Source organism: Anas platyrhynchos, chromosome 15 (assembly GCF_047663525.1).
Source record: "Anas platyrhynchos isolate ZD024472 breed Pekin duck chromosome 15, IASCAAS_PekinDuck_T2T, whole genome shotgun sequence".
Taxonomy (NCBI): domain Eukaryota; kingdom Metazoa; phylum Chordata; class Aves; order Anseriformes; family Anatidae; genus Anas; species Anas platyrhynchos.
Window position 1 is genome coordinate 3,766,934 of NC_092601.1, and position 144,179 is coordinate 3,911,112.

General features: G+C 40.1%; 1 long non-coding RNA gene across 1 annotated transcript; it reads left to right on the forward strand.

The window, feature by feature from the left end:
• The first annotated feature begins 2,716 nt into the window (after positions 1–2,716).
• On the forward strand, positions 2,717–84,358 carry LOC106019527 (uncharacterized). The gene is made up of 5 exons (XR_003500761.3): positions 2,717–2,829; positions 9,970–10,044; positions 67,606–67,645; positions 73,284–73,380; positions 81,301–84,358. It is a non-coding gene; the product is annotated as an uncharacterized lncRNA (long non-coding RNA).
• Positions 84,359–144,179: the final 59,821 nt, after the last annotated feature.

Consider the following 144,179-nt stretch of genomic DNA (forward strand, 5'->3'; position numbering starts at 1 on the left):
CTGAGGCCTGCAGTAAGAGCAGAAGTGTCCTACACCATACCTGAGCTGCATGAGCATACCTGTTGCTCTTGTACACGTGCCAAAGCCTAAGAGAGATTGAATATGACTGAAGATGCTGGATTCCCTGCCAACTGCTGCACATTTATGTTTTGTAAAGCATTGCCTGTGTCATGGTCAGGCCCAGAAAATAGACTGAATTCTTATAAACTGTCTAGTATGTCATGGCTTTATTGCAATAAGTACCAGACACTGTGAATGAAGCACTTGAAGCTGCAAGTGCATCAGCATCTGAACTCAGTCACTGCTGCAGACAGGAGATGGAGCTAAATAGACTCTTGACCTGTATGAGTGCCACATCCTTATATGCCTTTTAGTTTGTGACTGCATAACTTACTTAAACAACTGGCTGTTCATCAAATAGCTTGTCTTCTTAGGTGGAACTATGCTAAATTTCAGTAAACCTGGAAAAATCTGTAATGTGTGTGGAGCACATGTAGTGTGTTTGGTTAGTGGTGGTATCACCTGGTGGTTACACTAACGGTTATAGGAGATCAAAAGAAAAAGTGGAAAGCTCATTAATTTTGGTTTGTCATTATGTAAGAACAGAGAAATACATCCCTGTATGTGACTATAAAAAAAGTGAACTGCTGTTCAAATTTAGTCACTGCTGTAGTGCTTTTCTGTGTTCACTTGTGCATATATATATATTGTGTGGGGGTAGTGGGTGCAGGATCTTATCTCCATCCTTTCCTAATAGCTATGACTGTTTTACTAGAGAAAGAGAAGCTTTGCTTTCTTATTTTCTAAAAATTTTTTTCAAAATATGTTTTCAAAATACTGTGAAATTATTGGTGGTGTGCTCTTAGACGATGGAAAATTAACATTAAAAAATACATGTGAATGTGCATCAGTGTTAGCATATTATCTAAACTAGATGCAATCTAGCACCTAATTGTTTTGCAAATGTTATGCAGGTTAGGTAGGACTTTGTACTGGGTCTGGCTGGGATGTTAAATTTCCCTGCAGCAGCCAGTACAGTGTTGTGCTCTGCACTTGTAGCTAGAACAGCAGTGGTATCACACCAGTGTTGTGTCTGCTGCTGACCAGTGCTGGCACCACATCAGGACTCTCTCTAACCCTTCTAGGAGGTGGGCAAAAAAGTGAGAAAGGAACATCACTAGGGCAGCTGACCTAAACCAACCAAAGGGATATTCCATACCATGTGATGTCACACTCAGCAATAAGAGGTGGAAAAAGGAAGAAGAGGGGAGGGGTGGGCTCTAGAGGGGAGGAGTGGGCTCTCGTTGCAAAAATGTCTGTCCTCCCAAACACTGGCTATGTTTGTTGAGGCCCTGCTTCAAGGACGTGGTCAAGCATCACTCATTTGTGGGAAGTAGAGAGTAATTTTTTTTTCCTCTGTACTTCCACATAGCCTTTACTTTTTGTTTGTTTGTTTGTTTTGTTTTGTTTTTCCTCTTCCACTTCCTTTTTCCCCTTTCATTTTTCTCCCTCTAGTTAATTCGTTTAATTAATAATAATCTTTCCTTAATAATTATTTTTTTACTTTTATAAAATTATCCTTATCTCAACCCATGAGTTGTTCTTTCCTTTACTTCTTCCCCTCCTCTTCCAAGGAGGGGGAGTGAGGGGGCGGTTGTGATGTTCAGCTGCCTAGCACGATAAAACCACCATAGATTTGAAAGCTAAACCCCAGCACTAGACTTCCTTCTTTCTGAAAGGAGTCTGCTATCCCTAGGTGAAAGGCCAGTGAGATGAGGCAACTTCTGAGTCCACAGAGATAAGAGTGAAAGGTTAAATGGCTAAAGAAAGAGATTTAGAACATGAGAAAGTGCATCCTGAGGCTGCTTAGTGCCAGCTTCTAGCCCTGGTTCCCAGGGCTAAGTATTTTGTATGAATACATCACTGGATAATATGCATAATCACTACTCCTTTGCAGCTGTCAGCTCTTCTTCAGTTTCAAACACAAATTCTCTTAGATGACCTCTTCATGTCTTCTAAGTTTCACTCCTTCAGGGCATACTTCCATGGAGTTATTAATTTTTTTTAATTATCTTTCCATGAGCATGTAACATTTGAACCTTTAAGTTAGGCCTGGAATTAAGCTCTGTTAGGGAGAATTGTTTTTCCCTTGTTCTTTAATTCTGTTGTTGTAGCAAAGCAGAGAATAGTGCAGGCAGTACCATAAAATTCAAATGGTTAATGTAAAAATGTTTTCCTGACTGCAGCAGGGTAATATCAAAATGTTCTGAATTGTTTATCTCTTTCCTAATGAGAAGGAGTATTATAGATATTAAGAGACTCCCTAGAGCTAATGTGTCTGAGGTCCATATATTGAAAGTTTCTAATGTTTAATAAATTATCAGCTAGCAAGCAACGGAGGATGATTTTGAAGTTTTTCCTTTTTTTTTTTTTTTTTTGATTTTCTTTGGATAAATAATACAAACACATCACAATGTTGCAATCCATGTCAATTCCTATATGAAATTGATAGAGAGAATTGATAGAGAGGCCAGTGCACGTTTGGGAAATGTACACAGGCAACTAGGTTCATTGTCCTCTTGTGTCTGCAGAAAGCAATCAAGAAAACATCTGCGCTTAGATAGAGCTGATTTTCATGGATTGGGTTCAGATGTTGGCAGAAGACACATGCTCCAAGAGCAGCCAAAAGATGGTTAATTGGCTGTCAGTTCTGGAAGCCTGAACATTAGCTGGGAGACACAATGCTTATTTACAGAGTCACAATACTTATTTACAAGGCAAGCAGAAAGTAGGGGAAGTCTGTGAGGAATGGGAATGAAAAGTGACAGGGTAAGTGGCACTGAAATGCTAACTTTTTTTGCCAAAGGGGGTAAACAGAATAATGCAATCAGCTACAGCACTTATTACTTCTGTTAAAATTAAACAAAACAGAGAGAAAAAATACTGTAGCCATTTGGTGAGGGAGCTTTTTTCTGAAGTTTGTGGCGGTCATTATACTTCAGGAACAGTGATTGTGCCAGATTTTCTGAAACTGAGCTGCTAAATGACTAAGTTATTAACTAGTCTTATTAAGGCAGGTGTGTGGCTGCCTTGAAGAGACTTCATTCTGCATTAAAAAATAAATAAAAACACAAACAGCAGCAGAGTTTACGGCTTCTTTACAGTCCTGCCACACTCCTTTGTGAGAGATAAAATAATGTCCTCTTCTTCATTTTTCTCTTATCCTTGACACAACACTGCGTGTAGAGCCAAATGCTTGATGGGGTGAGTTACATGTGCAAGATCTTCTCAGTAAGCTAGTGCTCATTGTGCAATCAATTCGTCCTCTTTTTATGTAGAGTTTTTAAGCTTCTGTAAAACTTCCGAATTAAAAAAAAAAAGGCAAGGAAAGTGAGGGGTTTTTGTTCTTCTTCTTCATTTCCCCCCCCCCCCCCCCCCCCCCCCCCCCCTCAAGATTCAGGTTAATAAATATGCTCAAACTGTCTGCAGATATTAAAGTGATGTATGAGAATGGAAGTAAGGTATTCGGTAGCTGAAGACACTGAGTGGTTTTCAACCTTTTGGTAGAAGAGAAGTAGATTCATTTTCTTCTGGAAAGAGCAAGGCTGCTGCCAGGCCTCATTCAGATGGACTGATCTGAAAATTAGATAGTGGAAAAGAGTCCCATGACGTGCCCTTTGAATTAAAGAAAATCTTGTAACATCCACTGCTTTGGTGTCTGCTGACTCTTGTTACCTCATGCTTGCACAGACATCCATTCTGGCCCAATTTACATATTATTTTGTAGCTTGGTGTCTTAAGGGAAAGCGGTTTATGGGCTTTTCTGCTGTCTGTTGACCCCATCTCATTGCAAATTTGGAGTCTATTGGCCATTTTGAACTGAATTTAGCAAAGAATGTTAAATTTTGTTGAAATGTGGCTGGGTGGAGGAGGAAAACCCTATACATGCCTGCTGAGTGTATTCAACTCCTAACAGTGCAATACTTACTAGTTATAATAAAATAGATCCAGATGCTCCCCTTTAAAAGGTACTCCTATACTTTAAGGAAACTTTTTTTTTTTTTTTTTTTTTCTCACCATGCTTACTTAAAAAAAAAAAAAAGGCAGCAAACCCAGTCATCCCCCCACCATTAGATTGAAAGCATAGCAACAAGTGTCTTTAACATACATTAAGATGACTTATTGTGGACATGCATGCAAGTGTTTCATTATGCCGTTTTTTGGTTGACATATTTAATATGTGGATTCCTAATCAGCTACAATTTTTAGGCTTTTGTTTAAACAGTGGCAACAGTGTTGGAAATGATCCATGAGCTCTCCCCCCCCCCCCCCAAACTGAAGTTCTTCCTTCAGTTTGACAGAACACTATCTGAACTAAACTGATATGTTAATTGAGTCTGGCAGCCTCCATTTAATTGTGACTTACTGCAAATGATCGAGTTTGTCAGCTGCTCAGTTTCAGTTCTGTTTTTTTTTTTTTTTTTAGTGAGAGTAAAAGAAAATACATGAAAATACAAGAAAATACTTTTTTTTTTTTTCTAAAAAGCTCTGCAATTTTAAATATTTTAAGGTTTATAATTGCCTTGATTTTTTTTCTATCAATTTTTCAGATTTTTGACTCCAATAATTTTAGAATTTCCTTATACAATTCAGTCTCACCACTTATTAGCAGTTATCACTACCATTGCAGGTTTAAGTGTATGTAGGGAACAATTAAGCACAGCTAAACTTATCAGGTGCAGTTTTATTACAACAATTGTGCCAGTAAGTATCAGTTTTCACTACTTACATGAAATTCTGACTATTGTGTAGGAACTATTCTTGTAAATACATAATAATCTGTGCTTTTAAAATGCTTTCCTAGCAGAGGAATGGTCAAACCTTACTACAGTAAAATTTGCAAAAGATAGAGAGAAGGGCCTTAATTTGAAAAGGAACAGCGTAGAACCAGGTATGTGAAACCATTTCACAGAAATCTGCACTGGTGCAATTCTAAACTTTTGAAAAGAAGGACCTGGTTAGGGTTTCTGCTACAGTGGTCAGTGCCTGTGTTACTCCCAGAGTTCTCTCCAGGGACCAGAATGTTTAGAATTTCTAAGTGGTGTGTGTCCATACATTATCATATTATAAAAATGGAGATCCAGGATTCATGAAAAACATAACACCTCAATCAAAGGACACCTTTAAAATGTTCCAATAATTGATATTGATGGGCAATACTGGTTCAGTACTATAATGAAAAGCATACTACAGAAACACAAATAAGAGGAAAATATAGTGAATTTTCTTCATCCAATCTCACAAATATATTTTTAGTAGGGCTGGTCCTTAGTTCCTTATCTGAGAGTAAAGATCATCATTATATTCTGACATCATATCAAGAGGCTAAAGATTACTTTTTTTTCCAGGGCAGGAAGATATTGTTAGAGTAACTATGTCTTTATATAGAAAAGAGTTGCATATACCTTAAATACTGCCAATTATTAATGCTGTAGTTATTTCTATTGTGCTAATGTATAATGCTCCCTGCATTTGCTTTTGCAGGATGAAACTGCATCCATCAGTGGAGTGTTATCTTGCCAGCTTCTCCACGATTTTTATTTAGCTAATTCAACCACTGTGTTACCTAAAAGGATCTAATTAATAATGATGTTCCTAATCTTGGCTCTTATTGAGACCACAGTTAATTAAGTTTACAAATCAACATGTCAAGTTTTGATCCAGACAAATTACCTCAGAGGAGAATTTGTATCAATAAAAATCTCTGGACCAATATGTTGTTGGCTTGTGCAGTTTGTTATAAAGATCTAGTTGGGCAGTCCTCAGTCATGGATTGGTCATTAACTCAGCCATGCAATGTAAGCCAACTTGCTGAAACTACCTCAGCATATTGGAAGTTAGAGAATGTCAGGAGCTCTTCTAAGCTATTTTGCATTGAAAGGCTTACCTTCTAAACCATTTAGTATCTCAGCTCCTCCTAAATCAATGGTTCTTCAAAGTCTAGTATGGCACTACTGAAATTAGTGGGAAGAGGACAGGGACAGAATCACAGAACGGCTGAGGTTGGAAGGGACCTCTGAAGATGATCCAGTCCAACCCACCTGCTGAGCAGGGTCACCTAGAGCATACTGCACAGGATAGCATCCAAGCAGGTTTTGAATGTCTCCAGAGGATGCTCCGCAACTTCTCTGGGCAACCTGTTCCGGTGGTCTGTCACCCTTACAGTAAAGAAGTGCCCTCTCATATTCAGCCAGAACTTTGTGTACTTCTGTTTGTGCCCATTGCCTCTCATCCTGTTGCTGGGCTAAACTGAAAAGAGACTGTTTAAATCCTCTTGACACCCTCCTCTCAGATAGTCATACGCATTAATGAGGTCTCCCCTCAGTCTTCTCTTTTCCAGGCTAAACAGGCCCAGTTCTCTCAGCCTTTCCTTGTATAACAGGTGCTCCAGTCTCTAATCATCTTCATAGACTGCCTCTGAATTTGCTCCAGTAGTTCTACGTCCCTCTTGTACCCCAGAACTGGACACAATACACCAGGTGTGGCCTCACCAGGGCTGAATAGAGAGGGAAGATCACCTTCCTTGACCTGCTAGCAACACTCTTCCAAATGCACCCCAGGATACCATTGGCATCTTGGCAGGCTGACATTTTCCTCAATCTTCCTTTTTCTGCTGACATATTTGAAGAAGCCCTTCTTGTTGTTCCTAACATTCCTTGCCAGATCTGATTCCAAATGTACTAACCATGTTTCACAGAATCACAGAATTTCTAGGTTGGAAGAGACCTCAAGATCATCGAGTCCAACCTCTGACCTAACACTAACAGTCCCCACTAAACCATGTCCCTAAGCTCTACATCTAAAAGTCTTTTGAAGACTTCCAAGGATGGTGACTCCACCACTTCCCTGGGCAGCCTGTTCCAATGTCTAACAACCCTTTTGGTAAAGAAGTTCTTCCTAAGGTCCAACCTAAAACTCCCCTGGCGCAACTTTAGCCCATTCCCCCTCGTCCTGTCACCAGGCACGTGGGAGAACAGATCAACCCCCACCTCGCTACAGCCTCCTTTGAGGTATCTGTAGAGAGCAATAAGGTCACTCCTGAGCCTCCTTTTCTCCAGGCTGAACAAGCCCAGCTCCCTCAGCCGCTCCTCATAGGACTTGTTCTCCAGGCCCCTCACCAGCTTCGTCGCCCTTCTCTGGACCTGCTCGAGCACCTCGATGTCCTTCTTGTAGCGAGGGGCCCAAAACTGAACACAGTACTCGAGGTGCGGCCTCACCAGAGCCGAGTACAGGGGGATGATCACCTCCCTAGCCCTGCTGGTCACACTGCTTCTTATACAAGCCAGGATGCCGTTGGCCTTCTTGGCCACCTGAGCACACTGCTGGCTCATATTCAACCAATCTATCAATCAATACTCTCAGGTCCTTCTCTGCCAGGCAGCTTTCCAACCACTCATCTCCCAGCCTGTAGCTCTGCTTGGGGTTATTGCGCCCCAGGTGCAGGACACAGCACTTGGCCTTGTTGAACTTCATGCAGTTGACCTCAACCCATCGGTCCAGACTATCCAGATCCTCCTGCAAAAACTATTGGAAATAGTTTTTACAGGGGGTTGAGGAGCAGCTATTTAGAGAGCCCTGCTGTTGGGTAGCCATTAAAATGAACATGAAGTAGGTGTAAGTAACAATAGGTTCATTTTAGGGGATCACGGTCTTCCTCTGTGAGCCTTTAGGCCTCATCAGTTTCTGAAGGGAGACCACCACAGTGGGTGCTGTGGTCTGGCTGCTTGTGGCCCGCAGAGCACCCAGGAAGGAGTTCCCCAGCTAGGCCGAGGCAGCTGATGTGCCAGAGGGTGCCATCTGCAGCACCAGTGGGCCTCAGGTGCCCTGCCCTGGCCTGGGGCAGGCTGAGGCAGGGAGTTGGCTGTCCTGACTGAGAAGCTGGCGATCAGGCTGGTTGGCTGTTGAGGGTGGAGAGAAACTGAAAGGAAACGGTGGAGATGAGTGCCCAAATCCCATTGCTGGGCAGTGAAGGGGCAGCTGGTGGTCATGCTTGGTATTGAGATGCCCAAGATAGTGGAGGCTGAAGGTTGGTGACAGCCCTTGTGAGGAATGTTGTCTTCTTCTCCAGATCTGTGGCTGCAGAAGAGGCTTAGTGCCCTGTTAGCAGCTGAGGGGTGGAAGCTGTCTGAGAAGGCAGCAGAAGGACTTGCACCAGAACAACACATCTGCAGTGGACAGACATAGAGAGGGATGGCAGTGGGAGAGACCCCTCTGCGGAGCACAGAGGCCTTGGCTTGCTCCCAGAGTGCTTTTTGAGGGCCCAGGGCTAGGGTGCTGTGGAGAACCTGCTGGGGTTTTCCCAAATCAGGGGCTCAAACCTCTTCTGTTTATCCCCATCAGAGTCAGCAGTAGTGCTGGGGAGGCTTGGAGCAAGGTGCCTAGCTGGGGTCTCCTTGGCCTGCTGATGAGGGGAAAGGCCTGGGGAGGACCTGGTGGGTCCTGCAGGTTCTTCACCTAGTTGTGAAGCCTGTGTTGCTGATTGGGGTTTGGCAGGAGAAACCTCAGGAATAGTAAAACAGGGCAGAAAGAGTATGTGTACAAAAATCTTTGATATATGTATCTTGAGTATATGTACAAAAATGCATGAAGCCTAGGAAGCAAGCAGAAGGATCTAACTTCATGACTGGAATAATGGAGACCTGGTGGGCCAGCTCACATGACTAGACTGCTGCAATGGGTGGGTATTAGATTTTAAGGAAAGGCAGGCAGGGAAGGTGGGAAGGAGGAGGAGAAGATGCAAAGGGTACACAGAGCTGAGATGTGTGCCAGGCTGTTGGGAAGCCTGTGGGGCAGGCAGCGCAAGAGTAGAGGCCTTGTGGGTTTGGGCTGTGTTAGTCCAGTCCCTAGACTATACAGTACTTGTGTTTCTGAATTTGCAAGTGAAAGGTATCCTTCAGCTTTTGTGGGAAATAATTGGCAATACAGTGTTAGAAACACATTAGGTACACTAAGCATTTGTTGTGGAAAAACAAACCCTTACACAAACATTTTGCTTGACTGGATCTCTTATTTTTTTTCACTGTGTGATTGTGAATATATTTAGAAGTGTTTTCTCCCCGGTATCTGCAGTCTGTACTTATGGTAAAACAGCAATTCACTGAAAGATGTAGTACTGCAGACTTTTTGAATATTTACTATGGTACTATTATTATTTTTTTTTTTTGGCATAATTTGAAGCATTCATTAATATTTCTTCTCCACATGGCTATCTGCTCAGCTCCACCCTGTAGTCTGTGTAGTCTGACTTCAGCAGATGACTCTAATCTCTGCTTTTAGTTTGCTAAGAATCCTGAACTAACTTTAAGCTATGTTAGTGTTTCTGTGTCTGTAGTAAAAATGTATGTGTGACAGATAGATACAAATCTCTGTTCCTTTTCAATGCAGTTGTAAATAGTTTTTGGTCAAATAATATCCATCCTGCAAAAGGCAGGATGCTTGGTTGATGCTGAACCAGAACTACATCTTTCAGGCATCTTTGCAAGTTTTATAATGCTGAATGGCTGAAGTGAGGCCAGTGTAGTTTGCCGAATTACATTGCAATTTTCCCAAAGCAATTGATGAGGCAATTCCTTTGTAAGGGAGACCAAGCAGTTGAAAAACAAAATGTAATGGCCACTGAAATATCATACTGTTTTGCTGATCTTTGGCAGTATTCATGAAAGAGTGAGGAGAAGAATAAACAAACTGAAGCATTTTGTTCTTTGGAGAATCTTAAGAGAAAGATCATGTCCTTTGCCATACTGATTTTCATTTTAATGATAAGTCTTCTAAATATTTTGATTCTTAGCATTTTTATGTAATTTGGCTTCCTTTAATTAAATTTATAAAGAAATTGATGGGAAGCAACTTACAGCATATTACTATGGTAAAACACTGTTATTTTTTTTTTTTTTCTCCATTGTTTTCTAGTTGTCCAAGAAACTAGAATACTGCTGATTCACCAAGTTCTTCTCTTCGAACTCTGCTTCAGGAATACTTCCATGTGTAAGTCTTATCTGAGCTTTGAGATTTTTTAAAAATATTTTTGTCCTTAAACTGAAATCGTTTTAGGAAAAAAACAAAAACAAACACACATATGCACACAAAAAAAACCCACAAAGAATCTAGTTATATTGTTTTCTTTCGCTAGTTCTGAAAACACTATCAGGTGGAAATAAATTTGCTTTGATAACATTAGCTATTGCGTTACTTAAGTCCACAGAGACATCCCTACTACTATGTTTTTCAGAGTAATGTGCTATTACTGGAACTAAATTATTCATATAAACAGGATGACTGATCAAACACAAACTACTATAACGTGAGGGCTAGAACAATGTCAAACTTATTTTACAGGTATATGGAAACTAATAAAATCAGTAAATTACATATGCAGGCACATACTTCCATGAATATAGTTGTTTTTATTGTTATATTTTATAGCCTCTTTTTTTCCACCTCTGACTCTACAGAGAAATAATCTGCAATGTGCATTTATTCATCCTGGCTTGTAAGCATTTTAAAAACATTTATTAACGATAATATTAGGTTCAGACCCTTGTTTAGATATACACCCCTATATCATGCAAGAAAAGGCATAAACCTCTTGCAATATCTTGATACAACAAATATGGATTATACTGTTTCAGTGATCTCTGTCCCAACTACAAGCAGTATGTTCTTAGAGGTACATAATTCACAAGATATTTAAAGTCAACTAATAATTATTATAAATCATTTATCTGGTGAATTTCACAATCAGTTGTGGTATGTTATATGTGAATTTCAAAATTACATGCATTATTGCTCCTAACTGATTACATCTGAATCCCTATCGCACATGCAGCAGGAAAGTAAATTCAGTGCTGCAATAAGTGGATCAAAAGGAGTGCAAGTGCAGCTTGCCTGACAAATCACACAGGCAACACTACTTCAGGAATTTAATCATTTGCACTGTTCATAATCAACAGCAGCAAAAATGTGCAAAGAACAGCAAATACAAAAGTGAATGATACGAGTCTTCTATTTAGGATAGATTCAATGTAAATTGCTTCCTGACACTTGCACTGGTGGAGACACTGTCTGTTTTGGCTGCGTTTTCTTTTGGATCCTGCCTTACATGCTAGAATAATACTGTTCTCTATATACAGGTATATGGAGAACACATGCACTTACAGGAGATATTTTCTAATGCATCAAAGAAACATGTCAGTTTGTTAATTAGAGTAGGGCCTGCCTTGCTACCTCCAGGATGGGGGAATTGGTAATGGCATGCATGGTTCATGCTCAGAGGAGCAAGCTGCTTTTCAAGCTATGCAGGGCAGTTCTATTAATGACTGTAAAGACTGAGAGGGCATGAAGGGTTTGTACTATGAAAGGATGAGATCATAGAATTGTAGAATATCCCGAGTTGGAAGGGACCCATAAGGATCATCAAGTCCAACTCCTGGCACCGCACAGGTCTGCCCAATTTTTAGGCCATGTGACTAAGTGCAGGGTCCAATCGCTTTTCAAATTCAGACATGCTTGGTGCAGTGACTACGTCCCTGGGGAGCCTGTTCCAGCATGCAACCACCCTCTTGGTGAAGAACCTCTTCCTGATGTCCAGCCTAAACTTCCCCTGCCTCAGATTGACTCTATTCCCATGGGTCCTGTCACTGGTGATTACAGAGAATAGGTCACCTGCCTCTCCACTCCCCCTCGCGAGGAAGTTGTAGACCGCGATGAGGTCCCCCCTCAGCCTCCTCTTCTCCAGGCTGAACAGGCCCAGTGCCCTCAGCCGCTCCTCATACGTCTTCCTCTCTAGGTCCTTCACCATCTTTGTTGCCCTCCTCTGGACGCTCTCCAACAGTTTAATGTCCTTCTTGTACTGTGGTGCCCAGAACTGCACACAGTACTCGAGGTGAGGCCGGATCAGTGCAGAGTAGAGCGGGACAATCACCTCCCTTGACCGACTAGCGATGCCATGTTTGATGCACCCCAGAATAAGGTTGGCCTTCCTGGCTGCCAGGGCACACTGCTGGCTCATATTCAACTTGCTGTCAACCACAACCCCCAGATCCCTTTCTGCAGGGCTGCTCTCCAGCATTTCATTGCCCAGTCTGTACGTATAGCCAGGGTTGCTCCATCCCAGGTGGAGGACCCAGCACTTGCCTTTGTTAAACTTCATGTGGCCAGTGATCGCCCAGCTCTCCAATCTGTCCAGATCGCTCTGCAAGGCCTTTCCACCCGCATCAGAGTCCACAACTCCTCCAAGTTTGATGTCGTCAGCAAATTTGCTCAGATATTGAGTCAGATGCGGTGTCAGATGCTGACACTGACTCTGCTGAGAACTGAAAAATATTTGAGGCTGAGCTGTCCTTACTGGATCATGCTGCTTATTTGTAAATAATGATACATAGACCTAGGTATGCAAGCACTCCATTGGTGTTTGTGAGTTTGTGCATAGCTGAACTGAGAGTATTTCTGAAGTGATAATGGTAGATAAATCAGTTGCTTATGGTCCTCCAGTCAGTTGGTGGTAGCAAGTACTCTTGCTTCCAAAGCTTTTGTCCAGTCTCTAAACAGTTTATAAAAATGCTGTCTCTCTCTACCCTTCCCTAGAAAGTAGTAGGTTTGTTTTCTGTTTCACATGATGCTGCATTCAGCAGTGTTTGGTCTAGTCTCTTATCAGAGAGTTATACCACTGGGCTTTCACTGGTGTGAATGCCATGCTTCCCATTGCTGTGCCATTTGCCAAAATCCTGCTTGAGCTGGAGGTCCTGGAAGCATAACCCTGGCAAAACAGGGAGTGCTATCTTCTGAAAATTTAAACTTGGGAGACCTGTAATGAACTGCCCTGGAAAGACACCAAAAGGAAGGTTAATGATGCCAGTTGTGTATCTTGGTTCTCATGATTTAATGGTTGAGTGTATGGGAAATCTCCAGGTTGTAAAACCTTAAACCTGGAGTAAAAGCCTTTGGTGAGTTGGGGGTGGGGGGTGGGGGGGAGGAGAACGGGTAAGGGAGGGGGGCTTCATTATAATAATTATGGAATCAAACAAATATTCCTTTCTCTCCACAAATAGAAACAGTAAATCTGAGAGAGATTAGGGCAAAGCAGCTTTGGGCTGTGGTCAGCAACCACTAAGAAGCAGTCTAGAGGTGACTAAGAAACAGAGTGAGTGTTTAAATTTTATTGCAGTCATGATTTACATTTTTTCCCAATCTATTTCTTTGCCCATACTCTCTATTCATTCTTCTTGCATTGTTGATGCCTTCTATTCTATCTTCATTCTTGGCAATCCAAATTCTAGATATAGAAGAGGTGTTTCTGGATTGTCTCAGTTGGACACAGATCTGTTTTGAATATGGATTGATTTGATGCCTAACAGTTGTACAGGAGCTTAGAAACTTGTATTCATGATCACTGAAGCTTGTTGTACAATATTAATTTAAAAGATGGTCGCCTTCTGCATTTCCATATCTATTCCTTGATTCTACCCCGTTAGTATACTACTGTGGCTATAGGATGTGACTTAAGTTTTTCTGTTGATTGCTTTTTCTTTTAATTTCCAAAAATGTTAAGAAAAGACTGTATTGCCAGTTTTTAAACTTGTCTATACTCAGCTGCAATGACAGCTTAGGCTTTACCAGGACTTTCTTTAAAATTCACTATTGTAATGACTGTTTTGAAGGCTGCCTAATGTCTATTTTCTGAGACATAGCTCAGACTCTTTGATAAAATTTTGGCAACAAATTAAAATAAAATAACTATCTCCCATTGTTTAACTACATCATTGGTCACCTGTGGTGTTAAGAATTTACATTAATATTTAGATTTTATATTATAAACTCTGCACTGCGTTCCTTGTTGTCTCCTCGATTTATTTGTTTCTGGATCTTTTCATGAATGCAAAAATGCCTGTTAAAATATTTTTATTGTATCATTTGGCAATAAGCATAAAAATAAATAGATTTGTAAAATGAATGAATTAATTCATAAAATGATTATTGAACTAAATGAAGGGTAGTGGATTAGTGAAGATCTACAAAACTGAATGATGTTCTCTATTGTGCATTTTTCTGAAAAAAAAAAAAAAAGGAATACTTGAAAATTAAAGTTCCAGCCTATTCAGTATTCATTGATTAGTCTAGTGAAGCCTCATGAATATGATTAGTTTGTGGCAATCTGCACTATTGGATGCTGAAGAAAGAATTCACATCCAAAAATTTAAGGTACAATAGCTGGTCCTATGCTACTCATGAATGCTAGCTTGCGCAACATGTAGTAAGATCTAAATTATCTGTAAAAAGAAAGAATAATTGTTTATATTGTCCCAGCTGTTGGTAAAAGCATTCTAAACTGGCTGTATTTGTGCTGCAGTGAGCTTCACGCTATCAAGTTTAAAAACACTGTTTTCCCCTGCTTCTACTCGAAATAGCAATCGGGTATTCTAAACACCTTTTCGAAAGAAGTAATGACATGGAAATGATTCTATTTGCAACTCAGGTACCTCCTCTGAGCAATCTCTCTTTGCAAGTCTGAAAAACAATGTGCTTTGTATTATTTTTTGTTTTGGTTTTGGTTTTGGTTTGTTTTTTGGTGATTATTGAATAAGGTTCCTGTGGCCATGTTCAATATTTGACGATTTGGGCCCTAGATAAAGTATGCTGCATCACATAGTTTCACTGCTCACATTTGCTATGTATTTAAATAGAGCTGAACAGGATGTTTTAGAAGAACAAGCTTCATCTATAAATGTCAATTTGTCAAAACTGGAATCGTGTGGGAAAGGGCTGACTTATTCCTTTTTTTTTTTTTTTTTTTTTTTCCTGTGGAAGAAGATTTAAGAAACAGATTTCAACTGCATCTCATTTCAACATTTTCAACATGTAAGTGGCAGTTTTCTTGGCTTGGAAAAAATATCTAAAATGTAATTGAATGTAATAAGAATAAAAGAAATCCAGAGAACTTTAAGAGAATGAAATAATTCTAGGAAAATAAATTAGACTTAAATACTCTCAACTTTACTTTGACTCTGTGGCTCTTTATCCACGCTGTTTTCAGTACTCCTGTGCTCAATAGCAGCTTGCTCATATTTCTTAACTTTGCTTGACCTAGTGCTACTGCCATTCAAACTGATAGTAAAGTAATGCCTAGTTCCATTCAAACTGATAGTAAAACTGCATTTGGCTTAGGTCAGTTCTGGACACTTTGAAAAGCCCATCTTTGCTCCTCAGGCAATATGCACAAGAAACAGGATGGCTACTGACTGAGAAGCTGCACTGCAAGTTGCTATCAGTCCTACTTTATAATGAAAATGAAAATAGAACTGCTCTCTAAAATGGAATTTCACTGGAAAGATTTGATTGCATTACAATATCATTTTCAATATCTATGATCTTTTAGTCATGTTTGAGAAAGTGTGGATTGCTTTATGATAAAAGCAAAATTTTTTTCTGTATCTATATGAGTAGAGTTGATGTAAAACACTTGTGATTCCACTGGACTTTTTAACATGGAACACTATTACTAAGAATAAAACCAACAGAATTCAATAGAAATTACACTGAGATCAGTAATTTATTAGGAGTTAATTTAACTTGCATATTAGTGTTCTTTCTGTACATTGAACAAACAAACAACAACAACAACAAAAAAACAACCCATAAACATATCCTACATAATTATTTGGTGGAGTTGTATTCTCTCTTTTTGTGTTATTAAAAGTGATTAGTTCGACCTGTTTAGAAGTTGCCTTGTTGTTGTTGTTAAATTGTACAGCACTTAAAGGCTTGAGAATAGTCAGTAAAGGTTATTGGTATAATTTGGTTAAAAGAGAGCTTAGGGAATATATTATTGTATTTTTCCAAGCTGAGAATGACTGAAATGACTTTCTTTTTTGGCCAGTTGGGTATTGACAGAATTGATGCTGTCATGTGAAACACTGTTTTTACCAGACTTTGAAGGTTATTATATATGGAACTGCAGAGAAGGTATCTAAGGAAAGTTATTTGTTCTTGTACGCAGTGATCTACCCTTTTTTTTTTTTTTTTTTATTCCACATTAATTGTAAGAAGGAAAAGGTTATTTAAGACAATCAATGGTCCTTCGTCATCCACTGAAATACAAGTTTTCTAATTATAAGGTAAATCTCACAATACTGGGTTATAAAACCTCGGGTTAAATGCAGACTTAATACTCTGTAGAAAAATAACAATGCATCAATCCCCACATAGTGATGAAGCATACACACTGGGAGAAAGATCTTGAGCTAATGGTAATTCCCTGAAAACGTTAGTCTTGAGCTTTTTGGTAGTCAAAAACTAAATGCTGTCTTAAAAATTAATTACGAAAGGATGAACAAAAAAAAACATTCTGTCTCTTTATGAATCACAATGACACATCCATTCAAATGAGGCATGTAGCACATTCTGATTCTCAGCTCACAGGACAGAAGTAGAAAAGTGGAGAGGGATGTTTGGGATGGGAAGGATGGAATCGAGTGTCTTCCATATGAGAGTGAAAATAAAGGTATTTCAAATAGAGTAACTGGATTATCTGTAAATTTTTGTTGCCTCTAAAAGCATGGGTGATAACCAGAACTTGAGAACAAGAAAGCACAAGGTCTAAGGTAAAAAGCAAAGCACAATTTATTGAACTGATTGGTGTAAAGAAGTGTGAAGATAGATGTATACAGGTTCATCTATTGGGTTAGACAAAGTAATGGGGGGTTGAATGCGTCAATTGCAATTAGGAGCTCTAGAAGCAAGGTCTGGGCATAAAGTGCTAATGCAGGAAAAGATTTGCTCCTTGCTTGTTTGAGGACAAACCAAAAATGAAGTATGGGGAAAACCCTTGAGAATAGGTTAGGTATAGCATTCATACGAGGATGTACTGTAACATCATGCATATGTGTGCACACAACAGGATTTTCTATTTTGTGTGTGTATACAGAAAGAGAGTTCTGTATTTAGGTGTAGCTGGGGACATATGTGCATACTTAATATCTTTGCTTTGCTGGTCACACAGTTCTAGTTATTTTCAGAGACTACAGACTGTTTTATACCTGTCAGTTATTGTCACTAAAACTATGATGTCTCTTTCTGCTGTGTAGTCAGTGCAAGATTTTCTTTCATCTTGTTTGGGCTGTCATCCATTAGAACTTGGCTTTGTAACTTATTTGCTTTGGAGGATAGGATCATACGGTTTAACTACTTGCTCAGATGGTATGTACAACTTAGAACTAACATCTGTGCAGCTGTTGGGACATTCACAAGCACTACCAGGCCTTCTCTGTGATTAAAAGCACATGGGGATTGCATTCCCTCTGTTGGTTTCTTGCACTCAAATTTGAGAATAGAGATCTTGGATCCCCTCTTTATTAAAGATCCTTTCTTATTTGGTTTGAGCTTGACTTGAGGCTTTCAGGGATTAGTAGTATTACAAGGGCTGAGCATGCCCATAGGGGAAAGCTTGTCTTCGGCTAATGTCTGTGAATAATCCTCGCATGATGCAAAGCGAGGATGTGAAGGTTGCAGAGAGCTGTAATTCCTCTCTGACGAACAGAGAGGTCACACTGATGCCAGGCTTCTGATGGGGGGTTGATTATAAAGTGCTAACTGGCTTGATCTTTCTATGGCCAGGCCTGAAAAAGACTTTAAAGTTGTCAAAGCTGTTGTCCTAGACTCTTTATGGAGCTATATGCCTAAAGGCATACAAAGCACAGTTTGCAATCACACTTATGCTACAGACATACCCATGATACAAAAAACCTTATGTTTTGGTTTGACTCGAAGGAGTCAGAGTGTGCAGTCTGATCACAAATTAAAAGTGATGTTGGAAAAACAAATCTGGTCTTGAATAGCAATTATAATGTATTTAGCATAAAATAGTTATGGGAAAAATAGGTTTTCTTTTTCATTTGCAACATTGTGGTTACCCCTGAGATTTAATTAATGGCTCTCATTTATTCTTATTTCTCCCTATTCTGTGAGTGCTGAGTATAAAAGAACACATTTAATTTGGCTTCTGGGCAGGAAATTCATTTAATTTTTATATAGAAGCATCTCTTTGGATTTTAAAAGGAAAAGAGAATGAAGGACGCGCAGGGGAAGTGTGTTTAGTATCACTGATATCATAGAGAGTTTGAATGGCTTTAGCAATCAGAGTGAATTTTTATGAAAACTGAATTTATACTCCTGCAAAACAATTCAGAGAATGAGGAATTATCTCCAAGAGCACATTAGATAAATGCAGTCTGGAAGCTATAACTGACTTAATCTGGATGTAACAGTTTACATTTTGGGATCTATAGGAGACGTTAGAAACACACCTATGTTCATTTTCATCCTTTTCAATTAAGATAATGAGCTTTCCTTTGGATAATGTTGTCTTGAGGAATAAATTTCAGATTAAGCAAATCTTACTGTTGGATAAGACAGTGTATTACTACACATTTCACTATGTTGAAATGTGTCAATCTGCAAAGTTCATCTAGAAGCATAGGAGCAGAGATGGAGTGGGTATAGAAGGATGAATTGAGCAAGTCAGCTAGAGGGCTGTTTTCCTTAAATTAATAGAAATTTTGATACCAACTTTCAATTAATTCAAGATCAAGCCTTCAGGCTTTCATCACATCTACCAAGCCTGATTGCAGACCCACTGGCATCAAGAACTGCTGTTCAGGGCTTTTTATTCCTCCTCTTTAACATGAAAAAGGCCTCTCTTTAAAGGCACATAAACTACTTTTGAGGAGTGTGTTGCTCGTAGAAGAGCAACACACTTCTCAAAACTCCTTACGCTGTTTCATGTTTCATAGGACTAGAAAGGTAGCCAATGTGGAAAGTTTTTTTTTTGTTTGTTTGTTTGTTTTGTTTTTTTCCTCCTGTCTTGGGCAACTCAAACCAACAAAAGAGGTATCTAAAAGAACAGGAGAAAATTGGGTGCATCATTTAAGAATAAAAATTGCTCGGGACTTATTGCGCTGGCAATAGTGAACACTTAGAGTTTTACAGCACAAAAAGCAGTGGCTACAGAAATAGTAGCACTTTGGTTTCCTGATGATACTACATTGCATGACATTCTGAATCTTGCTTTGTCCCATATAGCATCACCTGCTCTCTGTAAATCAGCCCATATGAATTGGTCAAGAGCAGGTACCTCTGCTTTTGATGACATGACTAATGTATTTGTTAAGCAAGACTTCAAGTGGGGAAAATGGATTTGTCTTTTGGCTGTGGTAATTGCATCATTCATCAATTTTCTTTGGTAATGGAGGTATTCTCCTTTGGCCTAGTACTGATTTTCATTCATTTAGCTCTCTTAGCTTATTTTTTCCCCATAATTGTTGCAGCTTGAAGACATGTCTAACTGTTTATGTATGCCATGAGCTTTGTTTTTTTATTCCATCCTCTACTTGCCGCCTTCTTTAAAATGTTGTTGGGCGTGTGTGTATATGTTATATATATATTATATTATATATGAGTTTTGAAACCAGATGGTATTAGCAGGAGTGGCTAAAGGCCTTTGAGTAGACCTCTGCCTTGTGATGCCAGGCAGTTTTCACCAATGATTCTTCTCATTAAGTGTCCTCTATGGTCTTTTAGCCCTGGGGATAGACATAATAATAGCTTATTCACTATTCACTGACCACATTTTCTTCTTTCTAGTCTTAAAAATAGCTTGCAATATTTGACTAGTATGTTATGAAAACATGATTTGCCTGTGTCTTGGGTCCTGTATGATCTTATGTGCTACTAGGGGTAATGCTGAGTAAAGCATGAAACAGGAAATGATGTGACCTGCACCCAGTGAGGTGGAAGATGCTGACTGCTAGTTTTGACTCTTAAGTGGTGGTAGCAGCATGGAATTCCAGCTGCAGAGGAAAAAATATAAAAGTCCAGAGTTTTGGACTTCTGATTTTTGTGAACTATGTAGCTTCAGAAATAAAATGTTTGAAGAAGCCCATATTCTGGTTCCCCAATGTGTGTCAATATATCTATTCCAGGGGAGAAAATAAATAAATAAATAAAAATTAAAGTGATAATAAACAGCTGTTTGCATATGTTTTTCTGTTGGATTGATGAGACACCTTGTCTTGGAAAACAGTTTGGATAGGGGACTGCAGATGTGCTTTATCCCCTGCGTTTTATGAACTGCATTCAGAGAGGATTATTCAGAATCAGAGAAGTTATTTTTTTCATTCCTTGGTGTAGTTCTCAATTTTATTCTCAATTAGTTGTTGAGATACCTGACCTAGCACTAGGTTTATTATTCCAACAGAGCAAACATGGGACTGGTGATTTGCATTGGCTTTCATATTCATTTCATTTTTACTAGAAAATACTTAATATTAAATCAAAGGAACATGCTATTTGCTGAATTTCTTTACTGCTCACACACCTTCAAGCTCTTACAATCAACTTGGTATAGGGGCTGCTGCTGGCCATCTTGCTATTTTTAATGCCGTTGTCCTTTGTCAATACACAGATCTCAGTGGAACATCATGTTGTTTTGCTCTGCAAGCTTAATGTATGCACCCCCCTACTCCCAGTGTGCTGTGCATTTTAGGAAGGCTGTGAGCAAATAATAAGATTGCTAAGGTGAATTCCCAAATCACCATGTTTTCTGCCAGAGATGAAAGGCCACGTAAACATGCTTTTCTGGCTCCTTTCTCAGATGTGATTTCCCTGTTTTCTCTTTTTCCTTTGCCCTCTGCTGGCAATATGTACTCATAATATCTCTGTATCTACATAGCTTTCTTCATAGTGTTATCAGAATGCAAATAGTAATTAATCTTTCTATTTTCTTAGTCTAATTTTCTTAGGCTAAGTACTAAATAGTTTTATATTATCACTAGCTTCCAAAAGTGTTAAATAATAACTCTTCTGGCAGAGAAAATATTTTCCTTAGAGGGACTAAGTCAGGTGTCCCTAGTAAGGGCATCCAAACTAACCTTAAAAGTTTAAAAAATACAAAAAGAAAAAAAAAAAAAAAGGATAAAAAAAAAAAAAGAGAGAGAGAGCACACTATATTAATCTGTCTCTTCCAAGACTGCCAAGGTTCCTGTTATACATCTGGAGACCTAGAAGCCTAGGACAGAAACAATTTTATACTGAATGTCTGCACTATCATGCTAGAACTGCTCTGTGGGGTCTGGTTTTATTGGGGAATTTATGGTCATCAGCTCATAATTTCTGATCATCTGTCCCATAAACCCCAGTAGTATCAGATGCATCCTTAAGAATTTTATCAGTTTGGAGAATAGAAGTGCCTAGAAAGTAAAGTATAAATTAAATTTTCTGTTACCAGCAAAGTGGGTTGAATGTAAACAATTTATTTGCTGAATGGGAATGTTTAATTGGAGTCCATGTATGCAAGAAGAAAGAAAATATTTGCCTATCCACTGATTTTTAAGGGGCAATCAAATTCTTCAACATTCAGCTGTAAATGCAAGTTTATACAAAGTCTGCAGCACACATCCAAAGAGATTTCCAAACAGAGGTCAGTCTGGAAATTTAAATCTAACTGAATCTAATTTAAATGGTTCTCTAAACTTTTTTGTTAGGGTCAAGTCATGAAAAGAATATTTTAACCCTTCTTGATCCACATCCAGTCAATCAAATTAATGATGTTCCTACTAATTTGATAAGTAGTCAGAATACAAGTGGTATGTATAGAACTACAGCTTTCCCTCAGAGTAGGTCCTCAAGCACTGAATGAGCTGATAACATTTTACAAAACACAGTTATATAAAGTATTGCTGGAGGCAAGACTGAAGCCAAATCTTTACCATTTTCAAGGCAGAAAAAGAATTCTAATGTGTTTATCTAGCCTCAATTGTCATCAAAACTAGCTTAGGCTTATTAGTTACAGTTAACAGGACTCTTCAGCTAATCTACAACTAGAAGTATTCCTTAATTAGTGGAACAGAGACTCAGAATTATTCCCAATATTTAAAGTTGGTTATACTCATCATCGCTTATTGAACTAATTAGAATCCCCAGACAACCTCTTATTTTTATCTAGAAGAATAATGTTCCACATCCCATCACTGACTTAATATTTCTTTTAAAGTGAAATGCTGTGGAATCTAAATTTAGAAAAGAACTCTGAGCAGGGACAGTTTTTGCATAGCTTACAAATGAATTGCCCATGAATCATTCCATGGCAGATTTAGATGAGTAATGTATTTTTGTAATGAGCACTACATACATCATTGTCAATCTTAAGGTTTAATTGGGAATACACTCAACTATCTCAGTGCCACAAGTAATACCGTTTTGGGGTCCTGTGCAGTTAAAATGAGAATGGTAGATGTTGGTGACATTATGCTGATGATAACGTTATGAGTTGGAAAAGTGGCATGTGTAGGCAATGAATGAAAGTATGTCTTTGCAATGATGCCACCCAGTATTCTAAATTTCTTCAGCTTGAATCATTGAAACTTAAATCTGGAAAAGTTAATGCAGTATCTGGTTGCGTTCGATCAATAAAAGAGAGAAGTAGCTTTTCTTTGGTGTTGCTTGCAACAACTTATATTTTTCTGTTCTTAAGGCTTTTGTTGGTGACTCTGTTAGCTACATTCAGACAATTCACGAGTGGAGTAAGGTTGAATCTTGTCTTCTAGTGTCAAGAGTTGGACCTGGAATATGCTGTTTGAGGACAGATTATACAAAGCCAAGAAAACAGTCTGTTTTAGATGACCCCACTCCTCTCCATCCTGCTCCATAATACATCAAAAACCAAACCCTCATTTCATCTAGTGTCATGAAATCATGCATTCCTCAAATTACACTTTGCAATTCTGCACTCTTTATCCCCCTTTGAATTATGCATGAGTTTTTTGTTTGTTTTCACACAGTATCTCATCAAGATGAATGTTGCGTAGTTCAGTCTGTGACTGTTGAAGATGTTCATCTTAGTTTAAGCTTACTGCTCTGGCCAAGCAGAAAAGGGCAGGTCTTCCAGAGAGCCCTAGAAAATGGCACACAGGAGGTAAATGGTGCTCTGCCACTGTTTGTAGGGTGTGGGGAAAGGATTTGTTTGAAGCAACCCAATGAGAAGTCCTGGAGTAGTTTTGTTAGGAAACAAAATATTATGTCAGAGCAGTCACCGTACAAATTCATATTTGGTTCTTGCGGTTAGACAGGTGATTAGTCTCCAGCTAGAAAAGGGTGGTGGGCCAGGGGAACAGTTAGCTGGATCACTGATATAAAGGCATGGTTACTGCAATCTACAGGGTCAACTGTATATTGGATAAGGCTGTGTCAACCTGACTAAGTTCGAGTATGCAGTACAGCCCCAAGACATCAGGGGATCCAAGGAGAGCATTAACAAAGAAGGCCTAGTACCCTGATCAGGTTGTCTCAACAGATCAGAAAGGGTGACTTTAGCCTATTGCTGTTGCCCTTTAGAAGAGAGGTAGCTCCTACTGTATGCCATCCTATTTCCCATCCCTATACCTTTTGTTCTCTTCTGTCAGTGAAACACTCTTCAGGGAAAGCTGTTTGAGTAATTGTTTATGAAAGAGGAATTATCGCTTGTTGAATATCCAGGCAGTATAATTTAATTTTTTTACATCCCAAGCTAGGTGTGTAGACAATAATGACCCAGCCTTTGGGTGCTGGCCAAGGCAGAAGTGTTGCTTTTGATAATGAAAACTTTAGTTATGTAAGACTGAGAATGATAAAACTAATTAAATCTCATGCTTTAGTGCATTAACTGGATGGCTGTGTTCAGTTTAACTCCTTGCCCATATGACAAGAGTCTTTTTCATCTTCTCTGAAGCACCTGGTTCTGGACATTGCTGGATACCAGACTGGATGGCTCAGTCGTATAATCTAGCAAAATAATTACTTGAATTGTCTTGTCCTATACTCAGCATTTTGAACAAAGTATCTTTAAACTTTGTCCAGGTTTACATGAGTACACTGCAGTACTTGAGAGAAGCAAAACTGAATGTAATTTAAAACCATAGAATTAAAAACAACTGAAAAATTTCACAGTAGTAATTATAAAACTGCAACTTTTACTCTGAATTATTTTAATTGCAAGATTGGTACAGGTTTGTTTGGAATGAGGAGACAGAAGCATTTGGTAGTATTTGAAAATTCAAACAGCTACAGGAGTAGCTAAGTAATATGTCATTTCTGCAATACTAAAACACACTCCACGTGACTGAGAAATCATCTTAGGAGGGAAAAACAATTACATACAATGGAGATTCCCCATTGTATGACTATAAGTTGCTGTATGTTTTGTGTAAATGCGTCAAAGGAATTCTTTGATTACCTTGGCTGGACCTATGCTTTAGAGGAAAACAGAATTTGAATCACCACTTTGTTCTCTCTTCTCTGGAGGATTCATAATTAGGCAAACCCAAATGAGAACAGAAATTCTTTTCCCATCTGCAGTAGGTCATGAAAAGGCTGAAGGAAGCAGTAGAGAAAAGCATTGTGTGAACCACAGCAACATTCTTCCAGTGAAGTTCAAACAGCTATTGATAGGTTCACTCATGCTTTAGTTTTAGATTTTACTTTTGACAAATAGTAAAATGTTACTGGTGAAAAAAAAGCTCAGAAAAATACATAGTGTTTTTGTTTTGTTTTGTTTTATTCAATACAATTTTCTGGTGTTCCTAATTCTGTCAAAGAACCATTACAGCTTTGCATTTAGCCAGAGATGTATTCTAACACAAGAGGTATCATGTTGGTCACCACGGGTAATTGCCAGAAGAGAAAACTGTGTTTCTGTACAGTTTAAGCTACATACATAGGGTCCAAAGTTATGGAGGTTGGTGACACCCATCTTCTCTGGGCAGAACAAGCACTGGAGGATGGAAATGTATGTAGTGCATGTTTGACTGATGGTTCTAGCTCACAAATATTTAAGCATGATCAGGAATGAAGTTTATGGCTATTCAGAGACATGAGTATACTAATTTGGTAGTGGATGAGACTAGCGTTTCTTACCCTTATGAGAGCTAAAACATGAAATAGAAAAGAGCGCTGGCAAGCTAGCTCTAGGAAGGTTTGGGCCTCTCGCTACAAGAAGGACATCGAGGTGCTTGAGCGGGTCCAGAGAAGGGCGACGAAGCTGGTGAGGGGCCTGGAGAACAAGTCCTACGAGGAGAGGCTGAAGGAGCTGGGCTTGTTCAGCCTGGAGAAATGGAGGCTCAGGGGTGACCTTATTGCTCTTTACAGATACCTTAAAGGAGGCTGTAGCGAGGTGGGGGTTGGTCTGTTCTCCCACGTGCCTGGTGACAGGATGAGGGGGAATGGGCTAAAGTTGCGCCAGGGGAGTTTTAGGTTAGATGTTAGGAAGAACTTCTTTACCAAAAGGGTTGTTAGACATTGGAACAGGCTGCCCAGGGAGGTGGTGGAGTCACCATCCCTGGAAGTCTTCAAAAGACGTTTAGATGTAGAACTTAGGGATATGGTTTAGTGGGGACTGTTAGCGTTAGGTCAGAGGTTGGACTCGATGATCTTGAGGTCTCTTCCAACCTAGAGATTCTGTGATTCTGTGTGATTCTGTGAATTTTTTTTTTTCTTTGTTTATTTTTCTGAAAGATTTTCAATGGCAGAATTCAGGAATACTGAGATTAGTTTTTGTTTTTTTCCTTTGCTTTGACGTAAGATAAATTAGATTAATATTGACCAGAATTTGCAGAGTTTGTGTACCTGAAGATTTATAAATAATGTGTGAAAGCTACAGTAGATTCAGACCTGGAAATTATTACAACAGCTAATGGGTGAATAAGGCAGAAGAAAATTATGACACAAACAAATGTATTATGACAGGCAGTCTTTGTGTAAATTACTGTACATAACTGCACAGAATTTTCTGAAGCTCTAATTAATGAAGTACTGTAACAGATTAGCATTTGAGTCATTTTTCTTATTAGTAACACCTAATGCCAGCTATGATGGTTTTATTGCCTTGTCTGGTTTTTAGGCTTAGTTATACAAGATGTCACAGATCAGTGGAGTTACTTTTCTGATGCTTCAGTCAAAAGTTGTGTGGTGATTATTGGTTAGGCTTGCTGTGAAGTAAGATTTTCTTTTCTAGATCATTGTTATTCTTGGAGATTTCTAAATGTGAAATAACATTTGTACATATGACCTTTACGTCCATCAGAAACCCTCTGTGAAACCAAAGAGTTTGAAGCTGATGAAGTGTTACATAAGCATGTTTCATACAGGTGCAGGAACCTTGGATTGATTTGGAGCCAGAATTATAGACCAATAATGTGGTGTATGGAAAGCTTTCTCTGTGCTTCCATCTGCCAGCAGCCATGAACGAGTTCATGCAGCAGAAGAATATGCTTTTCTAAGGGCAGGTTTGATATTTTGGTTACATGTATGTCAATATAATCTCTTGCTAAGTTTAGCCTTAAGTAAAACCTAATTTAGTTTGCATAACTGTGAGAGCCATCGAGGGTCCCAGGGTTGCCAACCACATCTAAGTACTACCTACTTTTCCTGGAGCAATCAAGAACCTTAGTTCCAAGAATTTGTCATCCTAAAAATACAAACTAATGAAGTGAAGTCTTGATTATCTGAATCCATGTCCCTAAATTAAATACAACTCCAACACTCCTGAACTGGAGGAGTTTACTGCAGTCTGAATTTGTTGATGGATCTCTTAGGTGCAGCACAAACCAGCTGGGTATGGTAGCAGTACTGCAGCTGAGTGTAGATTGATTCTAGCAGGATTTAGTGATTTATTGCATCAGATGTAACAGCGTGGTACAAGGTAACATGCTATGATTAGATTTAAGCAACATAACTCAGTGTGATGGCTGAAATGTATGGGGGAAGGCATCTATTTTTCTGGTCAGCCAGTGTTAATTCTCCTTCCTGATGTCCAGCATAATTTTCTTAAAAAATCATAACTGTGAGGGAAAGCTTACAAAGAGAGATGTATGTAGAATTTCTGAACAAAAAACATCATGAACAGAATGATTTATAATAGATGGATAATGATCTAAGTTTATATCTAGTTGTTTTAGCTGTAACTAGCAGTGAGATGGAATCATTCATGACCAAATCATCCTTAATCCCACTTCAGAGCTTCTTTTCTTACAGCCCATCTGTTGACAAGACAAATTTGTCAAATTTCAGAAGACTGTTGCTCTGTAATTTTACCATACCCCAAAGTGGCACTGCATAAATAAATCTAAGTGAAAACTGATGAACCGTGACCTTGGGATAAAATACTTTGCCGATTATATATTCAGAATATATATATATATATATATATATTTCAGTTATTTCATGTTGCCTCCAATATATATATATATATATATATATATATATGATATATATATATATAATATATATATATATTTGTATATGGAAAAAAAGACTGATTACTAACTTCTTCTTACCTGATCTTTTTTCCAAACCAGCTGCCTGCCAAGTTTAAACCACAACAGGGTGTACCATATATAAATAATTTTCAGAGTGGGCAACATTCATCAAGAGTCTGTAGAGTTACTTTGTGTGTGGAATACCTGAACAAGTTGTGCTATGGTGTCTGAAGAGCCAGCTTTTGGTACAGTTCAGGGAAGGAAGTTCATCAGGTGTGTTAATGGGGATCTGCTACTTTGCATAAAAGAAATATGAATGTGCTCTTTGTTCTGAAGATCTTACCTGGACCTCTTACCTCTACCATCCAGTTCTAGATCTGTGGTTCAAATTTAGCACTGATCCCTTGAGATTCACTGTTCTATTGCAGCACAGTTTGGCTTATTGTGTATTGTGCATCAGTTTGTAATCTGAAGTGACTGCTTGCTTTGTACACTAAAAAAACCCATAGCCTCAAGGTGAGCAGATGTTGCATGTGGTGTTTTCATTGGCCCTACCGGCTGGCTGGTAGAATGATGGAAGACAAGGTAGATCATGCTTTTGCACACATCTTTTGGGTTATAGCTATCCTGAGGTTTGGGGTAGCTCTTCAGCATTGCCAGCAAGCAGCTGGGAATTTTTCTAGCAAAGCTTGATCTTCACCTGTTAATGCAATGTGATGTTATTCCTCCTGGACCAGGATTGGACCTGTAGAAAATCTTCAGTGTTATTCCATTGCCCTTTCTCACTTTTCTGCTGATGTCTACTTTCCAGCAAGTGCAATTTCTATTTTCTGCTCCATTCAAAAAAAAAAAAATATATATATCAAAATTCATAATCTTAACAAGAAGGAAATGTCCAAGACCTGTACCTCTGACAGCCAGTGAAAAGTAGAGGTAGCTTATGTTAATTGGTTATTGTTTGTTGGGAAAAAAAAAACAAACAACAACTCCAATTAGTTTCCAGAGGTTTAGCTCCAAGGAAGATTTGACCTTTATGTTTTAAGATGACTAGAGTGGCTAATCTGTGTGACAAAATCTCTGTAGCTGTTTAATTTCTGCTATTATTGTGATGAGATACAATTTCTAGAGTGGAAAACGGTGCACCGTATTTGCTATTAACAATTTCTCTGACTCTGCACGTGAACTGTCTGCTGATAAACTTTGGCATATTCATTAATCATGCTGATTTGATGGCAAACCAAATTCACTTAACAGATTTCATGGGTATTATTCACTAAGCTACTCTTATTTGTGTATTTTCTGTTCAGATTATGTGAATGGTTGTGTGCCTTAATGGAAAATAATTACTGCTTCATTTAGTGTTTAAATAAAGGAAAGGTTTGAATAAAGCCATACATATGCAGTAGCTTTCACCTGGGAAAATGATACTGTTTAGAATCTTGTTGTGACATTTTTGTCAATAGAAATCCCTAAGAAGGATACGATTACAGTGACAGAAATGGTCTTTCATAACTAAATTCCTCCGTTTGCATGTGGCTCACTGGTACACCAGTGTGAAACTGAACTTGGATAACACAAATACATATCAATATTTCCTTGTTATAGGAAATAGTTGTTTTATTTCCAGAAACTGGTGGAATCATTTTGAATGAATTTGTGACTCTTATTTTTCTTTTGCGAGCATTCTTATGACAGCAGTATGGTCTCGGCACAGTGTTAAAATGCCCTGTCTAAAAATGGAGAAATAAAAAAAGAAATCTCTAGCACAAGCAGACTCATGGGAAAGAAGTGAAGAATAATCCTGACTTTAATGAAAGAAAACTTAAAACAAAACAAAACAAAGCAAAAACTTTGTAACAAATGCCTGTTTTTTTTTTTTTTTTTAATGAAAAAAATCCCACCCTTTTTCCCTCCTCCTCATCTTTGTATTCTGTTTTTTCAGGGGCAAGCCTACAGGAAAGGACAATTAAAAATATTAAGAAAATAAGCTATGTAATTCTAAAATACCTATTTTTTTATTTTGATAATCTTTTCAACTATGATGTTTGTTTATAAATTTTAGCTGAAAACTGTCAACTAATTGACTTTTTCATCACGCAGGCTGATACTGACTGTGCATTCACTAGCTTGGAGAAGTTGCTGGCAAAAGATAGTCATTAACTTATCAATGATGAATGGCCTAGATGTGTAAACTCAACACGGTTTTCAGCTCCAGTTTCAAATATGCCACTGGAATACCATCTCAAAAGCTATCAAAACTCTTGAAAGTGCTATTTCAGTGGTATGGTCTGAAATCGTTAGGTAATAAATGGGTTTTTCCTTATGTTTAAACGTATCTTAGTTCTTCACATACAGAGTGGTCTGACATTCATCTAGGACATAGAATTGGAAATATACCTAGGGTAGGCTAACTGCTTATTATATTTACTTCAGCAAAATCTTAGTACACCTGTGCTGTCCTTTACAGAAGAGATTGGATACCCTGTTGTGCTAGGTGCTCTCCTGCCTCCAGGGGACTGTAATCTCTAGAAATCAAGAGAAAATAGGTAGGGAAGGGAACACAGAGAAGCAAAGGAGTTAATGTTGTATAGTTGGATAAGGAGTGGTCTGGTCTTGACATCAGCTGAACTGTTGTCTTGGTATATTAAGATGCATGATGAGTTTTTGTTTATAATGAGTAAATGCTTTGAAATGAAAGGGGATTCACTAATGCTATCTGGCCTTTGTTTTTCTGTATCTCTGAGGAAATGTTTTCAAAAATATTTTTAACAGGCAGTATAACTCATTGGTGTATATTGGTGCAGATGGTTTTGCTTAACAAACTGCATCTGTCTAAAGATCATGAGTACTATTAAGTTTCCCTTTATTCAGCTTATCTTTTAAGATGGGAACCTTTGTATGATAGTATTGAGATATGCTGATAATAATAGTTATTATTAATACAGATGATCTGAATTGTGTTAATGTATTAGAAAGAATGTTAGAAACATCATTGCCTTGTAAGCTCATAAAAATAATATATTAGCCAATGTTCACTGAAGGCAGCGCATTGGGTTGAATCTTAGTGCTGTGTCCCTGGATGAGTCTGTCTAATCATACAGGATGGCCTCAGACCTAATGTCCACCCAGCAGTGGGGGCAGTTTATGAGAAGTTTATAAAGCTCAGTAGCGAGTGCTTATTTATAAGAACAGAGTATGTTCAGCACATCCCTTTCCCCTTACAGCAGACAGCTGCTGAGGAAATTATAGAGTTAGTGAGTAGCAGGCACAAGGCAAACTATGTTTAACATGTTTAACAGTGCTCTGAGGAGTTATTTAGTCGTCCTCCTCCTTTGTCGTGTCCCCCCCCCCCCCCCCTTTTTTTTTTGGCCTTAGTAATACTTTTGTTTTTTCCATAACTCTGAGTTTCTGAGCTTTATTTTACTATCTATTGGCAATTGAGATACATTTCTCTTAATATAGCTCAAAGCTTTTTGTAGCAGTATTTATTGACCAACACATCAAAAATCAGAAGGTCTGAAGGAATGTTTCTTTTTACTCAGTAAATTTCTATCTAGAATTAAATGAAATTCTAAGTAGGACTCTGAAATTCAAAGATAAATTACAGAATTTTGTTCTTAGTTTGTCATTGTTTTTAATATTGCTTGCCTACTCAGGATTGCATTTCATACATAATCAAACACAGAGTAAAGGTTCAATGGTTTCCAATGAAGGCTAAGCTTTCTAGAAAATCTGTTAAAATTTATTAGGGAGGAAAAATCACCATTAAAATAATTCATTTAAGGATAGGAGTGGATTCTTTATCACTTGCTGAATGCAAATTAGGACTATAAAGTGACTGAAATAAAACTTGCAAATCTGATGAAGAGATTGCTGGTTGAAGCTTTACATAGTGTTCCTTATAAGAGGTCACGGCAGATCATGATGTTAATCTTTCCTGGCTTTAAAATTGGTGAGTTTAAGCATGTAGCAGAGTGATAAATTTTTGAAAATAGTCTCGAATGGGGGATATGTCTTAGGGTTTTTGAAAATCTAGGGATTTGCTACTGTCCTGATATGTCCTCTAGTGAGCCACTTGGCTAGCCTCCTGGGGGCCACTGCCAGTGGCAAGTGAGACAGAGTCCTTTAGTGGGTCTTGAAGATGCATGGAAACTGTATGCAGAAGTATTAGACTTCATTTGGATATGATAATAATGGAGATGCAGTAAAATAGGTGGACTCTAGGAAAAGAAACCATGAAATTAAGCTGTAGCTGGATAGATTCTTATAATCCCTCAATGCCCAGTTGTGGAGTAATGACCAGTTTAAACATATACATAGTACACAGAAGTTTGGACAATGAAAATGGTGTCCTATTTCAAAGCATGTAACCTGACATATGCGTAAAATGAGGAGCTATTCTGAAAGTCACCGTTTGTCTAATGAGTGGAAAGTCTTTTTTAGACTGATCTGGTATTACGACATTATTTCTGTATCTTAGTCCCTACAATTTTCTCTTGATAAAGAAAAAGATATGAAAGCTTGCAAGTTTCATTTATTGCCTATAATAAACAAGGAGAAGAGGCAGGATGCAGTTAGTGACTGGAGATTGCAATATTATCCTGGGCAGACAGATGTGGTGCAAACACTTTCCTTGCAGTAAGCAAAATGTAGGCAGAAACTTTGTAGATCTCACCATATGTGCCTGTGTAGGAATGGTTGCTTGTTAAAGCAAGCTTAAAGTTTCTGACTGTCATTCTTGGGATGTGTAAGGAACTCCACTATCTCAGTCACAGGCCAGTCTTTTCAAAGTCTTTATGCAGCCTTTCATAAAGTAAGCTACCTTTGTAAAGGATAGATATATCCATTCAAGTGGATTTGAGAGACTTTCCTGCTGTATTTCACAGTGCATTGACAGTCCTGCTCACTCTTGTGTGAGATTTTATCTGGATACTCATGGTCTCGTATAACATTTACACAAAATAGCATTTTTGCAGTATATTTTGCATTGGAGTACTTGCAATTGAATTTTGAACAATGGGCTAATCGGAACAGAAATTGTCTCAACTGGAATAGTAAAAATAGCAAATGAGTGTTAGTATATTTGTTTGCATATTGATGCATGACAAATATAGAAAATGCACAATTTGTGTGATGTATGCTGATGGATGGGTAGTTTGTCTTCACTCTCAACACTGATCTCTTGTAAAAAATCGTGTTCCCATTGCTCATTATATCTAAATGTAAAATAGATGAGTCAAATCCCTTGCACTGTTGGAAGGCACTGTAGTGTACCAAAGTACACTACAGTGTACTGTAGTGTACTACATGATTACAGTGTACACTGTAATGTACCAAACTACAATTTCAGCTGTTTTCTGTTATGCCAAAGATGAGTATCTAAATGAGGTTTGTTTCTGGGATGAAGAGGTACCCACCTCTTTCTGCAATGGGAGGAGATGGAAATGACTGTTACTAGATGTTCTACAAAATACGTGAAGTCAAGTGAGAGTGGTTGTTATTTGAGGTAGTAAAATAATTTGCCTGTGTTATCAGTTTGTAAAAATAGATCTCAAATAAATGGGAAACAGCTTTTCATTACTGTAATAAACTATTGGGTGGTAAGCTCTAGAGCTTTCTCTGTCTATTGTCAGGCCATAACAGGATTGGGGAAATCATATTCCAAGAAATGTTTCTGTTCAGCTGTGTATCATTTATTAATGGATAACTTTCTCTGAAAAGTAATTGCATTTGCTGGGTGACAGGCCTCCCAATTTCCTATTAATTCTGATCTAACAGTATATCCTTCTGAAATTAAATGTAATTTGAATTATTTTTCTGTAATCCAATTGTATCTGGTTTATACAAGCCCATACCAAGAACTGTGTTTCTCAAAGTTTTATGTGTAACGAGCCATGGATTTGAGTGAAATACCATCCCCCACTAACAAGTTGGTAAATGAGGCAAGATGCCATGAGGTATATTGATTATGTCATGCATAGAAAGGTTGTGGCAGAACTGGGAGCAGTACCAAATTCGAAGGCCAGAGCTTTGTTTTCAGCAGAAAATTTCTTGCTCTCATTTCTGTTAGTAGCATTCTTCAGGAAGGAAAATACCACTTGAAATTTCTACTTTATAGATTTGTGCGTGAAGTTTATTATAGCAGACAGAGTAGTGTAAAAAGGAATCTCAGCTGTAATCAGTTCATTTGCGTGTTTGTTGCCCTTTTCACTGTTTTCCTGCCTCATTTTGCGCACCTTAGCTGACATTGTGTTGGTGCTGCGCTGTGCGTAGGTGTGCAGCTCTGGATGCCAGCCACATCTGGGGAGAGTATCTGAAGGCACAAAGCTCCTCCAGGTTAGCATACAGGCAATGACTCTCATCTCCCACTGCGCTTAAGGCAGTGAGGAAGAGGTTATGTATCCCAGCTGACAGATCCACGGACTATTTTAACAGCTGCTTGGGGATGAGAAGCCTTGGAGAGTGGAGGAAGATTAAACAGCTTGTATCTGCTTTATTTTCTTCTCCTTTGATCTCAGTGCAGTCCCATTCTCTCTGGCTTCACTTTTTTTACTTTTTATTTTTTTTAATATATTTGCCTACATTAAAATCCTGAATAGTTTTGTTCATCTATTTACTAAAAGGAAGCTGATAAAAATTAAATATATTACAGCACATATATATATATATATATATATATATATATATATATATATATATATATATTCTCTTTATTCATCTCAGCTGCAGGAGATGTTCCATCAGGGGCTGAGGCAGTTGTGGATATGACATTAGTTCTTGATTTTTCAGGGAAGTAGCATGGTTTGAGATGCTGGGTTAAGCTTTCAGGAGTTTCAGGCTACAGTCTAATTCTGCCACGATTGTTTTTAGCTGGTGCATGTCTAGCTTTCATTTTGGTTGGAGGAGGTACTTCACAATTTCCCAGAAATATTGTGTGTAGTGTCAATTTTAATGACTAGACTATCCGTAATGACTAGACTATCTCTTCTGCTGTCCAGCAGGTAAATGCCAAGGCAGTTGGGGAGATAAAATATCGATTTTTGACCTCCTAAACTGACATTTTTTGGCTTTGCTAGATTTATATAACTCTGCTTTTAGCAATCTGAGGTTTCAGTGGATGAAGTGGGACCCCCATTATACAGTATTTTTAAGAAGTGATGCAATAGTGACTATAAATTCACAATTACATTGATAAGGGTAATGGTGATGAAAAACTTGAGGCTTCAATTAAGATGCTACTTGGACTGGATACAAGATTATGGATTCCTCCATAAGATGCCATTGTAGGGTAGAGAAATCCAGAGAACTTAAGGGAGAATATGAAAAACAGAGATGCTAATACCTAAATCACTCCTTTAGGCAGATTTGTTTTTAAAGTATCTTTAGCCTTTTGCCTTATTTTAAAGCAAAGAGACAAAGAAAGGGACAAGAGAAATAGAAGTAAGAGTCCCTTACTGTGGTGGTCTGGGCACCACAGCACAAAAAGGACATTAAACTGTTGGAGAGTGTCCAGAGGAGGGTGATGAAGATGGTGAAGAGCCTAGAGAGGAAGACGTATGCGGAGTGGCTGAGGGCACTGGGCCTGTTCAGCCTGGAGAAGAGGAGGCTGAGGGGGGACCTCATTGCGGTCTACAACTTCCTTGCGAGGGGGAGTGGAGAGGCAGGTGACCTATTCTCTGTAATCACCAGTGACAGGACCCGCGGGAACAGTGTTAAGCTGAGGCAGGGGAAGTTTAGGCTGGACATCAGGAAGAGGTTCTTCACTGAGAGGGTGGTTGCCCACTGGAACAGGCTCCCCAGGGACGTAGTCACTGCACCAAGCCTGTCTGAATTTAAAAAGCATTTGGACTGTGCATTTAGTCACATGGTCTAAACTTTTGGGCAGACCTGTGCAGTGCCAGGAGTTGGACTTGATGATTCTTATGGGATATTCTATGATTCCTTTAATAGGGTTGAGCATGTTTATATAATGAAGATGAAACGGATGAGCTTTTCCTGAGCCAATGGGCAGAATCCTAAGGGGTCTTAATACTCACAGGTTCCTGGCCAACTGGAAATGCCTGGTGCCAAAGCAGTTACTGCCACCTTAAGCACAGAAACAATCATGCATTTCTGCTTGAGGCCCAGTATTTCTGGTGTTGCAACAACTTTTCACAGTAGGAGAAGAAAAATGTATGATGGATGATTCAAATAGTCTGTGTTTTCATTCACAGACTGAGGGACATTATCAAATGTAAAAAATATAGGTATCTTTCAGTGAGTTAATATCTTACATGAAAAGAAATGAATACTAAATGCTGGGCTCTGCTTGGTTATGGACACATGCATTAAGCAATATAATAACAGCTGTTCGTTGATATTACTGTGTGCAGTTACAGCCTGTTAGAAAGACAAAAGACTATCTGAGCAATAAATTTCTTTGAGTCATCCTTCCCTGCAGAAATGTTCAGAAGTCTCCTGAATGGAGTTGTCTGTAGGTGTTCCTGCAGAGATGGTATAAGTCTGTTTTTGCCTTCCTTGCTGTTCTCCAGAAGGACCTGAAGTTGCATTTCAACACCAAAGTATTATTTAATGATGTTTCCAAAGCTTAAGCATCTGGGTGGCAGACACTCTTTCAATGATGCCTGGTTTTACCCATTTTCCCAGCAATATAACTCCACCGGAATTATTCAGTTTGGCTTTTCCTGCTAACCTCTGCATTTGTTCGTTCCCAGCTCAGGGGTCAGTGTTTTGGTGAGGGAAGAGCCTTTCAGAGGGCATTAAAGAGTCCATCTAGTCTCTAGGTGTGTTGAATCTCTTCTTGATATTAGATGTGTAGTTCTTCTAGTGAGCCATCACTGACCCTTCACAGGAAACATGGGGAGTCCAAAATGGGTTTGGCAGATATGTCCATATGGCAGCACCCAGTGCACAAGAAGCAGAGGGAACTTGATAGCAATGCTTTCATTTCTATCTTTTGGATCTTGCGGGTATAAGTCTAAAAATAATATATAGTGGAGATAGTGTCTTTTATTTTCTATTCAGGATGTTCATACTTTTTGATGTGTATTTCATGCTTGCATACTTCCTACAATTATAATCATTAAAATGATTATACCCAGAATGATGAGCTACTAATACCATTTACCTTTTGTTTAACATTGTAACATTTTAACAAAGGGAATAAGTAATTTTGCATTGAGTAATTCCTGCTTTTGCAAGCCAGGGCCCCTGATTTTTCTTGCACTGTATATAAAATAAGTAATGCCAGCCTGAACTTTAAAATGCTAATAATGATTTTACACACACACACACACACACACACACACACTGCATCTTCAAAGGGAAAACTTTGAATTATATTGAACTTGTAGTGTTTTTCTGTGTCTTTGGCAAATTAGTTGAGCTTTGTTCCTACCAAATTCAGGTGGATAGTCCTGGATCTGGAAGTAGACTGCTGTAAGAAGAAGATTGTCAGTCTCAGCTCTGTCATAAAATATTGTAAGACCTTTGGCTTTGACAGTGAGGTGCTCCCCCTCTGTGTAATACTGTCCATCTTCCAGTGTAAATTGCTGAGAGGTCTTCATATAAAAGATGAATTAAAAATCTAAGTATTCATTTGTCTTTCCCATCTTGTTTCAAGCTCATGTGAGAGGTCATATGTTGCTTTGGTCAAGATGGGCATACCTGGAATTGTTGAAGATTTTTTGGAGTAACTGAATAGAGAGATTAGTTAACTTGAATCAGTTAATTTGTTTTCCTTTTTTGACACCAGTCTCAGCTTTGCAAAATAGTTCACAATATCCATGTAAAGAAACAGTGAAAAAATCAAATTGATATATTGCTCTTGAGTATTGATATATTCCTGAAATATTGATATATTCCTGAAAAGGCCTGAAAAGGCCTAGCTGGTGAACTCAAAGGAACAGAGCTCCTGGCTGCAGATTGCTCTGCTGCAGCCAGCAAAGTACTGATTGATAGCAAAGTAACAGGGCTACGGCATCTTCTGAGTCCATGAAAACAGGATGTGACACAGAATAGTAACAGAGGTATGCTATGTTAGGCTTTGTGTGTCTTCTGAAGATAGCAGAGGAGATATTTCCAGGTTAAAGTATTTAAATTGTGGATTCTTAGGGGGAAAATTCTGATCCAGTAAAATCTGTTCTATTTTTTTTTTTTTTAATTAAAAATTGTTTTTCAAATTTGAGAAATTGTTTGTTTCAAATTAAATTGTTCACATTTAAAACTGCTGGTGCTGAGGTTCATTCTCATGATCTGTCTTCAGATTCTAAATTATTATTCATGCAAGGAATATGAAACATTTTGAAAAGGTGACCACCCTTCCCTTGCAGGCTGTAACACACTAAACATTTTTCAAGGTGTTGCATTTCCGTACATCATCCTTGAATAGATTTCAGTGGAGGATGGTGCAGATGCAGCTCTTTTTACCGTGGATAAATGTTATTCCTTTGTATTCAGGAAACACGTAACTCAAGAAAGCATCATTGTCCATTTTTTAATTGCTTCTAATAATGTGTTCTCATCGTGAACATTTGCAACATCAATCAAAGGAAAAATAAAAATCACTTTTCCCCTGAGCAGTGGACAAGTGCCATGAAGATGGATAGATAGATACAGATCTGAATGCATAACTGACATGGAAATCTTCAGTGGGAAGCATTGTGGGTCAGAGGATTGGCAATGCCTGTGACAGCATAAATTCAGAAATGAGGAAGACCCACACTCTTCTTTTAAAAGGGAAAAAATGCATAATGAGAGCAATGTCTGCATCTTGAAAACTTCCCCTATGGCTGCAGGGTGAAGGGCAGCTCAAATCTGCATTTAACTACATGATAACTACTTTAATAAGGAGTCCTACTGAGACAATGACTGCAAGAGGGGGTTGAGTTGTGTTAAGCAGGGCTGGCTGATTGATTCACAGTTAGACATTTCTATTGATGAAGGCACTAAAAAAACAAAACAAACAAACACAAAAAACAGCTGTGGCTTTGAATTAGCAACATTGTAGGTGAGATGGTACCTTGATCTTGCACTCCATTTGCATAAACTGTGGCAAAGAAATTGGTCAGTGCAGCAGAGGCAGATAAATTACTGTATCTCAGGATTCCCAGAATGCACTTTTATGGTTTGTTGCTGTCCAGAAACATCTAAGATGAAATAATTTACGTGATTGTGTGGAGCAAGAAAATGCTTAAGTAGGAGACGGACTGTTGATAAGCAAGAGGGATCTAAGGCATTAAGCTAATCAGCATGTAATACCACACAATGCTATCAAATATTTATTTATTGCTTTTTAAGAAGACCTTAAACTGGTCTTCATAAGCATAATTTTATCTAATCACAGTTTCAAGAAATTTATCCACAAAATGACTCTATAATTAGGGAAGTTATTTTAATTTAAACCTATAAAGGATTGAGTCACATGGAAACACCTAGTCTGTAATTCTTATTGAATTCAAATGGCTTTTGATCAAGATCACAGTAAGACTATATAGAGGTAGTTAAATTCCAGTTCCAGCTTCCAAAGTGTCCATACCTCTGTGCATCTAGTGAATAGATCTAATACTATTTTAGAATACTATTTCAACTGTATATGTGAATTTAAGTGAAATTAACATCAGCTGCTTCCACTTAAGATTTTCTGAAATTAAATTGAATTGTTGGAAAAAAACATACAAGCATATATATTCATCCATGACTTAGATCTTCCTTGTAAAATGAAGAAAATGGAATAATCATATACCATCTTGTACCCCAAGCGATGACTGAGGTCATGACAATTCTTAATTATGATGTCAGGAATCCAAATCCCCATGCTATTTATCCTGTGATTTTCTGCGCAGTATTTATGTTGTCATTTTCAGCACAATCTTTTTTGTTTTCTGGGCATTTCACTTTCTGGGATTCACTTTGTGTAGTGCTGTCCTGCTTTTGTAAATTGATATATCATAAATAAATCAGACTGTGATGCAAGTAGGAACAAGATTTAACTTGATTATGGAGTAAGTTTTATTGCAGATGATGAGGAAAACAATCCACCTTTAATCACATTCTGAAAATGGATTCTGAAAGCACTGGTAAATGTTAATAAAGAAATCAGATGGCTTCTATTATACACCTATGTTATTGATATATTCACCCATATTACTAAATTTTTTATGATATAAAATGGGAAAATATATTTGTTACTCATCTTTCATCAAGAAGTACCTGTAAATAAAAGAGAACACATAAAGAAATGGAAGAAACACGTAAAAATAAAGTAGCTTTTAGAAATTTTGTCCTTGCTAAATAATTTACCATGTAGGCTTAACAGAGTCTTGTCCTAAGATGCTTTACTGAATAGTTCAAAATTTACCTCCTTATTGGGATGGAATTTCTCAATGTGTGCTTGATGTGCTCTTGTTGCTCATATATAAGAGGGTCAGAGTAGAACAGAGTGCCTTAAAAAGCCTTGTACTATGGTATATGTATGACTGAATTGCCGTCATGCCAAAGCTCTAGAAAACAATCCAACAGCAGCCCTGGAGTCAGCATTGTTGCTCTGACATCCCCAGGAGTGGTGCATACAGGAGGGATGCTGCATACCTTGGCTCTGCCCCAGAGCTCTGTGAGCTGGCCACGCTCCAGCACTGCCTCACTGCCATCCTGCCTGAGCCTGGGAGATCAGAGCTGGCTCAGGAGGACCTCATTCATGAGGAAAGAATATTCCCCCCCACCCCTTTTTTTTTTTTTTTTTTTTTTTTTGTCAACTTTGCATGCCCATGACTTTCAGGAAAAAATTAACAAACAAAAACTGAAACACAGCCTACCACTTTTCTTTGAATTTGCTGTAGGTATAGGCATTAGGAGGCAATATTGTCTTTTCTCCTGTTTGTCCTCTGGCGAAGGGCCAAATAAGGAGAACTAAAAAAAATAATAGGATGTGATAGCAATTCAGATAAATATCACTGTGCTGAAGGCTGCAGGGTTTAACATCAAGAGAGAAGGATAGAGGGAGCGAGAGAAGAATTAGGAGCCTTCAGTGCTTTAGGGAAATACTCATCTCTGCCAAGCCCTTCTGAATAAAGAGACATGCAGGAGCTGACAGGTGACTGTGGACGTGATGAGTCAAGTTGTCTTCGAGGTGCAGGCAGTTTATTACACAAATGGGATAGGGTGATGAACCACAATGAGTCAGAGATGTGAATGTCAGAAGGCACCCCCGTAATCACCTCAGACACCCTGCACCACACACTCTGTTGTGTTCCACCTGGTAATTCTTACCAGAATTAGTGTCTCTTCTTGAAAGATACAGTCTCAAGTGAAAACCTTCCAGAAATGGGCCATTTTCTACATCAATCAGTAAGCAACTGAAAGTGTCTCCCTCCTCATGTCTTATCCTCAGTTTTGACTTCTGAGCATGGAATCCTGCTTTATACGGGTTAATTAGAATATCCTTCGTAAGCAGCAACACCACTTCTCTCTTCCTCTTCTATGCAAACATATTGAGTCTCATTGGTGAAGCATTAAGTGAACCAGCTTCTCAGTGATATAGCATAAAAGCGAAGTGTAATTTAGGTAAAATTAAACTGAAATAATTCCAAACAGGAAACTTGGAAAAACAATCCAAAAAGGACATTTACCCATAGAAAACTGTACCTTTATGTGAAACTGTGTTTTTATCAAAACCTTGTGTATTTGAATTGATGTCTTAAATTCTGTGAGATGGACTTCCGAGACAGTAAACATTAGCAATGAAGCATGGCCAGCAGAACTAAACTCTGCACCTGGGAGAGCCCTTAAATTAATGCAGTAACTAATTCAGGTGGTGCCAGAAAGAATCACAGAATCACAGAATTTCTAGGTTGGAAGAGACCTCAAGATCATCGAGTCCGACCTCTGACCTAACGCTAACAGTCCCCACTAAACCATATCCCTAAGCTCTACATCTAAACGTCTTTTAAAGACTTCCAGGGATGGTGACTCCACCACTTCCCTGGGCAGCCTGTTCCAATGTCTAACAACCCTTTTGGTAAAGAAGTTCTTCCTAAGGTCCAACCTAAAACTCCACTGGCGCAACTTAAGCCCATTCCCCCTCGTCCTGTCACCAGGTATGTGGAAGAACAGACCAACACCCACCTCGCTACGGCCTCCTTTAAGGTACCTGTAGAGAGCAATAAGGTCACCCCTGAGCCTCCTTTTCTCCAGGCTGAACAAGCCCAGCTCCCTCAGCCTCTCCTCATAGGACTTGCTCTCCAGGCCCCTCACCAGCTTTGTCGCCCTTCTCTGGACCTGCTCGAGCACCTCGATGTCCTTCTTGTAGCGAGGGGCCCAAAACTGAACACAGTACTCGAGGTGCGGTCTCACCAGAGCCGAGTACAGGGGGATGATCACCTCCCTAGCCCTGCTGGCCACACTGTTTCTTATGCAAGCCAGGATGCTGTTGGCCTTCTTGGCCACCTGAGCACACTGCTGGCTCATACTCAGCCGACTATCCACCATCACTCCCAGGTCCTTCTCTGCCGGGCAGCTCTCGAACCACTCATCTCCCAGCCTGTAGCTCTGCTTGGGGTTGTTGTGCCCCAGGTGCAGGACCAGGCACTTGGCCTTGTTGAACTTCATGCAGTTGACCTCAACCCATCGGTGCAGCCTGTCCAGATCCTCCTGCAGACCCTTCCCACCCTCAAGCAGATCGACACACGCACCTAACTTGGTGTCATCTGCAAACTTACTGAGGGTGCACTCAATGCCCTCATCCAGATCAGAAGATCTGGAAGGAATGAAGAAGGAATGATCAACATTTCAAGAAATCATAAAGTTTGTCATTAATTAATTCTCCAATGAAAGCTGATAGTATCATTATCATTGGATGGATTATGATGATCTGAAAAAAAAAAAAAAAAGATTTAATACATATTATACAATTTCTAGTAGGTTAAAGGCTTCATGAAAACCTTTTCACTGTTAGAAATAATCCAGGCAAGCAACATCTCTTCCTCCCCATTTCTAGTACCATACAAGTGCCTACACAGTCCTATTCTTTTCTAGCCATTATGGACGTATTAGGAAAGGTACACGTCAGAAATAGGAAGCTATATTTAAGGAATTATGTCTCATTTCCTAGCTCTCTGTAGGTTTTCAAAGACATCATTGCTTATATTTAGTAGCAGTTTTACCAGGAGAAAAGAAATATTTTTCTGAAGTGAGGTTTTGTTTTCAATTTATTATTATTATTTTTAATTATTTTCAGTCTTCAAATAATATTTATCCATGCTAAGCACAGCATTAAGTGACCTTGCAAAGGAGTGAATGATGGCTGGAAGGGGAATTAAGGGAGAATTAATTTGTTATTAATTTTCCTTCTGTGTTTAAAGTGGAGATGATCTGATTTAAATGATTGCACCAATTTCTTTGCTAGTATAAATTTGCATTGTTGCACTGAACATGAAGAGGCTATCATTATCTGTGTGCATGCTGGATGTTCTGTTTTCCTCCAGGGACACCCTTTAGGGAAGCAGCCCAAATATTATATAAGATGTGTGTGTATCCCTGACAGTGAGAAATGCAGGCAGAAGGAGATGGTCTAATTATTGGGCTCTGAGTTAACTCATGCGTGACACTAGCATGAATGTAACAAGAAGTTCCATCTCATTCACGTAACTGTGAAGCCCTGGCCAATGGTTGCACATGCCTTTGAGTGAAGCCCTGAGAAGATGAAAGAAGGGCGATAGGGCTGCTGGGGGTGTGGAGGGCTTGGGTATGCAAAGGGCTGAGAGCCAGAATATGCAGTGGAAATAAAATCAAGTGAAGATGCTAAGGGCTCAATGCAGCTGGTGGAGACAGGCTCAAGCTCATTGCTGCTTGTTCTGTACAGTTCCAAGCAAACAGCCCATTGATGTATCACTTCAGGCAGATCTGCCTTTAAGAAAGATGCAGAAATATTTTTTCTAGTCCTTATTTGGGTTTTTATTTCATGTTGAAATATTTATTTCACTTCTAACTTCAGCAATCCAACAAAGGCCATTTTACAACTATTGTTTTAGGCAGATCTATCAGAAAAGAGTCTATTACAACATTTTGCCTCTTGTAAAAAATAAATAAATAACCAGTTTGTGAAACATTAGAACATGAAGCCTACACATAAGATCTACTTAAGGTTTTGTTGCCTAGTTATTATTAACTAAAACACTGAAAGCCCCTGAAATGGGCTGAAATTTGGTCAGAAATTCACATTTTCAAATGAACATAAACTCCAGATATACAGAGCTGGATGTTAGATGAGTTTGTCACATTAGTCCAAGCAAGAAGCAAGTTGTTAACAAATACATTATGTGTACTCAGGATTCAGTGAGGCAGAAGAATTAATACAGAAGTTCAGTGTTTTTTTGTGTTCTGTATAATAGCCAAGACATCCAGATGAGGCTGGGACCTAAGACAAAGGACACAGGGAGACCATTTCCCTCTGGAGGAGCCAGGGGTGTACCTTGAGTATTGATAAACACAGCTGAATCACAGCCACTGCGTTTGTTACAAAATTGTCTGTAATATCCCAGCTTGAATTCTAGCTTTGTTGATGAATTTTGATAGAAGAAACATTTATTTATGTATAAATAAATATATATATATATCTATATATATATATATATATTTTTTTTTTCTGGTTTTGTCAATGTTAGAGATGACTGAATTTGGTGAGCCTTTGGTCCCAGAGGACTCATCTTTCCCAGTTAGCCAGGACAGAATTTGGTGACTCCATAACTCATGGAATTTTCCCCATTCTGGTCTGGTAGATGTTTTCTGTGGGGGATGTAGACTTCTAAATATCCTTTCAAAATATTTTTTTTCTGTGATTCTGAAGTGATGTTAATGTCACGTGTATTAATATCATAACTGCTGAGGTTGTGTTATGTGAAGCTGCTAAATGATGTCTACTTAAAACATACTGTAAATCTACTCATGTAAATCACTGTTTGATGCCTTATAATTGAGCTTTCTAAATGGCATGTTAAAATTAAGTAAAAAAAGTCTCTGTTAGAGAGCAAGAGAATTATTTGGGTAAAGAGAAGGTCAGGAAAGATTTGGTTTAAGAAGCTGGTTTCTAACACAGATATAGATATTATAAAAGTGAATTGTGACTTTCATTTTTTCTTCTCAATTGAATTAAAGATCTTAGAATTTTGCCTGTGTTAGTGGTTTATGATATTTTGACAGCTGGAATTTTCCCCAGTAGTAAGAAAAAAAAAACAACTTTGAACTGCTCTCTACCCTGTTATCTTTATGAGAAAAGAGCCCAGGCTTTGACACAAATAGTTTGACACAGTATTCATGATTATAAAATAACACATGTATTGTTATAGTCCATCCATGAAAGTCATGAAACTGTAACATCGTAAGTCAGGGATGTAGTTCCTTCCTAAGGCTGCCAATGGTGTGATCTACCTTCTTGTCAACACTCCAAGACAGAAGCATTATCAGCTTTACTTGGAACAGTTAACACCCAAAGCAGAGGGACACACAAATCCTGAATGCTGATTATGTGAGAAGATGATGATACTAGTGTTCAGGAATATTCTCTGAAGTGGGTTTTCTTGGGTTTTCTTTACGGGCTGATTTTCATGTTACAGTATTTAATCATTTATAATATGAGATTTCTTGCACTGTTGGCTTTTTTTTTTTTTTTTTTTTTTTTTTTTAGCTATGAAAGATAATTGCATCCCCAAAAAGGGGCTTAACTCTCTCCATCTTGTTCTCTTTACTCTTCAAGCAAAATTGTAATGTGGATTTCTGATGGCTAGTCTCAGGCAATAGATTATTTTAAATCCTAAATAGAGAAAGATATTTTATTTTCGTTATGAGAGCAGATAACTTAGTTGGGAAGGAAAAAATGCAATTCATTACTTATTTATTTTTTTCCCCCTAGAATAATTATCTTTGAGAATATCCAGGATAAGCCAGGAGTTATTGAGTGAACAGACTCTTACTGCTTTAGTTTTCATATATATAGATGTATTTCCAGCATCAGATGATGGTGAATATCTTTAAGACAGACCCCCACTGCTGTTAACAGAGGGTGATAACTTCATTTGTCTTCCATTCTGCCTGAGAATTGCCCCTGAAGCAGCTCCAGCTTTTGTGGGACAAAATACCAAGTGGTCCCCTTCGTGCTTCCTAGCTGGGGGAAGCTGTGTAAGCTGATATCTCTAAAAGGTCCACTTCTCTCAGCCCTGACTGCTGAGGGGAGTGAACATCATGAGGTACTGAACAGCTGGAGCCTTTGTACCCTGCAGCTCCTCATCACTTGAGAATGCTCCACAAAATCTTAATGTAACAAAACTGGCAGAGAATTCCTAAAATAACATTATGGACAATCATCTGGGTACCATAGAAACTATCACTGCAGCGAAGAGCTTTCCCTTCTTTGGTTTTACCATTTAAAAACTGAGAATTCAGAGACTTTGTTAGTGGGGAAAAAAGTGTGTTATTTTTGTTATAAGATTGTTCATTTGCTGCAACTTTCATTTTCTTCCTGTGTGGGATCAGATCTGTGCAATTAACTTTAATGTCCAAAACTTGTCTCTTTTATGATTCTGTGTGATAAAATTTTACATCAGAACCTTTTATAGTGTGTTCCTTCCAGTCACTGGCCTTCAGGCAGTCAGATGCCTTGACCTTCATGGCTTTTCTAGTCATGTGAGGCAATGCAAGCTGTCTTGTTGGAAGCCTGCAGTGGCCATGAACTCTGTACCTTCCTCTTTTCTGCTGGGTTGTGACGTTTTTTGTGTTAGATAGGAGGTGTCAGAAAGTCTCTGAGGAGGTGATGCCAACCCTGGGATGCTGGCACAGAGGCTGCTGTTAACAGAAATGTCTTATTCTGCATGCAGTGGAATGACTAGTGAGGCCCTTCAACAGCCTGCTATCCCTTCGCAAAAATCTGTTAATAGGGCTACAGGGAAAAATGCCATCCAGACAGATGGGAATGACTCTAGGTTGCCGAAATGCTGTTCTTGCGCAGTAAGTGCGTTTATGGAGGGAAGAATTCCCAGACCAGACAGCTGTCCACAGTGTGCTCCCAAACCTATGCTGAGAGGGACATGTTAGAATGAATCCAGGGCATGTTTTAACATGATAAATAGCTTCCCAAAAGAAAACCATGGGGATTTGCTTCAGGTCAGCAAGCTTGTGGTTGGATGGTGCAATCTGTTTGATGAGCTTTTAATCTGTCAGTAGAAAGAACTTCCACAGAAAATACAGTTTTATGATTCTCTGCATTGCCTGATTGCCCTAAGGTGTTTGGATCAGCCTAATGTTGGATGAGGGGTCACCAAGGAATGCTTCTGAGCTGCAGTTGATGGTTTTCTAGCTAAAGCCTTTCAGTAGTTGAGTTAATGTGCAGTTACTATATCAGGATAGTGGGGGAAGATGGACTTATAAACTAGTGAAACATCTGAGATCTTGTTCTTTCAACGGCTTGTTGTAATCTTCACAATGTGCAGATTTATTTTTTAACCCAATATCCTGAGCTAATTTTGAAAGGAAAGTTCTGTCTTTCTAGATTTCCTCCCACATTTCATTTAAATAAGTTATTCTTCACCTTTTGTTCCAGGCTGCCATGCTCTGTTAAATGCTACTTCAGAAATGACTGCCTTTTACTGATGGGTGAAATAATCTCTGTGCAAAGTCTGGAAATTATTTTCAGTCAGGGATGTATTTTAAGCTTCTTTGAAGTGAGAAGTAAAGGATAAGGGGGATAAGCAGTGTGTGGGACTATGAGGTAGGTATTATGCGTTCTTTATTGGCTTCTTTTATTTGGTGCTTTATGAGGTTTTGAGCATGTCACTTTCTTATCTTTTCTTTTTTTTTTTTTCTTTTTTTTTTTTTTTTCCAAATGTCACATTAGTTTGCCACAATAGATGGAAGAGGTAGTATGGAGTAAATATGGTCACAGAATCACTGACCTAATTTTTATTAGCTCAGTGGAACAAGCACAAGCAGTTCTCTGTGTGATCTTCCTTTGAATGCATATCTTCTCGCTGATAAATTTAGCGTGTTAAATTGAAATAGTGGGCTTGCTAAATTAACATCCATCTCAGACACCAAAATGTCTTGCTGTTGCTCTGAATGCTGCATTTGTGCTTTGGATCCTTCACCTGACGGGCATGTAGAAATGAAAAGCATGTTGCTGTTCATAAGGGCCAGACAGTGACATGTCTTTGAAAAAGAGCTACAGATCGAAGCATCTAAGGATAGTTGCATGCATTTCCAGCATTTTCTTATCTCTGTATCTCACCTTTGGCCATGAAAAAATATAGGTGCCTAGGCAGAGAGGAGCTTTCACTGCCCGACAAGTCACAGTCAATGCTCTGACACCTGTATCTTTGTTCGGGCTGAGAATGAGGACTGCCATCATTTCTCTCTGCCATTTAGAAGACCAAGGACTTCAGGACTTATGCTAGGAGTGACAAAACCAGTGATTTCCTAGTGCTGATAATTTCTGCTATGTTTATTTTATGAAAATCCTGGCTTGGGGACTGCTCTCAGGTGAAGAAGGAATGGGAGGGTCACAGCCTGTGTGAAATCACAGGGCTCAGTGGCTTGCCTGCAGTAACACCACACATCTCCGTGTCACTGGGCTCAGTAACTGCTAGCTGAGATGCCATGGCTGTACCAAACTGGTCATGGGACTCAGAGATGGTAGTCATAACCCAGGGAACTATGCATCTACACTCGTGAAAAGTAATTTTGTGCTATGTTTCATTTGCAGCTTTTGTATTCTTAACTCTAATGCTGAGTGAAACACAGTGGCTTGGGAACAATACAATTCACATCCCCACAAAGTCTACATTGGATTTGCTCTTATTACAGTGTTCATCTCCTTATCTGGTCCAGACATATGCTAGAAGAAATGCACAAAATTGATCCCCTTGATAAAGCTGATGTTCACAATGTTTTAATAAAATTAAAATGCAATCTAAATATCTCCCTGATGCTCCTGTAACCTGTATGCCTTTAATCATCTCTACTGTTTACTGACAGTCAGTTATCAGGTGTAATAAGTGAGCTTATTGCTTTAATGTTTGTTACTGGCCTATTTTCAAAATCCCTTACAGATGCAAGTTGTATATAGTTTAAATAAGAAATGCTGCACATAGTCGTCACCACGGTGTTATCTAGAGAAAGGGAATGCCATTTCCTTCATTTAACCTCCCAGCCTGTCTCCCCCAGGTATATTTCTCAGAGTTAAAACCAATAGTTTGTAGGTTGCTATTGCTCATTAGCTTTGCTCAAAGTAGTCTTAGTTCTAATGTTGGTCTTAGACTGAATAAATATCAGAAAAGTTTGGAGATCTGTTTATTTTATAGATTTACAATGTTCTGATGCTCAGTGGAATCTGCTGAGTATCTTTTATAATGAAGTGAAGGCCTGGACCACACTGTGATAAGGAAAACCTATGTGTTGATTCAAAAAAATTTGGGATACAAAAATCAGGTAGAATTCTACTGACATTTCTAGAATTGGTCTAGGTTTGCAGAAACCTGGACTTGATCTGAACAGATGGGAACAGATGTTCTGATGCCTGAGAAAATTTTGAAGCAACTACTGACATGGGAATTCAGGGAAATTCAATAAATGTTTTTATTTCTCTGTGCTATTTCCTAATATTTGAGATGCATATTCCAAGGTCAAATGGAAGACTGAAAGAAATATAAATAAACCAATCCCCTATCCCACAAAATGGTATGGTTGAGCAAAGTTGTAACTTATCCTTTGAGCCAAAAAGAAGGTGAAAGGGATGTAACGCACCTTTCCATTGGTACCTGTTTAGGCAGTCCATGGAACTCTATGAAAAGAAACACCATGAGCACCATTTCAGATTCTTTTTTTGCACATCCCAAAACCATCACAGAAGAAAAACATGACATTGTGGCTATGGTTCAGCTACGAACATACAAGTCTTTTGTGCCAAAAGCCTTTGTATTTTTTGTTGTAGAAGTACAGGTATAGCAAAAAGATTAGAAGGAAAGTGTATGTCTTTGGTGTGGTACTGAACAGCATCACATCCATACTGAGGTATTTAGCAAGTTAAGAACCTGTATTTTTTAGTGCAGCAGTTGTCACCAAGATAGTTCAGAATAATTAAGTCTTCCAGAGTAGAGCATATCAGATGTCTAAAGATCCATCACCATACACTCATTTGGATACTGGAAAATTAGAAAGATTCTCTTAACATGCTTTTCTCTGAATCATTTGTCAGTGGCACTTTACAAATAATTAAATTAATTAATAAAAAAACAAATCTGGAGAAAAGCCAGGCCTTTCTTTTTGTATTCCTTTAAGAATTGTTTCATAAATGTAATGAAACAGAGGCTCCTTCTAACACAGTGCAACTTTTTCTGTCTGATCCTGCTGCATATAGCTTGCATCATCTCTTTATTCTCCATTCATATCATCTCTCAGTTCTTTTCTAGGGCCTTGATTCTGTGTTTTAAGGCTTGACAACTTATGACCACACAGCCCATTATAATAGCCTGTAGAAAGAGCCTTCTTGATTCATGTGTATCAAGGTGCATGACTAACCCCTTGCTGTATATTTTGCTGGTGTTTGGTATTAAACTTCTTTATGCTTTAGTCACACATTAAAAAATGATGCATTTATTTTTATAACCCAATTCAGCATCCTGCACTACACTTTGTAGAAGGAAAGATAACAAAGAAAAGTAAACAGTTCTGCTGATTCTCTGTGATGTGTGATCTGCCAGTCAAAGGTATTTGCAGCTTTTTGCTTAGAAGAGGAACATCTAGAGGGAAAGAGAGAAGATTGCTAAAAGCAAAACAGCAGCTGTGTGCTAGGCATTTCAAAATTTTGCCCAGGCTGGTATGAAGCCTAGAGAAAAATATCTCCTGCTTTCAGTCTGTTAATTTGACTTTTCACATGTGGATACAGTACTTTCTTATGCTGCTTGAAAAGATATTTCTTAATGAAATTTTAAGTCTTAGTAATTTATCCTGACAGAAACTTTGGATGGTTACCTTTTCCACTTTTTTTTTTTTTAAATAATTTCTTTTCTTTTATAATCTCAATTTCCTACTGTATCCCCAAAAGTTTCAGTTTAGTTTGTAGCAGTAAAAATATAACAGTTCAGACTATTTCAGCTTTCTTAAATCTCTAAAGCTCTTGGAAATATGCTTTGGAAGTGCTAAGCAGAGCACCTTTCCTGATTTGAACTCAGTGATTCAACATCAATAGCAGACGTTGACTTATACCCACTTTAGAAGTTCCAAAGACAATTTCAGGTACAATGTGTAATTTGCCTGAAAGGGCAATCCTTAATAGTGGTGCAGGTTGTGCAGAAAGGAGGGTTTTGTGTGACAGCTGCAGTCTATCCTTTGAGAGAGGCACATAGGTGTGTAATGTGCTGTTATGTATTGTATTCAATACAGCTCTGAAGTTTAGTTGGCATGTCCCTGTGCAATGGGTCAGAGAAAAGGGGCAAACATCCTTTGGGCATTGGCTACAGGAGGGACATGGGGAAAAACAGTGTGGTTACTACCTTAGTGAAATAGGTGGGTTGGCTGAGACTAATGTGGAATTTAATTGCCTTCTCTTGCTATTTTATCTTTAGATTTTCTTTTTATCACTCTTGCTTGAACCTCATCCCTTCCATTCCTTTTTTTTATGCTAATTGCCCAAACCAGTGACATTATCCTTCCTAAATTCTGACAACTTTTTCATGTTTGAACATATGTAGCTGGCTTCAATGATGTCTTCAACTGCTGTTTGATCAGTATGGAACAGGCAAAAAGTGTGCTGCTTCTGCAGAATCATTTTCTGTCTGGGCCCTTGGAGCAGATGGAAAATGGACAACCTTGACTATTGTTATTTCCCATTCCATGATTCATTCATAATTAAGCCTACTCAGTCCACTCATTGGCACTTGCCAGTTTCTGGAGATGTTGGAGTGTTCTGGTAGAAGTTCCCAGCAGGAAAACACATTGTAGCACAACCTCAGAGCAATCCCCTTAAAAAGAGATGGTAGCTTAGCGGCCTCCAGCTTCTGTCAGGCCTCCTCAGAGTCTCCGTTAAGGAAGAGCTCCAGCCTTTGAAGCAAAAATGGTTAAATAAGGAGATTCAAAACTTTGGGATCAGATGGAATCTTTTCTTTAGCAGTGGGCACAAGAGATAGATGCACAAAAATAAAGCCAGCATGAAAAATAGAAAGAAGTGAATTGCCATGGAGATGGGTACCAACATGGTATGGGTATTCGCAGCAGAGTTGTCTCCTTGGTAAACTCAGCAGAAAGAAAATTTTTCATTGATAATTGTAAGCTAACAGGAAGAAGATCTAAGACCAGACCTTACTTAGAGCCCAGGAAGCTCAAACTGAGCTATGAGGAAAATGGATTCAGATCCCTGCCTTCAATATCCCCTCCAGAGCCTACATGTATTCTTCATCTCTCTGGCTTCCTTTCCTTTTAAAGAATGTTAAACGCTTTAAAGAATGTTAAAACCTTTTGAAATCATTATTTTCAGGGGAAATTCATGTTCTTAGTCCAGCTCATAATCTTGGAAATGTTTATAGAAAATCTCATTATATCAATTATTAACTCTGCTGTTACAGTGTGGATCTTGTCCACTAAAGTAAATGTGTAGTAGTCAGGAGTGTGAAACGAAGATTTTGATAACCCACATGCATGGGAAATAGAATATAAACATTCTTAGTTTAACCTGGATCATTCCTATTCATCCTTCTTTTTAAATAGTATAGCAGTGATCTTTACAATGACGAATTCCATCCTGTTCTGTGGGGTTTCCAGCCCTTTGGAAATCAGTTGAGTGAGCAAGATGGAAAGCCATGTGGATCTTAGCTCCTTTATAGTTAAACCATTTCGCCCCATTTCTCTTCTTGTTTTCATCTGAACATGTGTACTGTGTGTGGCCACATTTGGCATCCCACAGTGGCAGGTAGTTTAATGCACTGACTGCCTTATTAAAAGGGACATACCAGCCATCACTCCTGATTAAAAACTTAGATTAGGACATGCTGAGCAGCATGACCCTCTGGCTGGATGACAAGATATTTTCTTTACAATCTCTTTTGGGGCTCTACACTAAATGTCAGCTAAGGAAAATTGTTAATTTTGTTAGGCCTCCAACCATTTGGATTGTAAGAAGATAGTCATCCTTCCTAGAGGATTGGAGGGGATAGTAATACAGGTTTATCTCCAACTGTTTTGAAAGAAATTATCAATAGCCATTGGGTAGATTTGCCTTTCAGTGGGCATTTCCATAGGTAAAAGAAGCAGGCAATGTTTTGTCATGTAACATTAGCTTTACAAGCCTCCAGTAATGGTGAGCAAGATCTTCCTGCAGTGCTGTGAGTTAGAAAGGGACTCTGCTGAGCAGAAAAGTTCAAAAGCCCCAGCTCTCCACCCATGTCATCTCTGGCTCTCCTGGCTATGTGTCCAGGTATCTGCTAGCACCAGTCTTTCCCAGCAAGCAAACATTTAATTCAACCTTTTTGACTTGTATTCTTGCTACTGGTAATTACTGGTTTTGGTCACTACTACGTTTGGTACGTTTAGTAACTACTGGTTTTGATCAGGCTTTTGTGGAGGTGGCTGAAAAAATGAATCCTGCGTAATCTGAGATGTTTCTCCAAGAAAGAGCACATGAAGTTGTGTTAAGCAGAAACATCAGAGTTTCTGGATTCCTTCTGGAAATGAATATGAAACACAGGAATGGAGGAAGCTGTAGGTTTGTTTTGCTGAAGAGCTCAGATGAAAGAAAGCAGATGAAATGGAAGGGGGAAAAAAGTTGTTTCAGGGGAAAAAGTCTCAAAGACAGGAGAGTAAGCTAAAGCCTGTGGCTTGGGATAATGTTCTAAGTGTCAGTCTTTTGGGTAACTAATTGAAGTAAAATGATTTTTCAGAGGCTTTCCAGATACGACTTGACTTGTTGAAATGTCAGAGGAGGACAAAGTTATCTGTTTTCATACAGCAGGAAAACTTTGAAAAGTTGTAGAAAGCTTTTGCATTCAGCCATCTCCAGACAGCAACACACTGAGCAATAGTGCCAGAAAATAATATAATAAGGAGCTGCTGGAGAAATCTAAGAGTAGAAACATTTACACCTTTGCAGAGCTGAAGAAGCCTCTAATCAAAAAGGGTTCTGAGCATCCTAATGTCAAGTCCTATTACAGATCCTCAGAGTGAAAGGGGTGCAGAAGGAGTTTTGTCCTTCTGTGTCTTGGGAGTCTTCCATTGCTCCAGGAAGACACAGGCTGCAAAGAGAAACCATCTGTGGCAGCTGGTAACTTGCATTTAATCTAGGATCTAATAGCAGTGAGAGAATAATGCTAGAAATGAGATAAAGCCCCTCTGGGATGACAAATGGCTTTTCTATGTCCTTTCTGAACAGTGATATCTTCATGAAAGCAGCAGGCAGATGTACTGCCAAGGGAGCAGGGGAAGTGAAGCTTAAGGCAGCTAAACACAGACATCGTATTCTTTGGTCTCAACTTCTTATTGAGTATGTGCTGGGTAGAAATAAGAGAGATTAACTGAAAATCAAATCTCCTAAGAAAATTTCTTTTATTTGATCAGCTACGTTATTATGTTGTTGACTTGTTCTTTAGACTGATAAAGAGAGAGAAGATGGTTTTGTGATAATTATTTTTTCTGGAGTAAAAGTAAATTAAACAGGGGGGGGGGAAAGGCATTGGATGGAATGTGGTTATCTGTTTCACAAGGGTCAGATGAGCCACTTAAATGTGTCATTTTAAGAATGCTGAAAACTTCCTGTCAGAAAAAAATATTTTTCATCCTTTTTAAACGTTTTTTTTTTTTTTTTTTAATTTTCCTTTTAAAATATCTTCTAGTAAAATATGGATAAACAATGAAAAAGTAGACTTTTTGTCCCATTCTTTGCCAAAAAAATAAAAAAATAAAAGCACATATATATGAGCAGAAACAATTCTGTGGTGCATATGTACAAGCAGAAACAATTTAGGTTGCTAGAAGGCAAGGGTGCTTGTGAGAGCTGGGCTACATTTAAGCAGCGCTTCCAGGCTCAGGATTGGTGCATCCCGAAAATAGCAAATCGGGGAAGGGGGGCAGGAAACCTGCATGGATGAGCAAGGAGCTCATCAATGAGATCAAAAGGAAGAGGATGGTCTATGAAATGTGGAAAAAGGGCCTATCCTTTTGGGAGGAGTATAGATGTGTTGTCAGAGCCTGTAGGGATGCGACGAGGAAGGCAAAAGCCCACCGAGAGATTAGGCTTGCAAAAGAGATAAAGGATAACAAGAAAGGTTTTTTCAAGTATGTAAACAGCAAGAGGAAGACTAGGGATAATGTGGGTCCCTTGCTGAATGAGGGGGGTGTCCTGGTCACGGGAGATGCTGAGAAGGCAGAGATACTGAATGCTTTCTTTGCTTCAGTCTTTGCTTCAAGGACACTCCCTCAGGATTCCTCTCCCCTGGCAATAGGACAAAGGGTCTAGGAAATGGAGGGCTCCCCCCTGGCGGACATGGGAGTGGTTCGGGAGTGTCTGAGTGAGCTCAACGCACACAAATCCATGGGTCCCAATGGAATGCATCCACGTTGCAAAGGAAGCTGGCAGATGTGATCGCCGAACCGCTCTCTATCATCTTTGAAGGTCCTGGAGAATGGGTGAGGTGCCTGAAGACTGGAGGATAGCCAGTGTCACTCTGGTCTTCAAGAAGGGCAGGAAGGAGGATCCGGGAAACTACAGGCCTGTCAGTCTCACCTCTGTCCCTGGAAAGGTATTGGAGCAGCTTGTTCTGGATGCCATCTCCAAGCAATTGGAAGAGAAAAAGGTTATGAGGAGTAGTCAGCATGGATTCACCTAGGGGAAGTCATGCTCAACCAACCTTGTTGCCTTCTATGATGGCACCACCAGCTGGGTAGATGGCGGCAGATCAGTGGATGTCATCTCCCTTGACTTTAGCAAGGCTTTCGATACTGTCTCCCATGACATCCTGATAGCAAAGCTGAGAAAGTGTGGGATAGATGAGTGGACAGCAAGGTGTGTGGAGAACTGGCTGACTGGCCGAGCTCAGAGGGTGGTCATCAGCAGAGCAGATTAGCAGTATTCCCCAGGGGTTGGTGCTGGGTTTGGTCTTGTTCAACATCTTCATCGACAACCTTGATGAGGGGATAGTGTCCACCCTCAGCAAGTACGCTGATGACACAAAGCTGGGAGGAGTGGCTGACACGCCAGAAGGCTGTGCTGCCATTCAGTGAGACCTGGACCAGCTGGAGAGATGGGCAGGAAGAAACCAAATGAGATTTAATAAGAGCAGTGTAGAGTCCTGCACCTGGGAAGGAACAACCCGAAGTATCAGTACAGGCTGGGGAATGACCTGCTGGAGAGGAGCTCTGACAAAAAAGACCTGGGAGTTCTGGTGGATGACAGGTTGACCATGAGCCAGCAGTGTGCCCTTGTGGCCAAGAGGGACAATGGAATCCTAGTGTGCATTAAAAGGAGCGTGGCCAGCAGGTCAAGGGAGGTGATCCTCCGCCTCTACTCTGCCCTGGTCAGGCCTCACCTGGAGTACTGTGTCCAGTTCTGGGCTCCCCGGTACAAGGAAGACAGGGATCTCCTGGAAAGAGTCCAGCAGAGGGCCACAAAGATGATACGGGGCCTGGAGCATCTTCCTTATGAAGAAAGGCTGAGAGACCTGGGCCTGTTCAGCCTGGAGAAGAGAAGACTGAGAGGGGATCTTCTCAGTGTATATAAATATCTGAGGGGTGGGGGACAGAAGGATGTAGCCAACCTCTTCTCAGTGGTTTGTGGGGTTAGGACAAGGGGCAATGGCTGCAAGTTAGAGCACAGGAAGTTCCGCACTGACATGTGAAAGAACTTCTTCACGGTGAGGGTGACGGAGCATTGGAACAGGCTGCCTAGGGAGGTTGTGGAGTCTCCTTCTCTGGAGATATTCAAGGCCTGTCTGGATGCCTACCTGGGCAGCCTGTTCTGAGGAACCTGCTTTGGCAGGGGGGTTGGACCCTCTGATCTTTCGAGGTCCCTTCCAACCCCTACAGTTCTGCGATTCTGTGATTCTGTGATTCTGTCCCAAATAATTTTAGTTTAGTCTCCAAACAAATTTTTCCTTTTTTTTTTTTTTTTTTTTTTTTAAACTGAATAGTTTGGAAAATGTTAATTTCTTTTCTAACTTTTCTATTTTTCCTATTGTTGTTATGACTATTATTTTAATTTGAACTGCTATATAAAATAACTCACAGCTCTGTCAGCTCTACTTGCAAATTTTAACATTAGCTGGGAGACCTTTTTTGTCAAGTAAGCCTATATTAATTAAGACCGAAGTTCTTTGGAAATAACGAAATAGAGGTTCTCATTGGACACTGCTATTCCAGATGGTCAATATTATTTGAAAGAAATAATCCCAGGATAAGTGAAAGGCAAAAATCATTATAAATAACAACAACAAAAAAAAGTATATAAGATAAAGCAAGACAGTCTCTAGTTTTCATCTGAGGTTTGATTTTTATTCCTGTCTCTATGGAAGAGAAGTCCAACTTTTTTGGTTGCACAGGGCTGCTTCACAGTGAAAAACAAACTTTTCTTAGGGTTTTCTTTGGAGGTGGAACTTGTGCATGGATCTCTTAATGTTTGACAAACCTCATGTTGCACCATGTGGTGTAACAGGGGCTCTCTCCCCTACCTAGCCCTGTGTATTGACATATTTGCAGAATGGTGTCTCATTGCTTTAAGATCTCTGCCAGGTTTGGTGATGCAAACAACATAATCACAGCAAGTTTCATAGCAAGGGGCAGCACAGCTTCCTTAGGGAACCAGGCACCTGTCTCTGAATTGGGCAGTATTGTTTGGTTTGGGAAAGGAGTGAATAAGTGAATGTGAGATGATGTGATGTGTGAAACCCTTGCAGTTAAAAGGAAAGAAGCTTTGAGCCTGCATGACACCCATGTAGGAATCTAAGACAACATGAGGTTTTTAGTCCCTCACTGAAGAAACTTTCCTTACATCTGTAGGAAGCCCAGGAAGGCTAGGTCCCTACCTTTAACACTTACTGTTGGGGCATTAAATTAAGCAATATGAATACACCCTTGAAGACTTACTGTTTGACTAACTTTGTGCAGAAGGTGAAATTTTAGTGGGTAGAACTGATAATAATTTTTGTTCTGGGAGCATTTTAAAATATGTTTCTTTTGTCATCAAATTTCATATTGTCCCCTTGATAAAGTATGTGTCTCAATATATAGCCTGTTCACCTGGTAATTGACTATCTGCTTTTACTTATTTTATTTTTTTTAATACTCATCTGTCCTCTTTTCCAAACACTCAAATTCTGGACTGATGGCCACACTAATTCCATGGCATCCCACTCTGAGAAGGAGATGAGCCTTCCTGGGAAATGAGAATTGCAGAAGATGTGAAATAAGCGCTGTCAGGAATGCAGTTTATTTCTTTGACTAGCTATAGCAGCATCTTTAAATTTGTGCCTATGTGCATGTAAGTTTGAATGAGAGGGAACAAAAAATAAATAAATCCAAAAGACTACTCTTGTTACCCAGGAGAAGGGATTTGACAGATATTAGTTATTTGTCCTACTGGAAGGGCTGAGGTAACTGGGGGTAGAAAATCTTCTATTTCCATGGTAATGAACATGTTCTAGAAAATTTGCCTTATATCAGGTAGTTGGAAAGTATCTTTTATTTTAGACTTCCTGGAAAGTGTTTATTATGCAGATTAGCTTGACACTTGCTTTTGTTGCTGTCTGTATTACCATCTCAAAGAAGCACTCTCAACACTGCACAAGAAAACAATAGTTTTGTACATGGTTGTTCAGAGTTTATATTAAGAGTTTGCAAAGGCTAGTGTTCTAACTTAATTTGTGGGCTATTTTCTCGTTGAAAACATATTTTTAAGAAGCACTGAATAATTTACAAGATTCACATCTAATTAAAGTGAGAGAACAGTGGGAATATGAAACTGGTACTAGCTATTCTTTTGTGTTGTATATTAGTCTGACAACAACTACAGTTTCCTTTGCAAACATTTCCACTGTTTAATGATTAAAATAAATAAATAAATAAATAAATATCTTAGCATCTTCCCTCAATTTCAAGTGTATTTTTCAACTAAAAAGGATTTTGATTGTATCATGAAACATACAAGCTAATATTAACTGGGGATCCTGTTTCTGAATGTTTTTACTTTGGGGATATTTTGCACAGCTCATATTATGACTGATAGCTGCTGGTTGCATTATTCTCAGCATGGAAACATGTCTAGGTATACACTTAGTATTCATATAAAGGAATTTCAGGGGTTGCAATGCTAGCTCCATTCCCAGTCTTTCGTACCTGTGCAAAGGCTACCTGAGCCCAAGGGGTGAGAATAGCCTTTTGGCACCAAATTGAGACCAAAATTAAATTCTTTCTTCTCTAAAAGGTTCCTTTATGTGACTTTTATGAATAGTTTGATCTCAGTGGGCTATCCCTAGTAGCAGATAACATTGTATGGTTTATTTTTCATGCTTTTTCAACTAATTACATACTAGTGACTCGTTCATAAATACTTTTAAAATGCTGAACGCCATGAAAATATGGATTTTTTTGACTTTTATTTTGTCACTGTCATTGGCATCAAAGGTCCTCTACCTTCACACATGCACCTGAAATATTGCTGAAATATGTGCTGAAATGTGAAGTGTACTGAAAGATGTAGCTGAAATATGGGTACATTTGGTTCATTGGATCAGGCTTTGATAAAAGTTGTCGATCGGGCTTTGATACAAGTTGTCTTCATGATAGTGGAAGTGCTCTTCCCTTGCCCTCTTCCAATTGCGTATCCAGAGATGCACATTTTTTGTCCTTATTGCGACCTCATAATTTAAACATTATTGTTTATAAAATGATTCAGAGGCACTGATCTGACCTAAAAGTAACTAGGAAATAACCAAGAAATAAATGTTTGATTTTTTTGTTTGTTTGTTTTTTTTGGCTCTTTTTATAGTGAAAGCAAGCTGAAAAATGTAATTCGCTGCCCTTTGGTGCATCTTAGAGGTCAAGTACACCTCTCTAAAATGGAAGCATGCAGCACAGAGGCACTACTGTACTGTGATTAGGAAGCAATGCAGAATATTCAGCAGCCAGTGGGATTCAAAGACAGTCTACTCTGCCAGCTCTGTTGAGCAACTTTGGTTTTTCCATTCTGTATCCTCATATAGCTCCTTGTAGTTGTGGTTTGTTTTTCTTCTGTGTTTGTATAGTGCTTATCAACTTAATGTCTGATTTCATTTGGAGTGTCCAGATGCTAATGGCAGAAAATAGTAAAGGAGTAACAAATTAATATAATGCATGGCACTGTGTTTAGGTGTAACTCACAGAGTACTGGAGAAAATTCAAAAATAGTATTGGTGATTGGTGCTATAAAAATAATTGATGCTGTAATATCATTCAGAGCAGTTGTCCTTCCCTGAAGTAATAGTTCAGGGAATGATGTCACTTCATGTCTTTTCTGGACTCAAGTTTTTACAGCACATAGCAAGAGATACAGAACCACTCTGAGTCTTTGAATGTGGAGTTTTGAAGTATCGCTGAAGTCACTGCTGGCACAAAGATACTTCATAGTAGGTGACAATTTTCTCTAGCAGTGTTCAGATTACAGAGACTGTAAAGTAATGTATCTGAGATGTTGCCCAATAAGAAGAGGGAGGAACAAAATCTCTGCAGCATTATGATCTCTGTGGACATTACCTGTCTCAAATTCCAGTGAAGATCCATAACTATCAATAGGATAGTACAAGATAAATCGTAATTCTACAGCTGTACCAAGGATGTCTTGACTAAGTAACTCCTGCTTTGAATACTGTCTTTAAAGGCCTGGAAACATATTCTACTTTAATGATATATCACTTACAGCTGGAAAATATCAGAATTTACTTTATAGTAATTGTAGCAGCAGCAGTAGTAGCAATGGGTCTAAACTGTGCCCTGCTAACTTTGGGAATCCTCCATTATCCCTGACTCGAGAAAACTGCTGAGATTCTCAGATTTAAAATGTATTGCACTCATGACACAAAACAACTGAAGCCAGACAGTGCAAATAGAATGTTATGGTAAAAACGTGAGTGCTGAATTTTCTGAGATAAACAAGTAGCAGAAAAACAGGCTGCAGCAATACAAACAAATGGCAACTTTAGTATTGAAATTGCCCAAATTTTGCCAATTTCAAGTGCAGCTGTGCTACTCAAATTCAGTTAGATTAGAAGAAAAGAATTTCTTTTAACACATAGTTCTGCAAAGATCCTGTATGCTGTAATAAATACATAAATAAACAAGCCCAGCTAGTGAGCACAGATGCCATTTAATGTGGAAGCATATTAAAGTTTACAGTTACTTCTTTTAGACTCTTCCCTGGGGTGCCATGTGTCATCCTCATGGAGAAGGAACTGCAAAGTCTGATTCACTGATGTATTAGACAACATCTGTGCTTGCTGGCTTGGATTAAAGATACTGAATCAAAAAAGAGTTTGATCTGCTTTACCAGCACTGACACAAGGTTATACTTCGTCTTTGGCTTGTTGGCTTTTTTTATTGTTTGTGTTGGATGTCATGAGTCAGAACTGGTTGGCTTTTTTTTGTCGCTTGGGAATTGCCATTTTGCTAAGCAGAAATGGGTGTGGCCATTTCTATAATCTGCAGAGGAAAATCTCTGCATTTTACATATTCAGCTCTTGGAGAACTGCAGGAGAAGGATAGGGGTAACTCATAGGTGGGAACGGGTGACAGCTTCTCAGGGCCCCAGTGGCTTCAGGTGAGGTGTGGCTGGGTATACATGTATTACAGCTAATTCTTAAGAGATCCCAATGATGATAGTTTGATGTCCTGATAGTGACATTTTGTTTCTTTTTTTTTTGGGGGGGGGGGGGGGGGGGAAGAGGAATCTGGGGGGACAGAATGTGTGTGTACCTTAATGTAATCAAGGCATTTGCAACTGAAAGGTTGAAAGGTAGTAGCCTTCCTCCAGAAGATGCCATGCACACTGATATTGAGACTGAATGAACGCAAAGTGCAAATGTAAACTAAAGGGGCTTTTTGTTTTGTTTTAGAATTGATCTCTTTCATAATTAATGGATCATGATAAACCTTTGGTATGTGGTTATAATAGGGAGCAAGAGGCTACCATTATCATATGAGCGTGGTAACTAATTCCAGAAAGAGTTGCTGTTCTTCCATCACTAGAGGGGAAAAGAACATCATCTCAAGGCTTTAGTGTTTCATTTTTCAGTTTGCTCTAGATCTTCTAACTGGAAACTTCCCATCCTTTGTGAAGTTCATCTTCTGTGAAAAGTTTTAAGAACCAGTTATAATGAAAAAACATGTTTTGTTTTGTCTAATTTTTCTTTAGGGAAATTTGATGGCGAGCTTAGAACATTCTCATGTTCTTCTGGAATCCATTGAGTAGATTAGTGCCTTAAATTAAACATGTTATATTAAAGAGTCACCTTAAGATTACCTGAGTCAAACTCAACACAATCAACATGAGAGAAACTGTTCAGATAAAAAATAAAATAAAATAAAATAAAAAATCCCGGTTCTGTCTGGTCATTCCAGGTTAGTGACACTCTCTCAGTGTCTGCTTTACAATACAGAAAAGCATTTATATGCTAATCTGATGAGGATCCACAATCTGGTATTTCTCCTTTTGAAATATGTTGTCAAAGTTTGAAATGTATGGGTAAATGTTAAGTGATGACTTTGTGAACTGGACACAGGAGACACAAGCTGCCAGAGACACATATTTTTGGCTGAGACTATTCCACTGACACAGTAGCTATCAAAATACAATCTGGTGCCCATCTTGACAAATACGTAGCATATTTGCGACACGGGCAAATGTCAGCTCAGGGTTTCACAGCCAAAACACACTTAGCTCACAAAGAGCAGAAAGTCTTGTAGTCTAACCCTTAGTATTACAAACAGAAATATACTTTAAAATTAGGCTGAATCAGTGATGAATTAATGGGAACTATAGCAATGTGTGTTGTTGTTTGGAAGGGTATAGAGCCCTTCCGAAAGGCTGCAAGCTAAGGGAAGCAGAGAATCAGCTTCTGGAATCAGTTCTGAAAGATACAATAGCGTAGGCTTTATCTTCAACCGTGATGAAAATGAAAACTGATTACATGAAAAGAGAATTTTGCTGAAGCCAGAGTTTTGATAGCTACTGGGGTGAAATATTTACTGACAGAAGACAAGACAAAAAACCAAAAACCAACCAACCAACCGAACAAACAAAAAAACAACCACAGAATGCACCTCACATTTACATAAGGATATGAAACAAGGGATTTAAGGGACTTTCAGGTCATTCATGTGAGTCCTCTGCTATTGCAGTCTTCCAGTCTTATGGGTTTTCTTTTCTCCTTTAGAAGATTAGGAAGAGTAAGTAAAAGCAGAAACATCCAAGTTATAAATTTTGAGATACTACCACCTGTCTCTGGAACACAATTCTGCTCTAGGTGACTTCACTGAAAGCTGAGTGCATGAAAGAAAGGTTTTAATCTTTACAAATTCTACTCTAATGTAGGTAGACATGGCTATTGAGACAAATATTTTGAAAATAAAGTCATAGCACTGTCTTCCATTAAATAAACCTTTATTTTACAACAGCGACACCCCCTCATTTTTGGCAAACAAATGAGATTGCAAACAGCAGCAAATGAGTGTTCAGTTCTGCTTGATGATTACTCATGTAGAGGGCTCTGGTTTGTCTTGGATGACTCGAGCTCTGGATTCATGTGAGAGCAGGAAAACAGCAAAATCCCTAATAGAGCAAAAGCTATAGCTCCTCTGGATAGCAGCAGTAAGACACACATTGACTGTGTGTCAGGTGATACTTGACAATTTTTGAGGATAAAAAATATTTCTTTAAGTTGTTTAAATAGGATATGTCAGCTCTTTGTATTTTTTGAAACCTTTTTGTTTTTGACATCAGGTACAGAAAAATTCATTTATCTTAGCAACACAGCCTGTGACTGCAAGCCCTGTATTTTGCTTCACATCCATGGCCTGTCTGCTTTCCTCTCTGCTTCTCAGGAAGCTCTTCTTCAAAACATCTACAACACCTGATATCTTTTACCGCACAGGATCTGCTTGCTTAAACACAGATGACAGAGGCATAATCAGCTTTTTGTTTTCCTATTTTTTTTCTACAGAAAACAAAAGCATGATTTAAAGAACTTTTCCTTTGCATTGTGATATGTGTTTTTTAAAAGGAAATGCTTTGAAAATACCATATAAAAGAAGGAAAGAGAATGAATTCTGTTTTTCTCTGATAATCCCTTGTGGTGCCAGGAGCTATGCTAGGAGGTCTGTTTGGTCATTCTGTTTTTACCTTTCATTCAGTCCCATAACTGGCAACGCATGTGGTCAGGACAAGTCTCTACTAACTTGGAAATACAGCAGCTCTTCTTCACAGCCCACAGCAAATTCAGTAAGTCCTGCAAGACCAAGAAGCACAGAAGAATGTTTTGGAGAGCTGTATGATTGTCCCTTAGCATATAGTTTTCTTCTACATATCTCTATATAGGTAACATATCTTACATCTGTTAGAGTATTTCTGTCCTAGAATAGAGTTGCTATTCTTGAAATTAAAAAAAACCACACGACTTCAATCTTAAACTTTAAATATGAGTCAATCATTCTGAAGTCATCAAGGTTACTAATGGATTGTACTCAGTGTGAACAGGGGAAGTAGAGTTAGGAAATTTGCCTTATAAGAATAATGGACCAAAACCTCACCCACATCAATATAAATCAGAACTGACTACAATTAAGTAAGGAGAATGGACTCTGTAAAAATTGCTGTGAGAGGAGAACAGCATCTGCTTTTTATTTACCTTTGGAAAACTAAATGTTTGAAATGGTCAGTTTTGGCTATATATACTCCAACAGGATTTGGGATTGTCAGAATGAATTAAAATCAGTTTTTATTATGCATGGAGTGTTTTTAATGGTGCACTTATTTTCTTAGTGATGTGTGTTCCACCTTATAAAAAATAAAAATTCAGAACATGAAAGTGTTTACTACAAAATGTGTTTTTTTTTTTTCATATATTTTTTTATACATAAATATATATTGTGCAAGCCAGATAAAGACTTGCAAACATTGGTAATGCACCTAGTATGAAAGTTGTTGCTAATATACCATGTAAATTAGTGTTTCTGTCTCTCTCTCTTGACATGGAAAGACAGATATTGCAAGATTTCTAGGGAACAAAGACAGATCACTCAAAAATTCAAACACAGCTTTATGAGATTCTCTGTTCTTGTTGATAAAAGTTTTGTTTCTTCACCATCCAGTCATCTTCTGCTTCACCTCCACTAGGCATCCGTTTACTACAGGAGGTTAAGGAAGGAAAGTTTTTTTCAGAAACAAACTCTCACTAGCTCCCTAGACTCCATTTTGGGTATGCAATGGTTCCCAGAGGATTGAAGTGTGAAGTCAGTGTTCCCTGTGTTTGCCTAGATGAGGAAATTGAGCTGTTCACATCAATTAACTGGTCTTTGTGATGAGGGTGTTAGAAAGAGGGGATAATTTGGTTTGATTTATACTGTACTTTTGAAACATTAATTTATGCTATTCCAGCAGTGTAAATAAATCGCTGTTGAGGTAAATATGTTGGAGTGAATTCTCCCTGCCCATATTTTAAATTTTTATGTTTTTATTTATTTATTTATCAACTAGATACTGAGGGAGATGGAGGTTTCAGCACAGTGTCTCTTTGAGAGCCTCTGGGACCCCTGGCACCCAAAACCCTGGGAGGGATGGTACTGCAGTGGCCCCACTGCCCCTCCATAGGGTGTACCTTGGGTGCATGGTCTCATGAGCAAGATCAGCCATGTGAGGCACCTAGAAGATGCTCTTCAGAGCAGTGTTTAAGTAGATAGTAAGGAAAAAGTAGGACTGTAGTCACAGTCTCTCTACTTTCTCAGTCAGTCAGATCCCAGTGAAGTCAGCAAAAGTTAAAAAGAGCCTTTTCAGGACACTACCAAATCAGTCATTGCTGTCTTTTGCAGTCCACAGCTTCTGAATTGATTTTGCTTGGAAACACTTAGCTTTTTTATGAGGACGTGTTCAGCAAAAAAGTAGGGTGCTAGCTTTGGCTGTGTTAGTCCAAGTGGTGCTTTAGATACTGGGATACTGTTAAGAAATATAAATCTCACTGGGAAGGAGGAATATGTTACCTCCCTGAAACTGTGATAAAGTTGGATCAGAATTCTTGTTAGGTCCATTTCTGGACATTGTCTGTGCTTTCAGTGACCCTGATCTACTGCAGAGATGCATGTTCTGTTGCAGGTGTAGAGAACTGAGAGATTTGTTGTGGAGACAATAGTTTTCATCACGTTATTATGAACAATGTGCCTCTCAGTATCCCTGTGTCCTGTCCTAAATCTTTTAGGACTACAGGAGGTACCTAGTAGAGATATAGTCCAGGGTCGATGCAGGGTGGACTTTTTTCACTGCTTCCCAATTAATACTAATAATATCCTGTCAGCAGATGTTTCAGAATTTCTGTTTTTCTTTTAGATTTTTCCTACTCCGGTTTTACCTTTGGAATAATTTTTAAAACTATTAACTAGCAAAATTTACATTATTAGCAGGATCAGTGCTGGAAAATAAAAATAAACTGAACATGAAGGAATGAATATCTGCTCCCTCAGTGGTTCTAGCACTTGAAACTTTAAGGATGTGTTATACCACCTGGAGAAGGATATAAGGTGCTTAATGATAGTTATGTATAAAAATCTTCATGGCTGAATGGTATTCACAGCAAATCCATGAACAAAGACTGTTTTGATTTATGTTTAGTTGCAAAACAAAACAAAACAAATTAAAAAAATCACTGAGGAGCAGGTCTTATTTTCTGCCCATCACTTTGCCCCGTTGTTCCACTACACCGAAGACGTTCTTTGGCTGATCTGGCATGGACCAGCAGAACCCAAATGTTATTTTAATATAGTCTTTTTTTTTTGAGGGGAAGGTCCAACAATCCTAATATATAAATATATATATATGTATATATAAACTCACACACATATCTGAAATCTTTTAACTCTTTTGGGTTGTGATTTAGTTTTCTTTATATACAAGTTGTGTTCTATTTTGTTGTCAGGCCAACTCAATTTCCCCCCTTCTGCTTGCTGTGTGTTAGGTTTCTCTAGCAACTGCTTCATGCCAATTCAGGAAAAGAAAAGGCTTCCTGGAAGGCTGGGTGTTGGGAGAGCTGTACAGCACTGCAGAGACAGAGAGACTGAAAACTGTATCATACAGACTCATTTAAAGTGTGTGCCAGAGGAAAAAAAAAAGTGATATTTGCACCAATTTGTATTTCTCATTAAGTGCTTCCTGGGCCTTGATGGTGCTGCAATAGAAACCAAAAACAACAAAAAGGAATATTTTCTATAGCTGTGTTAAGTGAAGCCAGTGGGATTGGTTTAGTGGGAAAAGAATAAACCATGTTTGTTTCCAGCAGTTTGAAATCCAGGACTGTACTGATGACAGCTAATACATGTATATTTTCATTATTTCATTTTCCTGGTTTCATACAATTTAAAATTAATATTGAAAAAATTAAAATTAATATTGACATTTAATGTCTGTGGAAATAGCTATCAATATACAGAAGATTAAATAAAGCAATAGAAAGAGTGCAGACTGCAACTGATAGAATAGCTGGTATCCCTTTAAATAAAACTCAGAACAATATTTTCTGCTGCACACTACTTCCTCAGCACTCTGACCTTGATACTGGATACAGCAGGTGTAGGTTACTCTGCATATTATCCATTGTTCTCATGTGCACCTAGAAAAACTTGTTTCTTAAAAGAGACCCTTACACTTCCCCGCCTCCCCTCCCCTGCAGCTTAAGTTATCCAGTGTTATGCTTACAGTTATGACAAGTATACAGCCACTGATACACAGGACCTGGCTCAGGAAGGTGCAGCAACTAAAACCAAGTGACTGGACAATAAAACGTCAGATGAAATTCAATGTGAGCAAATGTGAAGTAAAGCACATGGGAAAGAAACATTACCATTATTACCTTTGACTTAATTCTGTGTGAGTTAAAAAATAAAATAAAATAAAATAAAATAAAATAAAATAAAATAAAATAAAATAAAATAAAATAAAATAAAATAAAATAAAATAAAATAAAATAAAATAAAATAAAATAAAATAAAATAAAATAAAATAAATCTTCTATCTCTTTCACAGGTCTGTAGAGAGGACTCAGAAGAGGAAAGCAAGCAAGAAGGTAATTTCTCTTGAAGGGCATTTCAGGTACCTGCCATTTCAGTTGGGCTCTTTGTCTGGGAAGGGAGTGTCTAGCAAGATGAGCAGAGCTTGGGAGTCAAGGCATGATATGGTTTGAAGGTTCAGGTATGTAAGCTGAGGTATCTCTAGTGGTGCTCAATCTTCATGAGCATTCAGTTCTTTGCAGATTGTTCTCCTAAAACCTGCAGTGTAAGTTCTTCCTTATTGCTCATAAAGTTATGATCCAGCATTGCTGGAAGATGTTGGCTGTCCTATTGCCTTTGAATATATGAATATATCAGACGAGATCCATACTGTCTGATCCAAAACTGACGGACACCAGTGGGAATATCTGCCATCAATGAAAAAGTGCTTTTTTTCTTTTTCTTCCCTCTATTCATAATGAACAGGAAGTACATGATTTTAGACTGATTTTGCAGAATAATTCTAATGTGCAGAAGAAAAACATATTGAATAGCTGTGAAGACACAACCAGTATTTTTGTCCGCCATGTCTTTTATCTACAGATATTGCACAGTAGTTGAACAACAGCTCACTAACAGCTAAACCTCTAAAAACAAATTACACTAGTTTTTAATAGATCAATTCAACAGTTTCCAAATCTTATTTCAATTATAGATAGAAATCCTGAAAACCAGGGAAAAAGCCACTGGCATTACAATGACTTAAATTTATATTCCACTGAGTCTTGATGAAACCTACATTAACTTTTTTTCTCCTTCAGTGACCTTAGTGGTGGCTTTTAGTTTCACCATCAGACTAAAGGGTAATATCCTTAACAATGTTAGTCCTGGCCCTTAAATGAAACACAGAGGGTTGTGCATATAGGTTTCTAGCATCTGAAGTGTGAAGTGGAGGACTGAACAAAGACAACTGTTTCCAGGAAGAAGTATTTTCAGGCTTTCAAAGAACAGAACTTCGAGACTTATGATTTCCAAAATGCCTTCAGTGTTTAGTACTGAATTTTTGTCTCACTTTTTTTAATTACTACATCAGAAGTACGGGTGCAAAATGTAAGTTCTGAATTTCTGCATTGAGTAAATGAGAATTTCATAGCTTCACACACTGAGAGTCCTCAGTCAAGAATCTGTGTGATGCAGGATCAGCCTGTCTGCAGCCTCTTTCAGAGGCCCAATACAGCTTGGCCAGCTGCAAGGTGGAGTCCATGAGGTTGCAGTGATGTGCCACTTCTGCACTTGAGCAAGCTCATGAAGTCACTCTAAAGCAAAGTGTATTTGGATGAAGCCTGCCAGGTTCTCAGGTATCTTGGGTGCAGGTAGGACAAATGCAGAACTTTGGGAAAAAAAAAAACACAGATTTGCTTTAAAGTTAGATTCCTCTTGAAGTCCAGGTGTTTTTTACTTCACTTGCTTAATCTTTCATCTGGGGGATAGAGCTTGGATGCAGCTACTATTAAAGAAAAGTCTTTTTTTTTTTTTTTGGTGTGCTAACACATAAAGGCAGATTAGGAATAAGGAAAAGATAAGATAACTCTCAGATAAGGAACTCTGTCCAAGGATTGTATTGTGTGGTGGCTCAGCTTGTGATTTGAACCGTACCCTGAAATACTTACTTGCTTCTTGCTTCAGATCACGTCCCAATCTATTATAAAGCAGCACATTCCCACTGCAAGAGCTTTGCAAGCTTTTGCTGACAGCTACAAGAATAGTTCAGAGCTGCTCTGAGCAAGGGATCCTTTTCTGAAGGAGTATGTTTCTGTGGGAAGTTTCAGCAGGAACTGAAGGCAGAATGTCCTTGTGTGGTTGCCTAGCATAAAGGGAGGGGTGTTGCTCTGCCAAACACGTACAGTAATCCATGCAAAAAAAAAAATATCGCACAGATATTTTTGAAAATGTATGAAAAATATATGTGCAATATGTCACCTTTCCAGGCGTGATGCCAGTGTACTGAGTTCTTCTGGGCTTTTGTCTTCTGCAGAACATCATAAATTAGAAAAGCAAAGGCAAAACAAGAAAAAAGAAAAGGAGCGAGAAGCATTGGGGACAGCAGAACTAAAGAAATAGCTGGGGAAATGTAATTGTAATGTTATAATCTGACTGTAAACTTCTCCCTTTAAAAAGATCACAGCATTTTAAATTAAGAGTCAATGGATTCATGATCATGCATTGAAAAGTTAGAAATTGCCAGTGTTATGAATGCCTGCTGAAACTTAATTCTTCCCCCACTCTATCTGATCTAGTCTCTAACTCCACACTGTGTTTGCAGTGCTCCTTGCAGTGGAGAAGTTGCACATAGAAGCAGATAGAAGGAAGATTTCTTGGCCCTCTCTAATTCTGGCATGTGCTAACTTTCAATTGGGTGACTTTGCCGCGTCCTTTAATGTAGCTATTTTTGTGTGTGTTTGTATAAATTAAAAATAGGTCTATAGAAATAACTTTAAAACCCTGGAGTATTTAATAGCAAGCAATTCCATTTTATAAAACATTTATAACAACTTATAAAATGTAATCAACAGAGAATTGTGCCCCTGCCTTTGAATTCTTTAGGTCGTTTTAAAAATAATACCTTAAGGAGGTTGGAAATGGCAGCATGAAGTGTTTCTTTTCCATTCAGTAGCTACTAAAATAAATGTTTCCAACTGTATTAAAAATATGAAAAAGCTATCACTGTTGCTTGTACTTGAGCTGTGTGAAAGCACCTTCATTTGATGGGATAATTACCTTGACATACATAAACATAATTTATTTTACTGAGATTTAAAGATTAAACACCAGACTTCCAAATGAGGTCTTGATGATATATACTGTTTCACGGTGCCTACATTCAGAGGTGTTCATTACAAGTTATGAGAAATGTTAAATGTTCTGGTTTTACCTCACTGTTATTTCATGTTACTTTTTATTTTCAGTAGGTAGTAAACACTATAGTAAATGTCCAGCATAAGGAAGCTGTGAAGTAACATTAAAAAAAAAAATCATTTAAAAATCTATAAATTGCAAAAGCATGGTAAATCATGGAATGTATTTGAAAATTTGTTACAAACAAATAAAATTTGATTCAATAATTAAATTTACATAATAATTGGAGATTATTAAAAAAGTGACCAGTTTTTAATATTTTTTAGGGGAATTAAAGTGTATTTCACCAATCAGTATTTGTCTAGGAAAATTGTTGATGAAGGGTTATTTTTGGAATATCAAAAGGTAATAGCAATGATCCAGTTTTAATTTCTTCATATTGAAGCATAAAAGTAGTGACCAAAATGAAAATAATCCTCAAAAATACTTTGGCCTCAAAATAATGTTTCACCTGGAGACAAGATAAATAAATAAATAACTTCTTGCTAAAATCTCTTTATTAGGCTTGCTTGTCACAAGAGCAGTTGGGTAGAATGAATCCTGGCATTATACTCCCAGCTCTTCGCATAAAGCCACAGGGTAAATCTGTAGCAAAAGAACAGATTCCCCCAACTGTGATGTCTGATTATATGCTGCACTCCAAAAATTATATTGATGCTATGCTTAAGCAAGATAACAAAATATAGCTATAATGTAAAGTCAGACATAGATACCCAATACAAATAGGCTTACATAATAAAATATTTAATTTCTCTTTATGTGCACAACTTTTTTGCTTTCACAATATGCATATTTGTAAATAATGAATTTTAATGAATGAATGCTAATTACTGTAGATCAAAACAAGCTTCTGGAAGTTTAGAATCAGATTTTAAGCAGAGCTTGCTGACATTAATGTGGGACATATTTTAGATAATATTCCATGTGCACCTAGACTTTACAACATTGCTGGCATTATTGTCATGACATCTAATAATTCTATGATCTCTAGGGATGATTTACACACGATATACAATGGAGATGTGTTAGAAAAATATGCTTGGTAGCCCTGACCTCTGTACAGTTCTGTGGAAATTTCTTACGTGGGGGATAAAGGAGCAGTTAGACACACAGATTTGGCAGACTGCTACTTGCTCCTGTTACACTGTTGTATACATGTTTGATTAAACTGGTCCTGCCAAAAAACATAATACAATAGGTGGGTTTTCCTGTGCTTTCCCTCTTTCTGCTGTTTGCTTGTGGGTAACAAACACCTTTTCCATCTCACTTTCCATCAGATTATTGTTGGTCCTGCCACTAATATCAATATGATCAGGGTGGTGCCACAGCTGTCCTTGGTCCTAGTTATCAGGCCAAAAATAACAGCACAATCCAGCGGTGCCAAGATTATAGCAAGCTCTAATGACATATGTTATGTTGGAAAATTAATGCTGACACTCTGAATATGGATGATAATAATAGTTCTTAGGATGGTGCTGGTGGTGGTGGTACAGTACGAAAATGTTCTCTGTCCTTCAGAACTCCACAGGTATATAACTAGGTTGTCACTGTTGGGATGTTGGTTTGCATTTGGAAATCTCCTTATCAAATGCAAAACTGGTCTGAGTGTTTGTAAATACAATCTAGGCCAGTTCCCAATGGGCATCATCATAAAACCAAATCACACTGCAGAGCTGGTACAGATAATAGCCTTTGTTCAGGGTAGGGCTTGTGTGCATGGTGTTGGGGACTGAAAAATGTGAGTTACTTAAAAGTTATATATATATATATATATATATATATATATATATATATATATAATAATATATAAAATATAATATATATTTTATAATTACATATTATATATTATATATAAATTATAACTATATAATTTATAATTATATTTTATATAATTTTATATAATAATATATAAAATATAACATATAAAATATATAAAAGTTATATATATGTATATGTATATGTATATGTATATGTATATGTATATATTTAAAGTAAAAATCATTGCAAGACTTTTGCTGCCCTAGAAAGGCATAAATTGAGAGAATAAATTCAACAGCCTGTATTAGTTTAACAGTAAGTGGAGAATGGCTATGAATTTGCTGTATGTCCAGAAGAATATTACACAACTGGGCTGCTCTTCCAATGTAGTCCCAGGTTCATTCTGTACAATTGTTCAGCGTGGACTTTCAGGGTTTCTATTCTGATTTGAGATAAATCTTCTACTCTACAGTGCTTGGAATCCATTTTCAGTTATCATATATCTCAAATCTTCTGATACAGTCAGGAAGGCTTCTTTCAATTGGATCAGATTTTAACACTTCCATGGATTCATCACAAAACCAGGAAAGTTGTCATTTGACATTCTATACAGTTTTGCCAGGTATGTTTACTGCATACCATTTTACTGCACAGAGCAGAATTGTGTTATACCAGCTAACACTCCTTTAACAGTGCATGGAGGTTTGTAGTTTGCTCATAAGCTAACTGCCATCCTGCAAGTCAACAGTTAAGAGCAAAAGGAAAAAAGGGTAAGAATTTATATCAGCAGATATTTAAAGAATAATATGTCACAGGACTACTACATCTTGGCTACCATCTTTTTCCTGGACTCTTTTAATGGCTCTGTCTAGCCCTTTAATAGCTGAGCAACCTTTTTACAGTTTATCATAATCATAAAAGCATGTTTGTTACCACTGTCCAGAAGCTGGAGGGTATATTTAGGGACAACACATAAAAACAGAGAAGCAAGTGATTTCATCTTAGAAATAACATAAAACATCCTTTATTGTTTTATGACAGGTCTTATGCAACAGGTCTCAGAGGATCTATTTATGCATCTGCAGAGCTGAGCCAGACATCTCCAAGCTTTCCCAGCGGAGGGCAATTGCTGGATTAGGTAAGGGAACTTTCCACCATCTCTTCTGGGAGATCTGGTCACATCAGGTAGGTTGGAGGACAGTTATTTGTAGCATCTCATGCTGGGATGCTCCAAACTGAATACATTTGGTGTGGGAGGAGGTGAAGCAGTGCACCTGGAGTACTCCCAAAGAACAACTGTAGTGGAAAGATGCTCTGACTTCACAGAATGGAAGATGAAACAGGGTGAAGCAAAACACTATAAGGACAGCAAAGTTATGCTAAATCTACTTATAGATCCAGTATAGAAAAAGTCCAGTCATTTCTGATACAAACACTCAATGACCTGATACATAACTAAGCTTTAAATTTGTATTTTTATTCACTTTTCTCCATTCCTTAGCACTTACAACCTTTAGAGTCTATTATAAACTCACTGAGAAGAAGAGGGAAGGATTTTCTTTCTGGCCAAGTACTAAAAATACCAGCACAATCACTTGCAGTTTACAATTAACCACCTTTCAAGGGTTTTTTAAAAAAAAAATTAAAAAAAAATCTAGTCAATTGCTTCTTGCTTCTCTTCAAGTGGCAATTAGCTGAAAAGAGCCCTCTACACTGAATCTTAGGAGTAATACTAGAAGTAGGGGAAAGATGCTGGATAAAGCAGGTCGACTACATTAGAAATAATTTTCTTGGTTTCATTCATTATCTCCATGTAATTCTTGCAGGAACTGTATTAATAAAAAACAGGAATTTTCTGACCTATCAGTGATGTATAGTAGAAAAATAAATAGCAGTGAGACCCTCTGGGATGCTTTCCTCAGCTATGGTAACTTAGTATAACTCTGCCAAAGTTGTATTAAATTAGATCACCTGAAGATCTGCTTTTAATACTTGTCTTACTGGGTGCAGTTAACTACTAGCTTTTTAAGTTATGAGAAAGCAACTTACTAGTCAAATGAAGAATATTTTTGATGTATAAAATTTCCCCTTTGTCAGCCATGGCAAAAAAAAAAAATAATCCAAAGTCACAAAATAGTTATGCAAGAAATGAGTAAACTCAGAGAGATGGAAAAATGTCTCCTTAGCAGTTGTTTTCCATCGCCTTTACTGTACAAAAGAAAGCATTATAGTTGTGATGTAGATGAGGCCATAAAAAACTCCCATCCAGAGGACTTGCTGCACAAGTCCTTGAAGAATACTTGGTGCAGAAAACGGTCTTTCTAGGCATAATATTTTAATTCCAGCCCAATTATTGTTGCAGGATGATGCTAAAGTGAAGCTCAGAATATTGCATTGGGATCACTATATCCACAGATCTATTTCTAAAACTGCCATTTTTTTAATAGGAGCACATGTAAAACACAAGTTACAGACTTAATATCTGCAAGTTCATGGCTTGCTTCCAAGGCAGATTACTTCTCCTAACATTTGTATCATTCTTATATAATGTAACAACAAAGCATTAATCATGCAAATATCAATATTTAATGATTATGAGGTTAATGCCTGCAAGGCACTTTAGAGATAAAAAGAGCTCTGTAAATCTAGATGTAGGATATTTACTCCTTGCTTTATCTTAGTTGCATGCAAAAGGGTTGAGATCCAGCTTATTTTATCTAGAAAGGCAGGTACCCAGAACTTCAAATCTAAGTGAAATATCCAGTTCTAATAAGAGACTAAGGGAAGAGGATGGTTCTATAAAGGAAAGAAAGAAAGCAAACAAAATTTGATCCTGCGTGTTAGCATTGCTAAAAAATCCATATAGCCCCTTTAAAGTGATGGGTGAATCACAGTCACTGTTCCCTTACTATCCCCTTTTTATTGAAGAGTTTCTTTTGGACAGGTGAGCAAGAGCTGAATGACAACTTGAAATCTGTTGCTGAATAGATAAGAGGCGATCGGCTCCGGGGCAGACGCGTTCTGCAGCGGAGCGGGGGATCGGGCCAGGCAGGGCTAACTTTCCGGCATCGAGCCGACTTCAGGGAGCCGCCAGGAGCCGGCAGCCCTCGTGAGGGACGCTGACGAGGCGAAGGCGGAGCCAGCAGCGTCCCCTCCCCGGCCGTTCAAAAGCAGCCCCTAGGGAGCGCGAGCGACCAGGAGCGCGGCGACCAGGACGGGCAAACAGGGAGTGGCGCGGCAGTTCGCGCAGGCAGGGCGAGCAGGAAGGGCGGAGAGTAACACCCTCCCACACGAGCACCTGTTAACGACAGTCGTTAGCAAGGTGATAATGGTCTCCACCAGGCACGGAGCGCTCTGCAGGAGGTCGGTACACACCCAGACCGACTGCCTGTTAAGGAATGCAGCGGTTCAGGTCAACGGATGCAGGGAGTGTCAGAGCCTGCTGCTGCCATCAACGGGAGGCAGGGACGCTGCGTGTGTGAGGTGTGAGCAGGTGGATGACCTGGTCCGCATGGTGGCGGAGCTCAAGGAGGAGGTGGAGAGGCTGAGGGCCATTAGGGAGTGTGAGCGGGAGATTGACTTCTGGAGCAACTCCCTGCAGGGCATCAAGGAGAGGTACCGGGGTGAGACACCCCAAACGGGGGTGGCCCCCTTGCCCTGTCGCCGTCGGGCTGAGGGAGGGGATCTGGGAGCTGAGGAGGAGTGGAGACAGGTCCCTGTGCGACGTGGCAGGCGATGCCCTCCCCCTCCGGCCCCACCTTCCCAGGTGCCCTTACAAAACAGGTTTGAGGCCCTGGAGATTGAGAGACCGGTAGCTGAGGAAGAGATAGAAAGTGTTCCCAGGAGGATGCCTAGGGCGAGGAGGTCGACTCCACGCATCAGAACTGCCTCCACCAAGAAAGAAAGAAGGGTGATTGTCGTGGGAGACTCTGTCCTTAGGGGGACAGAGGGCCCTATTTGTCGGCCTGACCCTACCCGTAGGGAAGTCTGCTGCCTCCCTGGGGCCAGGGTCAGGGACGTGGCCAGGAAGCTCCCCAACCTGGTGCGCCCCTCTGATTATTATCCGCTCCTGATAATCCAGGCGGGCACTGATGACATTGACAACAGAAGCCTGAAGGCTATCAAAAGAGACTTTAGGGGGCTGGGACGGTTAGTGGACGGAGCAGGAGTGCAAGTAGTTTTTTCGTCCGTCCCTACGTTGACAGGGAGGGGTACGGAGAGGACAACGAAAGCCCACCTGTTAAACACGTGGCTCCGGGGCTGGTGCCTACGCAGAAATCTTGGGTTTTTCGACCATGGGGCAGTTTACTCAGCACCTGGTCTGGTGGCCGTAGACGGGTCCCTATCCTTTAGGGGAAAAAGGATCCTGGGCCAGGAGCTGGCGGGGCTCATTGATAGGGCTTTAAACTAGGTAAGAAGGGGGATGGGGCTGGAGCGAGGACTGTTGGGGCTGTACCAGGGGGAGCAGTGGCAAGGCCGGAGGATAAGGTAAAGGCCCAGCTGAAGTGCATCTACACCAATGCACGCAGCATGGGTAACAAACAGGAGGAGCTGGAAGCCATCGTGCAGCGGGCAGGCTACGACTTGGTTGCCATCACGGAAACGTGGTGGGACCAGTCTCATGACTGGAGTGCTGCGATGCCTGGCTATAGGCTCTTCAGAAGGGACAGGCAGCACGGAAGGGGTGGCGGTGTGGCTCTCTATATTAGAGAGTCTTTCGATGTTGTAGAACTCGAGGCTAGGAATGACAAGGTCGAGTCCCTTTGGGTTAGGATCGGCAGGGACAACAAGGCTAGTGTCCTGGTCGGGGTCTGCTATAGACCGCCGAACCAGGATGGGGAGACGGATGAGGAGTTCTACAGGCAGCTGACAGAAGTTGCGAAATCGTCGGCGCTTGTACTCGTGGGGGACTTCAACTTCCCTGACATATCCTGGAAGCACAACACAGCCCAGAGGAAGCAGTCTAGGAGGTTTCTGGAGAAAGTGGAAGATAGCTTCCTGACGCAGCTGATTAGTGAACCTACCAGGGGTGGTGCCCTGCTAGACCTTCTCTTCACAAACAGAGAAGGACTGGTGGAGGATGTAATTGTCGGGAACAGTCTTGGGCAGAGTGACCACGAAATGGTGGAGTTCTCTATTCTTGGCGGGGCCAGGAAGGGAACCAGTAAAACCACTGTATTGGACTTTCGGAGGGCTGACTTTAGGCTGCTCAGGACACTGGTTGGTGGAGTCCCATGGGAGGCGGTTCTGAAGGGCAGAGGGGTTCAGGAAGGCTGGGTGCTATTCAAGAGGCAAATCCTAATGGCACAGGAGCGGTCTATCCCCATGTGCCCAAAGATGAGCCACCGGGGAAGACGACCAGCCTGGCTCAACAGAGAATTGTGGCTTGAGCTTAGGAGGAAAAAGAGGGTTTATAATCTTTGGAAAATTGGGCAGGCCACTAGGGAGGACTATAAGGATGTAGCGAGGCTGTGCAGGGACAAAATTAGGAAGGCCAAAGCTCATCTGGAGCTCAAGCTGGCTACTGCCGTTAAAGATAACAAAAAACGCTTTTATAAATACATCAACACAAAAAGGAGGACTAAGGAGAATCTCCATCCTTTACTGGATGCGGGGGGAAACTTAGTTACAAGAGATGAGGAAAAGGCGGAGGTGCTCAATGCCTTCTTTGCCTCAGTCTTTAGTGGTAAAACCGGTTGCTCTCTGGATATCCAGTACCCAGAACTGGTGCAAGGGGACGGGGAGCAGGATGTGGCCCTCACCATCCACGAAGAACTGGTTGGTGACCTGCTACGGCACTTGGATGTGCACAAGTCGATGGGGCCGGATGGGATCCACCCAAGGGTACTGAGAGAACTGGCAGAGGAGCTGGCCAAGCCCCTATCCATCATTTATCAGCAGTCCTGGCTATCGGGGGAGGTCCCAGCTGACTGGCGGCTAGCAAACGTGACGCCCATCTACAAGAAGGGCCGGAGGGCAGACCCGGGGAACTACAGGCCGGTCAGTTTGACCTCAGTACCAGGGAAGCTCATGGAGCAGATCCTCTTGGGAGTCATCATGCGGCACTTGAAGGGCAAGCAGGCGATCAGGCCCAGTCAGCATGGGTTTATGGAAGGCAGATCCTGCTTGACAAACCTGATCTCCTTCTACGACAAAGTGACGCGCTGGGTGGACGAGGGAAAGGCTGTGGATGTGGTCTACCTTGACTTCAGCAAGGCTTTTGACACCGTTTCCCACAGCATTCTCCTCAAGAAACTGGCTGCTCTTGGCTTGGACTGGCGCACGCTTCGTTGGGTTAGAAACTGGCTGGATAGCCGGGCCCAGAGAGTTGTGGTAAATGGAGCCAAGTCCAGTTGGAGGCCAGTCACTAGTGGCGTCCCCCAGGGCTCGGTGCTGGGGCCGGTCCTCTTTAACATCTTCATCAATGATCTGGATGAGGGCATTGAGTGCACCCTCAGTAAGTTTGCAGATGACACCAAGCTAGGTGCGTGTGTCGATCTGCTTGAGGGTAGGAAGGCTCTGCAGGAGGATCTGGATAGGCTGCACCGATGGGCTGAGGTCAACTGTATGAAGTTTAACAAGGCCAAGTGCCGGGTCCTGCACCTGGGGCGCAATAACCCCAAGAAGAGCTACAGGCTGGGAGAGGAATGGCTGGAGAGCTGCCAGGCAGAGAAGGACCTGGGAGTGATGGTGGACAGTCGGCTGAATATGAGCCAGCAGTGTGCTCAGGTGGCCAAGAAGGCCAACGGCATCCTGGCTTGTATCAGAAACACTGTGACCAGCAGGGCTAGGGAGGTGATCGTCCCCCTGTACTCGGCTCTGGTGAGGCCGCACCTCGAGTACTGTGTTCAGTTCTGGGCCCCTCGCTACAAGAAGGACATCGAGGTGCTTGAGCGGGTCCAGAGAAGGGCGACGAAGCTGGTGAGGGGCCTGGAGAGCAAGTCCTATGAGGAGCGGCTGAAGGAGCTGGGCTTGTTCAGCCTAGAGAAAAGGAGGCTCAGGGGTGACCTTATCACTCTGTATAAGTATATTAAAGGAGGCTCTAGCGAGATGGGGGTTGGCCTGTTCTCCCATGTGCCTGGTGACAGGACGAGGGGGAATGGGCTAAAGTTGCGCCAGGGGAGTTTTAGGTTAGATGTTAGGAAGAATTTCTTTACTGAAAGGGTTGTTAGACATTGGAACAGGCTGCCCAGGGAGGTGGTTGAGTCACCATCCCTGGAAGTCTTCAAAAGACGTTTAGATGTAGAACTTAGGGATATGGTTTAGTGGGGACTGTTAGTGTTAGGTCAGAGGTTGGACTCGATGATCTTGAGGTCTCTTCCAACCTAGAGATTCTGTGATTCTGTGTATGTGTACTCCTGAGTCTGGCCAATAGCAGTAACTGTGTAAGAGGAACTCCTTAGAAGGAAAATGGTTCTCCCAGGTCGTGTTTGCTCCTTGTATGTTTCGTTTCTGTGTGTTAGGGGAATTGTTCAGGCTTAAGTAAGAGATGAAGTGTAGCAAAAATTGTTTCCTTAAGGTCATTTATGTCAATTACGACATTAATGTCAGTCACCTGCTGGCACACAGAACTTTTCTCAGCCATTGGAAAAATTGACGAGAAAACATCCAAATCATATGTTCTGGGATAAGAAAAATAGGAGCTGGCTGACAAAACTCAGAAGTAGTAGGGTGGGAATAACTGTGAACGCTGCCGAATATGCAAATGGAAAACAAGCAAACTATAATTACATTTAGTAAGAGAACACCAGGGTGGGCTGGAAAGCTGAAGGGCAGGTTTTGTCTCCTGATGTTGCTGTGTGCTTGAACTGTGGCTGAGCAGCAAAGAGAGCTGCCGTCTCGTGGAGACTGGTGCAAACCACTGCCACCGGTAGAGCAGGGCTGTGCATATTAGCAAACATAAGTGTGACAGTAAACAATACTCTGGCAAGGGAATGGAGGAAGATATTCAGTCAAGACAACTGTGAGCAAAAGCACAGATTTATTATTATTGTTGTTGTTGTTGTTGTTGTTTCCTAAGCATGACTGGGAAAAAAAATCTTCATTTGATGAAACTTTGCTAAGGAACACCTAGTTGGGGAGCACGACTAGAGAAGGCAGGTAAAATATTTTTAGTTCATTAAGTCTGACATGGATTAAAAATAGGGCCTGTAATTTCTTGGCTGACATAGTTTTCTTATGGTTTGCAGACACACATAATAGGTATGTTCTCTCCAAACCCTCTGTCTGTTGCCCAGCTATGATAGTGGAGAAAGGCTGTCAGGCAACTCAGTGAAGGCAGCTAGCAGTCCTGCTGAAGGCAATGGGGAAAAGTAACACCTTGAATCAATCATCAGTCTCCCTGTGTTGAATAACCATAATGTTTTAAGTGCAGGATGCTGATTAATGTCATCTGGGACCGAGGGCTGATGTTGCTTGGCTATAATTACTTTCGGACTCTTCTCCTGCTCAGAACTCAGTACTCTGGGTGTAGGAGGCAAAACAATTACCAAGAATGCAGGAGGCTGCTATTTAAATCTATTTACATAATTTTGCTATGTTTTTCTTAAAATATTGCTGTGTAATTGAGGAACCCTTTCATGGCTTAGCCTTCGCTAGAGCTATCATGGCAATATTCCTTGAAAGTTAGCTTGCTGCATTTGCAAGGACATCATTGATGACCAATTAGCTGGTGTCTGTACCAGGGGAGCAGCCTGCAAGCCCTGGCAAGTGGGATTTCTCAGTAGGCAGCTCTCTGTGCTACTACTGTGCAAATACCCTCATTCTCTTCTTCTGTCACCAGCATTCATGTAGCACAGACCAGCTTGTGATGGAGAACGTGCAGGTTTGCAGCCTTCCCTGCATTGCTCCAGTCAAACAGCAGTGTGCTTTGTGTTCTTGCCTGATACTTCTGACTTCAAGAGTCAAAAAAAAAATAATAATGGTACCACTTAAATATTTCAGCTTGGGGATTGTTGGTTGTGTTTTGTTGTTGTTGTTTGTTTACTTTTGTTTTCATTTTAATTTGTCTGATTTTTTTTTTTTAATTATTTTTTTTGTTTTTATTCCTGATACAAAGCTCGGTGCTTTTTTTCTGGAAGGCTGAAATCATGCAAGCTGTCAAGTCTTCACATGTTGTTGAGAAGTGGGACCTCAAGAAGCAATGGTGCTATGAAAAGAACTGGCAATGCCGTGGTGTCCTGTACCGAGCCCTTACCAGAAACCCTACAGCTCTGCCACACTGAAGCCTGAGGGGACCTGATCTGAAGCTGCCAATAAGCCAGCCTAGCTGCTGCTTCTGAGCAGACATGGTCGTAGACAAGTTTCGCTTTCTATCAAGGACAACCTGCTAAAGACATCTCTGACTTTACAGATGATACCTCTGAGAGTATTTTGGTGGGGTAAAGAGAGCATATGAAGGTATATATTCCCAGAGCTGTCCCCTGCCTAGGCACTGCCTGGCTTTGCTTTACCTCGACTCTCTGACGACTGCCAAGACATCTTATTTTGCAGCTGAATCTGTCCAGGTCTTTTCCTTTTCAGAGAACTCCAAAAGATAATTAAAAGATTTCTACATTGAAATAGCCAGTCTTTATCAATATATAGCCATCTAATTACAAATAATTATCTTCTTAAGACAGACTAGAATATTTATTTTTGTAGATTGGCTGTTTGCACCATAGGCAGAGTGAGACTTATCAGAATTGTTGTGTCACCACAAGCCATCGTGGTAGGACCCTCATAAACATTGCATTCAGTGAAAGCTGCAGGGAGCAGCAGGATGAAGCAGTATCCTCTGTGACACTGTCAGAGTAACCAAAGAAAAGCTTCAGGTTTTGTTGCTTTCAAAGTAACACTTCCACAAGTCTAAATCCCCAGCTACTACTGGGCTGGTGGGGCCAGAACCCTTCCCTGGGGGTAAATGGTTATAGGTGGTGTCTTCCTGGGTACCTGCCCGTGTGGGAGTTATGCCAGACTGTGTCCCTATGAGCAAGTTTCTCCCCCACACAACCTGAATTTTCCTTGTGGAATAAAATCATTTCCTCCTCAGGCTGATCCTGAAAAACATCTTTAAAAAGCTGAGGCCTGGTGGGGACAGTCTGTGACTGAGTTACACTGGGGAAGAGAAGTAAAGAATACAGCATCACCAGCAAGGTATATGGTGCAATGAAATTAGCAATAATAATAATAAAATAACTCTCACTTGGATTTCTGCTTATCAAACTTATCAATAATTTGTTTCATATTCCGTACAGTGAGCTGTATTAGCATGATAAAAACAGATTTCTGTCTTCTCTGATGCCTATCACAATAAAACAGCAATGCAGTGACCATGTTTTGAGACTTCAGACTTGATGAGTTTGGTTCATTCAGAGATACTTATCTTAAAAATAGTCTTTATTATGTTTTTTTAGTAGACAGTGGCTCTGAACTGGGACTTGGAAAAATGTTCATTTTGTAATGGAATTTTTTTTTTTTGGTTATAAGTTGGCCATAGCCATAAAGTCAAATAAAGAGAGCTTGAGTGAGAGAGAAGAGGAAAAAAAATCCACCTTTTGTTTGTCAAAGTGCAGTTATGGGACAAAGGAAGACACATTTGGGATTCATTTCAGGCTCAGGGTTAGAAGCACTCTTTTCTAATCAGAAGCTTACAGGTGAGAGACATGCTTTGTATCTTTTATGCCTTCCACCAGAACAGAATCAGGTGCATGCATAATGCACGAGGCAAGTACTAGTACTGATGCAGAATAATCCATAAAATATGAAGCTGATGTTATGAATAATTAAAGCACAAACACACTCAGAAACACCTGCATGCAGCTAATAGGATGGGTTGGACTTGGCCTATGGGAGTGAGATAAAGGTAGATTTGAACCTGTCCTCCTCCCATTCGGGTGCACTCTGGGCAGAGTGCTGAGCACATCCCAGGGCACCACTGCTCCCTCCCACCCACCCAGGACTGTTCTGGATTTGCAGACCCCTGTCTGGGGAGTGAGTAAATGCAGTGAATTTCCTCTGCCACAGCTGCAGAGAGGACATGGTATTTGTTTACTTCAGAGAGAATTTTGCCGCATGTTTCCGTGTTATAATATTGAAAAGGCTGAACTTTCAGTGTTCCAGTAAGTAAATGGCTGTTTTGTTTAGAGATAGCAAAGAAAGATGAAATATTTAACTTTTATCAATAATGCACCCTCTACGTAACAGTGCCCACATTGACACATAATCTGTGACAAACTTTCACAGAACCCCTGATGCACTTGAGTGAAGCTCAATTTTTTATTTTTATTTTTTAAACTTGTATGAGATGAATAACTTCGGAAGTTCCCTGCAGAGAAGAGAGAGAGAAGGGCGAGAACTGAGCTAACAGTATCAGCAGATGAGAAGGTTATATAAATTATTACCGCTTGCATGGCTTGTATGCTAACATGGTGTTACTATTCTTAATACTTTTATGAGCTCTGTGGAGATCCTGGGTCTGTTATGCTAGACATTGATCACAGACTGGTAGAAAACATCCTTGTCCTAAAGAGTTCATTTTAAATAGAGATTAAAAATGGTGAGGTCTTTTCTGAACTGTAATGAACTTTTTTTGAACTTGAGTAAACCAGGAGTTGTTAGGGAAAATGTAAAGATTCATAGCAGGGACTGATTGTACTTTTACCTGAACTGAGCAGAAAAAGGTGCTATCATTAAGGAGCATCCAAAATGTTTTGTTAATTCACATCTGTTAGACTGAGTTGAATGTATTGGAAAATACTCTCTGGGCTCTGGCTTATTATTTGTGATATATCAAACTACAATATACTGCTTTTTATACTGCTGCTCTTGTGAAGGAGTTCTGGCTGTGTGCACAACAATCTTAGATCTTTGTTATTTAAATACTTTCTTTGGTGTGTTGGATCCTATGAATAGTATGTCTGCACTCCGATTTCATGGAGAGAGACTGTGTGTTACTGAAAAACATGCAGCTTTAGAACTTACAAAATTACAGTGCGCTTGCTTGATCACAGAGTGTGGTCTGAATGCTCGAGGGATTAGGTGGATATGGTACAGCTGACACAAGAGATGCTGGGTTTTGAGTCTGGATCAGTTGAAGAGAAAAAGCTCCAAGAGTCCAAGAAAAACAGTTCTTACAGTGACAGTTTGGTTGGCATATCTTTTTACGTGAGGGGAAGTTTTCCAATGGTTTCAAAACTGTGAATCAGTTTTGCCATAAACTGTCTAATACTGTTGTATCCACTTACTTTTTCTATTCTCAACTGATAGAGCTGAAGTATTTCTCTATTTAAATTAGGCTGTAGGCATTAGACAAAATGAAGTTATTTTTTTCAGTGAATTCTAAAACTAGGACAACAGTTCCTTTGGAAAATGCTGCCTTTACCAAAATACTGCTTGAATGAGCCTGACAAAGCACAAAATGATTATGTGTGAATCTCCAGATTATTTTAGCAGACTATTTTGCAGAACTAAAAGTTCTTAAAGATTTTCTGCGGCTTGCCATATGGTGTCAGGGATCAACAAATGAACATTTGTGTTTCTCTCCTGTGGTAAGACTAAACGATGAAATGCTTTAATATGACCTGTTTCTAGGAAATAGCCAATGACTTCTCCACTGCTCCAGAAGCCATTAGGTACTAGGACTCAATGCAAGCATTCTCCACAAACCTCAGTCTTTAATAAGGTAGACCTTCAGATCTGTAGCAAGCCTTCAGACACCATTAGATATGCTGTTCAAAGAAAAAACAAAACCCAAAAAACAAATGACAGCATGTTATCAACACTCTTCTCATCCTAATCCAAAACATAGCACCCTACCAGCTACTAGGAGGAAAATTAACTCTATCCTAACTGAATCCAGGACATATACATGTATCCTCCCAATTAAAATATATATATATATATCCAAACAACCCTGTATGTTACTGTGGAGGAGGATGAGCTATCTTGAAACTCCCGACTTGAGTTTTCAGTCATCATTCTCAATGGTAAATGTTCTTCATAACCTTGACACTTCTCCCTATGTTAGAAGCTAAGGAGCTGCATTGGCAATGAGACAGACAATGCATCCAGCATCTTTCAGAGGTTCAGAGGTAGTGGTGTCTTTCCCATTGGCAGGTTAAGGTGTGGCTTGGTTTTCAAGACCTTCCCTATCTTTCAAAATATTTTGTATGGGAACAAATTTCCTGGTAGTTCTGGCTTCCTGAAAGTGAGGAACAGATTTTAGAATGTAGGGTAGCCTTCATAATAGAAATAGGGTAGCCTGCTGTAATATCTTTAGGTTTTGGACTGCTTGAGAAGTCTTCCTTTGTCACAGACCGCCTTAGAACTTCACAGGCATCCTGTTGGCTGTACTGACAGATAAGATGTTCTTCACATAAATTACACTTATATATATATTTTTTTCAAAGTATTTCTTATAGGAGATAGTAAATGAATATAAACAAGATTGCAAAATGTAATCACCATCATACAGTCACAGGAAATGACTATATGCAAGCAACATGTACTGGTAAGAATAAGGTTGTTAAAAGTGATTTTTCTAAAACTACTTTAATCTTTAATTTTTTTTTTAAATGATGGTTTTACAACCATTTCAAGTACTTTTTATCTCCAAACCTGTTTTAAAAAGGACCAATGTGTACTGATGAATTCTGCTGTAAACACGTTAATATTAAAAAGTAATTGCTGTACATACAAAGCAGCTGCTGAAGGGACAGATAAAATGAGCATGTTTATGAATTATTATGTCCCCTTTCAATAAAGATTTGAAAAAATGATGTGTTGCAGTCCTGTGACCTCTGAGAATGTATCTACATGCAAGGAAAAGCCATACTTATTTTTGCTGTCGCAACCACACTTCTAGAAACTCATCCACACCACCAGACTGATCATACAATAGATGGATACTCTCACACAATTTCACAATTTTATGGAGTGACTTCAGAGCCACTGGATGTAACTCTTATTTATTAACATTTGAGATCTAATAGTTGGGTCTCTTGGTGAGCCATTTTGCCTGAAGGACGCACAAATCTGCTGCAGTAAGAATCTTGCATAATGCATATACCTTCTTGTATAATGTTCTGGTATTAATACAGTGCATATCATAGTTCCAAAAGAGACCTTGCCAAATCATTAAAAAGAACTTGCAGAACACTGAATTTTAATTGCTCTTGGGATACTGAGAATAGCATTGATTGACTAACTTTATGCAAGTTTATTAAGAGTTTTTAATCTATTATCTAATTAAGGGACATTATTTTACTTTTTGTACAGTATCTCTGTAATTTCATTAGTGATGTTTTAAGTGTCATTCTTCTAATGATTTTTGTGCACCAAAAGGAAAAACTTTTAAATTTGGAGTAATCCACAGGACAAGTGATAGTGAGATACAGAAGTCCTGAAAGGTGGAGGCTGACTGTTGGTGGCAAAGGTGAGGTTACACTGCGTAAGCAGTAGTAAGATTGGGCAGCTTTGTGCAGTATGGGAGATTGCTGTCTGTTGTAAGCCTTTCCTCTTAAAAAACCCTGTGCAGAGAAGGTGACTTAGTGAGATACAGAGTAGCCTGAAGAGGACATTAAGGTAGAACAGGCATGGAGTCATGTCAAGGTGGTAGGATGGTTTCCTGAGGGTAAGATGGCAATGGAGAGAGATGCGATAGTACTCTAAAAGAACAGTGTTCAAATAAAATTACTTTGTCCTGCAGAACCTCCACATTACAGGTTGTGAGCCTGTGAAAAGTGAATTTTAACACTAGTGCCAGTGGTTCAGGATTTAGCACCTTTCCACTTGTGTGTGTCTGTGGGACTGGGGCTTAGGATGGGGATAGAGCAGATTAGACAGAACTGTGTGAGGATTTCCTTTTCCCTTCTGTGCTCCAAATCAAAGAGGGTCAGTTAGCTTTGAATTTCATTCACGAGGAGACTCTGCAGACTACGCAAACATGGACTTTTATCTAAGAAGAGAAAGAGCTGATCATGTAGCTTAATAGAATAAGTCTTTTAGCCTTGGAATTTTTCTATTGAAAAGTGTAATATTACTGGACATTTTGGGAATACAAATTCCTACAGTGGTGCGTCTGGCATGGTTGGATACTGTGTTGCTTTACGACTATCTTCATTTTTTAATGAAAGGGGTAAAATAATATAAATTTCTAGCCATGTTCCAGGTAGGATACATTCCTGAGACAACTACAGTGAAGAACAGAAATGTCAGGGAGACTGAATTTCAAAAAACGGTAGAAAGCTACAGAACCACTTCTGGTTGGACAGACTGGAGAAATTGATGTATTTTGCATTGCTTATGGCAAGGGTGAAGGGTGAGGCTAAATCCCAGGTGGAAAAATGGTGGAGAGCCATTAAAAAATGAATATTCCTATACAACCATGTAGCTGGCATAAGATCAGTAACAAATAATGAAAACATTGACATATCCACTTTAATTATTAATTGTTATAATAGGACTAGCTAAGGGTAGAGAAAAGTAATCTTTAGTATGAAGAATCTTGTCTGCAAATAAACAAGTAACATTATCTGCTGCATTTCAATTAATGAATAATGATCAACACATGCAAACTCAAAACACTAGAAATGTTTCATTTGTTTAGTTTTGTACATGTACAGCAAAGTCCTGGAAAATATCCTCATCAGACATTTTGGTGATCATGACATTGATTTACGATACATGAAAGAAGTGAATGAAAAAGAATTCAGTACTTAGAAGCCAATTATTTAAAAATTATTTGATTTCACTTAAATTTGTCAATAAATGCAGCTACTTGTAAACCTGCTCAAAATAGTAATTTCTCAGATCAATATCAAGGGTGCCATTGTATGCAAGCTGGGTCAATTAAATATCCGTAAGGAAGAGACAGCTGTGAGAGCTGCTAATATTGCAGAAGGCTTGTCTTATAGGAAGGTTTACTGAAATTTATCTGGGCATTGGCTGCCATTCTCAGCTTGCCTCCAATGTGTGGCATTCAATTCCAAAACCTTTCTACTTTGTCTTCACTAAGATCTGTCCCTGAAGACTAGGCATGCTAAGATTGAAAGATCAGCCCTGGATAGAAATAAAACAATGCAGAGAACCCTGCAACAGCAAACTGAGTCTTGCACTTCCTTCAACAAGAAGCTTATTCATTTGTGTTTGCAAAGGAACTTCAAAATTGTATTTGTATGCAGCAGATTTCATTATTAGCTTTTTCTCTGATCTTTGAAGTCATCATGTTTTTTTGATCACAGTCTTTGGAGTGACGTTACTAGGCAGAAAATTTGGTCCCTCACTTAATTAATAAAAGTTGATTAAAGCTTGCACTGTAAAGATAGCGGTAGTGATGTAAGAAGATGTTATTTACTTCATATCAGCATCATGGGCAAATAGGCAAGACGTAAAAACTACAGGGATGGTTTCCATGATCTGGAAATTTGCTGGTAAAAGACTAATAATTAGCAGTGTACTGCATGAGCAGGATACATCTGTGTGCATTTCTATTAATTATTCTAAAAGACTGTTTAAATAAAATGTTTCAAATAACTGTCTATTTTTATTCCCCACAAGTCTCAACAAACACCCAGGAGAGTGAATATGTTTTTCAAAACAAAGGCACCACAACTGCTTAGCATGGATTTAACTTTTGTAGAAAGAGATGAGCTTAGCAGCACTGATTTTATATACTGCACTGATAGCATTTAGGTAGTTTTAATTTTAGACTGGAAAATTCTCCTTGCCTCCTGACTCTAGGATACAGAACTACAGGGTGCAGGGTCTGCTCCAACTGCTCTGCACACTGTAATGATTTAGACTGCAAGAAGATGATTCTGCTAGTTGAGCATCTATTGTGCTTTTCCCTGAACAAACAAACAATAAAATTAAACAAATAAACAAACAGCTGGTGTCTGCAGCAGTCATGGCATGAAATCAATTTTGTAAATGTCAAGATAGTGGACTGGAATTTTCCAAGGAGTCTCAGAGCATTAGTAGCTCAAGTGCCATGGAAAACCTACCCTATATATTCTGAATCTTAGGTAGTGAGAAAGATGTAATTTACCCCTTTGAAACACCCTAGGCAAATAGGCAAGATGGATACAAAAATATTTTGCTAGAGAGAACAGCTTTCATCCTGGAAAGCAATTAAGTGGAAAGGATGTTCCTTCACACAATCTGTCTTTCACCATTTTATCAGACAGGAATTTCTTAGCTGGGGTACCAGCTACTTTCCCTTCTACATGCAGACTGCTGCTGAAAGAAAAAGTTTTCTGATTTTGATTTCAGTGAAATACATACAGTGAGCTTGGTTGTATGTCTCTGAAAACTATGTTTGGCTCAGGTTCCTCTTTATTAACAGATCAGATGCCTGGATGTTTCCTAAAGAAACATTTTATGCAATTTATTTCGTGGCTTCATGAAGAAATTCTCTTTATACAGATTCATCTCATTTATACAGGTTCATTTTTCTCCCTGTAGCAACTGAGGATGTTTGGATTCTGGGCTCTTATTCCACAGTTATGTGTTGTGCTGCAAAGAAAAATATATTTCAAGGATGTTCCATATTCTACCTCCCATTCACAAAGTCATAAATTATGTTTTGCTGTGTATTATTTAAATTATATTATAACTGACAATCCTGATATCTTAGTTGTAATGAACAAGTGGATGAGCAGAAAATGTCTGTGATGTCATTGCAAAGGTGATGATGTGTATTTCATGTGTACGTGTGCACACAGGTATTTGGAGGCAAGAACATAATTTTGCATGTAAGCCTATAATTGATTTATCTAATGCTCTTTAAAAAAATAAATAAAAAACAAATGCCCCTGAAACAGCTAACATGAAAAAGGAGATTGTTCTTGAAGTATGTATTACTCTGATTTCCTCCTCATCCCTGAATCTGATCTGACAATTTTTATTTCAATTTCTTCTCTAAGGTGGCATGCTGAGTAATGACGACGTAAATTTGCAGTTTGTGTGTAGTGAATGTTTTATAAAAGGTGTTAAATGTAATTAGCTAAGGCAGAATACAGTGGGAACTGTAGTGTAAAAATGATATAACTGTCAAATTCATTAAATTCAGTATTATATAAATTAAAGCATAGTTGTACGTAAAATAGGAGTTCAGGCATTTAGTTGCTTAGTTTTGTTTAGTATATCCAGCTGATGTCAAGTAATTATTTCAGCATACAGAGTCATTTGTATCTGTTGTAAACACAGTGAGGTTAGTAGAACTTTAGTTTTGCTCATGGGAATTACGCCTAAGTTGTTGAAAGAAATAAAAATACCTCCTTTCCTTCATAACCCCCCTTTTATTTTCTGGACCTTCACCTTGTGTAAATTAATGCAACTCCACGGATGCCAAACGTATGTCCTAAGGAAAGAGAGTTGGATCTGAGGAATAAAGCGTTTATGGTACCAGCTTTAGCTGCCTGCTATTACAGGTGTGCTTGGCATCTCTCACTGTCAACAAATTTCTCAAGCTCCATCCTAAGCTGTTTCTTCTCTTCACTAGCACTCTTTCTAAAGCCATACCATCCTGCTGGCCAGAAACCTGTTTCAAGCATCCAATTTCAATTACCATAGTCCTTTGTTCCTATGCCAGTGTTTTCTTTTGGCCATTACTACACTTCTCAGCCTTCACTTTGCCAGCTTTGTTCTTCATGTAAGGAAGAATCTCCTTTCTTCTGGTTACCACTGATGCTCTCCTCTGCCCCTGCAACAACTGGATCTCATCTTACTTGATGTCAGAAATATCAACATTGGTATGATTCTATATTATCTACTGAGCCTGAATATTGTGATTCTATCCTGTGGCTTTTTGAATGACTATGTTTGTTAGTACTATAGGCATACCTGTGAGTGAGATAATCCTGCATGGACATAAGCACAATAAAATACGCATTAGCAAAGGTAATCATGAAACTTTGGATAGTAAACTCAGAGTTTTACTTCGGTAAAAATTCTATTAACAAAGCTAGAGATAACCACTTTTTAGAATCTATTGTATATTTGATTATAATGAAAAAAAGTCTTTAGTGGTCTTAATGGCTAAGAAAATTTTTAATATTTTTAATTTTTAACAATTTTTAATATTTTTAGTATTCTAAGGAAGGCTGAGAGGCTTATACTGCGAAAATACAAGAGAGATGAATGGGAGGGAATTGACAGCAATGACAAGATGATTGGTTATTGACAATGTTGTATTGGAAGTTCAAAGATTTTAAATTATGTCTGACTGAAAGGAATGGCTGCCACTCTGCATCTGGAAAGCCTCGTCTCTGATATTTCCTGGAACTGGAATGCATGTCAGTGGTGTTTTCTATACAAAATATCTTATCTGAAGAAGGGAACAGATTATCTGTTTGCAAAGCACATGAAAGGCAATAGGAACTTGAGGAAAAGTTGCCAGAGATTACTCCAAGAACAAGGGGTCTTAGAAAATATTTAGCTTCCTGTTATAACAAGAATGCAACTTTTGTCACATTCCTTGACTTAAAGTTTTTGATACTGTCTCCTGTCTCTTCTTGTAAGCAAGGTAGGAAAATGTGGTTTGATAAAATTACAGTTATATTGGATCAGAACTTAATGGGAAATGGGAGTGCAATTTTCAATGATTCACTGTCAAAATAGAAAAGCTGTGATGTGCAAACTCCCCAGCAGTCTGCCCAGGCCTGGCACTACTCAGTGTTCTCATTAGCAGGTTAGAGTAAAAAAGAGAAAGTCTGTTCTTTAAATGTTCAGGTGATACTAAGTACAATGTCTTGCCTGAAGAAGGTTTAGCATTCAGAAAAAGCTTGATGAGTGGAACAAATACTTTGTAGTTCTGTGAGAACAAATAAAAGGAGCTAGACAAGGGTAAGAGCAATTATCCACATAAGGTTGGGGAGCAGCAGGTTAGGCAGGTAAATAGTAAACATTGCCCTTGCCTGTGCACAGCCTCACATAGCTGAAAATCAGCCATGCTTTTTACCTTACCTCCATTTTCATTTCTGAACTTCGTTTTCTTTTGAAGACCTGACCATTATTTTTATTTCACTACTTCTTACCAGACATTCACTGCTTGGACTATGGATTTTATTGTTCATTTTTATTTCTACTAAAAACTATAACCTAAATCTTTACCTAAGGCTGAAATCGATGTTCTGCAGATTTTCTTGTTGGGAACTAGCTAGTTTTCCAAGACTTCAGTTCGACTTTCTAATGCTAGGGTGTCAAAAGTATGCTTAAGGTACACAGTCATTTTCAAACTTGTGCCAAAGTCCTTCACATGTTCCACCAAAGAGTGGGCACCACAGTATTCCTCATCAGAACAAAGTTATTGCCCTTGCTACAGTAGACCTGCAGGGATTTTTTTTTTTTTTGTTTCACTGCACAATGCTTGCTCCCTGAATACCTTTTTCATCCAAGTGATCCATCTCCAGAGAGAAGTACCTGCAGAGACTGCATGAATGTGCATCCTGTGGCTCTTGCAGGGCCAGCTACTATTTGACAGAGAATATATTTTAAATATATTCAGGTTCACTGTGACTTTAGTTACAGAACTGTTTGCTGTGCCTCAGAAGCACAGCCTCCTTTGCAATCCCTGTATGCTCAATATACATGTATATCCCTAGCTAGTAGGAACGTGACCATAAAAGATTAAATGCTTCAATAGACAGTGGTATTCCCTCGGGAGTACATTTGCTGACAGCAGCCCAAGGAATTGCGGCCAGTGCCTCACCACAATGGTTGTAGTGTTTGCCAAACGTATCTATTTGTATTGTCTGTGGTGTGGTTTGGATTGGGCTTTTTTGGTTAGAACCACAAATGGGCTGGTGATAGTGGTGCTGATTGCTATCATTTCACATTTTTATCTTTTATAGATAAGGTTAGATAGATAGGTTATAGGAGAAATTAAGGTTTCAGAGTAACTTCTGTTTATTGGATCTAATTTAACAGGCTCTGTGTGGTATTTGTTGCCTGCTATTGAAGCAGTTATGTGTACAGGGATCATGAGGCTCCTCCAATATTTGCAGAAGCTGAGTTCTTTGCAGGAGGTAGCTAAGGGCCCAGCTGGAGACCATGGTAGGATGATTATGGACAGCAAAGTTTAATCTGTCTGTTTTCACAAATCATGCACCAGCTACGGAACCTGAGAAGTGACCTTTTCTTGCTTGTATGACAGAATTAAAAAAAAAAAAAAAAAAGGCAGAAAAAAAAAAGCAGTAATGCTGTCTATAAAGTAGTAGAAAAGGTGGTCCTCTTCCTATCTCTGCTGCTGGCTTGCTGTGCAGCCCTGAGCAAGCAACATTTTCTCTCTAAGCTTTGTGCATTCCTATGCTTTTTAACATTCCTATGTCAGGATTCTGAGGGCAGGGACTGTTGGTGCTTCTATAACACAGACCCCGTGAAGCCTGCATTTGAGTGTTGTGCTGAAATAGCACACATGAGAATAATGCACTTTCCTCTATTTGTTTTCAAATTGAAATGTAAGTCGGTAAAGCTATAGCAGTTGTTAAACTGGAAAATAAATACAGAAGTAAACATTTCTATTTCTGAGAAATTAACCTGGCAAAAAATATTGTTCCATTTGGAGTTCAGAGTTTACAATGCATCTAGCCATATAAGAGTAAAGTTATGGTTGAAAAAAAAATGTAGACTTTTAAATATAGTTAAATATTTCAATAAAACTCAAAATTAGGGCTGTATAAATTTAAATGTAACTTCTTTATCTTCTCTTTCATGGTCTGGTGAACTTCATAGCCTGACATTTCTTTCAAAATAGCAGAGCTATGGCAGGCAAAAGTACAGCACTGCAGTGAATAAAAATTACCACTGTTTCCCAATGAGTTTTTGTTGTCAAGAGGCTCTGAAAGATAAGCATTAGGTAAAGACAGAGGGAGGCAATGACTACAGATGTGAAAAAAAAAAAAAAAAAAGAGACCTAGAGTCATTACCAGAGATTATTTTGGTCACTATAAGTAGCAGAAACAGAATGTCTTCAACTAATGAAAGAATTTTCTGCTTAATGGTTCATTATTTTATCATTGTTTGCTTTGATTGATTTTGCTACAAGGTTTATGGGCATTACTAATCCAACAAGTGAGGTGTGTTATCGAAACAGCTCATCCATATTTCTGTAGCAGCAGCTGTCCACTTGTACCATATAATTCAAAACTAAGCACTATCTCCTGACACTTTGAACAATTTCTCTTTTTGACTAGTAAGATGTTATATACCCCAGCCAAATTCATGCACATCCAACCAAATGCAAACGTGCCACAGTCAGTAGAAAAAAAAATCCTTTTACTATTGATTGATTTTGGATTGAGGACAGAATTCACTTAGAATGATTATTATTTAAAAGACTTAGGAGAAGAAGATGATCAGGATACTTGAGGAGTTCTTCAACTTTTGAGGAGTTGTGGACTCGAAGGAGGGTGGAAAGGCCTTGCAGAGGGATCTGGATAGGTTGGAGAGCTGGGCGATCACCAACCGCATGAAGTTCAATAAGAGCAAGTGCCGGGTCCTGCACCTGGGACAGGGAAACCCTGGCTGCACGTACAGACTGGGCGATGAGACGCTGGAGAGCAGCCTAGAAGAGAGGGATCTGGGGGTTGTGGTAGACAGCAAGTTGAATATGAGCCAGCAGTGTGCCCTGGCAGCCAGGAGGGCCAACCGTGTCCTGGGGTGCATCAAGCACGGCATCGCTAGTAGGTCAAGGGAGGTGATTGTCCCGCTCTACTCTGTGCTGGTGTGGCCTCACCTCGAGTACTGTGTGCAGTTCTGGGCACCACAGTATAAAAAGGACATGAAACTGTTGGAGAGCGTCCAGAGGAGGGCTACGAAGATGGTGAAAGGCCTGGAGGGGAAGACGTACGAGGAACGGCTGAGGGCACTGGGCCTGTTCAGCCTGGAGAAGAGGAGGCTGAGGGGAGACCTCATCGCAGTCTACAACTTCCTCGTAAGGGGGTGTCGAGAGGCAGGAGACCTTTTCTCCATTAACACCAGTGACAGGACCCGCGGGAACGGGGTTAAGCTGAGGCAGGGGAAATTTAGGCTTGACATCAGGAGGGGGTTCTTCACAGAGAGGGTGGTTGCACACTGGAACAGGCTCCCCAGGGAAGTGGTCACTGCACCGAGCCTGTCTGAATTTAAGAAGAGATTGGACTGTGCACTTAGTCACATGGTCTGAACTTTTGGGTAGACCTGTGCGATGTCAAGAGTTGGACTTGATGATCCTTAAGGGTCCCTTCCAACTCAGGATATTCTATGATTCTATGATTCTATGATTCTGGCTTTGATCAGCAAATGTTCACTTGACTTGTGCTTTTTTCAGTTTCCTGAAAGTTTCCAGCTATTACTGGAATCCCAGGGTCTCCCCAGGGGCTGTAATTCATCCTGAAGCCTTTGGTTTGAGTCCTCAGGAGCTCAGCCCTGGGGCTCATTGGGGTTCTGTGCTCAGCTGCTGAGGGAATCTGAGGCTAATGTTATAATTCAGATCCATCCTAAGTACTGTCAGATTTCCATTAAAAAACAAACAACAACAAGAGAAAAACATCTGGACAGGAACTGATTGGGATGTCTTGATGTGGGCAAGCGGATTTTGTTGATATAATGTCCAGCAGAAACTGCAAAAGTATTCATTGCATGCATTAGAAATAAGCTATGGTAAATGGCAGCTGCAAGCCTGTAAAGGAAATTGAAATACCTGCTTTTCTGGCCAGATATCAAATTACTTGTCTTGGATCACATATAAGAGATAGAGGATGTTTTTGAATTTGGACTTAGTATCTAGTGAACAGAGAAGAGGTACAAGAGAGACATTTTGAAAACATTTGAAATTTGTCAAGTGGGTTCTGCCTGATTGTACTCCATTGCAACCAAAGCTCTGGGCTACTGATTTTATGCATTTGAAGGGCGTGAGGGAGGGAATCTAGTAAGGTTTTGTATGAACTATTTGATGCTTACAAGGTACAAATTCAGAAAAAGTTCCCCAAAGAAGAATACAATTTCCATGCTGTTATTTGCTTTAAGTAGGTTAAAGATAAAAGAGATTTCCTACTTCAAAAGGAAGATGCTGGAAAAGCCAGCTATGTTCCTTCAAACTGCCTGTATTTATTGCAACAGCAAAAGGGATCAGAAAGGTGCCAAAACCCCAGCAAAACCAGTGTTCAGTAGAGGCAGCCAGACTGGCAGTTTGAGAATGTCAAGCCTTATGCTGGGCACTGCATGTGGATGGGCCATAAAAGCCACTTGTCCTTTCAGTGATATCCAGTGGTGGATGGATAAGGCCATGAGTTAGTCCTGAGCAATCCTAAAGTTTCATGCTGGATGACCAAAATTGTTGGGAATGGGAGATTCAGCTATGTGGATTCATATGAATGCTTTCTACATAACATAAACAACTACTTTTTTAGTTGACAAAAAATAAATTAAAAAAAAAATAATCTGCTTTTCTACACAATCTTATCTCAATGTACGTGGCTAAAGTGGATATAGAATTATTCACCAGAAACATATATTTTTCTCCAAGGAATGCAAAAAGTTGACCTTGAAGGCAGGTCTGAGTGTGGTGAACCCCATTTCATAGCTTGAGTGGGCTGTCAGACAGCACAGTGATCAGGTACAAATCCCCTGCAGCCAGTAGTACAGATGCACCTGGCTCTGCTTCCAGGAGCAGTGGCTTAAAGCAGGAGACAGAGATCATGGTATTTATACAGTTGAGATTTCAAAATGAATGGGTAGTATATCACAGAGTTGACTTTGCTGTGTTAACTATTTTATTTTATTTTATTTTATTTTATTTTATTTTATTGAGCTATATTATTATTTGAGCAGGTATTATTTGAACAAAGAAACTCACTATTACAGTGAATGTCTTGTGTTAGTAGTGCTAAGCTGCCATCTCTGAAAAGGACTCTTTTCTTACACCCTTAGTTGTGGGAACATTTTGGTGGCTAGGTGGAATTTCCCGAGCTATTTTTTATCTCTCTCTTTTTTTTTTTTTTTTCTTTTCTTTCTATTTTTGTCTCTGCAAATGAGAGTGGTTCATAGATTTGGCAAGCAGGAGTCAATCAAAGCCATTGCTATTTTGGGTCCTTAAGAAATTACTACTGAAAAGCAAAAATATTAAACAAATACACATCTCATCTGGAAAGTGTCTAAGGTTCAAAGACATACAAATGAATATTACTTTTCTATGTGGATTTTGTAAGATTTGTGCATATTTTGCCAACAAAAGGAATATTTAGTAAAGGAACTGTATGTTTAAATGATGGATCTGTCTGGGAACTCCGTGGAAAGTTGTTGTCATTTTAACAGCTTCTATTCAGGGGAATTATTAAAACAAAACAAAACAAAACAAAAACAAAAACAAACAAACAAAAAACAAAAACACCAAAAGAAAAAACTTTAAACTTTTGTGTGAGATACACATTAATTTTTTTATCTGCTGGTTCCCCCTTTTTTTTTCTTTTTCTTTTTCTTTTCCTTTTTTTTTTTTTTTTCCCTGCTGGCTGAATAGGAACAAGCATGCCATACTTTCAAGTAAATTACATTTTTTTTTTTAATCAAGGTATTCAAAGAATATCGTGGCTGAGTAATTATTAAAATTATTTTTCTTCTTTTTAATTATTTTTTATGTATGTGGAAATAGTCAAAATTTAACCTCTGTTGTCTGATTTGATAAGGGTTGTTCTGAAGTCTCAATATTCAGATGAAGAATGCAAACAGACCAAACTTATGTAATTGAATAAGTAAGGAATTTTTCCTCCTCTATTTCAGTTATTTACGGAGGTGTTTACATAGCAACTAAATAGTCATACACTTCCTGACATCTTTCCAACAAAGTATTTGTAATTTTTTTCTTATTTTCAGTATTTGTTTCAGTTCTAGGGAAAAGCAGTGGAAGAAAGAATATTCACAATCTTGTTTTCAAATCACATGATGGGTTTGTAACATTTGTTAAAGTAAGCTTAGGAACAGTCTTGTGAGACATGCAGGTACTTTGTTGCTCGGTTACAATGACTCTATCTTCTGTGGGATATAGGTGTTTCTGAGACCTATGAACCACATGAATTCATCAAGCATCTCTGCTCTCTGTACATCAGAAGAGATGCATTCTAAAATTACCGTGCCTCTTCTAAAGTCAGGGAGGAGGGACCATGGTGCATTATGTTAGCTCAGCTCTCACAGGAGCTGCCGTGATCATCAGTTGTTTCCAAATGTCTTAAAGCCATCTGCCATGGGTACCCGAGGATGCTCCCTACACCAGGAGGCTTCCCCAGGGAAACAAAAAGTAAAAATTGTTTTTCACTAACAGCTGCTTTCCACTTCCATGTTAAAGATGCATGATGGACCTCAGGAAAGGTGGTAACGTGGGAATAAAGTTGGACTGTTTTATTAATATATCTGATACTCAGCTGCAGAGCCTTAGGACCCCTGCATCTAGAGAATCACATTTTGAATTTCTTCAAGAATTGTTCTACCTTGTAGAAGTGCCAGGATACAGGAATATGCATGTTGTGAATGTGTGGCTAAGGCTGGGATCTAGCTCATACAATTATCTTGGTGTATTTTGGAAATAGTACAGTGGTGGGCCAGGTCCTTTAGTTTTTATCTGTAATGCTTCCAGTTTATGCTGGCACTTCTCTACACAAAAAAAAAAAAAAAAAAAAAAAAAAAATCTAGCTGAGCCAGTCAAAAAAAAAACAAACCTTGGCCTGCTAGTAACTGTAAATAGGTGCCACGTAACGTAGAACACTGCAATTGAATGCTTGCAGGCATCAATATACAACCCATGTGTTTAATTAATGATATAATAAAAGCAACTAAGAATTCAAAGTAAATGTATTTTTAATACATTGTGATAAATTGGAGAGTATGGGTGTTGAATAACAGCTATTTGCAGACTGCTATTCTTAACAGGCTTTCCCTTTAAGTCTCCTGAGGGTTGCTGTTTGTTATTTACGTTTCCTCTATTCAACTGCCATCTCCTCATTTTTGGCTATAAACAGGTACCATATGCTCAGAGGGCTGATGGACTTTGCTGTGCTTGCCTCTGATGTTATTAGTTCACATAATTGTAAAATGACAATGTTTGAAGTACCACATTGCATAGACTTTGTGGATTTTAATTTTAGATTTTGGTACTTTTAATGCAATTTGTAAAAAACAAGCAAACAGACAAAAAAAAATAAGGACAAGAATATTCAGTGTATATTCTTTTTAATACCAATTGAGTCATTAAGAACAACAACAAAAAAGAAATTGAATAAACTGTTCATGTTATTATTGATTTACTTCATGCTACTCAATTATACAATGCAATTAATGATGCTAGATGATGCTCTAGAATGAGTGGTGAGTGCAATCCTGCTGTCCCTTGTCTGTTTACCTGCACAAGGTAAGGGCACAACACGTGCACAGAGCACCTTTCCAGGCAGGTAGGGATGTGTCTGGGTGCAGGCGGTGGGCCATGGCACTAGCTCTATGTGCACGTTGGCCAATCCATGGCTGCTGGTAGTCTATAGCATCCTCGTTAGAAGGGAGTGGAGAGGAAGGTACTGATCTCTCTGGGAACTGGTAATCGCATGTGACAGAATGGCTTAAAGCTGTGACAGTGGAAGTTCTGGTTGGATATTAGGAAAAAGTTCTTCACTGAGAGGGTGGTCAGGCCCTGGAACATGTTTCCCAGGGCAGTAGTCATGGCCCCAACCCTGCCAGTGTGATATACGAGAGTTTGGACAATGAGTTTGGACAATGCCCTTAGATAAATGGTTTAACTCCTGGCTTGATGACTGTGGAGTCAGGACTTGGACTTGATGATCCTCATGGGTCCCTCCCAATTCAGGATATTCTATGATTCCATGAGAGGGACATGGATGGCTGCTGCCCAGCCTATCTGTATCAGGCCCCAGGAAACCAGATTCATTCCTGACAGTGTTAGGAGTTGCAAGCAACAAATCTATTCCCCAGCTACTGTCTCTGCTGCTGGCCTTTTCCAATCCCATCTCTGTGGGAGGAGAGGCCCATAATAGGACCACTTGGGTGTCTGTAATGCCAAGTGGTTACCCCAGTCCTAAGATACCCTTCTCTCTAGCAGCCACCAATGGCTCGTGCAGAGGGAACTACAATGGGAAACTCAAGGGACTATCTCAAGGGGATCAGTCTTCCCACTGTGCCTCCTGCAAGCACCAACAGGATGAAAATTTTTTCATTTAGCAAATTGGGAATTTTGCAGAGAAGTATGTTTGAAGAAATTCTGCTGAGTTCTGTTTATATCTTCTTGCTTCATGCACCATCTTGGAGAAGGTGCAGTCTCAGGCTGGATGCAGCCAGGGGTAAAGAGGGAAATCAGTTCTGCAACTGACTGTGAATCACATGAATGGGTGCGCACACAGCACCATGAGAGAAGCACCCTACTTAAACCCTGTGTCTATTGTAAATCTGTCCCCGAAGTGCTTGAAGAAGGCAACAGTAATTTAACAATAATTGTCTTGATATAGTTACATCCAACATATTTCTACTGATGATGATGATTTCTACAAGTTTAAAAATGTCTTTTTCCTGCAAAGTCATAAACTGTGTGTTTCCCTTTAATAACTCCATTTAGGCAATTATTCTAACTGGGAACTGCAACAATCTGCAGAGATCTATTAAAACTTCATCTCAGATTCATTTCTGTTTTGTGTTATTAAACACTGATGTATACTGAATATGGGAACTACAGAACGTTTTCTGCAGAGAATATCCCAAACTTGGAATAAAAATAATTTTTAATGATAAACAAAGCTGTATGCTCAATAGATTTTAGTCTTAATTTGTAGTCTTTTTAAGGGAGAAAAATATAGGTAACGATCATTCTACATGCATACTGCCATAGATTTGCCCCTGGAAAAGGTGTCAAGGGAGATGATGTCTCTCCAAAGGTGTGGAAAGGAAGAGTACATGTATGAGAGAAAGCAAAGTGAGAGGAAAGGCAGGGGAGTGAGTGAGAGGGAGACTGTGGTGAGAAGGATCACTTTGGGTACAGATGAGGTAAATCATGGGAGAGAAATTCACAGGTGGTGGGAACAGCCTAAGAGACAAGGAAAGTGGCATTATTGAACAGGAGGGAACTGAGGTCATTTACAGAGAAGTAAATAGAAACAGTTAATGGTATCTCTGGGGAGCAAACAAGACAAAAGGCAGAAAGCTCTCTTCTTGGTGTGAGTCTGTCAGCAGAATAGAAGTTAAATAGTGACAAGAAAACAAGAAAATAACTTACTGAAAAACACCTGAAAGATAACACAGTTATTGGTCACAGCCAACACAGGTTCATGAGGGGAAAATCCTGTTTAATTAACCTCATTTCTTTTTATGACAAGGTAACCCACGTAGCTGACCAAAGGAAACCAGTTGTAATCTTTTTGGATTTCAACAAAGGTTTCTATACTGCTTCTCACAATATCCAGCATGTAGCTAGACAAAAACATAATATGATGGGTGAACAACTGGGTGATGAGTTGGACTCAAAGGGTTATAGAAAATGGTATTACATCAGGCTGGCGGCCTGGGGTACATCAGACACAGCACTGCCAGCTGGTGAAGGGAAGGGATTGTCCAGCTCTGCGCTAGTGAGGCCTCACCTCAAGTACTGTGTACAGGGTTGGGCACTCAATATGAGAAGGACATAAAAGTATTAGAGATTGTCCAAAGGAGGGCAACAAAGCTGTTGAAGGGCCTGGAGGGCAAGGTGTATGAGGTCACTTGGTTTGTTCATTCCAGAGCAGAGCAGGCCGAGGGGAGGCCTCATGGCGGCCTGCAGCTCCCTCACCAGGGGAGTGGAGGGGCAGGCACTGAGCTCTGCCCTCAGGGGACAGTGACAGGGCCTGAGGGAACGGCATGGAGCTGGGACAGGGGAGGGTAAGGCTGGGGGTTAGGGCACCCAGAGGGTGGTCAGGCACTGCCATAGGCACCTCAGGGCAGTGGGCATGGCACTGAGACAGCTGGAGGTCAAGGAGCATTTGGACAACACTCACAGACATAGGGTCTGATTTTGGGGTGGTCCTGTGTGGTGCCAGGGGTTTGGCTCGATGATCCTTGTGGGTCCCTTCCAACTCAGGATATTCAGTGATTCTATGATTCAAAGTAAAGCTTGGAAAGTACTTAAGTGTGGTTTTCTCCTTGAGATGGATTCAATTTATTATTTTTAATGAAGTTAGTTTTACTATTAACTTTTATATTCTAAAAATTGAGATAAAATTTAACAGTTTTCCAGAAAGGATGATAGACTAGATGACTAGATAATTAATCTAATTTAATACTAATTGTCCAGAGCTACAGAGACTATGCAAGGCAGCAACAACCCCTTAGAGATGTAAGAAGCACTCCCTATATATCATGTTCTATCTAGAGAGGCTGGCTTCTCTGTCTCTCCTCTATCAGTTGTCCAAGTGAAAGCCTATGCAAGAAAAGAAAAAAAATGTACAGGCATTTCTGTAGACAAAATGCTCACAAAGTTATTCTATATACTTTGTAGTTTACATACTCTTAGTTAGATAGCTCACTAGAGGGAACTACTTATGGTCTATTCAAAGAGTAGTATAAAAAAGTATTGTCATTTTTGTAATGCACTGTTTGAAATGTGTTGTCAAAAACATAATAATAATTGTTTAGCAAACATCTGGAAAAGATAATATTCTCAAAAATGTTACTTTTTTACAGAGTTTAATAAAACTCTTGATGTCTTGATGTTAAATTGACCCAATTTAATCAAACTTTGTGTGTCCTGCTTTTATTAAATTTTCAATTAAAAATGTTGCAGCTGGTGATCAATGGTTGTAATTTAGAAATTATATCACACACACACAGAATTTCTAGGTTGGAAGAGACCTCAAGATCATCGAGTCCAACCTCTAACCTAACACTAACAGTCCCCACTAAACCATATCCCTAAGCTCTACATCTAAACGTCTTTTGAAGACTTCCAGGGATGGTGACTCCACCACCTCCCTGGGCAGCCCGTTCCAGTGCCTAACAACCCTTTCAGTAAAGAAATTCTTCCTAACATCTAACCTAAAACTCCCCTGGCGTAACTTTAGCCCATTCCCCCTCGTCCTGTCACCAGGCACATGGGAGAACAGGCCAACCCCCACCTCTCTACAGCCTCCTTTAATGTACTGATACAGAGCAAAGATGTGTAATTTATTTTTAATTTTAAAATATTATTTTAATATTTTTAGATTTAAAATATCTACCTAAGATGTGTAATTTGGTGTTGTTACTGCCATCCAGACTGTCACTGTTCAACGGGTATGGTACTTGATCATGTATAATAGTGTCAGAATCATCTTCAAAGAAACTCTGGTTGTTTTGTAAATGGAAGGAGGTTGTCAGGGTGCTGAAGTCACTAATGGGTTTCATCTGCCCTGAACAGCCTCACTTGTACATCCCTGCCCATGGCCTAGCTGCCTCAGTCGACCTCAGGACATGGACTGGTCTGCACATTGAGGTATATGAGTACTCCTGAGTTCATGTTTGGGCTTTTTTGATCAACCAGAGGTCTGGATCATTCCACTTGCAGCCTCTGTTGAGCGCCAGGCTGTTGTTGGCCATGCTGTGTCACCTACATTCAGGTACTGTGGGCCTGTGCTTCAGGGAACAGCTCTATTCCTGCCTGTCTCTGATAGTGGTGACCTGCTAGAAGAAGGGTTTTCTCAGGTGGTTTGGAAGGTATAAATAGATGGAAATGAGAAGGGAAAGAGGCTTACTTCTAACTGCATATTTAGGATAACCAAAGAAGCTAAAGGGAAGCAGAAAGAGCTATAGATATTCAGCTGCTGGGAAAAAGAAAATGGAAAGAAAGAGCAACTGATAACCCAAGAAAGAAGCTTTCTAAGAACTGAGACAGGGCACTGGGTGGCTAGGGCTTATCAAAATGGAGGTTGAAAGGAGGACTGGAAGCTCATGCTGAACCAATGGTAACGATGCATTGCTGCACTTCAAAAGATCACGTGGGAACAGACCAGAGTGTGATGTGTGTTAAGCCTAGAGAAGAGAGATAAAAGTAATTCCCAGTAGGTCTATGGGGGACAAAGCACAAGTCCCAGGGTGAAAGGAGATGGTCAAGAGAATTATGAAGTAGATGTTGAAATCCAGATGTAAAAATGAAAAAAAAAATTAGAAGAAAAAAGTGAACATGGGGGAGAAGAGAGACTTGAGAATAAAAAAAGAAACAGGCAGACATACAGTTTGTGTGGAGAGAAAGTAGTAACATTAATGCCTTCGTTTGCATGACTCACTGGGCTCTTTCTTTACTGGTAGATTATGCTTTAATTATGTCTTTGTGAATCAAATAGTGGAGAGCTGTGTGTATATGAAAGATGCTGGTTATTGGATAAAAGTACATAATTATCAAAGAGGTGCCAGTGTCCTACAGTCACAGATTTGTGTCTGCTTCCCATCATGGTGTCTAATATAGTTAGGTTGACTCTTGGACTTTGTTTTGGGTTCTGGTGACCAAGAAATGGTGAAGTGCTGACGCAGTGGCAGGGTATACAGAAAGCCTTTATTCTGGTCCATTATCTTATCAGCAGGGAAAAAAAAAACAAAAAAAAAAAACAAACAAACAAAAAAAAAACGCCCACAAAAACACCTTATCCTGCATAGTAAACATAGGTTTAGTAGTCTTGTTCCCAGTCACCATATTTTCAAATTTCATGCATCTTCATTTTCAACTATGACATCATTTAAAAACAAAACAAACAGGGAAAAAAAAAGTTAGAATTTTCTCTGCTAAAGCTCAGGTGCTGTAGAGGCAGCTCTGTCTAGCCAAAATTCTATGGCTCATTTCTCAACATGTGTGTTTGATAAAAACAGATGTAAGAAGAAGACTGTTCTATTTGCTGAGACATCACATTGAAAGTTTTATGGCAGGTAGATAAAGATCCACGTATGAAGGTCTCTAAGTAGGACTGGTGTCAAAGGAAAACATTGATGGAGAGGGAGAACAGTTGCAAATTTCCCATGAATATGGTTTATTTATGCATAGAAACCTTGAAATATTAATAGGGAATGCATAAGTAATGGATGGATTACATATTTTTCATTATCTTAATGTTGAGATAGGCAGGAAAATCCAATGGCAAAAAGAGTATTACAGCCTCAAAAAAGTTGTAGTTTAGGCCTAGAAATATCTGAAGCTGCCTAGCTGCAAGGAATGACTGAGCCTTCCTTACACAGAGCATAGCCCACCATCGTGAATGTTATATGTCGTGAAGATATGTCTAAAAAATCTATGTCTAAATATAAATCTATTTCTATATGGTATTAAAAATCCGACTTTTTTTTTTTTTTTTTTTTAATGCCAGACTCGTATTGTTGTGAGTGCTGGGATTGTTACTACAGGCAATACTTGTTTGTGTTGTGAAACAAACTCTTAGGAGTTCGCAGGAGGTGGTATGCATCAGCAAAGTGGGTAGTAGTGAGTTAAGCATTGAACAAAGTTCTGTTTTTTTCTAATAATTTTTCCTTTTAGAAAAGAAGGGAACAAATGCAAAAGGAAAAGTATTAAAAGTGGAACTGTTAGAAATATTGTCTTAATTTTGTTCCTGTTTAATTTGGTTGACTTCTGGAAGGGCAGTCAAGTTAAAGCCCACTATACTGGATGGCCTGCTTTTGTTTCCTCAAGGTTTTCTGGTGCTGAAGGTATCAAGACCATCAGTACCACAAGCCTACCATCCATCCCAGTCTGCAAAATAGTACTTGTGTTCCCATACTTCCTGTGTTGGGTGAGTGAGAGACAACAGCAAGTAAAACCAGAGTTTCTTGGAATGTGTCTTTGTGGGCAGTTGGCAGACCAGTCCATTTTCTTCTGCCTGCTCTTCAGTTGTTTTTCATCCTTGGCAGTGCTCGTTCTGGCATAGACCAATCCATATGCCTGTTCTCTTTAGCCCAGATGTCCTTCCTGCTGGATGAGGTCCCAGTGTCTGTATTTCCAGCTGACGGAGAGCAAGAAATCCCTTCAATTTTCCTGCAGGCTATTCTCCCTGTCAACCTTTTCAATTTCTGCATGTCTAGTTCTCCCTATTCTCTGATGTTGGGTATGAATGATTAAAAGACTGGGGAGAACGGAACACAAGATGTTGTGGTTTGTTTGTTTGTTGTTTTTAAATAAATATTATTATTATTTTAAATGTCATGGCTGATTTGGTGATAATTTGAAGATTTGCATATCTTGTGGGGTTTGGAGTTGGTTTTTGTTTCTTAAGCTATACTTTGAAAAGGAGAAGTAGGACAGTGGAGTCGTGGTCAGAAATAACACTTCTCTTCCAGCATCATATCAACATTTAATGATCTGTCGATACCTCATTTCCCCTCTTGATAAAACTAGCTAATAGTTCTGAACAAATCCTGTCATGAATAGCCTCGAGAAGTTGTTATATAAGAAGCGGTTTCCTCTTGAGGGCACTTTCAATAGTGGCTTGTACAAGTCCACAGCTCTGCTAATGCTTGTCCTGATGGCAATGCTGGCAGCAGCTACTGGCTTCCTTCCCCAACAGGTCGTGCCTGGATAGCTCTGAAGATAATTGGTTTAAAATACAAGGATTTGCTATAGAGTGTTTCTCCAGTCAGAGGAGTGAGTCAAATATGTTTTGAAGGCTATTCATCCCAGTTAATCCCTGACAGTAATTAGTTTGTTTAAGCTATATATGTAGTAATTTTTAAGCATTTGGACTTGGTGGAGATTTGTGTCTGTTTGGAGCACTGGCTTGAAATTAATTTACCATGTTAAAATATTGACTTCTTTCCTCCATTTTGTTGTGAATGCCTGTGCTCTCATGGGTTTCTGAGCAGAGAGTGCAGCAAAATACACAGGCAAAAATCAGACTCTAGCATTTTGCAGGTTGTCTGTCCAGAAGGAGACTTATTAGGCCACTTTTGAACTGTGTGTCTCATTTATTTTCCACTTCATTTTTGTCAGAAGTGAATTGACCGCAGTGGATTATTTCCTATTCCCTCACCCGCAGAGCCACCTCATATATTTAAGAGAACATCTCACCAAGCAGATGCCATCTATCTATGTCTACCCTTTTGAGGTAAAGTTTATCTTGGACATCTGTAGAAAAATTTCTGTCAATTCCAATGTAGCATTTAATATAAATGTGATAATTTCCTTTTGGTTAGTTGTTTAGTGGTATTGCCTGACAAAAAGGTCATTTTAAGTCATTAAGATTTTTCTATGCTCCTTTTGCCTATAAATGGAACCAAAACCTCTTCCAAATTCAAAGATCCCAAAGGAGATTTTACACCCTCAGATGCCCTCAATAAGGGGATAAGCCCTCAATCTGCATTCTTTAATGTGACTGCTTAAAAGACTAGCCATTTTGTAACATGGCTCACTTTTTCCTTGCCTGGGGACTGGGGCTGTCTCCACAGTACATTGCACTGTGGAGCTCTGTTCCTTCTTCCTACTTCTTTGGAGTACTCTGCATCTAACCAAAATACTTGCTTACCACAGTGTTTAAAATCAGATGAAAATCCTGGCCCAGCAGGGCTAATGGTTTTGCTTTCCACTTCAGTGGGCTCATGATTATACCTTTTTATTTCCAAGGATGTTAGATTAGGTGCAAAGCATTTTTTGACAGCCTGGACTGGTTAGCAGATTTGAAAGCACCTCTTTTCCATGCTGGACTGACCCAGCAGGCACCTTTGCGATGCTGGGTAAATACAATGAACTGTTCAATTGGAAAATTCTTTTAATAAGCAGCATTTTAGTAAAACCTGTGGTTTGCCCTCTGAATCCTGATTAATAAAAATAAATCTTCATTACCTTCTTGCTTGGCCTTACCTTCCTTTCTTCATAGAAAAATAATTATTTTCAGCAGCAGCAATAAAGATTCAGATGTTATCTGGAGTAATTCTTGTGCACTGCAGATCTAATATACTTGATGCACAGCATTTTCTTTAGGATAAAGGCCAACTGCTTTTATTCAGCTTACACAGTCCTTTCCTGAGAGAGCCCTTTATACAGCTCCTGTCATGTCAGCAGTAATCATGGACCAAGTGATGGTGCATGCAAATAAGTCAGCAGCTGCTGTTTAATTGGGCTGGAGGAATCAAAAAATTAATTTTCCAGTAAGTGCAAAGATAGATCATATTTAATGCTCACAATTATTGTATTGCTTGTACTTCTGAGAGCTGGCAACTGAAGGGAGATCCATTGATTACCTTTGCTGTCTTCACCCTGCCCAGCTACCACCCAGGCTGCCGCTGCTTGCAGTGCACCTGGCCCTGCCACAGGCATGGGACAGTTGTCATCTGACAGTAAAATTTCTCACAGGTATTTTATGCTGGGAAATAAAAGCAGAGTTCTGCTATTTCTTGGTGTTCAGGCTTTCCTCAGTTAGAGCTTGGGATGGAAACAAGCCACCTTAGCACTGCAACTGGGTCTTTGGCTGATCTCTGTTCCTTCTCTTAACCCCCAAATTTTGTATCATGTCATTAAGGCAGCTGTGACACCAATGCTGCTCTATGTGACACCAATGCTGATGTTCTGTGGTTGTCTCCCCACCCCCTCTAATCTTCATGGAAGGTACAAATGCCAAGCATTTAGATATGATGTGAGGCAGGTTAGAAATGTAGACTAAGGCAATCAAGCTGACCCATGTGTCTGACCTGTTACCTAAAGGTGATATTTAGGCATGAGTATGGAGATGAAGCGACAACTTTAATTTGACAAACTTCTGTTGTGATATAAATCTGGTGTCATGAACAGATAAAATCGCTGTTCCTACTGCATACCATGTGCTTCCATTCCAATGGGAAATCTATGCATTGTGAAATTTATTTTGCTAAAAGAAGCAAAAGCTGCTAAGTTTGTTTTTTGTCTGTATTTTTCTAGTGTTAATTTCTGAGCTGCTTGAGTGTGCTTTGGTTCTTACTAGGAGTTTGTCATATCCTTACAGCACCGGTTTCCAGAAGAGGTAGAAGTTACAGTGCGTGTTACAAACTCTTTGAGACTGGAAGGTATCTTGGGAGATTGCTTAGGGCCAGCTACAGCAGGCTGCTCAGGACAAGGTCCAGTTGAATTCTGAGTACCTCCAAATACGAAGACCTTACTGGGCAACCTGTTCCACTGTTTGACAACATGAGTGGTGCAAGACTGGATGCCAGAGAGCTTACCCTGAAATCATTACCAGATATGAGAACCACTGTGATAGTTCTGTAGCCAGGCAGTGCAGCAGAGTAACTTCAACGAGTTTTCTAATTTTAATCCATCCTACATCTGCAGAATAGTTTGGCCTTGGATCTGGATCTTTTCTGAATGGCAAATTGTTCAATGCAAGTCGAGCTCCATTGATGAGTCTGTGATGAGAAGATTTGTGGTGTTGCTCTGGTGATAGGGAAATTTAATTTTTATTTTATTTTAATTTTTTTACCTTGGGGTCAATCTACCAAAATAAGTCATGATGCCAAATCTAGATAGAAGACATTTTTAAAGATGCTTTTAAAGATGCTTTTTAAAGATGATTTGAGTATTTCAAACTTTTGATTTTTGTGACAGGCCTATCTTTGAATTCTTACTAATGCCATTGAAAAGAATAGTTTTCTATTAGTTTTCTAATAGGTTTATTTTAAAAGGTTCCCATCATTCCTGAAATACACGATGACAAATTCTCTATAGTTTTTCTGTGAGTGGGCTGGTAGCCTATGCTATTTACAGACATTTGTGAATTGACACACAGACTTCATCAATTCTGCAGTGTTACACTTTTTCATCGAATTAATCATCAACTGAAACCCACTTAGTAGCCATTGCTGTGGTGACACTTCTTGTCACTTCTGTCCTTATGCACATACAGCTAGATTTTTACTATGACAGTAGATTAGAATATTCCAGTAGGATTTCTGTGAATGAGGTGTTAATCACTGTGGAAATAACTTTTTGCTAATATATATTTACACCGAGTTTTTGTATGAGTAGAAGATGCTTTTTCTCTTTACAGAAGACAGGATAGAAAAGTCATTTTCCCGTCTGCTTCCTCTTCTAAGCCTTAGGACATTTCAGGATGGGTTTCTCTGAAAGAACACTGTCTTGAATTTCATCATGTGGTTATTTTATCTCCTAGTACAAAATATATAAATATGTATATATTATTTTAATTATTTCTGGAAAAGAGATGATAAATGCAGTGTGCAAAATCTGACCATGGCTCTGAAGACAAATCTGTGAGGTGTAAGAATCCAGCCATGTGGATAAAACCAGAGACTGGCCAATTTATGCAAATTGTAATTTCAATTTCAGCTCTGACAAAATGCTGGTGAACAACATGCTCTAGACTTTGGCAAAAGTCATCCTTCAAGGTGCTGACTGTCACCAACACTTCCCACATGATGAATCCACTTCTCATTCTACTCTTGTTCCAGGCATAACAGTGGCAAAGTCAGGCAAGCTCTGCTTTTGTTTTTAGCATGTTGACTGGGATTTGCAGATCCATGTTTGACACCTGTGCACTTAACCAGTTATAAAGTCTAAATTGGCTGATATGGTTTGGATTATCCCCCAGCTACATCCTCCATGTAACATCCATGTGAGATGAAAGGTGGCTCTCTGCAACTACACTCTGATTTGATTATCAACAAGGCATTGCTAAACAACTCTGATAGCGGCTTCATGAATTTTCTGAACTCCCTGGGAAGTGCAGTCTCTAATTGTACCTTGATGACCTCACAAAAAAGTTACCTTGGAGCAACTGAGTGAAAGGTTAGAACTGTTGAGTGTTATAATCAATAATATATGAGTTGGATGAGCAGTATACTGTACTTTGCAGTGCACAATCAATAATACATTTTCATGCTCAACTTTTTAATCCGCATACAAACTACATCAAAAATTTTATGCTAGACTGACCATGAGAATCAATAATAGAGAAAGGTTCCCCCTTCCCCTTAGTACAGTTTAATGAGAAGCGTAATGATTTGCAGCATCATTTAGTAAACAAATTCTATTCTGCATCTTCTGGAAATGCCAAGTGGAAAATCTTGTTTAATATAGTAATATAGTTATGAATTTTCAAAAACTTGGAATGTAAAAATTAATGTTTTCGTATGATTTTAATGCTTCAATTAGTCTATTGTACATATAAAAGCTAGGAAAACAGTTTACTCATATCAAGCCAGGTCCTCTCCTATTATTTACTACTTGTGACATTATAGTATATAAAAGCCTCAACAAAGAGGTCATGTTCCAATATACAGGACAAATGATTTTCTCTGGCTTCCACTGACTTTGTAGTTGTGGTCTTGTATAATTTTTTTATATGTTTTTGGTTAGATGAAAGTGTTTCTGTGAATGGAATTGTGGCACTAGCTAGGAATCTATTAATAAAATAGCATGTAAAAATTTGAGTAACATGCACAAAAGTTTTAAACACGCGTTTCTCTGCTGAATCACATAGCAAAGTTTTGTTACAGAAGTTTTTGGGCATTGGTAGAGCATTTCCTCTTATAAAAAAGGAAGATCAACCTTTTTCTAATGTACATTGACCACATTTCTATTTTGGGCTTGAAGTCATTAATTCCTTCTTGCTGATTCACAAAGTGTATTGCTCTGTTAGCAGTACTTCATATCCCCCTGGACTTCTGCTACTGTTCTACTGCATCACCAATTATTTGTGATGCATTATTAATTATAGGTGATCTATACTTGTACCACTTCTGTGGCTGTTTATGGTAGTTCTTTTAAACAAGAAACCCCTGTAAACAGTGTTTTTTGTTCCTCTGTAGCAAGTTGCCAGCTGTGTAGTATAAGATGATTTTTATTCAAACTGTTTTGAAAGTGCTGATGTGTTCACATCCATACTGGGCTACTGGATATGCTCACACACTTTTGAACAATGACTGGGAGAGAAGGTTGGAAGTAAGAGACACTAAACTCAATATTATCTGATTTTTGCCTTCTGCAAAAGAAAATACTGCTTTTAGTACTGAACAAAGGTAGGGAGAGCCAATCTTATTCTCCTTAGAGGGTTTGTTATCCTTTGAAGCTAAGGTCTATGAAAGTATAAAAATGAGTTCTGGTAGAGCTGGGATGGGGGAGTGTAGGAGGATTAGTTTGCTTACCTTGTTGTCTGGTAGTCACCTCTGTTTGTGTTTTTTTGCTGCTATTTTGTGAGGTGTAGCAATCAACTGTGATACTTTGACCCTACTAAAATCAGTAGCATATCACCAATGCAACTTGTGGTCCCTAAATTTGCCTTTGTGTGATGTCTGTGTGACATAAGCATATGCACATGTTGGGAACAATCCTGCTGTAGTACCATAAAAAAAAAAAGATATCTTTTGTGTTAAATTAAAAAAAATAAAATATATATATATCCAAATAAGCAAATACTGTAACTTTAGCATTATCAAAATCCCCAGAAACCCTGATGCATATTTCCCTCAGCAGTGTATCTGACTACAAATGTGGGTAGGAGGTTCTGGCTGGGTTTTGGCCAACTCTGGTGGGAAACTTCCCTGTGGAGAACTGAAAAGCAAAATTCAACTTTTTTCATTAACGTGACAGAACAGTAAAAGCCAGCTTCTACCAGGCTGGGATTGGTACCTGAAGATAAAGCTGTATTTCCTTATCTCTGCTCACATTTTATGATAATTTTTGCAGAATCCTACTAAAGAGGCAACTAAAATACCAAGAAAACACATGTAATAGTTGTTGAAGGAAGCAAATAAAAACAATTAAGAATTCTCAGAAAGTAATTCTCTTGTTTCACAGTCTGCATACTTACCTCTGAAATTCCATCATATCACATAATGATAATGTGGCTTTATATGTTGTTTGTCTTTGGGAATGCACCCCCCAGCTGGGACCCCAGTTGCAGACACATCCAGGACAGCCTGCAGTGGTAGCTGAGATGCCACTAGCAGTGAAATCACAGAAACAGAGTTCAGCCTTTCGGAGCTGCTGGGTGAGCTCACCTCTACCCTGTGCAGTACACCCACGCTTGTCCTGCATTACCAGAGGTGTAGCTCAGGTAGTGCCAGTTGGGAGTGAGACCCTTAGTTTCCTTTATGCCACTGGAGAGAGGCAATCATCCCCAGAGTATGACTCAGACCTCAATCTGCTAATTTTCTGGAGGTGTCTGCCTATCTGCATTTACTATTGAGGGAGTACAAAATGACTGTTCTCCTAAATTAGGTAGTCTGCTCAGATGCTTAAAGCTGGAAGAATGAATCCATATTTTAGTCCTGAACATGCTTATAAAGGTGAAGCTGAACCTGCTGTCCTTATCCAAGGTACTTAAAGCCAGCTCTACTATGCCTGCACATCAGGTCTGAGCCCTGATTTCAGTATGGCAAATGCAAGCATTTACATTTGCATTTCCACATGGATGTGGTTGGACACAGGTAATGGTGCCAGCCATGAAAGAGTGCAAAGTTTAGAATAGAGGTATTTCATCTGACAAACAGGGGAAGGAATGCAGGAATCTGACAACTTTTCATATGGTAAATCTAATAATCCTCAAGAATGAGATTCTCTCACATAATTACTGCAAGCAGTCAATTACTTGTGTTACTTCTGTTCGGTAATTAACATTTTGAACTTGTGTGGTGCTGCTTTTAAGCCTCCAACCCTGAAGCCCAAGTCAGCTGGCACCTTGCAAGACCAAGACCTTTGCTAGGAGAAAGAATTATCAGTGGTTCTTCCCAGAAATTATAAACTTTGCCATAGGGGTGCTTGTTCATGGCACACACAAGACTGTTTCCTCCTCTCTTTTCTCTGGAGTAATTAATCACCATTACCATCCTCTTTAAAAGAAAAACTTCACAAAAATCCTTGATGCATCTCCAGACAGAGGAAAAATATGTTTATAAATACTGTAATACAAACACTCCTAATGCTGAAAGTTAACTATAAACTTGATTTTTTTTTTTTTTTTTTTTTTTTTACCAGTTGTAAAACTGTAGGAAGAATACCTTAGTTTGTCAGGCTGCATGGAAACTTGTGCAATCCCTTACTCCTTTGCAGAGAGTGTCGCATGGCTGCTGTCCAAGCATTGCCTGCTTTTAAGTAACAATAGATCTCTCTGTTTCCATCTTTCCTCTGTCGTCTTCTCTCCCACAGTAGTTGTTTTCTTGACTGTACTAGATATTTGTATTCATTTCTTATCTTCTTAAAAATTCGGACAAAAGAGTTTTCTCTTGATTTATATATTTCTAAAGTGATTTTGCACAGTGATCACCATGGACTTATCATTTGACTCCATCAGCAGAAAGACCCCCATATTAACTTTCAGCACATGTATATCACGGTTATTATTGCATGCCAGCAAATTCATTTGGGGCTGAATGAAAGCAGTTGGTGACATCCAGAAGAGCTAGTCTGCAATGGAGTTGCTTTTGTTTGATCACTACAGTGTTGGTTAAAATTACTGTCAGCCCCACTACGGCTTGATTGCTGGGTGCTGCAAATTCAGGAGAATTAAAGTTGTTTAAGTAGTGGATAGACTGTGGTGATTCAGCAGATATTCTGCCTTTGTTCTTTTTGCAGTACCCCCACATGAAAACCTAGTTTTCCTACTTTGCCCATGGAGAGACAGCCTATTTTATTTCTTTTAACCACCTCCAAATGATGTCTCTTGAGACCTCTTGGGGGGGAGGAGGCGGGGGGAGAGACCTATTATTAGTTATAACCCACTCTCTCTGGTGTAGTTTCTGAAATCAAGGGCTGATGAAGTCAGATGACTTAGCTCTGTCTCTTAGCTCTCTCACTTCAATCTTAGCTTTACATTCTCTAAATGGGGTTGGAGGGAAGAAGGGTTGAAAAACATTGCTTAAGTACTTGCGGAAGAAGAAAAATGACATTGCTAGATTCAGAAACTTCCTGATGTGTTTAAGATACTCACACTAATTCTTGGTCTTCAGTGAGAATGATGGTTTTAAGACCTGCTTCCATCAACACTGTTACTTCAGGGAGGGACAGGTACTTTGTCCCACTTTGTCTTCTGACTTAGAATATGATTTACCAGTCAGGGGGAAATCCAGTGCAGCTCTGCCCTGGCCATCACTCCCTTTCCCTCATGCTTATTGCTTTAGTGACCAGATTATCCTGAAGCGGGTCAGGGCAGCTCACTGATCTGGTCAAAAATAAACTTGTGCCTTGGGCTCACTTTCAGGTAAACAGTGGTCACAGCCCCATGCAAAAGGAGAGGTGAGAATCTGCAGGTTCCTCCTGTGCAGGAGAAGGAGGGCAGGCTGCAGCAGCACCGATGTCTTAGATCTGCTGAGATGAAGGGAAAAATCACAAATTTAGATGTCTGAAGTGGGAATGCAGACTCTTTAAATAGCCACTAGGCACAAGGATTCCTTTCAAAGCTCTTCCAGTGTGACTATCTTCAGCAGCAATGTATTAATAGTCTGCTAATTTAGAAAAGTACCAGTGGCAATTAACATTGTGTAGCGACACCCTTTCAAGGGTGGAAGTGCTTATTCCCATGGTGATTATGTTATTGCATAGCACAGCTTTTGCTGCTATGTTTGTTCATGCAGCACTGCACTTAATCAGGAGCTATGAAATTTTTATCAAGTGAGGAGTTTTGTTAAAGCTTTGAATTTTTATTTTTGCTTTGTTTTTATTTGTTTTTGTTGTTTTTAAGTGGTTTGCTTGTCAGTTGTTCCACAGTAAAGTTGTGTGGGGAAGGAGGCCTGGCTGCTATATAACACAGGAAGGCTGTCCCGCACTCCTCCCCAGGAAACCAGGGATGCTGGGCAGAATGGAACCTCTTGGGAAGCCCTTGGGGAGACCCATCCAGAGTGCTGGGTATTCACCGGGGTGATGCAGTGCTTTTCCAAGGCTGTATGCATTGTGCTCTTCCCCCAGGTATTCACCAGTTTCAAATGCACTCTGATCTTCCCCCGTCCACGTTTGCTTTACTCCAAGGTGCACAAATACAGAGACAAGACTGGTGCAGAGCTCTCCTGTCAGTCAAGAACAATGTAGGGACTTTTCTCTATCCCTCGTTGCCTGTGAGGACATAAAACTTTGCTCCCTCCAGTTTTCCTTGTCTCTCTTGCTTGGTACTTTATGTATGGTGACGTGGGCCAAGGGATGGATTCCACCGTGTTTGTGTCTATTCCGTTCACAATGATTCACCCAGGAGAGCAAGCCACTCTGGGGGTCACCAGCTATTTAGATACTGTTCAAGGCTTCACACTGAAGCTGTTCAGCTACTCTGCTTGTCTGTCCTCTCACCAACTGGCAACTGTAGGGCAGAATCCCTTCAGCTCAGCTTTGCTAGCGCCAGAACAGGCTCCTTCCACCAGCCCTGCTCTGATGCTACGAGAGAGGGAAAGGAGGCAGCCCTGGGGAGCACCAGCAGCAAGGGGCTGCAGGACTGACTGGCATGCCAGATCCGGATTACCGTGTGCTGTGGGCATTGCAGGTCAGATTAAAATACTTGGAAGGATCAGTGTGGCTCATGGGCTGTTTTTTATGTTCTTGTCATAGAAAAGTATTAGGGGTTGTAAAAAGTACTAATATGAGCTTATATTTTACAAATGATGTTGTGTTTTGTTAGGGAAGGCAGAATTTGAAATAGCTATGCTATTTTTGTCTCTTTTTTTTTTGTTGTTCATTGCAGCAACTGCCTGTTACGTCTCCTACACTGAAAAGCAAGCTCCATTCCTCCCCTTACAACAATTCAATTAGCCTCATCTCCTATGCTCCCATTTTCAAGCAACTCAACAGGATAAGACAAATCCTTCAAATTGTGCTAATGTTATGAACACTACCAAGGAGCCTTGATCAGGAAGGAAATCTAATGGGATATTCTCAGTTTAAAGAAAGCTGGTTAACAGCAAATATATTTATAAATGTTTATAGATGAATGGTGGTGGGTAAAGGAGTGTGTCTGCATAATGTAGTTCTCATTATGTTTTCCATCCAGAGATCTCAATGTAACTTGCAAAGAAATCTAAGTGATGTCTTCCATTTTTCTTGGTCCAAAGAACAAACCTGAAGCAACTTCTCAAGGGCATGCAGCAACTGGTGGAAGAGCTCTGCAGTTGGATGTCAGATTTGTTTCCCTTAGGCATCTTCCAGCTTCGCCACCACTGCTGAATCAGTCTTGCTTTATGAAGCACAATGTCCCCTTTGCAGTACGCAGGTATTGGCTCCACTTTGTGCATAAGGTACAAGAGACTTAGGGACAGTGTCAGTATCAAGGAAAGCCACATAGAAGGATTGTTTTCCAGCCTCATATGAAGCTGGAATTCTTTCTTAGGCTGGAAATGTGAGATATGCTTAGGAGCAGTGCCTGACCTGGGAAAAAGAAATGCAACCCTTCCACCTAAGTACCACTGCAGTTGAGTTAATGTCTCCTCCTCTATGCAACATGGTCTGAGCAGACCTAAAACATGCTGTCCAGTAAGCCTGATTTAAGTCATAGAATCATAGAATCATAGGATATCCCGAGTTGGAAGGGACCCATAAGGATCATCAAGTCCAACTCCTGGCACCGCACAGGTCTGACCAAAAGTTTAGACCATGTGACTAAGTGCACAGTCAAAACACTTCTTAAACTCAGACATGCTTGGTGCAGTGACTATGTCCCTGGGGAGCCTGTTCCAGTGGGCAACCACCCTCTCGGTGAAGAACCTCTTCCTGATGTCCAGCCTAAACTTCCCCTGCCTCAGCTTAACACCATTCCCATGGGTCCTGTCACTGGTGTTAATGGAGAAAAGGTCTCCTGCCTCTCGACACCCCCTTACGAGGAAGTTGTAGACTGCGATGAGGTCTCCCCTCAGCCTCCTCTTCTCCAGGCTGAACAGGCCCAGTGCCCTCAGCCGTTCCTCGTACGTCTTCCCCTCCAGGCCTTTCACCATCTTCGTAGCCCTCCTCTGGACACTCTCCAACAGTTTCATGTCCTTTTTATACTGTGGTGCCCAGAACTGCACACAGTACTCGAGGTGAGGCCGCACCAGCATAGAGCAGAGCGGGACAATCACCTCCCTTGGCCTACTAGCGATGCCATGCTTGATGCACCCCAGGACACGGTTGGCCCTCCTGGCTGCCAGGGCACACTGCTGGCTCATATTCAACTTGCTGTCAACTACAACCCCCAGATCCCTCTCTGCGGGGCTGCTTTCCAGCATTTCGTTGTCCAGTCTGTACGTATAGCCAGGGTTGCCCCATCCCAGGTGCAGGACCCAGCACTTGCCTTTGTTAAACTTCATGTGGTTGGTAATTGCCCAGCTCTCCAATCTGTCCACGTCTCTTTGCAAGGCCTTTCCACCCTCATCAGAGTCCACAACTCCTCCAAGTTTGCTGTCATCAGAAAATTTGCTCAAAACACCTTCTAGTCCTGCATCCAAATCATTTATAAAGATATTAAAGAGGACTGGCCCTAAAATGGAGCTTTGAGGGACCCCACTAGTGACCATCTGCCAGCCAGATGTGGCCACATTTACCACAACCCTTTGAGCCCTGCCTGTCAGCCAATTGCTCATCCATCGTATGATGTTTTTGTTAAGTTGTACGCTGGACATTTTGTCCAGTAGGATCCTATGGGAAACCATGTCAGAAGCCTTGCTGAAGTCCAAAAAGATCACATCAGCTGGTTTCCCTTGATTAATGTCGTGGTTTAACCCGGCTGGCAGCTAAACACCACACAGCCATTCGCTCACCCTCCCCCCTCCCTCTCTGGGACGGGGGAGAGAAATGAAAAGTGAAGCCTGTGAGTTGAGATAAAGACTGTTTAATAAGACATGAAAATAATACTAACAATAACAATAATAATAACAATAATAATACAATGAGGATAATAGTACTACTAATAATAATGTGTACAAACAAGTGATGCACAATGCAATTGCTCACCACCTGCTGACCGATGCCCAGCCTAACCCCGAGCAGTCCGGCCCCCCTCCCCTGGCTAGCCACCCCTATATATTGTTTAGCATGACGCCAGATGGGATGGAATACCCCTTTGGCTAGTTTGGGTCAGCTGTCCTGGGTCTGTCCCCTCCCAGCTCTTGCTGCACCCCCAGCCTGCCCATTGGCAGGACAGAGCAAGAAGCTGAGATGTCCTTGGCTTAGTATAAGCACTGCTCTGCAACAATTAATACATCGGGGTGTTATCAGCACTCTTCTCATCCTAAGCCAAAACATAGCATTCTACCAGCTACTAGGAAAAAAAATAACTCTGTTCTAACTGAAACCAGGACAATTAACTAGATGGGTGATCTTATCATAAAAGGAAACCAAATTTGTTAGGCAGGACCTACCCCTCATGAACCCACGTTATATGGGACCAATGACTGCATTGTCCCCCAGGTGCACTTCAGTAACTTCAAGAATCTTCTTCTCCATAATTTTACCAGGCACTGACATGAGACTGACAGGCCTGTAATTGCTAGGGTTGAAAACCCTAAGATTGTTGAAAAACAATTGAGAGAGGTCCCACGATGACATCAGCCAGCTCTTTAAGCACCCTGGGATGGATCCCATCTGGACCCATGGACTTGTATGGGTCCAGGTGGAGCAGCAAATCCCACACACGTTCAGGGTCGGTTGGGAGTTTGTCATTCCTACTGTCATGGTCCTCGAGCTCAGGGCACCCAGGGTCCTGAAGCCCATCATCAGCATTGAAGACAGAGGCGAAGAAGGCATTAAACATCTCTGCTTTGCCTATGTCATTGTCTGTGAGGAGACCTTCCCCATCAAGTAGCAGACCTAAGTTTTCTTTGGTTCTCCTTTTTCTGTTAAAATATCTTAAAAAAACTTTTTAATTGGCTCTCACAGACATGGCCAGCTTCAACTCTAGTTGGGCACTGGCCCTGTGAATTTTCTCCCTACAAACACGAACAGCATCCCTGTATTCCTTCCATGTCGCCTGACCCTCCTTCCAGCTGCTGTATACTCTTTTTTTGTCTAAGCTCCAGTAGAAGATCCCTGGTCAGCCAAGCCAGCCTTCTGCCCCGCCTGCCTGACTTCCGATATTTTGGAATTGCTTAATCTTGTGCTTTTAGGAGGCAGTGCTTAAAGACTGACCAGCACTGATGGATGCCAATGCCTTCAAAAGCAGCTTCCCAGGGGACCTTGCTGACTAGTTCCCTGAACAGCCTGAAGTCTGCTTTCCCCATACGCAGGGCTGAAGTTTTGGTGGCAGTTTTCCTTCTGTCACCAAAAATTCTAAACTCAACCACCTCATGGTCACTATGACCAAGACGGCCACCAATTGCCATGTCTCCAATGAGACCTTCTCTGTTTTTCAGCAACAGATCAAGGAGGGCACCTTTCCTAGTTCCTTAGCACCTGCACCAAGATGTTATCATCTAGGTGCTTTATGAACCTCCTGGACTTGCTCGTGTCAGCCATGTGGTGATCCCAGTTGACATCTGGCAAGTTGAAATTCCCCATAAGGACAAGGGGAGTTGATCTCGAGGCATCTCTTACTTCTGCAAAGAATAATTAATCGATGTTGTAGTCCTGGCCAGGTGGTCTGTAATAGATTCCCACAATCTGTAATAGATTCTCTTTATTTGTTCATCCCTTAATCCTTACCCAGAGGCTCTCAACTTTGCCTAACTTGAAGTTCCACACAGTCCAGCCCATGCTTCACATACATTGCCACCCTGCCACCTTGCCTACCCTGCCTGTCCCTCCTGAAGAGCCTGTAACCATCTGTTGCAGCACAGCAGCCACAGGACTCATCCCACCAGGTTTCGCTTATGTCAATGATGTTTTAGCTGTGAGACAAGACTTCTAGTGCATCCATTTTATTCCTCATACTGCGTGCGTTTGTGTAGAAGCACTTCAAATGCGCCTCCCTACAGGGTCGGCACCTTGTGGAGCTGACCGAAGGACCTCACTGGCACACAGTCACTCTGATTCTATGGCACCATCCCTTAGCTCATCACTGGTACGCCTGGTTTTATCTCCTTCCTCCTTCAACTCTAGTTTAAAGCCCTATCTGTCAGCCCTGCCAACTCCTGAGCAAAAATCCTTATCCCTCTCTGAGAGAGGCACATCCCATCTGGTGACAGCAGGCCTGGTGTCACATAGACCTTCTCGTGATTGAAAAACCCGAAGTTCTGTTGGTTGCACCAGTCCCGAAGCCACATGTTAATGTGGTGAGCCCGCTTGTCAGCATCAATCCCTCCTATCAGAAGGACAGAGGCAAACACAACCTGTGCCCCTAATCCTTTAAGTAGTCACCCCAAAGCCCTAAAGTCCCTTTTGATCACTCTCGGACTTCTCATTGATACCTTGTCATTACCAGCCTGAAAGACCAGTAGCGGGTAGTAGTCGGTGGGCTGTACCAGGCGCTTGACTTTCTTAGCAAAGTCTCTCACCTGAGCCCCAGGAAGGCAGCAGACCTCCCTGTGGGTTGGGTCCAGTCAGCATATTGGGTCTTCTGTACCTTTCAAAAGGGAGTCCCCCATGACAAGGGCCAAAGGTCATCCGGATCTCAATCTAGCTACTGCCGTAAAAGACAACAAAAAATGTTTTTACAAATACATCAATGCAAAACAGAGGACTAAGGAGAATCTCCATCCTTTACTGGATGCGGGGGGGGGTGGGGTGGGGTGGGAACTTAGTTACAAAAGATGAGGAAGAGGTGGAGGTGCTTAATGCCTTCTTTGCCTCAGTCTTTAGCAGCAAAACCATTTGCTCTCTGGATACCCAGTACCCTGAGCTGGAGGAAGGGGATAGGGAGCAGGATGTGGCCCTCAAAATCCACAAGGAAATGGTTGGCGACCTGCTACGGCACTTGGATGTATGCAAGTTGATGGGGTCAGATGGGATCCACCCGAGGGTACTGAGAGAACTGGTGGACGAGCTGGCCAAGCTGCTTTCCATCATTTATTGGCGGTACTGGCTATCGGGGGAGGCCCCAGTCGACTGGCATCTAGCAAACGTGATGCCCATCTACAAGAAGGGCCAGAGGGTAGACCCAGGGAACTATAGGCCTGTCAGTTTGACCTCAGTGCCAGGGAAGCTCATGGAGCAGATTATCTTGAGTGTCATCACGCAGCACAGGATGAGGGGGAATGGTCTAAAGTTGCACCAGGGGTGTTTTAGGTTGGATATTAGGAAGAACTTCATTACCGAGAGGGTTGTTAGGCATTGGAATGGGCTGCCCAGGGAAGTGGTTGAGTCACCATACCTGGAGGTCTTTAAAAGATGTTTAGATGTTGAACTTAGTGATATGGTTTAGTGGAGGACTTGTTAGTGTTAGGTCGGAGGTTGGACTCGATGATCTTGAGGTCCCTTCCAACCTAGACAATTCTGTGATTCTGTGGTTCTGTGATATGACGATAACCCTTCTTTCTTTTTTGACAGATGATGTAGCAATGTGGGGGGTAGGCTGGCTTGCCTTAGGCACAGTCTTCAACTGGGATGGATGGGCTTTCATCTACTTTATCTTTCTGACTGTCATGTTCTAGACCCTCATACCTGTTATATAAGGGTAGATGGGAAGGTGAGGTGGGCAGGGACAGGGCTTGCCTACCATCCCAAACAGGAAACTGCCTCCATTCCCCACCTTGGCCTAGGTCTTCTCCTGCTGCCTGGCGGGATGAAGGGACATTTGTCTTCTGTGTGGCAGGAGACACTTTGTGCTGTGGCAGGCTAGTGAGTCTGTCTCAGAGAGGGCAGAGTATGCCTCCACCAGTCAATTTCCCTCTCTGACTCCCTGATACTCCTGAGCCTGCTCACCTCCTCCTGAAGCTCCACAACCTGTCTGAGCAGCTCTTCAACCTGCGCACACCTCCCACAGGCATACCCCTCGCTGTTGCCATCAGACACCGACAGGAGACTCAGGCACACCCTGCAGCCCAAGACCTGGACAACGGCATGTTTCCCAGAGCCCTCCGTCTGAGTAGTCACATCGGTGACGGCGGTTAGAGAGGCCACAAGAGATGCGGAGGCCATGGTTTTCTGTCTGGTTGATACCATGGCTAGGCTCTTCGCTAGCAGGTTACAAGTACAGATGGGAAAGACCACTGTGCAAGAGCTGCAAGGGGCCCTGTCTGCACAAACTGCTGCGCCCTGCCCTGGCCGCCTGTCCTGGCCGCCGTGCTCCCCAGGGGCTGCTTTTGAACAGCCAGGGAGTTGGCGCTGCTTGCTGCACCCACATCTTGTCAGCCTCCCTCGTGAGGGCTGCTGGGACCTGGCGGCTCCCTCAGCTGCCTTGGGTAGCCTCGGTGCTGGAAAAAATTCCCTGTCTGTCCCAATCCCCCACCCCGCTGCAGAACGCATCTGCCCCAGAGCTGATTGCCGTGGCAGGTCTGTAAGAACAGGAGCAGCAGCAGAGCTACAATACAATAAAGGGCAAAAACCATTGAAAGTGTAATTCTATTAGCTCAGCTGTTCTTTTACACAGAAAGGGGAAAAGTTTGGAACTGACCTTATCGTCTTTGATAGAAGGAGGGAAAAAAATATCTAAAAACCATTGGCTGCAATTGGAGGGTTGGCTATACCACTTGCAATGCATTTTTATTTTCTTGTGTTAGCTCTTTCTTAGCTTTTTATATGTAAATGTAGGTGGATATTTTGGGTAGATTTTGTAGGTTGGGTCAAGAAGGCTGAATAGCATAAGCAGTGAGGATAAAATAGTATAAAAAGGATGATATCTTGATATTTGCATTGTCATTTTATAAAAAACTTGGCATTCTGAAGTATTTCATCTTTTTTGTCATCAAAGTGCTGCAATTTTTGGAAAAAAAGCTCATGGAGGAGTATGTGGACATTTAAATTTAGCATTAGAGGTCATTTAACAGTATTTCTGAGACTTCAGCTATTTACTTTTCTGGTCTTAAACCCTCCAAGTTTACACTTCTTGCTCTATGCTTTGTTGATACTAGAATTTTGCCTACATTTCAAAATAGGTTGGGAAAAATGATATTTTAACAGTTCCCTCTTAATTGTTGTTCCTTTAAAGACATTATGTCTGGTTCAAGGAGGCTTATCTGCAGACTGCTGGGCTCTGGTGGTGTTATCTAAAGGTGGTGTGATCATGTTTTCTCTTTTGTATGCTTTCCTGTGTAATCCGTGGTGGTCTCTGGTACTGGCCACCGCCAGTTTTATTGGTACCTGTAGTGGGTTTACGTGGCAAGGTTTTGGTAGCAGGGGGCCATAGGGGTGGTTTCTGTGAGAAAGATCTAGAAGCTGCCCCATGTTTGGGAAGGGCTCCATTGTTTTCCATATCTGAGCCAATAAGCAATGTTGTTTTGCGCCTCTGTGAGAGCATATTTAAGACAGGAAAAAAAATGCTGCGCCACACAGCAGCTGGGAGAGTGAGGAACGGCCTTGCAGGCGCCAAGGTCAGTGTAGAAGGAGGGGGAGAGGTGCTCCAGGCGCCGGAGCAGAAGTCCCCTGTGGCCTGTGGTGAAGACCATGGTGAAGCAGGATGTCCCCCTGCAGCCCGTGGAGTACCACGGTGGAGCAGGGTTCCATGCTGCAGCCCATGGAGGAGATCACGGTGGAGCAGGTGGCCCTGCACTGATGGAGGCTGCCGCCTGTGGAAGACCCCTGCCAGAGCAGATTCTGGGCCGGACCTGTAGCCCGTGGAGAGGAGCCCATGCAGGAGCAGGTGATCTGGCAGGAGCTGCTGCCCATAGGGGAGCCAGGTTGGAGCAGTTTTCTCCTGAGGGATGGACCCTGTGGTACGGACCCATATCTGGAGCAGTTCTGGAAGAGCTGCTGCCTGTGGGAAGCCCACGCCGGATCAGTTCATCAAGGACTGCATCCCGTGGGTGGGACCCCACAGCACAGGGGACGAGAGTGACCGAGAAGGAGCGGCAGAGAAGTGCTGTAGACTGACCATAACCCCCATTCCCCCGTTCCCCTGTGCTGCTCGGGGGGAGGAGGTGGAAGAGGGTGGATGGGGGGGGAAGGTGCTTATGGTTTCTTTTCTTTGTTTCTCACTTCTCTAGCTTGTTAGTAATGAGCAATAAATATTACTGTCTTCTTATGCTGAGTCTGTTTTGCCCATTACAATAATTATTGCGTGATTTTCTCATCCTTATCTCAACCCTTGAGCCCTTTTCACATATTTTCTCCCCATTCCTCTTTGAGGAGGGGGAGTGAGAGAGCGGCTGTGGTGGAGCTCAGCTGCCCACTCGAGCAGAACCACGACAGTACCACTTTCTGCCGGAACCCTTCCAGATCATATATAAATCAACTCATCAAAACTAAAAGGAAAATCATCAAGATGATAAATTATCAAGATGATAAAGAAACTTCTCCCTCAAGCCTGTGTGCTCTCCCCCTGCTGTTTTGAAAGTGTTTCCCATTCTTCAAGCCTGCTTCCAAATCCCAGTAAGGTTTTCTGAGAGCTGGAGGAGAAGGGCTATGTGATACACATATCTGATACAGTGGGATTTCAGTATAGTTTGGAATCAGGCCATAGTGCCCAGTCACTTTCTATTTTCAAACTTTTTGTTTGTTTTTTGTATTTTGAACCAAATGCTTGCTTTGCTGGGAGAAGATTGAGCTTTGAAAAAATAAGATAGAGTAGTTCATAGAAAAATGCTCACTGAAGGATGGCATTGCTGACAGGTTCAGAATTTGTTTTCCAGGTTTTAATCTGATAGAGCTTGGAATGAAACTGTTCAAACTGCTAGAAGCTCGAAGAAGAATCATAGTCCTTCAGCAGGGACGCACTAGTCTGATCATTTCTTTTTCAACAATAGCCAATATGCTTGCCATTTTAGACTTAAGTCTTTGCACTTGGTATACACTAATGAATTTGTGGCCATGGATACATATTTTTTTCTGTCTTACTACTAAACACTAAAAACTTGTCAAGCTCATTGTCTGTTTACACTAAAAATAGCTTTTATCATTGCAGGATACAACTTGCACTAGATGGACATGATATTAATATCTCTTTTGTATGCTAATGGTAGCAAGAATTTCCTTGAGCAAGGTGATTGGGACACCATTCTGTGCAATTTTCATAGTTTAAAGGAGAAAGGCACAATTTCTGTAGATCAGATGAAATGCTTAAAATGCCTATATAAGAAACTTTATTTTAAACTGGAATCCTGTTTGTTGTTTTTTTTTTTTTTAACTTCACATCCTGGGATGTGAAGGGCAGGGCAGCTTGGGATGCAGTGACCATGAGATGGTGTAGTTCAAGATGGAACTTGGTGGAAGAAGTAAGGCTAAAAGCAGGATTGCAACCCTGGACTTTCAGAGAGACAACTTCGACCTCTTCTGGGACCTGCTTGTGAGTATCTCATGGGCTAGTTTGCTAGAAGGCAAGGGTGCATGTGAGAGCTGGGCTACATTTAAACAGCACTTCTTCCAAGCTCAGGATCAGTGCATCCCTGAGAGTAGGAAATTGGGGAAGGGGGGCAGGAAACCCGCATGGATGAGCAAGGAGCTCATCGATAAGATCAAAAGGAAGAGGATGGTCTATGAAATGTGGAAAAAGGTCCTGTCCTCTTGGGAGGAGTATGGAATTGTTGTCAGGACCTGCAGGGACACGACAAGGAAGGCTAAAGCCCACCTAGAGATGAGGCTTGCAAAAGAGATAAAAGATAATAAAAGTTTTTTGTTTGTTTGTTTGTTATTTAAGCATGTAAGCAGTAAAAGGAAGACTAGGGATAATGTCGGTCCCTTGCTGAACAAGGTGGGTGTCCTGGTAACAGGAGATGCTGAGAAGGTGGAGATACTGAATGCTTTCTTTGCTTCAGTCTTTGCTTCAAGGACACTCCCCCAGGACTCCTTGACCCTGGAGGGAGAGAAAAGAGTCTGGGAAGTGAAGATCTCCCCCCTTGTTGACAAGGGATTGGTTCAGGAGCGTTTAAGCACACAAATCCATGGGTCCTGATGGGATGCATCCACGTTGCAAAGGGAGCTGGCAAAGGTGATTGCTGAACCGCTCTCTATCATCTTTGAAAGGTCCTGGAGAACAGGAGAGGTGCCTGAAGACTGGAGGATAGCCAGTGTCACGCCGGTCTTCAAGAAGGGCAAGAAGGGGATCCGGAAAACTACAGGCCTGTCAGTCTCACCTCTGTCCCTGGAAAGGTATTGCAGCAGCTTGTTCTGGATGCCATCTCCAAGCAATTGGAAGAGAAGAAGGTTATGAGGAGTAGTCAGCATGAATTCACCTAGGGGAAGTCATGCTTGACCAACCTCATTGCCTTCTATGATGGCATCACCAGCTGGGTAGATGGGGGCAGAGCAGTGGATGTCATCTCCCTTGACTTTAGCAAGGCTTTCGATACTGTCTCCCATGGCACCCTGATCACAAAGCTGAGAAAGTGTGGGATAGATGAGTGGACAGCAAGGTGTGTGGAGAACTGGCTGACTGGCCGAGCTCAGAGGGTGGTCATTGGCGGAGCAGAGTCTGGCTGGAGGCCTGTGACTAACAGTGTTCCCCAGTGGTCGGTGCTGGGTCCACTCTTGTTCAACATCTTCATCGACAACCTTGATGAGGGAATAGTGTCCATCCTCAGCATGTACACTGATGACACAAAGCTGGGAGGGAGTGGCTGACACACCAGAAGGCTGTGCTGCCATTCAACGAGACCTGGACTGGCTGGAGAGATGGGCAGGAAGAAACAAGTAAGATTTAATAAGAGCAAGTGTAGAGTCCTGCACCTTGGAAGGAACAACCCGAAGTATCAGTACAGGCTGGGGGGTGACCTGCTGGAGAGGAGCTCTGTGGAGAAGGACCTGGGTGGGGGTCCTGGTGGACAACAGGTTGACCATGAGCCAGCAGTGTGCCCTCGTGGCCAAGAAGGCTAATGGAATCCTGGTGTGCATTAACAGGAGCGTGGCCAGCAGGTCAAGGGAGGGGATCCTCCCCCTCTACTCTGCCCTGGTCAGGCCTCACCTGGAGTACTGTGTCCAGTTCTGGGCTCCCCGGTACAAGAAAGACAGGGATCTCCTGGAAAGAGTCCAGCAGAGGGCCACAAAGATTATACGGGGAGCATCTTCTATATGAGGAAAGGCTGAGAGACCTGGGTTTGTTCAGCCTGGAGAAAAGAAGACTGAGAGGGGATCTTATCAATGTGTATAAATACCTGAGGTGTGGGGGACAGAGGGATTTGACCAACCTCTTTTCAGTGGTTTGCGGGGACAGGACAAGGGGCAATGGTCACTAGATAGAGCACAGGAAGTTCTGCACCAACATGCAAATAAATTTCTTCACGGTGAGGGTGATGGAGCACTGGTACAGGCTGCCCAGGTAGGTTGTGGAGTCTCCTTCTCTGGAGATATTTAAGGCCCATCTGGACGCCTACCTGGGCAGCCTGCTCTAAGGAACCTTCTTTGGCAGGAGGGTTGTACCTGATGATCTTTTGAGCTTCCTTCCAACCCCTTCAATTCTGTGATTCTGTGATCCTAGTGATTTGCATTTTCAGAGTATCGTACAGGCACTAACAGAATCATAGCAAGCCTCTTTGAAGAGCAATGTTAGGTAGATCCTTACATGCTATTTACAGCATGCAGTTGGCTCACTTACATCCTGTAAATATTATAGAGCATATGTTCACTGTCTTGATTTATAAAGTAATACTGGGAATTACACAATTCAGTGTGTACTAAACCTCTATCTGCTGTGAAATCAAGGCAACAATAATTTCTAGGCCAATTCTGAGGCAGAATAAGGAGAAACCTATGATGGGTGACTTTTCTGAAATAAGATTCTGGCAGGGGTTAATGACAACCTTTAGGTTGATGCCTCAGGATATATCTAAAATGTGTACAGCCATTCGGCAGCTGTAAGCCTTATTGAGGGCTATTTCTTCCAATAATAAAAGGCAGTTAAAAAGGGGAGTATTGATACCTCTCTTAGTAAGCAAGGGAAATTAACAAATTATAATGTTAAACTCAAGATCCGCAAAAAGGAGCAGTGGTCCTCTGAGCTTCTCAAAATACACATTTTGTTGCCAATGGAGCTCTATGTAAGAATTAATTAGGGAACTTTTCAAGCAGTCAAAACTCTTGCATGCCATTATAAATTTATCATTGCTGGGAGGATCTAGTTCTGCTGCCAGACATCAGGCTTATATGGCAGCCTGCATGAAAGAATACGGAATAAATACACTTTTTCCTATAAAGAACCTCAGAAAACTTGTTAGTAGAAAGCCAAACATTGTGTTTATTTTTGTAAGGCATATCTGAGTAAATAACACACTTAGTATTCAGCCATTCAAACCATTGCAGCAGAACCATTGCATTCCCACACAGAATATGTCCACTGTCCTTTTGAATGCTATAGTGCATGTGCCTGACCCTCAGTCTTCCCCACCAAAGACAGGAAGAAAGTGAACTGAAAGTAGACCATTACTACGAATGTGTATACACAAAATCCTGTTGGATTGTAGGATCAATTTACCATTCCATCATTTTTTATTTGGATTGTATTAACCATGAACAAATGACTCTCACTTGTAACTTTTTGAACTTATCTCACTCATTATAACAATTCATTTGTGATACTGTAATTGTATATTTAATACTATCAAGAGGAATCGTGAAATCAGTGCTTTGTAATTCCTGGTTATTGCACAGAGCTGAACACTCTGTGCTTCTGCTTATCTCAGTAACTCAATAGTTCAACCCCCCTAAATATCAGAAGTAGTGCTGTAGAGAAGAGGGTTATGTATGCTTTTCCTGTTGTGAATGGCACTCAATGGCCAGCCAAAATCTGTATGCCTCAGAAGTTTTTGTTTGTTTGTTTGTTTGTTTGTTTTCCCCACACTGTGTATTATGTTAGTGAAGCTACTTTTTACTAAGGAACATTCTTTCTCCTGCTCGTTGCACTATTAGGTACCTTGTGTAGCTCAAACACCATTATAGGTAGGACAATGAAATTATTATAGACTGAATAGTGCTACTGTCACAAGCGCCTGCATGAGCTTGCACGTAGACTCCCAAAGAGCACTGGTGCATTAAGCAACAAGACATGAAGGGCAGGTGCTGTGTTATGTGTTTCCTGCTTGCTGCAAAGTGTTTGCATGGCCGTGAGTTACATAAATGAATTAATCTTTCAAGTTAATGTGGTAACCAAGTGGTCTGAAGTTATGCAAAGGTTTCTGTGCTCTGCACAGCAGTGCTCTTTAAGGCACTGCTTCCTCCACCAACTGTGCTTGCTCATGTGCCCAGCACCCTGGTGATGTTCTCCAGGAAATTCTGAGACGTATTTGAGTTCCCTGTATGTACCTGGTTTTGTACTGCCCCTGTGACACCTCCATGGAATGACACTATCATTTCTAACATGCTTCTTCTACATGCTTCTTTATACCTTGTCCATCTACAAGGGAGTGGTACCTGCCACCTTGTTTCCAGCACCAGCAAGGAAAGGGCTGTACCTGGGTATTTGCATTGGCTATTTCACTGAGAACAAAAGTACATGCATGCTTCTGAGAAAGCAGTTTTACTTTTTTCTTTGTCTCTTTGAGTGGGCTCTGAATTATCCTGTTGTCTTAGCTTGAGCATTACAAAGCCTCAAACAGATAAGAACTAAATACTGTCAAAGCTCACAGTCTGTCTTTCCTAATTCTGGGATCATTTTGCAGCCAAATATCCTCATGTCCACACTGCAGGATTTTACTGGCAAGCCAGAATTGCCAGAAAATCATTCTTTACTTTCAGTGCATGTCTTTCATATACATGTATTGTACTACTCATGTATATGTATTGAACTAATGCTGTGATCTTACTAGTTTGTCTGTCCATGCTATATATCACTTGTAACAGATATTAGACAAAATTTCTCAGGAGCAAGACTTCGTTAGGTAGTAAATCTGCCAATCTGCCTGATTTGATGTTATAATTTCTAACTGTACATTGAGCTCTATGGAAGTTCTAATCCCTGTAATATCTCCCTTTCTTGTTTGAAATATTCTTCACTTACTATAGTGAGTCCTCTGTGTGGATGTGGATGAACCAAATCCCTTAGAGGAACATCCTGAGCTTCTTCACCAGTAGTTCCTTGCTGCTCATGTTCACATAAATGCTATTACCAAGACATGGAATATAACCATGCTTGGAGGAAATCAAATATCACCGTCCGTATGTCTGTACTGCATAAGGTTACCTAAATAAATGGCATTTGTATTTTTCTGCCATTTTATACAGTCTAGTTTCCTTTGCTCATTTTGCTTTTATCCCACATCAAATTTGTTTGTGTTTCTGAAGCCTCATAATAAAATCAACCCAAGTTGTGTGGTACAATGCAGAGCTTTTCTAGAGTAACACCACAGGACTGTTTCTGTCAATTGCTGGCAGCTAGAGAAAAGAAGAAAGAAAAGTCAGAAACTTTTTCTTATCATTGACATTCTGTTGGTGTAAATCACCCACAACAGCTCTTATATATGGCATGTTGCTTCCAGGGCAGTTGTGCTGGCCGGGCTTGTTGCAGAAGGGCCAGCACTGATGTGTAGTGGAGGAAGGAAGGTGAATTACCTTCCATACTGATCCCCTTCCACAGTCAGCACTGAAAATAGGATTCTTCAATTACTGCCCTTTCTGTAGTCACAAAAGAGCTCAAGTGTGAGCCTGTGAAAGAGAAAATAATCCCTGGGTTTTGTAATGCAAACAGTGTTTCGTGGTGCATTTTGAGCTTGACTCTTAATCTTGGGTAGGACTGAAAGTGGTTTATGAGCTATGAGGAGTTAGGGTTTCTGTAGGAATGTTCCTACAATGTAACTTTTTCTTTCCTGTACGGCAAACAAAATAATCTGTAGCTGTCTGCCTAACCAGTCTAACAGTAAGAGCTGACAGAAGAGTATATGCCTTATCTGGTGTAGCCTAGACCTGCTATAGATAATTTCCTGTTGAAACTATTGTTCTTCAGTAGCTGCTTCAAATGACCCGTATACTGAAGAATTGTTCCAAACCAGGACTAGATTATGCATTTTCATGGACTGATTTCCTCAGTGAAAATTCAGTTTGGATAGTAGGATAACCTTTCTTCTAGTGAAAATATTGAAATATTGGACTGTATTACTGTGGAAAAAAATGCAGATCTTTCACTGGAGAAAAGCACAGACAAATGGCTATTGGGAATGGTTAGGTGGAGTTCATTTTTGTTTGGGAATGTTGTAGTCATAATTTGGAGGTCTCTTCAGTCTTGTCATTCTGTATTCTGTACTTCATTTCATAGTCTATCAAAACCCATAAATCCTACTCAAGGCTGTTAAAATATAAATCTGACAGTTTAGCATGAGCTGTATGCCAAACAGAAGGTCTCCAGAGTGGTGAAAAAGTCTCTGGAAACCTAGCACTGAAAGATGGATTTATACCTGAACACAGTAACATAGTATGAAAGCCTCAAGTAAGATCCAAGTGATCGGTGTGAAATTGTAACTACAACCTGCTCCAAACATGCAGGAGCACATCAAAAAGCAGGTTGAAATGTTGAAGGAACTTGAAGCAGTGGGGCGAGCAGTAGAAAAAGGATTTCCATACCCTGATTTATTTTATTTATTTTAATATCTGAGAATTGAAATCTTGAGTGCCTTTGTAAACTCAGTAACATTTATGGAATGGGTTAATTGAATTATTGAAATTCCTGTATTTAAAAATATTTATGTTTAGACTGGTCGTATTATGGGTAAAAGATTATCTTGGCACAAAATGACATTTGAGGGAAGAAGAGTGTGAAGAAAGTTACATTGCAGTATTATTATTTTAAACATGCTAGCATGAAATATTTTGACAAGTCCTAGTTTTTATTTATATAAGAATTCAGTTCTAATGAAAACCATAATGATGATGATATCATTGGAAAAAAAAAAAAAGACCACAACCAGTTCTATAGAGAAGACACGGGCCACTAAATGCAAAAAACTGATGGGGGTCAAATTAGAAAAGGAATCATTTATAAGGAATGGGAATAGTATGGATAGCCTGCTGCCTGTTCACTGCGTATGGATAACTCTGTAAAAGAAATAAACTTAATGAGGCTAGTCTGAATTTAAATGTGGAGGATGCAGATTATTATTTTTTTTTTTATGCTAGATAAGATATATGGTGGGTGAAGCCAAACTAATGCAAACTGAAAGAAAAAGTTTTAAAGTACTTATGTGTAGGAATATGTTCAATATTATTGTGGACCTTAAGGAAGAGATGTTGTACTGTTGAGGTTCACTTGATTATGATGTTTGCTGAATAAGTGACAGCAGTAAACACAACAACAACAAAAACCTAAGAAATAAGGGAGAAAATATATATTAGAAGATAGAAGATTGCTAAAATGGAGATATAAATGAACTATGTTATATGCTTGCTTTTCTAACTCATCTGTGATGCCAACAGAAACATTTAAATGAAAAAGAAAACTCCATTAATTTGAATGGAAATGAATATATATTTTTGTCCAAGAAACAGTACTCCAGAGAAAGTCATTGCCAGTAACTCACACAGCACAGTTAGATTTTGATAAAGATCTGCTTTTATTGCAAAAGCTGAAGTTTTCTGGTGTACTAGTTGGATAAACACATAAGGAGATTGTGGGTTAGTCTTACACTTAAAGTCAAATCTGGCTAAAATCCCACTTAAGTGGATTTTTTTTTTTCTTTTAAAACATTAACTGTATAAGCAGTGTTCCTCCAAATCTTTTGTTGTTGTTGTTGTTTATTTTTTCTCTTTGTTTTTCCTCCTAATTCTCACTTATTGTGTAGGGTAGAGATGATTTCTCTGTAGTATTCTCTGCTGTCTGTGACTCAAGATATGATATCAGGCTGAAAGAATTCTTGATTTCTTTCAGTAGCGAATCAAATATTTCTGTTGATGTATTTAGACTCGAAAGGAAAACATGTTTGACAGGGAGCTCAGGCAACACACCAGTTTAAGACTGAATGAAATGCAATTTGGTTTTGCTGTCTAGCACCTCGTTTGCACCATTAATGGAACTGCCAGAATTTTAAGTCTAATAAAAAATGTTTTGCATATTTACAGATGTTCATCTTCTTGATTTTTTTTTCCCCAGGTTCTCTTTGTTCTAAATACATATTCTTTCACTGTTTACTATCCCTTTTCCCCTCTGAGTTGGAACATTTGTTTAAAAAAGTCTTCTGTTGCTGGGAGCTGAACCAGACACCATGTCTACTGTATTGGCTCAGACTGAGATTTGAGCAGTATCTTGCTGCATGCTCCCTAAGGATGGGTAAAAGCAAATGCCATGAGTATAAAAAGACAAGGTTTCTGTAAGGTGAGTCCTTCTTCTGCCTGGCAATATATGTGTTCTATTGACTGAGATTTTCAGGGAAATCATGATTTCCCTGAAGCTCTACCTAATGTTATCTGATTTTATGTAGTATACTTTATGTATTGTTGTACTGTTCTATGAATTTGAGAAATTAGCTCTAATGGTTATCACAAGCCCAAAGGGTAGATCTTTTGGGCTACAGGCTTTCTCTTCTTTCAAGAAATGGTAGTTATAGATCTAAAAAATCTGTTTAATCACCCTTAGAACAATTTCTACTTTGGCCCTCCATGGCTTCTTATGCAAATCTGTTCATCCTAGTTGCTTTTAAATATTCTTAGGGTCAGACTATCATAAATACTCAGTAATGTTTGTCTTATGCCAAATAACACAAATCGTTTTTGTTTTAACATCAGCATGAACCCTAGTCAACATAGTATGTGCAAGCTGCATATTCTGATTTAACAGCCTGGGTGCTCTGAAGGAGCTGCAACCCCTCCATGGGAAGCAAGTGGCAGACCCTTCATCTGGTCCTGCTCACTTGTCCTGAGCAATCAATTTATCTGTGCCACAGCACTGATGCTCCAGCTAAAGATGCTGCATTAGTTATGTCTACCCCGAGCTTACAGGCTTTGAGAGCTATTTTGGACATAAATTTTGCAAACTTGCAAGTCAGCTAGGGCTTTTATTTTTTCCGAGGTACCCAACTTGCAATTAAGTTAAGCTGCTAGATCCTGGTCATTATCAAAACTCTCCTTCAGTGTATGGATTTAGGATAAAGGGATGAATGAGTGTCAGGTAGTGGTTAAACTTTCAGACACTTGCTGTGTTGGAGAGTTTCTACTGATCCCTGTCAAGTGGGACTTCATTCAAGTAGACTCTTGCTGAGGAGTACAAGAAAGATGGTTCTCCAGTATGTCTCCACTATATTCCCTCATAAGTTAAAAGTATGGACTGAGATGCATTATACACATTTAAAAACACTAGTTAGTCTAATATACCCTGATTTGGTATTATGAATAGCTAACAGTGGAGTGTTTGGGGCTATAGTAGAGCTGTATGACTTAAAAATATAAAATAAAAAAGTATATAAATGACATATTACAAATTATATGTTAGAATATAATGTCCCAAGCAGTGGTGTCTTAATGTGCTTAGGGAATGGTTCAGGTCTCTGTTTTCTACCTTGGGACAAGGTGAAATACGGAATCCAGGAAATCTGAACACAGAATTTGTGGAGAGATGAAACAGAGATCTGAGTGTGCTGAAGTCTGTGTTTATGAGTACTTCCCTGGAAGTTTAATGTAGTTCTGTGAGCCTCCTGATGTTTCATCCTCAAACCTCACTCTGTGGATATTTTCAACATTTAGAGAGAACTGTGCCTAAATTTTTGTATTAGTGAGCAGCTGAAGGCACAGGCTATCCAAGCAGCAATCTGTAACTGGAAGCTTCATTGTATATTTTTGCTAAGTGTTACTGAGGTAGTAGAAAGCATAGTTTTATCCATCAAGAATTGATTAGACTGACTATTAAACTTGCAATTAAACCATTGATTAACATGTGATCCATCAATATCACACACACACACACACACACACAGATATTTACTTGACATGAGTTTTGATGGATGATTTAGTTCCTGGTTTAAACTTTGTCTGATTTCTGTTTAGTCTCTTCTGAGCAGAATGTAAGACGCCATTGCTCGTTACTTAAACACACACATATTTGAATATTCTAGTAATTTAATCCTATCTGTCATAATGACATTATTTTAAAAAATATCTCCTTAAATCAAGGCACAGCAGACTTCCTGATTGCTCAGAACATGAGTTCTTAGCAAAATAAATGATAATAGATCTTTAAACTGAGCTGAAAAGAGCTGCTTTTAATAGAAATCTCCTATCTCAAGTTTTCTTTAGAGCAGTCTTGAAAGATAAAATCTGGAAAATGAGCCAGGCCAGAACAGCATCAGAAAATGACTGCCCAGGGACCTGTAGGCTGAATAACATTGATGTCTATTACAAAACACCTTACTAAAAAGGGAGCCCCGGCAAAGCCCTTTCACTTATGGTACCTCTCATTGTGTGCCCCAGAGTACAGAGTGAGATTTCTCTTCATATGGGATAAGCATTTATGTCTTTTTAGGAAGGTGGTAATTTTAGTATACACTTTCCTTTCAGACACTATTGCTTTCAGAAAGGCCAGCCTTTGCAAAGTGGGTCATCTAGGGATGCTGCAGGGGGTTACTTCCAAGGCAAAATGAAGCAATGTCTCCTTTCGTCTTGGATGGCTTCTCTCCCTCTCTTACCCCTCACTCCCAATATAGATCAGATTCCTTAAAGCAGCTGCTTGACTTCCAAAAATGTTCAGCCCTCCTGTCTCCTACGGAGAGAGGGAAATGGTTACTATGGATTCTCTGCACAAGAACAGATGTATTCCAATATGCTGGGTACTAACCATGCTGTTCTCTGTGTGCCTCACATTTTTTTTAAAGTTCAGAATATGGTTGGACAAGGATAGCCCAGGTAGGGCTGCCCTGGCTTTGAATTCCTCATTTTTCTCTTCTGCCTGCTAGTATAGAGGACACCAGTGAAAAACAACAGGAGAGGTGTGAGTTCTCCTTATACTTTCAGGCATCAAAATCTCTTTCTCTCCTAGCATTTCACCGTGTGTTGGATTTATGAATGGGCTCAAGATGAGGTAATGCATTTGGACAGTGCAAAAACTACATTTGGAGCTGATTCTATGTTCAGTATATAAAGAAATCACTGCTAGATACTTGTGAATTAAGAAAGAAAGGGAGGCTAGAGCAATATGCATCAAGGGGAAGGGGCTTTCAGTGATTATACCATTTACATGTTATTTTTGTATTGCAGCCTATTATAGGGAACTGAATGCAGATTGTAAATTGTAGTTAACAGAAACTAATTCTAAAACTTGGGGAAATTTGAATGTGACTCTGTGTGTTGTAGTTTGAACCCTCTTCTATAGGCAATGTTAGCCAGTTAAAAATATTTTGACATTCTGCCCATGCAATCCTATTCATTTCAGCTCATTTCTAACACTTGATTCTGTGCTCTGGTGTATTAAACCTGAAAAGAATGGTGGGGGAGTGGGAATAGTTTCTGGATCATTTCCTCCATCACTAATTTCCGTAGGGGCTCTAAATAGAAATGGAGCATACATTGCAGAAGCGCATGAAATGCCTGTCTTATAGTGCTGTCATTCATGAGAAACTCAGTGATGTTATGGTAGTCATGTTTCTAAATTTGTAGTTATTTTGGCATTTCTCTTATTTTTCTTCTTTGTAGAAAACTGTGTGTCTCTTAGAATTATCCTGTTCAACTTATGTGAGACCTTCTGTTAAGCGCATAAGTAAGCTCTCTCTTTCTTACTGAGTCTCAGACCTTGCAAAGTTTTTAAAAGTACTTTTCTATAATGCATATTTTTTGTAATATACTTATCCTGCGCATTAATACCAGAAGGTCTTACAGAATAGAAAGACAGCCTAGAATTGAGTTTCATCTATATTTATAATCTACAAAAGTAAATCTTTTATACATCTGAGCTGTTTGATAAATGGGTTTCTTATTTTATTCACTATTATTTCTTTTGATTGGAGTTCCACTGCTGTGTTTTCTAAAGCATCACAGTTCATTTATTTGATATATCTATGTACATGTAAAAGTATTCATTTGCAAGGATGTCTTTTTTGTAGGAGTCTTCAGAAGTCAGCTCAAGTACTCTAAACACAATGCTGGGTTAATTTATAAGTGTCCTCAGTGGAGATGCAAAGTGATTGGAATAATCGTTTGAATAGCTTAAGACTGGGGGTCAGGCATAGAGTAGGTTATGGGAGTGATATCTCTACGGGATGAATTAGTGTAATTATTTCAAAATAGTGTAAAAACGCCATGGGTAGACAAAAACACCGGGTATAGGACAGGTGTGCTCCAAGCAGTGTCACCTGCTTAAGAAGCACAATGAAGACAATTCCTCAATCAGCATATTCACAGGTTTGGCTTGGGGTCACTCATGTTGGTAAAGATTGTGGCAGCAGTTGACTTGCAGGGCAATCACAGTGGAGATTGGTTTCTTGTTCCCATTGTGGCTGCAAAGGTAGATGGAAATATTTTTTGTACCAGGAATTTTTTTGGAGGGAGGATTTTCTGTTGTCTGCTACAGGCTGCTACTAGCAGGCCTATCTTGATTTACTATAAGAGATAATGTCTAGATGCAGTATTTTACTATGTGGTCTCCAAGCCCAAGGCTCACAGGTCCAGCAGTACCAGCGCTCCAGGCTGTGTGGGTGCTGTGGCCAGTGCACCATCTGTCTCGCGCAGTCTTCCTGTCTGTTTCTGGTCCCATGCTGCCTGTAACATGTTCTCATCCTGTGCATGAGAGGTACATGTTGGTCTTCACTATTTACCTACTACCTAATCTACATGCCCACATCAAGGCTGTGGCAAAGCAAGAGTGAATTCAAATCTCCCAAGTTTTAAGCTAATCTTAATTAGATACTATTTAATTGACTTGGAATCACTTTTAATTTTTTATACAGTGGCACTTTCATGTGTGATTTTTTTTCTCTTCCTTCTTGCTGTGGCTTGAGCAGCATGGGATGTGCTCAAAGCAACATCCAAGGATACAGAAACACAAAAGATAATGTCTGAAAAAATATTAAAGAAAAGGAGAAAATATTTAAAAGATTTAGCTCCTGTGAAAAGCGCATCTCATCTTTCTTATGTGATTCTTGGCCTCCTAGACTTACCCACAGATGAGAATAGGCGTGATCAAAAATAGCCCTTTCTTTGATACTCTAGATTTATTCCTGTGTCTGCTATAATTGTTTCCATGTTAATACCCTTGTACTTCATTGGCCTCCTACTTTTTGTGGTTTGGACAGGATAACATAACAACTTCACTGAAATGTTAAGGAGGAGAATAAAATCAGTATTAGAAATGAATCTTGGTTTTGTTATCCTGGTAAAATCATGGAGAAGATGGTTCTCGAACTTATTGAGGCGCACCTGGGGGACAAAGCAGTCATTGGTCCCAGCCAGCATGGGTTTGTGAAGGGTAGGTCCTGCCTAACTAACCTGATTTCCTTTTATGATAAGATCACCCGTATGGTGGACCAAGGGAAACCAGCTGATGTGATTTTTTTGGACTTCAGCAAGGCTTTTGACACGGTTTCCCATAGGATCCTACTGGACAAAATGTCCACCATACAGCTAAATAAAAACATCATACGATGGGTGAGCAATTGGCTAACGGGCAGGGCCCAAAGGGTTATGGTAAATGGGGCTGCGTCAGGCTGGCGGGCGGTCACCAGTGGGGTCCCTCAAGGCTCCATTTTAGGGCCGGTACTTTTCAATATTTTTATAAACGATCTGGATGTAGGAATAGAAGGCATTTTGAGCAAGTTTGCTGATGACACCAAACTTGGAGGAGTTGTGGACTCGAATGAGGGTGGAAAGGCCTTGCAGAGGGATCTGGATAGGTTGGAGAGCTGGGCGATCGCCAACCGCATGAAGTTCAATAAGAGCAAGTGCCGGGTCCTGCACCTGGGATGGGGAAACCCTGGCTGCATGTACAGACTGGGCGATGAGACGCTGGAGAGCAGCCTAGAAGAGAGGGATCTGGGGGTCGTGGTAGACAGCAAGTTGAATATGAGCCAGCAGTGTGCCCTGGCAGCCAGGAGGGCCAACCGTGTCCTGGGGTGCATCAAGCACGGCATCGCTAGTAGGTCAAGGGAGGTGATTGTCCCGCTCTACTCTGCGCTGGTGCGGCCTCACCTCGAGTACTGTGTGCAGTTCTGGGCACCAGAGTACAAGAAGGACATGAAACTGTTGGAGAGTGTCCAGAGGAGGGCTACGAAGATGGTGAAAGGCCTGGAGGGGAAGACGTACGAGGAACGGCTGAGGGCACTGGGCCTGTTCAGCCTGGAGAAGAGGAGGCTGAGGGGAGACCTCATCGCAGTCTACAACTTCCTCGTAAGGGGGTGTCGAGAGGCAGGAGACCTTTTCTCCATTAACACCAGCGACAGGACCCGCGGGAATGGAGTTAAGCTGAGGCAGGGGAAGTTTAGGCTGGACATCAGGAAGGGGTTCTTCACAGAGAGGGTGGTTGCACACTGGAACAGGCTCCCCAGGGAAGTGGTCACTGCACTGAGCCTGACTGAATTTAAGAAGAGATTGGACTGTGCACTTAGTCACATGGTCTGAACTTGGGTAGACCTGTGCGGTGTCAAGAGTTGGACTTGATGATCCTTAAGGGTCCCTTCCAACTCAGGATATTCTATGATTCTATGATTCTGGGATCATGGGTGTATATATAAGAAAAGGGAGATCAATGTTCCCTGCTGGCTACTGAGATTTTCCTTCCAGAAGGCTCAGTTCAGCAAAACACATAAGCATGAATTTAATAGAATGAGATGAGTGCCAGTTGTCAGCTCCATGCTTTTCATCTTGCACAGCCCAAATTATCTTCCTTACTGCTCTGATCATGTCTCCCAAATGCATATTCCAAGTCCCCAAGTCCCCATGTCTTGCCACACCTGTTTCACAGACCTTACTCTCACCTTAAAAATGTGAGCAACCTAGGCTTCCCCTCTAGAGGGTTTTGGCTTGCACACAGTCAGGATCTTATTCCCACATGACACTAGTAAATTCCCTTGATCTGTAGCACCTTCCTTCAGCCTTCTCCCTTGTGTCACCACCGTGCTCCTTGCTTCTTCCCTTTTCTGGGACAGCTTCTGTCCCCTGCTGCTCCACCCAGGACCTCTTTGGTAGTCCATTGCTGACTTTGCTAGCACTTTGTCAAATAATTCTGTCCTTGTTTCTGTTGCCCATCTCATTGTTCTTTCTCATAATGATTTTGAATGTATGGTATGGTTTACAACCTCCAAAACAGATTAATTTACAAAGAATTTAATCCGTAAATGACAGGGTCTGATATTCCTTTTCGGGGCTGGTGAACTACTTGTTCTGTCTGAATCAGCAGGGGCCTGGCAGTTCTGTACACAAACCCAGCTGCAAAGATCAAGTATAGAGCTGAACTTCTCCTGATACAGGACAGTTCATGCCCAGGTGTTGCGTTGAAGACAAATGTATATGCTTCAGAAAAGGAGACCCCACTAGAGAGGGAACTGGTACAAATATAAACAGTTTCCATCATTTGCTTGTTAATTCTCATGGATGCTTTGTATCAGAATTGAATGGAAAGACTGATTACTTCAGTCCACTAATGAAAGAGGATATCTGCAGAGTGAAGGAGTAATTTTACATTGAAGCTTCAGTACATTAAACTTTTCAAAATTGCAAAATATTTTACCCTTGCAGGTTTTTTAGGTCACTACCTTTATTAGTCCTTACAATTTTAATGCATTAAAAATAGTGACAGTTTTGGAGAATGTCAGTTCTCAAAAATACCAGGTACTGGTATTCACAAGTTTACTTACAGTAGATTAATTTTTTTTTCTTTTATGCTAGACTGCACTTTAACTTACAAAACACCGCAATTTCATTTTGACATGTTTTCTTTTCAACAAAGTTAATTTCAAATCGTTATTTACCTGACCAGCCTTGTCTTTGCTTGTAGTATTATTTGTTTTTCAGAAGGTGCTGCTGGTATTTACTGTGACATGTTAGCTATTACATTCACCAGTTAGCAGTTTAAGTTGTATATTTAAATTCAGGTTGTAACTTACTTGATCAAAGTGCTACAAGTTAAAAATATATCTTTTTCTCTAGGGGTCAAAACCTGAAAACCATAAAATTAAATGCCTTGAAAGATTGTTAGAAAACTGATTTAAAATTAATTCTGGGATTCATGAAAAAAGCAATTGTACCTATTAACTTTCTCCCTCTTAAGAGATGTTAACTATACAAGGAAATCTCTGAAGGTTCTTTGAAAACGTTGCCCACAGTCATTTCCAGGCACTACTTGCATGAGGTCTCAGCAGAGACCTGTCCTACTTAAGAGAGAGGAGCAAGCTCTTTGGGGCAGGATGACTTCCAGTGTATGCCCACAGGAGTCTACATTTGGTGTCGCTGGAAATGTGCTATGGGAACAAGAACCAAAAGCATTTGTGACACATAACCATTAGTAGCGCCTTTTATAACCCTTTTCATAAGTCAGCTCTAAGTGCATTTCCAAATGTGTCACTGCCATGAGCACCCTGTTTTGTTTCTGAGAATGAATTCAAAGCCAGTAACTAATGACTTGGACAGTTTTAGCTGAGGTTCAGCCTCATAAATTTGAGAACACCCCATTTACTATGTGTTCAGTTTCACTTAAGTATTTTCCAAACAGCCTTAGAGAGTTTGGAAGAGCAGTTGTCATTTCTGCTTAAAATGTAAGAGTTTTTTTAAACATAATTACGAATTTGTCAGGCTGATTCAGATGTAGGTTCATTCTAATATCATTCTCCCTGTTTTCTCCTTATTCAGTTGTTTTCTCCAAAAGAATAACTTGAAGTCACAAAAGTATATTTTATGTATGAAATGGGCCTTGCTAGGTCTTGTTTGTAGCTTCCATACATCTTTATTGCAGCAATGTGTTCTAAATCAGCTAGGCTGAGATGAAACCATGGTTATGTGGAGTTCAATGTGGCTGACAAAGCTAATCAAGGGGCAAAATAAAATATATTTGGCATTAAGCTGCTGAGGTCTCTGTTCTACTGTAGCCTATTAAAACAGCCTAGAGCTGGCTGTTTTAATAAAATCAGCTCATAGAATCATAGAATCATAGAATATTCTGAGTTGGAAGGGACCCTTAAGGATCATCAAGTCCAACTCTTGACACCGCACAGGTCTACCCAAAAGTTCAGACCATGTGACTAAGTGCACAGTCCAATCTCTTCTTAAATTCAGTCAGGCTCAGTGCAGTGACCACTTCCCTGGGGAGCCTGTTCCAGTGTGCAACCACCCTCTCTGTGAAGAACTTCCTCCTGATGTCAAGCCTAAACTTCCTCTGCCTCAGCTTAACCCCGTTCCCGCGGGTCCTGTCGCTGGTGTTAATGGAGAAAAGGTCTCCTGCCTCTCGACACCCCCTTACGAGGAAGTTGTAGACTGCGATGAGGTCTCCCCTCAGCCTCCTCTTCTCCAGGCTGAACAGGCCCAGTGCCCTCAGCCGTTCCTCGTACGTCTTCCCCTCCAGGCCTTTCACCATCTTCGTAGCCCTCCTCTGGACACTCTCCAACAGTTTCATGTCCTTCTTGTACTCTGGTGCCCAGAACTGCACACAGTACTCGAGGTGAGGCCGCACCAGCGCAGAGTAGAGCGGGACAATCACCTCCCTTGACCTACTAGCGATGCCGTGCTTGATGCACCCCAGGACACGGTTGGCCCTCCTGGCTGCCAGGGCACACTGCCGGCTCATATTCAACTTGTTGTCTACCACGACCCCCAGATCCCTCTCTTCTAGGCTGCTCTCCAGCGTCTCATCGCCCAGTCTGTACATGCAGCCAGGGTTTCCCCGTCCCAGGTGCAGGACCCGGCACTTGCTCTTATTGCTCATGATTGTCTACAATCCATTGCTGCCACTATTGCAGCATCCAGGAAATACTTGAAAGCTACCAGTCATGTTCTTCACTCCAGAGAAGAGGAGCAAACTAATAAACTGCAAAAGAGGTGCAAATTTAAGTAATGCAACTGAAGAATGAACTGAAGCCTAATTGGTTATAAATTGTGGGCATAAAAAATATCACTGTGTTGCTTGTTATTGTACTTGTCACTCTCACACTAAAAAGGCTGAGACGTTTCAGTGGCTGGATATGACCAAGAGACCCTTTATTATCCTTGCAGATCCAATAGATGCACACAGCTTC